Here is a 124,041-nt window from a genome sequence, read left to right on the forward strand (position 1 = left end):
CCCGGGTCAGCGGCCGAGCGGTTCGCGGGAGAACGGCGGGGAGCCCCGCAGCCCCCCTCCCCGGGGCTGTCCCCCCCCCCAAATGGTACCAGCGGGGCAGCTCGGAGCCTGGCTCTTAATTAAAGACGTGGTGTTAATGAAGGAGGGGCGGGGGGAGCTACCTGGGGCTGGGCAAAGGGGGCGGGGGAGGGGGGCGAGCCTGGCCCCCGGGCGAGCGGGGCAGGACGAGCCGCCCCCATCAGCTGCGGGGGGGCGGGTGAAATTGGGTCCAACCCCCTCCTGGGGGAGAGGGCGATTTTTTCATTATTATTTTTAATTTTTTAAATTCTTTTTTATTATTTTTATTGTTTTATTATTTTTAATGTTTTTGTTTCAATTTTTAGTTTACTTTTTAATTTATTATTCTTTTCTTTACTTTTTAAATTTATTACTATTTTTTAATTTATTATTATTATTTTATTTTTATCCCTGCTGCAGCCCCCGGGCCGGGATCAGCCCCCCCACCCCGGGCCGCCCTTACCCCACCGGGACCCGCACGGATGCTCCGGGCGCGCCCAACTTTCTTAGGCAAAAAAAAGAATTTAAAAAACCAACCAAAACCCCAACCCCCCCAAAACCTTTCCTAAACTTTCTCCTCGCTCCTGTCACCCCCAATAGGTTTCCAAACCGGGGGAGGGGGACCCCAGCTTTCCATCATAAGGATGCCAAGCCTAGTAATGAATAATAACATATTAAAAATAAAGAAATCAATGAGTCGGAGGCAACGGCGGCTCCTGCGCCTGGGGAAGCTGCTGCCTCCCATCGGCCCCCCCGCCCCACCGCGGTACCCCCGGCCCCGGCCCCCAAGAAAAGAAGGGAGCGGAGCCTATCACAGCCGCTCGTCCTCCCACCGCCCCGGCCTCGGCGCTGCGACAACTTCCAACCCCCCCCCGACACCCCCCTTCCTCCTCCTCCTCCTCCCCCCCCCCAGCACGAGCATCCCTGAAGAGACAGGCACCAACCACTTCAAAAAAAAAAAAAAAGAAAAAAAAAAGAAAAAAAGCGACAACAACAAAATCAGGGGGAGCCCGCCCGCCCCCCCCCCCCCCGCCCCCCCCCCGCCCTAAGCCCAGCCCAGCACCGAGGCAACTTCGGATGTGTCCGCTGCTCCGGGTTACATTCCTCCGGAGCGCCCGCTCAGGCCGGTTCTGACATAGCCCTAAAACTTTAAGAGGAATTTCTGGTGGGTGATTTCCCCCCTCCCTCCTTTTCCCACCCCCCCACCCCCCCATTTTTTTTTATTATTTTTTTTTTTTCCTTGGAGCAAAGATTTCTCCCTTGTTTTGCAGCCGCGGGCTGGAAGAGAGAAGCGCTTCGGCTCCGAGGAGAGGCATCCCCGCATCTCCCCCCTCCCCGCCCTTCTCGGCTCTCCCGGGGCCAAGGGGTGCCCCCCCCCCCGGTTTGGACGGGACCGCTCCATCACCCCGAACCCCCCCCCTCCCCAAACCATGGCAGCTCTCCCCGGGACGGTGCCTCGGATGATGCGCCCGGCTCCGGGGCAAAACTACCCTCGCACAGGCTTCCCCTTGGAAGGTAGGTCTGGGAAAGCACCTCGCTAAAGCGCTCCTGCCCCCCAGCACGCCCCCCCCAGCACCCCGCCGTAACGGGGGGGGCCGGGCTGGGCTGCTCCGGGTTGGGGGGGGGGGATGCAGCGAAACTTTGCAGCCGGGGCGGGCGGGGGGTGTTCCCGACCCGAACATCCAACTTCCCGCCGCTATTTTGCTCCTTCTCCCGGCTGGAGCTGCTCCGTCCCCGCGAAAATACCGGCTTAGAGCTTGTATTTTCATTTATTTTAACCCCCCCTCCCCAACTTAAAGCAGCTTCACGCGTCCCGCAGAGGTTTTTTTTGGGGGAGGGGGGACAGGTTCTCCTGATTTGGGTTTATTTTTTAAATTTTTGTTTTAAATCGTTGGGACTTTTGCAGGGTTAATCTTCCCGGAAAGGTGGGGAAAAGCAACCAAATTAATCGTTTTCAACTTTAAGAGGGAAAAAAATAAGATTAAAACCCCTAAACTGGGAGCACCCGCTGGCTGCGGGCAGCCGAGCTGTCCGCGGCCGGGGCTGGCGAGGGGAGAGGGGGGGCACTTTGTAGCTGTCACCTCGCTAAGTGTCATCCCCACCTCGCAGCGCATCGACTTTCCCCATCATCTGCTTTATTTTTCTTTGTGTTACGGGGTTATTATTTCTAGGCACACGTTAAAAAATAATAATAATAAAAAAAGGGCAAAATGAAGAGCGGGACCCCTCTCCCCGCATTTATTAAACAGGAAAATCTCATCCTGACCGTGATCAAGTGGCGAAACTCAAACCTGTGGAAAACCACGCAGGCTGCAAAACATACAAGCTGGGGGGATTTGTTGAAGTGCTTTTCTGTAGCAAATGAAGTAAAACAGACGGCAAGGGAAAGGATCAAAGGATTACAACAATATTTGCACAACATGACTGGGAATAATGAAAAGAGAGAGCGGCCGGCGGTTTTAGTACCTCTTGAATGTAAAATTGGCCACTCGAGTGTTATCTGTCGATAATGATATATCCAGGGAGTGCTGGCCAAGTGACTTGGAATTAGTGGTGCATGATTCTTGTTAAATCGCGAGGCAATTTCTGGTATCGACTTTTCTTTGTATAAAGAGAAAAATCACCCCCCCTCGCCTTCCCTGTCCCTCGCCCCCTCCAGCCTTTCTGCAAATTACCCAGCTGAGTTCTCCCCACCTCTTTTTTTTTCGCCTTTTTTTTTTTTTTTTAATTTCCAGCCTGTGAAATCGTATTAATCTGCAAGATCTACATTGCGAGATATTAACCAAACCGGGGAGGGGGCGCGGGAGCCGCCGGTGCCCCGCTCCGGGCGGGGACGCGCCGCGCAAGGTGCCGGGGAAGCGGCGGCGGGGGATCCGCGCCCGCTCCGCGCCTCCCCGAACCGCTTAACAACCCCCCACCAAAACCACACACACACACACACACACAAAAATCCCCCGTCCCCAAAAAGGCCCCCATGAGGGTATTTAAAGAGGTTATTTCCAAAAGTTTGTCTGAAAGCAGGTAGCACCTTGATTTGAAGCAAGAAGCGGAGTGCGCTGTTTTTGGGGGGGAAATGGGAAGTTTTGGAGGGGTTGCCATGTGGGTTTCAAGGTTTCCTTATTTAAAACGTCAGATATAATTTAAAACATAGGTTTGAAGTGCCAAAAAATATATATATAGAGAGAGAGACGCTAACGCCTGTGCCACCTCGGAGCGCAGGGCGATGGGCGTGCGGGTCGTGCGCTGTTCTTGTTTTCCCTCTACGGATGGGAAAAGTCTTCCCCGGGATGCGGAGATAAATACCGAGGCCAGGGGATGGGCGAGAGGTTTCTACTTTCTTTTAAAAAATCAAATACCGGGAGAGAAGCTGAAGGTGCGGGGAGGGATGCGCCCCGTTTTGCTGGATTTCCCCTTTCTTTTAACTTTTCCCTCTTATTTTATTGGGGTTATTTTTTCTCCCCTTTGCTTTCCAGTTTCCACCCCGCTGGGCCAGGGCAGGGTGAACCAGCTCGGAGGGGTGTTCATCAACGGCCGACCCCTTCCCAACCACATCCGTCATAAAATCGTGGAGATGGCTCACCACGGGATCCGGCCCTGCGTGATCTCCCGGCAGTTGCGGGTCTCCCACGGTTGCGTCTCCAAAATCCTCTGCAGGTACCAGGAGACGGGCTCCATCCGTCCCGGAGCCATCGGAGGCAGCAAGCCCAGGGTGAGTGCAATGCGGGGGCCGAGCTGAGCTGCCCTCATGTTAAAAATCAAAATTAAGATTTTTTTTGTGTGTGTGTGTGTGTATAAGTTTTTCCAGGTGGACACACCAGGAAGGAGGGGAGGAGGGGAAGGGGCTTTAATAACGCTGCGATTTGCAGGCTCAGATGTGTAGAAATCAGTGCAGAGTTGAAGGCTATGAATAAATTAAGATGATGATGATTTTTTTCCCCACGTGCAACAAGTGGTGCGCGTTCGAGCATTTGCTTCAGCCCCGGTGTGTGGGAAGGAGGCAAGCCGGGGTGTTTTGGGGAGCAATAAATCACTGGGTGTATTATAACCACCCCCCCCAAAGCATCCCCTGCATCCCTTCCTGCCTCCTTCCCCCACCACCACCCCCCGGGGCTCAGGAGAAGCCCATCCTGGCTGATCTCCTTAGCCCCAGAGACTCTACTTTTAGGGTGGCCAACATTTGGGAGAGGAGGGCCTTTCCCAGCTTTCTTTTCCTCCTTTTCCCCCCTTCAAATCCCTACTCTTAGCCCCAAAACTAGCAGCCAGGGCGAGGAGGATTGGACTGAACCGAACAGCTTTTCTTCTCAATTAAAAGCGCTTTTTCTCTCCCCTTCCCTCTCTCTGCACACGCGGGCACGCACCGGTGTCCCTTGATCACAAAAGCAGGTTGCAACTCCCGATGTGGAGAAGAAAATCGAGGAATACAAACGGGAAAACCCCGGGATGTTTAGCTGGGAGATCCGAGACAGGCTCCTGAAGGATGGGCACTGCGACCGGAGCACCGTGCCCTCAGGTGAGAAGGCAGCTTGGCAAGAAGGACACCCTGATACCCTCAGGAGGATGGAGGGAAATTATTGTCACCACCAAAAATGTTTCCAGGGGCTACAAATATCCTCTCGGCCTTTGCTTTGATAGGGGAGGGGGGGGGAGAAAAAAATAATCACCCCAAGCAAACCCACGGAAGCAAAGGAACCCCAGGCGAGGGGGGGGCTGTGCCCTGGGCGCACTGCAGTCTGCTGGAAAAACAAACACAAACAACCCAGTTTTCCCAACTTATTCTGACTCCCTTGAAAGCAGGGGGGCTCCTGGCAGGGAGGGAGCATGCACAGAGGCAGAGCCCAAACCCAGGGTTAAAGGGGACCCCGGTTGCCCCGTTGGGACTTGCTTGCTCAGCTGGGGCTGCGGAGCAGCGTGTCCATCAGCCAGGGACCCCCATCACCCATGGAAGGCAACCCTGCACCCCAACATTGGGACTGCAGGGGTGTGCAAGCTCTGTAGGTCCTGGCTGAGAGTTCCCCTCTGTCTTGGGGGGGTGGGGTGGCTGAGCCTTCTCTGCTGGGCACAACTCCCCCAGAGTAGGCCAGGGCCCAGATCTGAATCCAGGCTGTGGGGTCACATATGGGGCTGGGGTGAAAGCTGGGTATTGGGGGGCAATTTCCCTGTTACAAAGCAGGTGATGACCCTGGGGGTGCGCACCCCGGGGCGTTGCGCCAGCTGTGATGCTCTGTGGGGTGTTGAGCACAAGCGGGTGCTGCTTGTGCCTGGTGTCTGGGAGGGGGACGGCAATAAGCGCATCCAACTTTGGGGGTCCACCTGGCAGTTCGGTGCGATGGTGGGGGATGAACTGGGGGTGTTCTGGAGGGCACAGAGGATCGGGCAGGTGCACACCCCTGGTAAAAGGGGGTGCAGATGCCCTTCGTGTGCGTGCACGAGGCCTCCTGCCCAAGTCATGCAGCCCTGGCCTGGGTTTTCCCGCCGGCTCCCACCTTGCCTTCCCAGGCAGCTTATACTTGCCTTTTTGTCTTTGACTGTCTGAGGTTTAGTGAGTTCGATTAGCCGTGTGCTACGCATCAAATTCGGGAAGAAAGAGGAAGAGGATGACTGCGACAAGAAGGAGGAAGATGGCGAGAAGAAGGCCAAGCACAGCATAGACGGCATCCTGGGCGACAAAGGTAAAGGCGGCCGTGCGCGCCCTCGCGGGGCTGGGCTGGAGGGGACATTTGGGAGAGGGGACACGGCCCTCCCTACCCGGAGCAGGACAGGGGATGGCTCCAGAGCCTCTTGCATTTGTCCTTTCAGAAAAATGACTGATGGCAGAGTGGAGGGTGTGGTGCAGGGCCCTGGGAGGGGAAGGTGGTACCCAGCCCCGCGGGCTGAGGATGCTTTCCCAGGAGGAAGAGTTGTCGGTGTTTTGCTCTGGATCAATTATTTATAAAGTGGGAAAGGAGATGGCTGGGGGGGAGGCATCTCCGATTCCTAAATGAATTTGTTAAACAGATTTCTCTCCTGCTCTCTAAGTGGTCCCCTGAAACTCTGGCTGACAGTTGACCGATTTGGCCAATCAATATCAATTAGAGAAGCCGGGATGGGCGCTGCGCTGGGGCTGCCACAGAGCCACCGGTGCCGGCGGAGCGCTGAGGGGAGATGAGGGGCCTGGGATCAGAGGAGATGGGGAGGGGGGGTGTCTGCACCCCTAAATAAAATCAGGAAAAAAATAAAGCTGGCATTTCTGATGAAGGGCTTGAGGCCAGGCCGGCAGTGGGGGAGAGCAGGGGGCCCTGGTACCATCTCCCACCGGTGCTGCTTTCCTCTCACGGGAGGAAAAATTGAACTTTTTAAAACTCTTGTGCTGTAAAAGTGGGGTGCAGGAGGAGGCATGACTGGAGGCGGCCCTGTGGCACTTGTAATTTTATTTTTGGGAAGCTTGTTGGGGGTGAAGATTCCCCTTTCTCCCCCAAAAAGGGGAGGGGGGGCGAATGGCATTTTTAGGGGGCATAATTAAGGTTTATCAATGAGGGTGTCTGCAAAGATGGGGAAGTTTTAAGCACCGGGAGGGAGGAGCGGCTGCGTCGGTTGAGGCAGAAAATGATTTCCTCGTGTCGCAGAGCTCAGTGTATTTTGGGGGGGAAACCAGCAATGATACGAGTCTTGGGAATGGGCTTCTGGAAATTGGGGTTCGCTCTTTTTCTCCAAAAGTGATGGCAAAATGGTGATGGCCCAGGCCTCTTGGGGCTGGGTCGGTGGGTGCGTCGGGGGACTTGCGATATCGTCGGTGTTGGTCCAAAAGGGAGCATGGTGAAGGTTGTTTTCTGTCTGGAGGGGGTCCCCGGCCCGGCTGTGGGAAGCAGGGGGAAAAGTTTCTCATACTGACAAAGTTTTCCCCATTTTGGGACAACGCGGGTGAGTGGGGGTATATTGAAGTGGGGGGAATTTGGGGCAGGAAAAAAAAGAGCTTCTCCGTGTCACCATCAAACGTTACTGGGAGTTTTAAATGAAGGTGCACAAAAGGGGTTTCTTTAAGGATCCGATCCTCTTTTTTTTTTTTTCCAACCTTGAAGATGAACTTCACTTACAAAGACCTTCAAGTCTATTGAAGCTTTATAAGCAAAAGATTCCTGACCACAAAAGCAAACAGTAGAAGAAGGAAAAAAAAAAAAAAAAAAGAAAAAAAAGGAGGAAAAAAAAAAGAAAGGGGGGGAAAACAGGGGGGGAAAACCCTAGGCTGCCTTAAAAATGGAGTAAAGGGATGGGGGAGGGAGGGCTTGTCTATTCTCATTCAAAATTCTGCGAGGAGGAGAAAAAGTTGGGACAAAGGGCCAAGGAAGGGAAGAAAGGGAGATAAATTATTCAAAACTCCCTGCTGTTAGATAGTTTTGTAATATTATAGGACCGTCTGTTGGAAAAAGGATAGCCGTTGGACGTTGCAAAATGTTGCTTGTGATTTGGAAACAGGCGATGCTCATTTGCAAATCGGGGCTATTGTGTCCGCGACAAGGTCCCCCCATCACTTTGGGGTGTTTTTAGTTTTATTTGTGGGGCGCGGGAAAGTTTTTGGTTTTAAGATTTATTTTAGTTGAGCCTCGTCGCTTGAAAAAAAAAAAAAAAGAAGATATAATTTTTAAACCGCCGAATGATTTTTATTTTCCCCCTCGTCCGTGCGCGTTTTCCCCATCGCCACCCCCAAAACCAAAAGGAGCGAAGGGGCTGGAGGCTTTTTTATTCCTTAATAACATGCAGAAGCGCGTGTCAATAAGCAAAACAAAACGCTCTCTTCTTCCTTCATGGGTAATATCGCGGACAAATAAAACACGAGCCCCCATTTCTTTATGAAACCAGCCCGGATTGAATCGAGTGCTAATTTGGGCAAATTCCTGATGCCGGAGCCCGCGGAGCGCCGCGTTACCCCCGAGCGCGCAGGATCCGCGCCCGTTCCTTGCCATAAATCCCCAGTTATCAGTTGCTTTTTTTTTTTTGGGGGGTGGTGTTGGTGTTTCCCTCCCCGCAATCGCGCCCTGACTCCGTAAATTTGCGGAGAAATCATCCAAAAAGGCTTTGCTTTGGGGCTTTGAGCATCAACCGCAGAGGCAGCGGGTTGGCAGCGGGCTGGACGCGAGCGCTGCGATCGCCACGGGACCGAGGGCAATTAAAATAATCATTAAAAAAACAAAAACCAAGGAAAAGTTTACCGCCGTCAGTGTATATTTTCACGTCGGGAAAAGTTTTAATGGCCCAATTAAGGTAATTGGTAACTGAACTTGTCAGACACGCGGAGGTGGTGCGTGCGCCTGGGTGTTTTTTTCCTTTTATTTTTTTTGCTCGGAAATAATAATTCTCTTTAGGGATCTTCCCCCCCACCCCCTCTCCCCGGCCTCCCCCAACCCTACCGATTTTCCCGGGAAGCTTACAATAAAAATGAAAATACTAACGCACTCCTGACACTTGCTCTCCAGCTCGGCTTTTGCTGCCTGAGTTTGTGGGGGTTTGATTTTTTTTTTAAACGCATTTTTATTATTATTGCGGGGGGGGGGGGGGGGGAGGGAAACTTTGTTTTGGCCTTTTTTTCCTCTTGACAAACGCCTTTGCTCCATTTGCGGGTTCTCCTTGCGGGGAGCCGGAGGAAGACAGCCTTAAATGCTCTCTCTTTTTAAGTGTTAAAGAAAGCTTCCACCCTGCGCCTGTTTCTTTCTATCGTCTGCTTGGCATTTAATAATGTTAAGACTTATTAGAGCTGGTAATGAAAACTGTGGCTGTTGAATAGGGAGCTGTGTTGGAGAAGGGTGTAATAGCTCCAAGGCATGCTAAGAAATGTATTTATCCCCAATCAGTACTCACTCTCTGAGTTCCCAGCACAAACGTTAAGTTGAAGGGTTTTAAGGCAGATTAAATTGAGCCTTTATTTCTTTGCACTTTCATCTTTAAACGGCTCACTCCAGCTAGCCCTGGGCATATATTCATGAGGCTTCACTTTATTTTTTTTTTATATTTTTTTTTATCCTTGTTAAGACCGAGTTATTATTATTTGGGGTTGTTGTTATTTATTATGACTGGTGGGGTTTATTAAGGAGGGTCACGCGTGGGTGATGCGCGCTTCTCCCGCACCCCGCAGATCCGAGGGGCTCCGGCGGGGGGTGGGGGGTGGCATTTGGGCAACCCCAAATCTGAAGGGGGTGCTGGGGAAGGTGCTCCGCATTCCGGGCGGGAGGAGCGGGGGCGAGGCCTCGTCCTGGCCGGGAAGTAATTGCAACCAGACGCGGGGGAAGGGGGGGGGGGGGGTGTCCGTGGGGTTACGGGGAAGGCGATGGGCTTGTACTGGGGGAGGGGGGGGGTTGAGCGTCTCCCCCCCCACCCCCCTGCGGTGTCACCCCACGGTCACGGGTGGGGGCAGCCGCTCCGGGGTGCAGGGCAGGATGCCTGCGGAGGATGCTCGGCGGTGCTGGTGGGGGACATCTGGGGTGAAAACACGGGGCGGGGGGTGTGTGTTTAATTAATTTTCTCGCCCTGCTTTATTCCTCTGAACTCCGCGTTATTGCACCGAGTTTCTTCCATCGATCACGGCTCAATCCCCACCCCCCCACGCCCTTTCGCTAGCCACCCCTGCGCCCGTGGAAACATTGCGTGGGATGGGAAAAGCCGGGGAAAGCGGGTGGTGGTGGTATATTTTTATTGGAGGTGGGAAACGCATACAGGTGGGAAGAGGAGCTGGGTGGGGGGGTATTTGGACACTCGGGAGTGATAACGATTGGATTTGGCAGCAGTCAGTGACGCTTATATAGGGGTTGGGGGGGGGGGGGGGGGGGCTGGAGGCAGGAGGAGGCTGTTTGGGTTTGGGGGTACAAGGTCCTGCCAAATGTAATTAGGCTCGAGGGAGGGAAGGGGACGGGAGGAAGAGGGGGACACCCCCCACCCCCCCACACCTGGAGAGGGGCTTTGTTTCCCAAGCTGGGGCGGGGAGGGGGGGGAAGGAGAGGGGATATGGAGTCAATTTATCAGCAAACAATCTGCATCGATTTAAAACCAACAAGCGCTTTCTCTGTAAATGTATGGGGGGGGGGGGGGGGGGGGGGATAGACACTTCATCAAATCAAGGGATTACGAAAGGTTGGCAATCTAATCAAACAGAGACCAGGCGGGATTTGTGAGTGTTGCGAGTGGGATCAGCTCTAATAATGGGGGGCAGGAAAGAGATAGGGTAGTGTCAAGCAATTCATTGGCTTTAGGCTGAGTTATTCTGTGCATATTTCAGGGAGAGAGAGGAGGGAAAAGGAGGGGAGGGGAAAAAAAAAAGCAGGGAGAGGGAGAAGGAAGGGGGGGGCTGGATGTGAGCACACACGGAGCTTACATGTCACAAAAAAAGCTGAGACAAATGAGGTACAACAATAAACACAGATAACAATTACAAAGGCAAACAGTGGCTTTTGGGAACAAGTAGCTGCAGAACCTGGTCTACATAAACAAAGTAGGCAAATGTTTGCAAGATAAACTCCTTCCTAAATCGAGTGTGACGGGAAGGAGAGAAGAGAGGAGGAGAGATAAGGTTGGAAGGGGGAATAAACGAGTATAATCTAATACAAGACGTCTTAAAAAACAAACTTAAGACAAGGATGCAGGGAGAGAGGTTCAATTATACAGTAGGCAGTGAAATAATATAAGGGAGATGTTTGTGATCCAGGGTTTGTTTGGGGTGGGTTTTTTCCCTTTTTTTTTCTACATCTGCCCCCCCCCCCCCCCCCCGCCTTCTTTGGGGGAGAAGAATAGGCTCAGTTACAGACCGGGGAAAATAGCAGGCAAATATCGGTATCAGGAGGGCTGGCTGGCAGGTGGGGTGCCCGGGGTTCGGCTCGGAAGGGAAAGGAAATACATTCTATAGGTTATAATCTGTAATTCGAAGGTGGAGGGTAGATTACCGTGTACTGGGAGGGGTGGGATACTTGGCGGTGCGGGGGAGATGGATGCCGTGATAGGGGAGGGGAGGAAGGAAGCTCCAAGGTCTATTTCTAATCCCAGGTTTCGCCCGTAATTGGGGTAGGAGAGAGGAGGCAGAGATTGAATTAAGCAGCAGGAAGGCTGTGAGGGAAACAGCGATCCAGGTGTGCGCAGGGGTGGTTCGGAAACAAACAGATCATCCCCCCCCAAACCCCACTGCTCTTAACCCCCAAATAATTTAAAGTAGTAGTTTAAGGCTGTGTCGGGGCTTATTCTCTTTTATAGAGACATGTATATATGGATCTCTCCAAATGAGAATTGTATATAAGAGGGGAGAGACGTGTCTGCAGTGTGGTTAAAGGAATTAGATATTTACCAGTTTGAAATAAGCCTGGTTATAAAAAAAGGGAGAGAGAGAGAGACACTGAAAAGATGAGACGGGAGAACACTTCAAACGAATTCATCATCTGGAGTGGTGAAGGGGAGATTTAGAGACAGTATTGGGAAGTTATTTAGATATTAATAACATATTTTCCTGAGGCGTCAGGAGTGCCTCCATACGCACTTTTTTCTCGCAGCTATTTGGCTGGGTGAAATATGGGAGACCCAAATGTTGGGAAGAGATAACACAATCAGCCTAGCCCTGGTCCTGTGACTGCATCATAGCATTAAACCCGGATTAACCTCCCCTTCCTCCCCCTCCCCCTCTCCCAGTCGTGTTCCCCCCCCCAACGCCCCCCCCCCCCCCCGAGAAGCTTTCCAAATTTTTCAGGGGAATTTACATGGCAGGATTTTAAAGCACATATAACACTAGCCTTAAAGCTGTAAGGTACTTACTCGAGCATTAGGGTAAGGCGGGGGGGAGGGGGGGGAAGTATCTTTCTGAAAATTACGTTTGCTACAAAAGAAATAAGCAAATAAGGGACCCTCTTAAGACCTGAGCTTTGGAGATATTATATATTTATAGAGACTATTCTTAAAAAAAAAAAAAAAGCCCATTTCAATCAGCTGCCACATTTCTCTCTCTCCACCACTGGGTTTTACTTTTTCTTTCCTTTTTTTTTTTTTTTAAATTTAATCTGAACTTCAGTCCGATTTGGGCGCTGGATTTTTTTTTGGAGGGGGGGTGGGGATGGGGGAGAAGATGCTGGGCGGGTCCCAGTCCGGGAAGCAGCGGTGGGCTCCGGCCCGGTGAGGGGGATCCCCTGCGCTCCCCAGGTGGGAGCTGCTCCTGCCCGGCCGGGCACCGCTTCCCCTTCCCGGAGGGTGCGGGTGGAGCACCCCGAGTCTCCAGGGGTGGGTTTGGGGGGGCTCCTTACCCCCCAGGAAAAAAGAAATGAAGGAGTTGGGAAGCGCAGGTGGAGCTCACGGGGGAGGCAAGGTTGGGATGGGGACGCGGCTTTGTCGGCAGGCCCGGGGGTGGGAGGTTTGCTGCATCCCCCCTCCCCCAAAATACCACCCTCCTCCTCCTCTTCCTCCTCGGCTCACCCCGCCCCGGGGGTGGCACTCGCTCGGGAGGGCCCGGCTGGGCGCTCGCACTTGGCATGGTCTTGCCACAAAAGAAATTAGATGTCAGCTAATGCCTGTTTATAAAGACATTTGTCACCCGGAGTTGGGCAGAAGCGGGGAAGGGATGAGGAGGTGCGGGGGAGGGCGAGAACCACACCGGAGCTTGGCTTTTCTTTTTTTTAAAGACAGAATCTGAAGGTGCAAGTGATGATGATATTTTGGGGGCACGGGCTGGGGCTGCCCCCCCCGCACTTGGGCGGACCTGAGGGCTGCCGGAAGGGAGAGGGAGGATTGCGTCTCCTTGGAGGGGCTGGAAGGGGAGAAGGAGGGGTGGGGGGGGGGGGGAAGAAAAAGTAGGTGAGGAAAAGTAGAGGCAGCTTGAGGAAATTGAGAAGCTTATAGTCTTTGATCCTTGGATGCTTTTCCTTATCAGAAACATTTGTGGTGACACCGGTACAAAGGAAGTTCATCATATTACAGACTGCTAGGGCTGCTTGCAGGAATCACTGTCTATTAATTAGCAGGCGCTCTGTCTTGTGGGACACACTAGATCTGAGGCTACATATTACTTGCTTGGATGGCTCTGGGTCCTGTGATGAATTGTTGTAAAGGGCCGTTGCTGTTTATAGGCTCTGCAGGGATAGCCAGGGCAGGGGGGAGGCGGGGACGACCCTCGGCTCATTCATGAAATATATCTATATCTATCAATTTATAGCCGGAGATGGGGAGGGGGTCGCTCATTCATGAGGTTAGGAGCTGGGGAGGCATTGCTGGTCCCGGCCGGGCTGGGGTACTGGAGGGTTGGGGGGGCTTGCGTGGAGGAAGGTGAGGAAAAGTGCTTGTTTAAAATAAAAAAAAAAAAAAGAGAAAAGGACTAAAAAAGACTAGCCAAGTCTCCTCGGAGAGAGGGCACGCGAGGCGAAGAGGTCGCGCTGGAAATGGAGGGTTTCCCTCCCCCCAGCAGCAGTACCCGAGGGATGCTCCCCTTGCGCCTCCACCTGCCAACGTAAAACAAAAAAAATAAATTTAAAAAGAGTCTTTTCTGGGGGAGGGAAAGCTGGAGTTCAAAGAGGGGGCTGCCTTTGCTGTGTCTGCGCGGCCCTCCGCTGCCCACCAGGCCGGAGGTGGGCGGGGGGGACGCGGGGAGGACACGGAGGGATGCCCCGCAGATTCGGGGGGGCTCTGCGCGGGCAGGGGAAGCGCAATCTCTTCTTACCCCCGCTCCCCCCTTCACGCTGGCCGTCCCCTGCCCCCGGGCTCGCTCGGGCTCTGGAAGAGGGAGGAAAAACCCTTCTTGGTTTTCACTCTTCTGTTGGGAGGGGTTTTTTGTTGTTGTTGTTGCTAAAATTGGAAGGCAGCACTCTGCCTGACCCTGGGGAGCGGGGCGAGGGCAGGGCTGCCGGCGGGGCTCCCTCCCGGGCGGGGTGCGGGAGCGGGGCGGGGGGGGACACCCGGCAGCCTTCAGCCTTCACTGCCGCCTTTGTCCGGAGACCCTAAAGCCCGCGGATCAAAGTGACCTGGTGGCATCTTTAAAGGAGGGAGAGAAGAAGGGGAGGGGGAGAGGGAGGGGAAGGAAGATAGTTATGAAACCGAGGTCCCCAAACCCAAGGGAAGGAAGGGCGGGGGGGGGGGGGGGTCCGAAAAAAATGTTATTTTTGTCTTTTCGAAGGGAAATTCCATTTTATTCCTGCCATTTCTATTCGCGCACAAATCTGGAGTGGAGGGGAAAGTCCGGAGCGACCGCAATTCTGGAATTTATTTATTTTTTTTCCCCTTCATTCCCATTATGGGGACGAATTGATTTGCATTTTTATTGGGAATTAAAGGAGAGGGAGGAAAGTTGACTCGACAGGATTGCTCGACGAGAAGCTGCCTTTGAGTAACTCCCTTCCTAGCGGAGTTAAAAATACTCGGGTGATTTTTTCCTCGCTTAAAGTTAGAAGGGTACTTAAATCGTCCGTGAAACTTCCCACTGTTAAACAACTTCGTAAAGATTTTGGGTTTGGAATTATTTTATTTTCTCGTGAAAAAATTGATCCGAGCAAAGCCTCGTCTTGCGTTTTAATAAAGATCCCCCGACTGCATTATTTTGCATTTTTAAACGTATAAACGTCTTTAAGAGGAGAGGGTGAAGGTACAAAGGACAATTCGATGTCGAGGGATATTCAGGGGACAGTCATGTTTAAATTTCGCTACAATTGTCTCTGGCACATTTGATTGCTCGGAAAAAGAAAGAAACACTGACATGAATAGGAATGGGGGCTGAGGGGGGGGACGACGGGATTAATAGCCCCCAACCTTTGTGTGGTGTAAATTATCCAAGAGAGGGCAGATAGCTGGAGCTGCTGGTGATTTTAAAGGACTATATGTATATATATGCCCACATACAGACGCGTGTATTTAGTAAAAAGCTGGCGTTTTCTGGCGGGAATCGTTATTTCTGTGCAGCAACTCTTAATTCTTTTTAAATTCTTTCCCCACTTTTCGAGAAGATGCCTGTTTGATGCTAAATAGCAGCAAATTGAGCTATTTGAAGCTTTTTCTTTTTTTTCCCTTGCGAATGTGACTATTTGGTTTGTACCTTGTTGCTCCGTTTCTTTTTCCTGGAGTTTTCCCCTTAATCTCCTTCCAGCCACAAACCCTCCCCTGTGCGAGCGGCTGAATGTGCTCGCAGCGGGTAAGCTGCAATTTCCATCCCTGAAACTCCAGCAAAAGGAGGAGAAAAGTTTGGGGGGTGTTAACAAATGTTTTTGGTGTTTTTTTTTTTTTTTAAACAAACAAACAAAAAACCCCAGTTCTTGCCACCCTCTGTTCACTGGAGGGAGGGATGTCGAGAGGGAGTCCCAGATTAAGACGCATCTAAAGGACGAGGGGATCCAGGATGGTTAAATCCAACTGATGCTTGGGGGGAAATTATATATACACACATATATAATGTAAAAAATCTCCGTGCTTCTCGAGGGGAAATGCTCAGAGGTTGATAGTGCAGAGATGGACAACCTTCCCCAGTTCTGCTTGGCAAGAGCGTCTCGGCAAACCTCTGCCGAGGAGGAAAAGAGGGTGGTGGTTGTGCTCAACTGCTAAAGAATAAAATAACTTGAGCGCAGAGCAGAAAGCGGCTCGGCTTTGGAGTTCGGTTGCAAAGAGTCAAGTGTCCCCCGCGGAGAAAAAAAAAAATATCCCGGTCAAACAGGCCCCCCCCCGCCCCCTCCCCTCAGCTCAATGCGCAGGAGGGAAACCTAAATATTGTAATTATTGTAATTATTTTTTCCCTGCGAGGCAGGCAGTCGGGCGGGGAAGGGGAAAAGCGGAGCCGAAAGCCCCGCGCTCTCGCTCCTCTCCCGGCTGCTGTGACTTCGTGACTTTTCTGTCCGATTTTAAACTTTACCCAGGCTGAATTTGATCTTTTTAACTCTTTTGCCATCCCCCTCCTCTCTCCCCCCTCCTTTTCTGACGGTATTTTTTTTTCCTTACTCTGTTTTCTCCCCTTAACCTCCTCTTCTTTTTTTTTTGTCCGCCTTTCATTTGAAGCGAGGCTTTACAGCTTGCTACACTTTCTAAGTGCATCAATAGCCACTTTAGAAATACAAACAACTTTTAAAGATAAAATAACCAAACCAGAATGGGACTTTCAATGGGGGAATAGTTGTTGTCCTTTACCATGGAGTGTGCAGCCGCCTCTGCCTAATCCAGCTTTCATTTTCACCGACAAATGCCAAGAATCTATATCTGTCTCCCAACCCCTCGGGAGCTTGATTACACGACAAAAGGCTGCCATTATCCGCAGGAGAAAACAGGGAGGGGACACGGGGGCTCGGGCCTCTGAGGATGAGGGCATCTCCAAACTATTGACTTAGTGGATGAAGTCAAGAGCAAACACGCTGAGATCTAAAGGGGGGGAAGGCGCTGGCGGGAGGGGGGGGGGGATGCTCAGGGAAGGAGCGGAGGAAAAGCAGCAGCAGAAAGTCCTTGAAACTAAAGCGGGATGGCAAGGAGAGAGTTTAGGGGGGAATTAATGCAACTGCGGAAATTTTTTCCCCCTTCCCCACCCAAGAGCAGGTTGATCGGGGAAAGCTCCCACTCGCCCTCCGACCCCTATTATTTTTTTCACCCCTTGGCTCTCCCTATGTCTTCCCCTGTGGTGAGATTTATATTTTTTAAAGCTCTTATCCACCTTCCCCACGGGGAATTTGGGTCTTTCCTCCCGCTGAGAGAGGAAAAAAAAATAAAGAAAAGAAGGTGGAAAAACCGCAGCCCCGCTTTTTGGGAACAGGGCCGGGATGGTGCGGAGTCCCCGCCCCGCCGGCCTGCGCATCCCCCCGCAGCATCTCTCCCCGAACTGGTGGTACCCCCCAGATAGCCTCCCCCCAAAGTCTGGGCGGCACAGGGCACGGGGAAACCCCCTTCCCGTCGCTGCTACAGCACGGAGACTGGCCAAAAGCCCCGCGGCCGGAGCCCGGTTTTCTCCCCAAACTGGGAATAAACTGGGTCAAGGTCTCGGGCTGCGCCTTTGGCCGGGGCAGCCGCGCTTGGTCCCCGGGCTCAGCCCCGCAAGAAAGGCTGTGAACGAGGGGCTGCGAGGGCTGGGGAGGAGGGGGGAAACCTGCCTGCGAAGCCCCCGCAGGTCTGGCAGGGAGGAGAAGTCACCCCACGCCGCTGCTTTTCAGGTTTAACTGGCTGCGTTTTGCATGACTGCCTCATTAGCCACCGCTGAGCGGGGATTTGCGGGCCGGGCTCATCCCGGCCCGTCGCGGACAAAAGTTATTTCAGCCCTATCTGTAATTTATCTGGGTCACCTAGGGAGAAATCCTCCGGGTAGGGAGAGTCCTAGGAGCGGTACCAAAGGAGTCCCACCGCCCTTAATTACTCTTTAATCAACGTAACGCAGTGGTCCCTTTAAAGAGCTGCTTTTGGTGCAAGAGCTGCGTTTAAGCATCTGCTTCCCGGCCGAGAGTGGGGAGCCAAAAACCTGCTCCGGCTTAAGGGATTTAAAGGTGTGGAGCGTGTGTTTCGGGCTGGGCCCGCCGAGCATCCCTTTTGCTGTAATCACAAAAGTATTAAACAAAGGAAGAGGGTGGCGGGGAGGTGGGAAGAACCTGGAGGATCCGATTTAAACTACAAAAGGCACAAAAAGGATCCTAAATTCATCTCTTAAGTGGAATTCGTCTTTGCGGAGAGCAGGCTGGGTTTGCAGCCCTCCCATCTCCGGGCTGAGGGTCTGGCTGGGCTCTTCATCCTTTGCAATAAGAGCTGGTTTGATTTGATTTGATTTCCTTTCGTGATATCTGGAGAAAGGCGGGGGAACCTGCTTTTCCCGACCCAGGACGGCGAGGTTTCCTCGCCGGAATTTTGCTGTGTTTTAGGAAAGCTGCGCAGCTTTGCGGTCCTCCGGACAGTTCGCTGTCTGGCGGGGAAAGAGCAGCTGCTGGGAGGGAGAATAAGTATTAGAAGAAAGAAAGAAAAAAAATCCTCGTAATCTTGGGACGTATATAATCTACGTCTCCCTGAATCCCAAAAGGCAGCGGGCCCGTCTCTCTGATTTATTTTTACGCTAGCCTAGTTTGCATCCCAAAGAAGTAAACTGCTATTTTTAACCACTGGTTTAAAGCTTAATTAAAAGCCCCTAAACTGATTGTTTTGAAAATTGATTTAGAGGAATTGCCCCAGGGCTGAGACGCTATCTAAGCCAAGTTGCAGTCCCAGAGCTCGCAGTGGTGTCTGAATCGTTAACCCCGACGAGGCAGGAGTCGCCGGGGATGGATGACACATGGGCCAGCGGGGTCCCTACACCCTCTGGAAAGAAAGGTCCTTTGTTAGTCCCGGCTACTGGCTTGCTTGGGTGGATCTCCGCTGGTTTCCTGGAGTTACGAGGTTTAATTGAATTAAGGGAAGCTCTGAGATGCTTGTGACACCGGGATGGGAGAGCTCTTCCTTTCATCTGCGCGTCTCGGGGTGCGGAGCCCCTCCTCGGGGGAGGGTGGGTGCGGGAGGGAAGGGCCACGCCACCTCCAAAGGTGGGCTGTGCTACGGGGGGGACACGGGACGGGTGTTTTTGGTCCCCAGACCCCTTTCTCTCCCGGCAAGCCTCCTTTTTCCCAGCCATCTGCGCCCGGCAGAGCCTCCCGAGATGCTGCCGAGCCACCGCGGCTGTAATTATCCTCAATTGCTTCCCCGGGAGAAGGGGCTTTACCTGCTTAAAGGGGGGTTGAAGGTTGGTTTGAAGGCTTGGGGGGGGGGGGGGGGGGTTGTGGGGTGGGGTGAGGGGGGGAAGGGAAGTGGCATTTCAGCCCCGTAATTAGATGTAAACAAGAATAGAGACGGGGCTCCGTGGTCAGACAACTTGATTGTTAAGGGATTAACACCTAAGTAAACCAATAAAGGCTCCGCGTTGCTGGCGAGAGGGCTGCGGGGCAGGAGGGGCTGGGTAAGACTATCGAAGCCTAATGCCCACCCCCCCGGCGGCATATTAATAAACCCTCGGGAAAATGGAGGTTTAGTCCCGGCCTGGACACGCGTGGGGTCACCCCAGCAGTTTTAGGAACCCGGTTTTTTTAAACGCTTTTTGGCAAAGGTTTGAATCGTCGGTGCTGGTTTTGCTGCCTGGGACGAGAGGGGGGATTCCCTTCTCTCCTTCGGGATGCCTCAGGGGAGGCACCCATCCCGGCCCGGCACCCAGCGCCCCATTTGTTAGGGGAGTCAACGATTAGAAGGGGATCTCCTCCCCACCCGTGTAGGGCAGGGCATGCCCCTGTACCCACGTGTAAGTAGGACGGTTTCTTTTGCACAAGGGAAGCTGCAAGTTCCTTCAACCCTTTAGTTTCTCCATCCCTTCTTAATAATAGCTTAAAAAAAAAATAAAAGATCCTTCAGAGCCAGCTCGAGCAAACCCCTCCTGGGCGTAGCTCGCCAGGTTTGCCTCCAACTGGGCTTTTGTGGTCCTTTCTTCTCCTCCCAGCTCGCCCTCGGTTGGTATTTCCCCCCCTTCCTTGGCCAGACTTTGAGTGGATGGAGGAGTTTAACCTTTGGGGAAAAAAAACCCCCAAGATATCAGGTCTGGCCTAGAATGCCGCGGTGGTACCTGTAAGCCTGATTGCCATGGCTTTCTGCCGGTGCGGATTTGGGATTGAGAGGTACCTGAAAGGCTCAGAGTCAAACTGAGTTCAATAACTTGGGTCTGTTTTGTTTTCCTCCATCTCCCCAGCTTCCAGTGGTCTCTTTACTAATATAGGAGCACTCTAGGGTGTGGGTATTTCTTCCTCCTGATTGCAAATAACCGAAAGATTAGCACCAGCAGCTGTTTGGAATTGGAACAATGGAGAGACCTAGGAAGTGGAGAAATTGAAAAAGGAGAACCCCCCTCCTAATCACCCAGCTCAAAGTTCACCAAGTCAGACTGCATGACTTAACGTGACCTCCGCCTCGGCTTCACGGGGCTGTTTGCTTATATGAAAGTTGGGGGGGGGGGGGGAGACAGAAAGACAGAGGGGAGGGGGTAAAGGGGAGAGGGGGGAATAGCGGGGCTTTTAATGAAATTTCCTCCAGAAGTGGGAGGCGGTTGCGTGGCTGGACGGTCCCCTCTGGCCGCCGGTCCTTGCCCCTTTGGGTGGGTTTAGAGGGCTCCCTGCACCCCCCCGGATGAGCCCCCTCCATCCGCCTCAGGGGACAGCCCAGAGGCTCCCCGCCCCGCCGGGAGGGGGGGCCCGATCCTCCACCCCGGGCAAACCCTGCAAGAGGCGGCGGGGCCGGGCTGCTCTTCCCCAGCAATGGGGCACCGCGGGCGGGGGGCAGGGTCCCCGCTGTGGGGCGGAGGGGTCCCCCCGCTGTGGGGCAGGAGGATGGGGTTCACACAGAGCAGCCCGGCCCTGCGCTGGCTGGTGAAGTGTGAGAGCGGCTGAGCTGTCAGGAGGGGTTTGAATGGGATCTCCTAATGGATTTGACTCGGAAATCTCGACTTGACCAGTTTTTTCCTCTTTAAAACAAACTCATTAAACTTGTCAACACTCATTAGGGCCTTAAAACGCTGAACTGGAGTCACTGGGGAGAGCGGTTGGTGGGGGGCTGCCTCGGGAAGGCGAGGTGGGGAGGGGGGCAGCCCGCAGCGCCTCCGCGCCGGGCTGCAGCCGGGCTCCCTCGGCTTTGCGGGGCGGGAGAAAGGGGCTGCCAGGAAAATAAACGCCTTAAAAGAGAAATCAAGGGAGGAGAGAGGGAGCCGGCACGGGGAGGGGGCCGTGCCTTAGAAATAGGGGCTTCTCCGCACACCCCCCACCCCCCCGGGCTCCGGGCTCGGCTACAAAGGAGGCGCCGGGGAAGGGGAGGGCTCCGGATGGGCCGGGCCGGGCAGAGGCTTCGGTTTGGGGACATTCCCTGTGATTTGAGACTCTGTGTGTGGAAATATATCTGCTAGGCTGTGATTTCTGCAGTTGCCGGGGGAAGGGGGAATGGCGGGGAACGGAGGGGGAAAGGTTAGAGGCAGCTTTCGGCCCTAAATCCCCTGGAAATGAGCCTGGTCTCCGAAATTCCTTCCCAATCCCTCCACCCCAAATATTTTGAGAACTGGACAATTAGTCGGAGATCGTCTTAATTCTGTCGGCAGGACGAAAATTGGTTTCGGGGGGCAATTAAATGTTGCTCATTTCTCCGTCTCGTTTGAATACAGGTTTTGTTTGGGGTTGATTCAGATTTTTTTTTTTTAAAAGGGTTTATTCCGATGCTTTTTCAAGCTCGGTTCCCCTTTAAGGGGAAAAAAACCCACCCCCACCCCTATTAAAAAAAAAAAAAACCTTCGAGACCTTCTGTTATTCCCCTCTCTGAGAATGAGAACATCAGCTATTCAAGCGTATTGATGAACTCCCCCAAAAAGTTTATTAAGAGAAGCGAAAACAAAAGGACTAAAGGCCGCAGGCAACTGGACAGACAGTTTATAAACTAAGGTCCCATTGTCCCCCCGAGGCAGATGCATGAATACCTCTGAATGGGTCCCTTTGGAGTGACAAGATCAAGCCAGACAACAGCATGTTAAAAGGAAGGAGTGCTGTTTCTCTTTCTCCGACCCAAAGATCTGCTCCCCCTACTCCTCCTGCATTAATGTACATCTGCAGGGGGAGGAATAAATGGCTCCTTAGGATCTGCGGCCTTCGGGGTTTTTATTCTTCCAACCCCCGGCACTGGCTCTTTGCACCATATGCTGCAGATCAGCCCTCCTTTCTCCGCAGCCTCCAGCCAGGCAGTCGCCTAAAATGATCCTCAGCAATCGCAAACTTTCTCCCCTCTCTCTCTCTCTTTCCCCCCCTCCACCTCTTCTTTCCTTCCCTCTGCCGCTGTTAAAATCGCGATTTACGGCCTGCTTGTCTAGGAGATCCCTCGTGGTCAATTAGGTTTGCACAGAGCAATTTAACTAATAGGCTTTGATGGATTTATTTTATTTTTTATTTTTTTCCCCCTTCCTTTCCCCGGGATATTGGCCTTGTGCTGTCAGGACACGGTAGTGAGGAGAAATGCCCCAAGCATCCTGCAGACAGGGGGAAGGGGACGGCAAATCTGCCAACGGGTGCCCAGAAAAGTCCCCAAATTGATGCCCAAACCTGCTGCTGCAGGTCCCCTCGCTTTCACCCACCACTCCCGGCTCCGGACTCTGTGTCGCAGCTGGAGGTCGAGCAGCGTTTGGGTAAATTTGGGGGATACCGATCATCTTTGCTTTCTCCCATAAAATCACAATGAGCTGCACGAGCACCCAGTTCCCCCCCTTTGTGTCTTTCAGATGCTTTCCACCTTCGTAAGGTTAATTCAAGTTTTTAAAACTTGTTTTAAAACCGAGTTTGGAAGCCTTGGAAGGGGAGAGGGGGTGTTAATGCGTGTTTGCTGTTGACTGCATTTTAGCTTTATGATCTCGGGGTATTTTGTTGCTTGGATGGTGGAAAAAAATAGGGAAACAGTGAGTTTTTCATAATTTTGGCCGTCAAAATCACTTCTAGAGGATGAGGCTGCACAAACAGCCCAGGCAAGGTGTAAACCTGAACGCAGAGATTTTCCAGCCCACTCAAACGCCTCGGTCCTCGCCTTCACATCCCAGCCCTGGGTGTCCGCGGGTCCCCTCTGACCCTGTTGTCACGGCGAGGGGATCCCTCTGAGGTGGGAGCATCTCGGCCCGGCTGCCGCAGCAGCTGCAAGGGCGTTTTGGGGGCTGATAACTGGTGTGACGGATGGGTCTAGCGGGTCTCTGGTGCTTGCAGAGCCTGTTTGCGCTCTCCTTAACGAGATACAGCTCCGAGCGCTGGGTTGGGAGGTCAAGCGATGATAATAATAATAAAATTACCCCCCTTTCCCCAGCCTCACCTTCCCCTCTGCAGCGGAAGAGTTGTCATTTCATGGCTGGCTAAAGCCAAACTTCCCTCAAGGGGGTTATGCGACTTATGACCCTCCTAACCTGTACTTAGTGCTTTCCAAAGGAGACGCGCTCCTGGAGAGGTGACCTGAATGGAGCTGGAGCCACGAGGGCAAAACCAACCTATTTAAAACAAAACCCCAAAACAGCAACAGGGAGGAGGAGAAGAAACACTGAGCAAAAGAAAAAAAAAATCACCAAAGCAGAAGCATTTCCCAATGAGGAAAATACCTGCTTAATTAGTGAGGGCTGTAGTTTGCAGGGAACTATAGGAACCCGAGGTGGGGTTTTGGCAACAGTCCTGCTGTTTAACTCTTTGCAAACCCACGGGGGACTTTAGCATCGGCTGAGCATCCCCACCTTCAGCTGCGCTTCAGCGGCGGGGATGCTTTCCACAAAGGGAGGGCGCGTACGCGTGCAGGCAGCGACAGCATCTTATTGCCTCAGACCAGCTCCAGAGCAAACGGAGGCATGTGCCCAATGCCCAGCCCTGTTTGTAGGGATTATTTCCAGAGAAGCATCACAATTTTGTCCAACACTAGAATTAATCGGGCCTCTGACCCTTCAGGTAAATGCATCCGCATTTGATTTTACTGATACGAGTGAACGGACCTACTGATGGAGCCAGGTTTTTTTGCAGGATGGGGGTCCTTTGCAGCCCCTCAAGTGCCGGAATATTTTTATTATTTCCCTTTGGGGTTTACATAAGGTACGTTTGCCTGAAAGCATTGCAAACGGGGCTGGAGAGAGGAAAAAAGAAACAGATGAGGAGCTGATGTGATGAAAGACCAACAGATTTTGGGTCATTCCTGTTCCCATAGTGGCTCCCTGAGGCATTTCAAAGGCAAAAAAAAAGAGTTGGGAAAATACAAACACATAATCAAACCAAGAAGCCAGTTAACCAGGCCAATACCCGCAATCCCAAAGTCCCATTTAGCCGCTCGCAGGATTATCACTTGTTGCCAATTCAAAACCAGCAGGTGTTGTCAGCTATTTATGATCGCTGTTATTTATACAGTGCCACTGGTGTGCCTGGCGCTCGGCAGCCACGTACAGACGAGAGCCAGCCTCTCCCCTGAGAAGATACCAAACTAAATTAGACTTGACGCAGAGGCAGACGTTGACACACGGCATATGGGGATGAGGGGAAAAAAGAGAGGTTCAAATCCACAAAGATCGTGCAATCTCCAGGCGTTAAATCCCACATCCGTGGGTTTGTTAGTTCCCGTTTTATTGGAAAAGCGAAAGGAATAGATGGGCGTTTAAGCGCGGGGAGCTTGCGGCACGAGGGTAGGGACCGAGGCAGGGCGTCGCGCCTTGCTTTGCGGATGGGATGGATGAATGTTATTTGCTTTATGGGCCGGGAGTGAAATTTGCAGCCGTTGCGTTAGGCGGTGTACGGGTGCACAGCCGGAGCCAGCTTGCGGCGCACAAAGAGCCGGGGGATAACCGAAGTGAAGCAGCTTGCCCAGGTTCACGCGGCGTATCAGCGGCAAAGCCAAGACTGCAACCTTGTGTAAAAATTACTAAGCAAAGCCCCATCCGCAGCCTTTTTTCTTCAAAACCTGGTGGTTTTATGCAGGAAAATTCCTATGGTATCCGCGGGAGTTTTACCCAAAGATTGAATATGGGCCTGAAGATTTGGCTTTTTATATATATATATATATTTTTTTTTTTTGCTTTCTTTAGAGGCAAATCAGCTCACAGAGCAAACAACTAGGTGCTACTTGGAAATAAAACACATTTCCAGCTTAGGCCTGCAAAGGCTTACGTTTGTGGGCGACTTTATCCAAACGAGTCATCCCATCCCATGTCTGTGAGAGGATTCCCCATGTAAGCGAAATTGACCAATACGACATTTATAGGGATTGGGGCAGGCACCGGTAAGAAGCATTCCCCAGCCGAAGGAGGCTGTGTGGGGAAAGAAAGCAGCTCTGTGAAACTTAAAGAGCCTCCTCCTGTCTTAGGCTTGAAAGACAAGAGTCATGAACCAAGGAACTGGTCGCCACTTAGCTGGCGGTGGTGTAAAATGCAAAGTGACCCCCCGTAGTTGTTTGAAGAAGGCCGGACCCTGCTGTAAAGCTCCGTAAAGTGGGCTCCCCCTGCCACCTCCTTCCCCCCATCCCCTCCTCCCTGCCATGTTTTAAATGATTTTGGATTTTAATGCAGGGCCCGGAGCTCATTCCTTCGCATTCATGGCATCAAACAAGAGGCTGCTGCCCCCAGCTGGGTTCCTTGAACTCAGAGCAAAGCTCTACTCAATATTACCTTAATTAATTAACTAAAGAGACAATGGCTTTTGAGGTCTCACCTCTGTTTCCAGGGAGGGGGGCCTTTCGACAGAGCCCTGCCATAAACTAATTCCGAGTTCCAGCAAGGAGTCACAGGGGGAATAGTTAAGTGACACTATTTACTTGTTTACCGAGACAATTTATGCCATATTTGTTTTTCCCCACCTTCCGTCTGCAGCACTGAAAACTCTGTTGGGGGTGCAGGGGGAAGGAGGAGGAGAGAGTATTATTTGCATTAACCACTGAAATCAAAGCACGTTCCCATCTGAAAAATACCACTTCATAGCTTTTGGTATCTTCTTCTTTTTTATTTTTTTTTTAAATTTTAATTTACAAAAACTTTTTGAAGCTTTCCAGGTTCAATATAACAAATCTGGGCTTTGATGCTTTAAAAGTGCCATAAAGAGCTACAGGCAACATCACAGTTAACCAAAAAAATATATATTTCAAGGCTTCTGTGAGCATTTGTATCTCTTCAGAGTGTTGTGGGTGGTGTTTTTTTTTTTTTCATTTGCAAGCAAGCACTGAATAGACGTTCGCTGGTTTATTCCGCTCAGAAACAGGCATTTTGTGTTTTGTAGCACCACGAAAACCATTTTAAAAGGTCACGGTGAAATGTGACCAGCTGGAAAATCTGTCTGGGAACACGTCACATACTCACCAGTGCTTTGTTACTGGATTTTGGGTCATCATACCCCAGAAGAAGGGCAATATGGTCACTACTTTTATAGGTAAGGAAGTTAAAGCGCAGGCTAGATAGGTATGTCTGTTCACGTCCCATTGGGAGCTCAAAGTTAAAGAAGGAACTGAATCTGTGTCTCATGGGATTCCCTGCTCCATCACAGCCTCCTCCATCTTCACAAATCATCTCTGTGCTAAGGCTCAACCCACTCACTGGGTCAAATTCTCAAATAACATAAAATGGCTTCACTTAATGGAGTTTCTTGTATTAAGTAGATCGCCGACTGTGGATTTGAGGAGGGGCTTTGCTATTTGGGGTCCGCGATCCACAAGCTCTGCATCTCCTATTTTTTAATATACTTCTGGGTGTAGCATTTTGATTATTTGGGAAATGATTCCCCTCTCTGCCCAACTGTGTCGATAAGAATTGTCCACATAGCTACAGCTAAGAAATCTCACAAGGACCGATCTAGAAATATGCTCCTTACGCACAAGAAAAATGGGTTATTTCATAGGAGATTCCTCATTTGGACCAGAGAAGGGATCAGTTACTTCTCCCCCATATCCGTAGGTTTTTGGTCTGGGTTTCATTGCTCAGAACTTAGGTTGGCGCATGCAAAAGACGTTTGTGTTTATTTCAGAGCTCTGGGGCATATGAAAATGTGATCGTTCATAACCACATCTCCCAATTTAAGGCATGCAGTCTTGGAGGCCTAGGCTTAGCCACCAAAAATTTGGTCCTTATTGGCTCACATCCCAAATCTGCAGTTACTTATGTCCATATTTAACTTTGTACATGGGAGTAGCCTCACGGTATGAAACACAGGCACGATTAAGAAGATACTTCCGCTACCGCCTCCTATAAAAGTGAACAGCTGAAGAAGGGATCATTAGCTCCGTTAGCAAGAAGCATTCCCCAGCGTGCAGGGTCTCCTTATATACCCATTATCGCAGAGCTGTGCTCACACACAAGGTTTAAGGGAGAGATTCTGCCATAAACCAGTGAATTTGATGGACCTACTTTAGCTTGCACCAAATAAGGAACTTAATCTGTTAACTCTAGGTATTGAATTTTTAAAAAAACCTGATTTTATTTCACCACCACCAGGTTGGTTAATCTGCAAACATGCAGCCTGGCCCTCCTTTACGTGTCCTCCCAGTTCTGTTGAATGGATATGGAGCTGAGCTCCAGCTCTGATCTGCCTTTGCCACTGGTTTGCTTTGCCTTTGTCCAAGCCACCTCACCTCTCTGTGGCTCTGTTTCTGTTCCCACCTCTGTCTCATTTGACCAAGGGTAGCCTCTTATTGTGCATCATAAAATCATAGAATCATTGAGGCTTGAAAAGACCCAAAAGATCATCAGGTCCAACCGTTAACCTAGTAGTGCCAAGTCCACCACTGAACCATGTCCCTAAACACCACATCTACGTGTCTTTTAAATACCTCCAGGGATGGTGACATCCATTCAGTGCCTAGTGTAACAGGGAACCAAAATGACCGAGCTGTCTCATTCTTGCAATAATAACACATACCACTGCAGCTCTGGTTTAGCTAAACGTCTCCTGAAGCTGGAGGATGCCTAAGGAACATCTAAGTTCTGCAAAAGCTGTTGTTAATAATTCAGTAGGTGAATATGAACCAGCTCTGGACTAGCACTTCTTCACCCAGAAGTCTCAGAAAAAGAAGAGCTGTTGTACCTGTCGAGGCTCCAAGGAGATCACTCTTAATAATTGTCGGTCCTTTAAGTCTACTTGGTAGACTTAGGGCGGTTGCCATTTTGGGTGTTTAAGGGTCTGCCCCATGGAAAGCTGCCCTCCTGCAGTCAGACTCCTTCTCTTGCTTCTTGCACTAGTTACACATCAGTGGGATTCTTCAAATGAGCCTTTGCTACAACTCGCACTGCTTTGCAGTCATGCAGTGATGTGCAAGAAGCTGATAGTAATTGCAAAGTGGCATCACTGCCATGTCATGATCGAGGCTATATGTTGTCGTAAGAAGTGCCCCGCTTCTGACTACTAACGACAAACGGTGATACCAGGGCAAAACTCGGGCTGTTGGTGATTTGTACAGGGCTTGGCTGCCTTCGATTCTAGCATTCCCTCCAGTTGCCTGCATGTTCTTGCCATTCAAGCCTCTGATCTTTGCGGGGGGCTTGGAGGGTTGGGCTGGATTGTCTACTTGAAACGCCTTAGAACAAAAAGTGACATCGGCGGCGCCAGTGTCACTTTGTCCCTCCTCTCTCCAGGAACCATAAGCCCCAATTAGAGTTGTGCGACTTTACAATTTCCATTTCCTCACTTCCCAGTCACAAATACGACAACAGAGCGAGTGATGGCAGTTCTTTCCAATGGAGGGAGAATAGATCTTTGGGGCCAGTCACCAAGCTGATATGAATCAAATTTCCCCAGAAAATGCAGTGGCGCTAGCTAAGGGAGCTGCAGTAAAAATGGCTGGGCATATTCCTGTCCTATTTCTTTCTCTCCTTCTCTTTGACCTTGATTAGGGGCAACCTGCTCACAAAAACAGGCAACTTATAGCTTCTTCTCCACATTACTGGGACTACAAAATTGTGATTGCTCAGACCTCTGGGTTTGGGACGCGAGTCTGATTTCCTTGAGGCTCGGCTGAGACTGACCTACTCGGCGCACGTAGGATTTCAGTTTGGACTCGAGCCAGGCACCCGAGGGAGAGAGCAGCCCACTGCTAGGAAGAGGGTAGAAAGGATGTCTTGTTTATCGGTGAAGCCACCTGGCTCCCTTTACCCAGGCGGCACTGCTTATGATGTACCTTTCCGAGGGCCGAGAGGGTGAGGGGACTGGAAACACTTCAGAAATGTAAATGCCGTCCATTTGTTTATAATTTTATACCCCAACATGTAACCTGAACCTGATGGAGTCAATAAAGAATTAAACCTCTGCATGTTTCCTACCTCAAAAATACTGGAGCAAATCCAGGGCTCTTGAAGGCAAATTATTCCAAAGAGCTGAAAGGAAAAGAAAAAAAGAAGCCTGACTTTTTGTATTCTTTTTTATTTTTCCTTTTCCCGAAGTTTTGAAAGAGTGCCCCTACTTGTTCTCCAGCATCAGTGGGCAAGCAATGCGCTTCCGGGAGCATGGCCAGCTAGCTGCGAAGCAAGGCCCGTGATTTACAAATAATTACATTTGTTTGGAGGAGTTTTGAGGACAGAAACTAATTCCAAGGGAATGAAATTTCTCAGTCTGAGGAGAAATCTCAGTGAGGACTTTTCATTTTCTGTTCTTTCAGTGGGAAGAATTTTCTGCTCAGAAAACATAAGTTAAACACCTTGGGATGAGCTTACTTGTTGCAATCTGGGCTATTAAATGACCTGAGAATATATTTTGCCATTAACATTTCTGCACAGTCAGGTTTGTTGTGGTTCTTTTAATGTAGGATATAATCAGCTCACATAAGGTAAAACTGGTCTGGCTGTAAATCTAGTATCTGGATTTTGCGTGCTACAAATTGAAGGGTCACGTGGAGATGGAGGTGTTGATTTGGCCGATTAAATCAAATTAAAACCAGGAATCATGTAGGACTGTGACACTGCTCTGTTCATCTCTCCTAGCTCAATATTCTTCAGTGGGTTTTTATATCCAACTCTTGCCAGTGTTGAGCCAATTATTTCCAGGCATTGCAAATGTGTGATTTCTATCTCTTCTCCTGGAGCGTACTGGTTTAGACTGGGAAGAAAATACACTGACAAAACTACGTGCTCAGGCTATAAGATTTTAGTGCAGACACCACGCTTTTGTTTTGGATTTGTACCCCTCCTGGTGCAACGAGCAAGGGAGGGGATGGTATCTTGGGAACTCTGTACATTTATATTTATTTTGTAAAGTAACAGAATTACAGCCTGTGGGACGGTATGCCTACGGGATATATGAGGAACAGTAAATTTGAGCTACGTCCAAGTGAGATTTTTACATGTGGGCTATACATGATCAAAACATACGTATAATATAATTGGTGATGGCTGGATAGATAGATCTGGGAGCAGGGAATTAGCAGCCTGATTGCTGACACCCCACGTTACCCGTGATGTTACGTTGGGGCAAAGCGATCGAAAGAGAAGCGATTGCCAGCGACTGCTCTCGGGGCACAGCAGCCAAGAGGTGGCCCCAAGGAAACTGCATTCAAATATCTGGACCTGCAGAGGAAAGAGGGGGTGGTGTCCTGGCGGGACTCTGGAGAGCTTTGCGTGTAAGCCGAGTCAGCTCTGTAGCCACGAGACATTGGAGGAGCTGCACTGAGACAGGGATGATATGCTGCTTCGCCATACTCCACGGTCTATCCATGCGTGCCCCTCTTCGGGGCTGAATTATGCTCCCGGTTTTAGTGCTTGGGCTCTGAAAATGCTGGGCTGGATCCGTGCTGCCAAGAGGAAAATCTGGCTCTCGCTCCTTCCAAACAGCCGGACAGCAGGGGCTGTGCCCTCCCTCTGTCCTGGAGCCACTGGTCCTCTTGGCTCCTTCCAGTCCCCTATAGCTTTCCTGGTCAGCCAGCTGAAAGTCTGCCAGGTTGCCAGAGATTTATCCACTCCCACCTTACCCTATGGATCTAGAGGTAAGGAGAGCGTGAGCCCACTGCACCACTTTTTGGAGGCCAGCCTTGCCTTTTCCCAGCACCCACCATCACCCCCAAGTAACATGCTTTAACACCAGCCTCACAGAAGGGTCTTTTGGTTGGGGTGGGTGTTTTGGTTTTTTTTTTTTGGCTAACTTTATCAGTGCCCGAGCATGCCTTGAAGTGTCAGCTTGACATAATATGTAACAGTAATTAAGAAATAAGCCTCTTGCCCAGTTTCACAGCAATCATTTAGCTAAGTAACTACCATGGTCCAGTGCCTCAAAAATCACCATTAGCCCACGCCACTTATGGCCATAAAATTTCTTGTTTTCTGCTTTTCATCGGACTCACCCTGGAATCTTCGTTTTGCTTTATTTATACATTTGCACTCAAACAATGGCAATAAACCCATTCCCAGAGTGTTGCAAATCAGAAATTTGTCCACATTTTTTCCACCACCTTCCTGGGTGAAGCTGCCTTTTGCTTGGGAACGGCGGTGGCTGGAGGCAGCTGGGAGGGGGGGGAGCAGGGTGTCGCTTGGAGATTGATCGGTGCTGTTGGAAGTCGCCGGGATGGGGCAGAGAGGGGGAGCGGGAGGAATCTGGCATGAAAAGGCAGTTTGTGGTGACAGGAGTTTCTTTTGAAAGACCTGATTGAATCAGACCTGAGGCGGGAAGAAACGGCTGTTGCCTTCATTGAGTTTTTGCTAACTTTTCCCCCCCTCCTACCATCGAGGTTTTCAGTTCTGGCTTTTTTGCTTTGTTCTGTTTTAATGTCTCCTATACTGTTTAAGCTGGAAGAAATAACCACGAGGTCCTGCCTGCAGAGTGAAAAAAAGAAAAAAAAGATCAAGGACATCTCACTCAGTTTCTAGCAGCCTGTGAGACAATTTTTTAACCATTCTAAACCAGCAGACCGCTAATTTCAAGAGAGCCTGTGATTTTTAAACTGGTCCGCTATTAGGCACTTAGCTTCCATAAATTATGATTAAAGCTCTCTGCAGACGACTCAATGGTCCAAATCAGGATGCTGTGACATGAATCGAGTTGTCTTAGTTGATTCAATTTATGGAGAAAGCTGCCTGCCTGGCCTTATTACCACAATCTCTGCAAACTGCTTTTCCCTGGGGACTGTGCTGCGATCCACACTTTTAAACACAGACGCTAAACAGTACGTCTTTAATTAAATAGAAGTCTATGATGCTCCGAGCCCCATTTTCCTCAATATCAGGCTTGCCCCTTTACCACCACACCTCCTACAGGCCCAGTTCAGGTTTCACTGGGCGGACAACTTAGAGAGTAATGACTGCTCACTCAAGCAAGCGCCAGCTGGCATTACGGAGATTTACCCCCAGTGACATCTGAATTGAGCTTTGAGTAAATGCCCTCGTATTTGGTCCACTCAACTTCAGAGGGAGTTTTGTCTGAGTCAAAAGAAATAGGGACAGGGGAGGAAAAAAAAAAAAGATTTTAGGACTTAGCGGTTAGTGAAGTTGGACTGCCCGGATTTCCCTCTCTTGTGGCATTTGGACACTAGAGAATGTGCTGGGACTTAAACTGAACTATGGACTTTTGGAGGAAAAATTCCTACTGGCAAGAACAGCCTTGTGCTGACTGACGTGTGCAGGAGATGACCTACTAAGTCTTTTTTTTCCCCGCTGTTGAGTTTCTTCCTCTCCAGCTTATTGGTTATTCAAAGTTATTCTGCTAAAATCCATCTTCCCCTCAAGCTCTTGTGCGAGCATCTCTCTTCAGGGAGACATCAAAATCCTGCTCTTTCTGCATAAGGACCTGTGTAATCTGCCCCGATTATAATTGCCCGTCCTCTCTCCCTGCACCCCCAGCCTCTCCTCTCCCCTTCCTGTCACCCCTTGTGAACCATTTTCCAAATCTCAGCGATCAATCCCTTCAACTGCCTTTCCCCAAAAACACTTCCAGCCCTGCTTTTTCATCTGGTGTTCCCCCCTCAAACTCACGGCTGCCAGTGCCCCTCCGATCCCACTGCAATGTGAGCAGAGCCCAGAGGCAACGGTTTACGCACACAAGCTAAAATTCCCTTGCAGTGAAACAGCATAGATATGATGCTATAACGTGGGTATAATCAATATGCTATGGCCTAACCCTTCAGGTTAGGTGTGGCGAGGGGTCTGCACACATGGCCGCCCTCTGCTCCCTCAGAGCAAATGGATGCCTCAGGTGTTCCCAACAACTTTCTGCCTTCAGACTGGAGAGAAGCTAAAGCAGGGCACTGTTTTCTTTTGGCTAAGGGAAAATGGAGTTTCTTCTACCCCATCAGCCCTAAACCAGGGCGCCACAAGCACTGAGCTCCTGAGGGAACAGCCATTGAGTCCCTGCAGTAATGGCAGCCGGGCACCTGAGGTACCTCCCGATTCTGGCACCTTCCACCATGCCCAGGTGCCTGCCCAGTGCTGATTGGCTGGACTGCCCACAGGGGGTGGGCCTGTAGGGCCAGAAGCCAATGGGAGCACACCTCCTCACCTGAGGGGAGCCCAGCTGCAAACAAGAGGTAGTGCTGAGGTAGGCTGTGGTCTGGGTAGGGCTGGCAGTGGGTCTGTCTGGTAGAGTGGCTGTGGCAGGGTCAATTGGCCCTGAATCGGGCAATTAATCAGTCAGGGCAGCCCTGGTGTGGGCAGGTAGCCAGTCAGGGCAGCCCTGGTGTGGGCAGTTAGTCAGGGTGGCCATGGTGGGTCTGTCAGGGCTGCTGTGGTGTGGTGAGTCATGGTAGCAGCCTCTCTGCGGTCAGCCCACACAGAGCTGTGTGGTCCAGCGGTCAGGACAACTGGCCAGACACAACATGGTGCTACTCCTGAAGCCTGTGGGGACCCAGTGACCTGCTACAGCCTTGGCAAGGTCAGAGCCCTTCTTGCAGCATGAGCTGAAATTGCCGTCTACCTCCAGGTAGTGCTCCTGGAGGTGTCCGAGTTTGCTGGTGTGTTAGTTTAGCCCTTTCTGGGCTTTCTTTCCCTTCATGCTGTGCTTATCTATCTCTACAGCCCTGGGTGCTACCACAGCCAAGTGCCTGTGCTTTGCAATAAAAGCAGTACACAGTAAATACTGCATTAGGTTCAGCCTCTGTGTCTTTCCCCAAAACGCTTCAGAGGGGCTGGGTTTGCTTTTTAATACACTCCAAGGGCATTCCTCACTAAGTACTAATATTCATGTGCTCTTCCATTCTCTTTGTCCCTTTTAGTCCCGTTCCCTCTCCCACCACTGTGGTGGGGTGCAGGGCAGTTACTGACATGTTTTCCAGCCCCAGCGTTCAGGTACTGCCACAATCCTGCCAGCCCTTGCAGGGTCTCTTGTCCAGGAAAAACAACAACCACAGGAGCTGGCTCCTGGTCCCATCCCAAAATCTGGCAGGTGTACAACAAACTTGCATGACTCTTATTAGCAGCAGGTCCATAGAGGGGCTGGGGGAGTCTTTCCAACAAAAACAATAGAGGAAGACCAGCTGAGTTGTTGTTGGGTTTGTTTCAGAGGAAGCTGAAGGGTTAGGGAAAAACCTCCTCGCCTTCTTAGCCAGCTCTGTAACTTCATTATCTCTGACTTAGGGAAAGGAGAGAGCAATGATGGGCAGAAGGAGCCATAGGAGGCACTTTTCACCAAGCGAAGGGTCTGCCCCCAAACAAGTTTTCGTCCAGATGGGCACGTGGATCAATGTCACTGACTTGTAGTCACCCTTGAAGTCAATCCAGACCATTTATTTATTTCATGACAGCTCTGCTGGCCTGTGGTGACAGATGATCTCATCCCCAAGCATTTCCACACTTCTCTCTCTTTTTTTTCCCATCCTGTTTTATTTCAAGATGCTAGCACATTGATGAAGGTATACTTCTTGCCTTTAGTCATTCCCACTTTCTCTCTTCTCCATCTAGCAACAATTTTTAGGTGAAGAAGCAAGCTCACCCACCATTTGCCAGCCCACCAAGCATGTAGTCCCCTCTATCTCTGTTTCTGCCTACATTCACTGCACACCTGATAAGCAATAGCTACTTAGAGCTCCTTGGAGCAAGGCTTTCTAACTCTGAGCTCCAGAACATTTGTTAGGATAAAGCCCACTTCTCTGTTACAAGATCAGCACGGGGCCCACTGGCTCAACACTGTAGCAGGACACAAGATGAGTGCTTTAAATGCCTCTGCCAACGGCACTTAGAAGTCACAAAGGACCTCAGAGGCACAATTTCATTTAATTGTAACCTGTAATTTATATTTATCTTTTTTGTTACTTATTCCAGGCTTGTTTCTGTTCTCTATCTCTGCCTGGATCTTTAGCTATCATGCACAGAATACATAAGCATATAAGAAGGTCCCTATATTATTGGTATATAGCTTTTCCATGATTTTACCATGCTTTTCACCATCTTTATTTTAGGTGTGTACCTTTGCTAGTCAGCCATATGTATTGCTCTATTTAAATTTACCTGGCCGTTTGAACTCAGTAAGTACCAGATGAAAGAATTGGAGTATAATTTCAATCTCAAATTAAAAGTTATGGAACAGGACTTGGGAAGTGTTAAGAGACCAGTGCTAAATCTGTGCTTTTTTGTGTTTGCCAAAAGACAAAGTGCTAGTTAAGTGAGCACCTCTGCACCGTGAGCCAAGGAGGGATGAAGATCGGCAAGGGGACTCAGGCCTTGTCTCATGAATATAAAAGCTTTTCTAATAAAGAACAGTTATTCATGACCTTATCTAGATAGCCTCTAACTCCTCGCAGGCTTTCAGTTTTCATAGCAGAATTTTGCTGGCAAGTAATGAATTGTTTATGTTTTTTTTCCCCCGCTCTTTATTTATGCAAATATCTTGCAAATGTTGATTTCTCTGCAGTTCTTGGGAGGCTTTTTCCAGCCCAGATTTCAGGCTCAAGTCATCTTAGATAGTAGCTGAACTTTTGGGTACTGCCCCAGTTTGGTCCGATGTACCGAATAACTATTTTTAATGAAAAAAGCAATCCAGATTTTTGCATAAGTCAGCCATGAACTAATTGGCTCTGGGAAGATTACCCTTCACTCAACAGAAGTAATGGTGCAGGAGATAATTGCAGAGTAGCCTGTGCCTCCATCGGGAAGTATCCAGCACTGGGAACTGTCAGGGGTAGGATGCTGGATTAAGTTGACCATTTATCTCTTTTGTTATAAAAACTTCTATTTGAATGCGTCAGCAGAGGGTGACATTGTGCAGGTTTGGGAAATATCTTGAGTGCCATCAACAAAAACTTTTGAAGTCTGAGAGTTTAAAATGGATTAAAATTTAAAGAAAATAAGTTAGGTTTTGTGAAAACTGATAACGAATTATAAGGAATTATTTTAATTTAGCATTGCTATGGACTAAGACAATATTTTAAATCTAAATATCATTATTTCTTTGTCTAAAAAGTCTTATTTTTAGAAATAATTCTATTTTTTAATATAAAAAACATGCGCCTCTAAGTTTGTACATGTTTTTGATGGAAGCTTTAGCTTTTGGAAGAGAAACTCTTTGGTCCTTTGGGAATGAAATTGATCCAAGTGAAATTCTGCAGGAATATAAAATAATATAAACGTTAGATCACGCTTCTAGTAAAGAAAAATCTGTGCCATTCCTACAGGTTTTCTAAGACTGGCTGTAGATGGTTGTTTTGAGCTTAATGAAAACTGAGTGTGAACGTTTTTGACCCAGCTGTCAAAAGGTAGATATGCTGGATTTTGCTGGTTTTTGCTTGTGGACCAGGTACCACCACATGCTTTCGCGGCTCTGTACAGCACCTACCACGACAAAGCTCCTATGGAGTCAGCAGCATGAGGCAAAATCTTTAATAATCAATGCAAGGGGAAGATTGTTTGTAGGTACAAAGGGAGTACGCAGTCTCCGCTGGCCTGAGATGGGTGCCTCCACCTAATACTAAGTAGGTGTGGGACATGCACTGCACTTTAAAAGTTTTTCCCAGAAATATCAGCATCTCGCGCAGATTGCAGAGACACAGTGTGCAAAGCATGCCTTTAAAAGACCCCAGTCATGGCCCGTGCGACCACGTTCAAGGCTTGCTGGAACTTCTTGAGTTGTGTCTGTGTGTGTCAGCTGTCCCCGAGCCCAATACCAAACCGGGGACAATACAGACAGATAAGATAATGGATGAGAAGGGAGTGGAAAATCTATCCTGTATTCTGGTGGCATTTCTAATAGTGATAGCGCTGGCAGCATTGGACCGAAAAGCGTATCCATCACAAAGGGCTGGTAAGTCCTCTCCAGCTCCCACTGTGACGCTAAAGCCGGTTGCAAATATCCAGCGCTGGGGCCCCTCGCAGTGGGGAGCGGAGCGGTGGCTACGTGACCCAGGGCAGCCCTGCCATTCCCAGAATGGGGCTTGGCTCCCACTGCTGCCAATTGGAGCCCAATGCTTGAATATCCCAGTGGGGTTTCTCCCCACCGCAACCACAGCACACCCGGGGTTAAAATTAATATCCAGGGAGCGTGGTCCAGCTCTTTGGCTTGTGTTTTGCTGAGGCTTCGAGTCTAGGTCTGGGTTTGCTTTTCTGACTGTCCTGCTGCATAGTTAATTTTGCATTGTGGAGAAAGTTGTTTCTTACCTTGGCTTGTCCGTTCTGCTGTTTAGAAAACATCCATCAAAACAAATAAACACTCTAGTTTTCAAAGGGCACCTTTGATTTCAAACCTTTGCTGACCTGTTGGATTTGCTAGATGGCATCTGGATGCTCTCCTTGCTGGTTAGTAGAGGGGTCTGCCTCGTTACTGCTGCTAACAGCACTGGGGTTGTCCCACACTCGTGCAGCCCAAGAGCTTGCTCTCTCTGGGATTTCTGAAGCATGAAATGGGAATCTTTAGGCATGGAGGAAAGTGTTGAAGAAAGAAGGGCAGGCTAATCAATTACTTGAATAATGTGTTAGAGCTGCAGGTGATATTCAGCAGAGTGATATCTTGCAAAAAGGTATGTTTTCACCTAACCAGAAGTTCAGGACTTGACACAGGATTATGCAGCACAGCTGGCAAGGTGCAAGGAATCAGACCAAGTAATGATTTTTTAATTTTTGCATTATAATCTAAAAAGCATAGCCAGTGGACCCAGCAGCCACCTGGGAGCCAGGACATTCAAATTTTATTTCCAGGATTGAGTCAGATGGGAACAACACATTTCCACCATCTAGTTCCTTCATCTTGTCCTCCTGCCGTTGTTTGTCCATGTTTACTTTGGTACGGTGCAAATCCCCCACCTAACCCTAGTTATGGGCTGTAGGAACTACAGAAGTACAAATAACAGTTAATACTGTTTCACACTCTGAAACACGGAGAATCTGGACAATTCAGACAACTGCATTTTTGAAGTGTTTCAAATTTCAGGGGGAGGTAATTTCTTAATTTAGCTAAGCCAACTTACCCTATCCCAAGAGGAAAATCTCCATGCTTGCACCCTGAATGTCCTCAGCGTGCAGAATGAAATTATTTACCAGCTGAAGAAGTATGAATATCAAAAGGTTCATTAAACATTCCAGCTAATTTTCTCTGGTCTGTAAAATTTGGTTGGGAAGAAGGGGTGGATGAAAGTGGTTAGGCTTTTGCATGGTCAGTGCTCAGCTTTCAAAACTGTACACGGTGTGGAACTAACTTACATATTACCGGGCCCCTTGAAGGGTGAGTGATTCTCATGTGGGCTCATCAGTAGCTGGAAAAATATTTTTCCTGTGACACTTTGTGCACTTGCTCTGTCCGTTCAAGCTGAGGGTGGGAATTTTATTCTTGTAACACTTCACTGCTTGGTTTTCAAGTAGGTTTCTGACTTTTTTTTTTCAAGTGAGAGTCATTAGTATCTATTTTATTTGCTGATTTTGCCCAAAATCTGTTTTTGTTAGCTGCTAATGCCAGTCCTACATGTAGTTAGTGGGATGTATTTCACATGCCCACCACCTCACTGGCCTGACTTAGCTCATGCCACAGAAGACTGCATGTGTCTGTGCAGGTCCCAGAGAGCCAGGCACACAAATCCTCTCCTTTTTGCACTGTAGTAGTCACGGGGGAACCAGCTGTTTGGTGTTAGAGACGTCAGGTCTCTAAACAACACGGTACCAACTCTTGGGTCTCTTGATTTCTGTGACTGGCAGAGGGCACATGATCAAAACTGAATTAAGCAAGACCAGGGCCTCTGCAAAGAACCCAGAGCTGTTGGCCACGTGTGGGAGGGGAATCAAAAAACCCAAGGGCTTTTCAGTGTCTTCTTGAATCACGACTTCATGTTGAAATGAAGCTATTTCTTAACAGAAAAAAATTCTAATCAAATACTTTGAAAACAAAGCAAGATTTTTCAGGGCAACTGAAATGTTTCTATTATCTCAGATTAAAATCTTTTGATTCTTCATTTAAAAAAACAAAGAAAGAAAGAAACAACAACAACAAAAAAAAACACCCAAACAAAAACCCAACAATAAACAGCCCAGTCAAAGAGAAATTATTCAAGGCTATCCTGAACCACCCTACCTCCCTGGATTTGGAGGATTTGACTGTCAAACTGGAAAACCCAAGATCTGCACAGTTCTAACCATAATAGATCTAGTGACAGAAATATCTGTTCCCACCTGTGCCTGACAGGCTAAAACATTACTCTGCACATATTCAGCCTCTCCATCTGCTAAAGGCAGAGCTCTGCTGTGTGCACCCTTCTGGTTTCACGATGGTGGGAAATGTTTTTGACTCTGCTCCTCATCTTGAATGCCTAAGCAAGAAGTAGTTGTGAAAGGTTTCAGCTTATGCTGTGTGCCTGTCAGGGCACAGTTGCCTCATAGGATCATAATCCAAGAGGAAAAGAGATTCTCGTGAGCTCCTGAAAGATCCCTTGTTACATTTTAAAATACCTAAAGAGTGAAGTCATGTATCCTAGGAAATACTTGGCAGATAAAACCCACAGAATATCATGCATTTATAGCTACCTACCTCCTGAAAAAACTCCTCTATAGGGCTCGAGACCTTGAAACTTCTGTCGTGATCATGGACTCATGGGATGGTTGTGTCCTGCCTCCATCAGGGCTAAAGGACCTGCTCAGCAGAGCTCTGCTCTGGGCGTGGGATTGGCCTCCCCCCCACTCCTTGAGGAACTGGCTTCTGAGACTCCAGGTATTTAATTTGGGTAAAGAATGTTCTAACCTTTACTGGAAAAATAAAACTTCAGAGATGTGATCTGAGTGGAAACGGAGGCTGTGGACATGATGTAGTCTTCAGAGAGCCTAGCTTGGCTCTGAGCTCAACACAGTTCAGCTCTTGTGGAGTGAGCTGCTGCTTTTATTTCAGCTGGACATGTTCACTCTGGAACCTAGTGATGGAAAGTGTCAGCAGAGGAAAACATTTCGTAGCCAGTGGTAACAGGCATGAAAGAGCACCAGTACTTCTATCACGATGCTGTGCGCACTCTTCTGGGAAAGCATCTTGTTATAGTGTCAGAAGTGTTAAAAAAATATTGCTACTGGGCTTCAGTGTCCCATCAGCAAAACGGGCACTTCTGTCGCTCGGCCTGTCACTCTGGGCTGGAAGTTTTGCTCGCAGCACAGCTGAAGCTCTGTCACCGATGGATGCCTTTGAGCACCATCATGTAATAAACAGCAGCCTGTGAAGGGACAGTGTATTTGCTCATTTGTGCATACGCTACACCTGCCCTGAGGCAAATGTCCGCCAAGCAGGAGGTAGGATGTGGTGTCCAGCAGCTGAATGCAGGTCTGGTTTGGCTGTTGGGCTCCTGTCCAGTTTGATTCTTGAAGAGAATCCCAGGACCTGTGGTGGAAGCTATCATACAAGCCTGGATGACTCTTGTCCTTGCTGGTGGTCAGAATAAAAGCAAAAAGACCCTGAACAGTTACTGAGACAGCAGGTAGCAGATCTGTAATGGTGTCTTTTTTTGGCTGCCTTGCCCCTAGCCTGTGCTAGCACAGCCCCCTCACTCATCGACCTCGTCTTGCTCTGAGCCACCTCCTCCCCCCTCTCAACCCCAAGCTTATTTCCCGGCCGCTGGAGGTTTTAATATTCAAGCCGTACCTTCCACATGAGCTGTGCTGAAGAGTTGACATGTCGGAGTTTATTGATATCACATCGGGCTGCGCAGGGCTGTCAGCTGCACATTCAGCCTTTAGCGACCCCCTAAGGTGCGGGCTCTGGCAGCTCTAAAGGAATCTGCACAAAAACGCCTTTTTGTTTTGTCCAAGGTGAGACAATGCAAACAGGGCCCTGCACCAGATGACAGGGTTGATAAAGGACCAAGCGGTGCAGGGATATCTTTCTTTCTTTTCACTCCTTCATTCAATCCTTCTTTCTGTCACTTGCATTCTCTCCTCCCTATACTTTTCTTTCTTCTCTTTCTTCTCCCGGCTCGGCTAGCCCAGAGCAGCAGAGACAAGCAGAAGGGTTCAATTGCAGGCGAATGTCACAGTCCAACTTCTCAACACATTTTCAGCAGCAGCCGGAGTTGCTGTTGGCCAACTTGACGAAGGGCATGCTCTGCTTGCGGGTCCTTTTCTCCCGGAGCTCTTTATAGTCACGTACTTTGGTGTTTTCTCTGTGGGCTGAAATTAATGTAAAGCTGTAAGTGTTTGTGTGTGTTGGGAGAAAAGTAGGCAGGGGAGGGGTGCAAATATGGAGAGAAAGACAGAGGACCTGGCAGAAGTGCAGTGGAGAGAACAGGAAAGCAAGTGAAGTGAGAGAGGATGTATGTATACATGCACATATGTATGTATATTTGTAAATAAAAAAGCATAAGGACACAGGAAAGGGAAGGAAGCAGAAGAGGGGCAAACGAATCAGACATTCTCCAAGGACTACTGCCTTAATGACTTCTGCTGCATCCCTCTGTTTTCACAGACACGGTAAAGGCCAAAGTAAAGGAAGCAAAGTGGTTGCTCATGCCCGCTTTCGCACACCTCTTGGCTTCAGGCGGTCGGTCTGACATTCAGATAAATGAAGCAGGGCTTGCAAACAGCAGGAGGAATGTGTTTCTCATGTGTGGTTAAGTGGTCTCTGGTGCCTCATTCTCAGGGGCTGGTTTTTCAGGATTGGGAAAGGTTTATGAGGTTAAATTTGTTTATCTTTCCTGAAAGAGTCTTATATTGAAAGGTCTTTAACTTGATGTATCCAGCCAGGGAGGCCCAGGGCTGGAACAGCAGAGGAACTACAGGACAAGATTAAGGGCCGTTGGCAGAGCTATATAGGGGTTTAGGATGAAAATAAAAGAGGGTGTTGCAAATTGGGATGGAGGAGCAATGGTAGAGCTGTGCAGGGACCCCAGGGTAAGAATAGGAAGGCAGCTATCAGCCAAGATTGAGATGTGCTGGCAGAGCACGTGGGGCCCAGAACTGGAACAGAAGGGGTGGCAGTACTTCAAGTACATGAGCAGAGCTGTGCTGGGACAAAGCCAGGGGGAGCAGAGGTTGTCACAGACGACAAACTGTGAAACCTGGATTTGTGCACCTCGCTAGGATGAGATGGTATGTCTGTGCATACATGACATGCTGATGAACACGCTACACCAGGTGGATTCCAGTCCAGGGCTAGAGAAGGGTAACTTTTGCTTAGTTATTGCCCTGTGGTGCTTCTTGCTCAGTCAGCTTTGAGAAAATTAGTAAGTAAATAGTACTGGAGTGGGTTAAGGACGGGATCGGAGCTCGCATAGAAGAACACATGTTTCTCAAGATGAGAACCGAGGTATAAGGGCAAAACTGCCCAGAGACACCTGTCATCTGGCTGGGGTCAGCTCTAAGTCTCTCTCCTGTGGATCTGAGTGTTATTTTCACAAAGGTGTTTGCATAGTACAGTGTCTTTTCTATTACAGTATTTGTACCTCTAGGCACCCTCGGAGGGTGGTCGTAACGCATGTGGGGAGCAGTTAGATATCGTATTGTGCTCCGAATGAGGAGGCAAAGTGGTGTAACGGGCTCCTGGAGGTTCACCTCCTTACGATAGTGGCTGCGAAGTTACGTATGCTTGCTGGTGGGGGAAAACGGGCACAGCTGGAGCACAAGGAGTGGGATTACAGCAAGCTGGGCATCACCAGGGCTTCCTTGCCCCCAGATGTAGCTTCAACCCTGTCGAGGCATGGTGTGAATATAGTGGGTGAGAGTCAGGGACTCAAGCTGAGCAGTGGGGAGAGAGGCTGCATGCTGACTTGGGGCCATGCTGTATTGCTGCCCCGGGCAAGCACTAAGTACCTCTGCCAGGAACAGTGCTGAAACAAAACACAGAGTACCAAGCTAAACATGTGCGTTTAGTTTTACCCTTTGGTCAGTCACCTACTGTTTTTTCAACCCCAGGTACTATATATACACTAGTCCTTCTGGCCTAGGTAAAGGGCCTGGCTTTGTAAGCTGCAGGCCAGGTAATCTGTCTTGGGTTTGCCTGCTGCTTTGACTTGTAAGTAAAGGTGGTTATCAAAGGATCAGATCTCTCATCCTTAATGCTTCAAGCATCCTGGGTACCCATGCTCAGCCCTCCTGTGCAGCTCAGACCCTTGAGTGGGACACGTTTGTGCTGCTCCATCAACTTCCCTACGTCTATGAGAAATTCTTTTAAGGGAACTGAAGAGATGAAGCTCAAAAGAGAAGAAAGCAAAAGAGGGAAAACTCCAGAGAAAGTGAGCAGACCTTTTCTTCTCCCTGCCGCTTTATTCCCTCTGTATCCCAGCTGGTCTCCCTTTGCCTCCCAGTTTTGGGCACGCTATTGATGCTTCTCTAACTACATCGTTTCAATTCAAATAGAGGAGCTAGCAAGCCCCTGCAGTCCCTCTCGTGCAGCCCTCCACTGGATCCTGCGCCTGCCACAAGCACGCGGCTATGAATATTGAAGTGAAAAAGGGGCCTTTTATGGACTTCACAGATGTGCTGGGGAGTTGGGGCAGGCCTCATTACCTCGGGGTTCTTTAAAAGGCCAAACAAAAGCCAGAAGAAAGAGTGTTAGGGGTGGAGGGGGCAGGGAGGCGAGAACTAGAAAAAAGTTGAAAGAAAAGAAAAGACGACTGGAGTTGATGGATATTCCATCTGTTTATGTTCAGGCCAGTGCTGGGAATTAACAAAGGCTGTTGGAGACGTAGGCTGTCTTTCGCCCTCCCTCCCTCCCTCCCTATCTTCCTCCCTCCCTATCTTCCTCCAAATGTTCTGGATGATTTGGTTTTGTTCACTACTTGCAAGGAACAGAATATGTTGTGTTTTTTGTGACCATGTGTCTGTGTGGGGGCACTGCAGCTGGTACCTATGCTGCCAGACCCTGATTTGCAGTAGGATTTGCTGGGGCCCTGATGTCTCTTACTACTTTCACATGCAGAGTAGATGGAGCCTCCGGGGCCAGATCCCTCCACCGAGATAAATGTGTACAGCTTCTTGGCTTTTACCAGCACTTATGTACATCAGCAAAGGGTTTTGCTTGGTCTATATGCGTGGCATGGATTATGAAAGAGCATCTGGTTAGGGATGCAATTCCTTCTTCTTTGTGGGCTTGGAAAAGCCCTCATCTAGCCTAGCTTCCAGCCTCGAGGCAAAGGTATGTTCCCAACCTGAACAACGTTACCTGGAACGGCTGCAGTTGATACAAGGAGGAATGCAGAGAGAGCTGTTGGATATGTTCTCACTCAGTCCAAGTCCTTGTATTGGCAAGAGGCTTTTGGTGACAGATGACTGTCCCAAGGGAACCAGGATGTCTCTAGCTTTTTCTTTCCAAATTCTTGTAGTGCTCCACTTGTAGTTGTGCCTATGAACCCAGCTAGAGCTGAGCCCAGAAGACAAAGATACTCCTTCAAGGAGATGCAGGGGTTTTATAGTGGAAAATGGACGTGAATTTTGTACTTCTGCGCATCCCAAACCAACACTCTAACCAAAAAGAAGTTAATATTATTTTGTTTAGAAGCGTATATGTATTTTATGGCCAAGTGCCAGGTGAGATACTCCTATATAAGAGTTTTCTTAAAATCCCCAAACCAATCCATGAGTCAGGAGGCAAATTCTGGCAGAGCTGGGAGGAAAGTAAGTTTTGGGTGAGTGCTCAGGGAAGTAGCACAGCCAGACGTAGGTAAAACTTAACACGTTGCACCACCTTTGAGTCTTCAAGTCCAGCGTGTGAATATGGAGCTCCTCCCGGGTGAATCTTTGGGATTCAGACATGGAGAAATCATCAGCTCCCTTGTTCCAAGCTGGAACAGGTTGTGGGGTTCTCACTGTGGTCAACCTGCTGGCTGGCCGTGTCTTGTCAGCCACGCCTGGGGAGGTGCGCACACTTGGATACCTTCTGCATAGGCTCCCTTTTCACCCGTTAAACCTCCAGCTTTCCTTTCTCCTTCCTTCCTACAGCTTCTCCTTCCATATATGATCTCACTCATTCAGTAGAGGTCTTGGCATGATGAGGGAATTATCCAGTTGTGAAACACCTCTCTCTTTGACCACCCACCCCATTTTCTATATTTCCCTAGACAGACACATATACTGTCCCTGCCTCCCTGTTCAAGAGCATCGGCTCCACTGTGAGTATTATTTCCAAGTTGTAAAGCCCATAATGGACCTTACCTCCGTCTGTGGTTTGGTTACAGCTGGCCAGTTCTGTGCCTGAATTAAAAAGAAATAAAAAAAGAAAAATACCCAAACCTTTCCCTTCTAAGGCCCCCACGCTAATGCTTTGCTGAACACTGCGGTCCCCAGCTGAGCTGTAAATGACTTTTTCATTTTCCTAGGCCTGCTACCCAGTCTGTTTGGTATTCAAGGGCACCCCACCAACAGGCACTATCATTCTGCTTGGGCCGAATTACTTGATTAAAACGCATATCAACTATTATGTGATTCGTTTTCTGCTGCTGCTCCACACCACAGCCCTCTAAACTATGTTAAACTGTAATACAGCTGTGCAGGCACGAGCAAACACTGAAGAATGGGGAGTTTACAGGTTGGAAAGGGGAGGGAGCGGGAAACCCAAGCTTTATTGTATGTGCTGTGTTGATTATTGGTTTTTTGTGTCTGGGAATGTGCTTGGACAGGGGAAGGGGGGCGAGAGATGAATTTGAAACACCTCTGTCCCCCTTTGCCATCCCACCTGCTGTTGAATCGTTTTGGAGGTGAGCGAGGGTTATTCTGTGGACACATAAGAATCCCTCTCTCACTGTGAACTCAGGACTTCATCGTTTTCCAAGAAGAGAGAGAAAAGGGTGTTCTGGTTTTTATGCTGGAAAGAAAAATGAAGGCAGTACAATTCTGTGCCTGCGATGCTGCCACTGTGTCGCCCTTCTCTCAGGCTTTTCACAGTCTTGTTTGCATTTTGATGGGTTTTGTTTGCTTTCTGCCAGAGGGAAAGGCAGATGCTAAGAAGTCAGGGAGAGTTTCAGCTCTTGCTTCTGAAGCCGTTGACTCCAGGGTCCAGCACTGGGGACATGCTCTGTGAATAAACATCTGCATTTTGGTGATCCTTGTTTATCCCACATCCTTTTGGGGGAGTAAAAAGCACGAGGTGTGCAGTCCCGCCCTTCCTGCTCCACAGACGTACTATAGCTGAGGTCCACGGCAAGGATTTCAGCTACAATGCAGCTTATTATTTTGGGCCCTCATGACAAGGTACCCACAATCAGGAGATATTTTCACCTGTGAGATGGGTACGTCCTCACCGCCTCATGGCAATGTGGCTCCGTTTATTAAGGCAATGTCACGCAGCAAAAGCATCATGCGGCAAGTGAAGCCTGCCCTTTTCAAGGGCATTGAGAGACTCTCTAATTGCCCTCCAGCATAAAATAACTTGGAGCTATTTTGTGTGCCTGGAGGTCAGGTACATATGGGACCAGGAAAATGTGCATGTTGGGGCCACCAAGCACGACAGCTCTGGTGTTCTGAAGAAGGGGGTGGGGCTGTAACTTGGGGGTGCTCAGATCTTTCTTGTACCTTCAAAGTGCAGTTTTTCTTACTTTTTTCATGCTGTTAAATCCAAGTCTCCCGGTGGCTGCGTTGGCTTCCCAGCCAGTCACCTCCAGGTCTGGTTTTGTGGTGTGTCGCCGTTGCTCCAGCAGTGTCCGAGTGAGTTTGCTAAAGCCAGTTGCAGCACAAAAGGTACAGTTATAGCTAAGCTGTTCACAAAACCATTCCCTTCCCCCGCTTCATCTCTCCCCTCCAACAGACATTTAATTTTTAGGATGGTGCAGCTGGAAGCAAGAGAGAAAGAGAGAGAGGAAATGAGATGAGAATTACTGAAGGAGAGAATGTTCAGCTCCCCTTTACCCTCTAACAAAATCCGATCCCCACTTTAATGAATGCGTTTTCATGTCTGGTCCTGTCTGCCAATCCTTCCAGACGGCACCAAGGTGCTTCAAGACAAGGCAGCAGGTCCTTGTAGATCATCAAGGGCTCAGTCTGAGCCTGGAGGGTCTTGTTGTGGCCGATTCCACCTAATCCTGTTGATTAATTTAACTCCAGGGCTAAGAGGCACCCAGAAGCAGTGAATGGAGGTGGAGAGGAGAAAGGCGGAGGGGGAGGAAGGGAAATAGAGGAGTCAAGGGAATGGGGAGAGGGAGGACACATCTAGTCCATAATTACGGAGGGTTTTTCTTGTTCCTTTCCTCAAGCTCCAGTCTACTTCTGTTCCTTTCAAACCCCTCCAGAGAGTTCTGCCCAGCTCTTGTTAATTGTATCCCAACCTGAATTGGCAGCATTATTCAGGAATGTGAGTTTGTGAGCCATAATTTACACATTTCCTCATGCTAGAATGGATCCCAGGACAAGCCCAGGCTTATATTTGTCACCTTTCCTACACTACCCTGCACACACACCTGCGCACGTGCTCTGGCTGCACTCATTTCCATGCAGAGAAAGAACCATTTTGGTTTGTTCAGTTTTCCCCAGCTTATCCTCCCTGGAGATGTGGAAGCTGACATGGGTCCATGCAAACCTTCAGCAAGTCCCTTCACACAGTCATCTCTCCCGCCTTGCACAAGCTGTGTTGCGTCTCTGCTCCAGGAAGGTGCCTGTACATTTGAGTAGCCCCCCCTGAGCAGAAGGAAGAGCTTATGAATTTGCACACTGGCAACCTTGCTTTCGTTCCCATAATGAAGCCTGTGTCTCTCTATTTCTAACAGTATTGCAAAGCAAAGAGATTTGAGCAGTTTGGATTTTTTCTTTCTGAGCTACAGTTATGCTAAATAATGAAGACGGAATCGCTCTTAAAAAATAAATTATAGTGGGATCGGTGTGTGCCCTGTAGTACATGCACTTTTCTCTTGGTTTTTCCTTTTCTCTGATTTGTCCTCCCGTGAGACTTTTCCTCTCCATTCACCTTTCCATTCTGCTCTTTTCTGTCAGTCTTTAGCCAGTATGCTATCCTAGGGGAGCTGCATATCGGACAGCTAGCTGTTTCCCATCCTTCATCACAACTAGTGATTGGTAAGCCACACAAGAAGCTGCCGTTAGATATTTCTCCACCTTCATATTTACAGGGTGTTCATTGCTGTCTGTGTTGAGTAAGTGTAAAATGCTACCAGTGCATGCTAATGATTATTTCTGTGGCAATAGCCCTGTTGTGCTGGAGGCTGCAAACTGGGATTTTCCCTCTGCTCATACTGCCGGCAGTGTTATGTATGCATTTTTCACACAGGGATGTGTGGCAAAAATTGAGTTTTCAAGGTTTAGATGAATCCCCCTGGACTTGCCTAGTGAGGGAGCCTCTGTGAGTTACTCCTGCAGCTTTGTAAAAGTCCTCATTGCACAGAAACCTTGCAGAGATTACGGCAGTGGTTTGTCCACCAGGTTTCAGCTGTTTAGGAATGGAAAAGACCTGTTAGATCCTTGAGTTGCATCTTAGGCAGGTAAGGGAGACCGTCCCCTGACAAGAGGGAGTGCGTTAGATAATAGGCTCACACTGCAGTCTGTCTCAGCTGAAAGACTTTCTATATTATTTAATGAATCTGTGTCTGACAGCAGCAGCTGCATCGTACTAAGACCAGCTGGTTCCAGGCATGCCCTGGGATTTTTCCTGCTCTCTTGGTTTCATCTTTGTAGTCGGGTTGTTGGAGCCTCGGACTTGGCACGAGGAGCTGTGGTTTCTTTTCCCAGCTTTGCTCCTGACTCACAGGGTGTCCGTAGGTGGGTGACTTCCGCCATCCTTGCCACGGTTGTAAAATGGAGATAATGCCAGTCAGGAGCTGTTTGGAGACTTGTGGGTAGAAAATATTATGTCAGTTTATATTGAAAGATTTGGCTCTCTACCCTTTTAACCCTGTAGTCAGTACGATGGCCAGAACAGTTGCTGGTGCTGCTGTGAGTAGGACAGATTGTTACTTGTGACAATCAGTTGTCCTCTCCCAAAACTTTGTGGCCAAATCAGGAATCCTTAATTAGGAGCATAAAGCTATTGAAGAAAGTTTGGCTGTTTTCCCTTCCAGGCTTTTGCAGCAAAAAAAAAAAGTGAGCAAAGTGAAGTGTGGGAGATGAAACATGTTAGAGATCCTTTTCTAGACTTTTTTTCCTTGCTCGGGAAGGTACTGGATCCCAGCTTTGTTGTATCCTATGTAAGCAGTTGGGCCAAGCAAGTGGACGAGCTGTAGGTAGATGTTACTGCATTGCTATCAAGTGGCCAAGAGAAGAGTTAGATCTTTAAAAAGTAATTTTGACATTGCTGTCACCATAGCATTTGCCAAGCAGGTTGGGGCTTTGTTGGACCAGGCATGAAACATGCAGCAAATAACAATTCCTGTGCTAAAGAGCTCACGGGCTGGAAGTTGTTACTAATCCCGCATACTAACCATACAGAAGTGCATATTTACTGTAAAGAAAGATGCTCAGCTGCAGAATGAAACGACATTTAACTTCGTATATTTTCCTCCCCTTCCTCACACTGGCCTTCTCTCATCCTGGGCCGAAACACACCTCCATCCTTATGTTTTTTCATATCAGGTATTTCCAGAAAAGATACTAACTAATTAAACCAATAATAGTTGGTGACTTAAGTGATTAACTTAAAGAAATTTACTGTATGCTATAGGTTTCCAGATGTGCTTTTGCACAGCGTGGTACTGCAAGGTCCAGATGTGCTTCTACCTGCCCTGAATCATCTGGGACCCAGATGTGGAGGGCTGTTATTTTCAAGTACAGATGTTCCTTTTTCACCACGTGAGACTCTAGACCTTCCCTGAAAATGGACATAACCAAAAACCTAGTCTGGTAACAAATCTCTGCTATGTACAGTGAAACTGTGTTTAAAATATGGGACTTGCTGCTCCTCTGAATTAAACAGTGAATTTCTCACTGACTTCAGTGAGAAATAAAGGGCACTTGATTTGGAAAGATGAACATGTGTAAGGACCCTGTGTATTTATAAGCCAGAGGTAGAAGAAGGGGAAACCTCTTAAGGTGATGTGTTTGCCCCCAAAACAAACCACCCACGCCCCTGCAACAGAGTTTCTCTGACTCCAGCGCAAATGTAGTTAGCTGAGTTCTGACACCACATCTTCCCTGTGAAGCTCCAAGACATAAAAGCCTTTTTTTTATTGCAGCAAGATGAATGCAATGGCATTTTTGGTGATCTCAGTATAAACAAGTGAGCTCCGATGGGATATTTGCCTCATACTCCTCAAACCGCCGCCACTCTTGAGCAGCTGTTGGGGAAGTCACAGCTGCCGTTCCCAGCTCTGAAAAGAAGGCGGCAGATTTTTGGATGATGATAGTATAGGAGCTGAACAAAAAGAGGGGACTGAAAAACACTATTAGGAACTTTAGGGAACTTTATCGTCCAAATGAGCATATGGAAGTCCTGCTTTAATCCTCAATTAGCAAAGGTTTACTCAAAAGAAAAAACATTTCTCTGTGAGCACAGTGTATAAGCAGGTCTGCCTCAGTCTGTCTCTGCAGTTATTCTGAAAGACAGCAGTCAAGCTTGCTAGGGAAAAAAATGCGTGCACGTTTAATGTCTTCTATTTTCATGGCAGAGAAGGAAAAGGTGACAGAGGCCAGATCTCTCACCTAGCTGAAAGGTTTCATATATCATATTCTTCCCTCTCTGCAGCCATGAACCAGTGGCACATTTTTCACTGTCCAAAGGCAGACATAAAGTTTTGGCCTGGCTGAGATCTTCCATACATCAACATCTGCACCACAGGGAACCAATAACCCGCACATCGCACATCTTTGAAACCCAAGCTTTGCTCCGTGAGACACCTCTGGCAAACACTAGAGTCACTGCTAACGCTGTTCTTGGTGTGTCCCTCCTAAAAGCCACTGGGTGTGACTGTAGACTTGGTGAATATCAATGCAGTGCCTTCTGCTTTATCTCTGGGCAAAAAAAGAAGAAAAAAGAAAGATCAAAACTGGGCTTACTTAGTCCAGCCATACTTCGGTTTGATAAGGGCCTTAGGAGACAATAGATGTGGTCCAGAGCTCAAGGCATGGGGAAGAGAAAGGCAGAGGTCCACAGCAAGTGAAGGTGGAGGAAGTTACGGACCAACTAGACATTGGTAGAGAACTTTCATGGCATCTCAATGCTGTAGGAGTCTGGCCTTGTGCAAAGCTCCTGCTGAAATCTGCGAAGTTAAGAACTGTATCCTGTGGGCAGCCCAACCCAGAGGTGAAGCGAAGTTGAAAAGGTTTTTCCCAGCTGTAAAAATTCCTAATATTTCTTTTCTTCTTCCTGAGGTTGTTTAAAAAAATTGGAATCTCAAACACTGATACTTGACAAAACACAAGAGGAAATTAGGCTGCACAAGTCAAAGTATCATGTGTTGAATTTTTAATGCACTTATTTCAGCTTCTACATCTTTGCAGTGTAAAATGGGCAACTCTGAAACACAGTAATTTCTAATAAAAAATAGTAACTTCTTGAAATAAGTCAACAACTGGAAGTTCTTTCACTGTAACAATTTGAATAGCGGACTTTGAACCATCCTTTTCCTGCAAGCAGTTCCGATTCTCGTAGCTTGTCTTTTTACAATGGGGGAAAAAAGTAATAGGAGGAAACTACAGAAATAGCATAAAACTGGTAGATGTATTGTACATGGACAGAGTATTTGTGTTGAGGGACACCATCACAGCAGAACTGAGGTTACTTTGCTGGGCTGTTTAGTTCTTCCAACAGCCTTTCTCCTTATGGCTTTTTAACCTCATCTCCCATTTCTTTCCCACCCCAGGTAACAGGCTGGATGAAGGCTCTGATGTCGAATCCGAACCAGACCTGCCTTTGAAGCGCAAGCAACGCCGCAGTCGAACCACGTTCACCGCTGAGCAGCTGGAGGAGCTGGAGAAGGCCTTTGAGAGAACCCACTACCCAGACATCTACACACGAGAGGAGCTAGCTCAGAGAACCAAGCTCACCGAGGCCCGAGTTCAGGTAAGGACTAGAGCCAGCACGTGGCAAGTCAGCCTGGTGGCACAGCTTCTTGTTTACCTTGGGGAAGGAGATGGCAGTGCCGGGGAGGAGGGTGTCAGAAAGCAGTAATATGGATGCGCCTTTTTTCTGGGGCCACGTTCACAAGGATCTGAGCCTTAAATCCAGCTCTGCAGGTTCCCACGTTCCCATGAATTTGCAGATATGCCATTTGGATTTGGCCCATTGCAGAGGTGCCATCTGGAGGGCTTCCATCCAGGTTGGGACCAGGAGCCAAACCTTCCCTAACTTGGCAAGGCATTTAGGTCTCTGTTTTCTGTTGGAGGAAATTCCTCCATTTGCCTAGGAGGAAACAGTGTGTGTGTATGTTTGTATTTGGTGTTTTAGGAGAAATCACACCATTTACCAACCTTGCCCAGGGGAGCAGATCATATTTTGCAAAGTTTGCAAGTTCTGTGTGTGAATTTTCATAAAACTTTTTTTCCCTCGATCTCCAGAGAGCACAAAAAAGGGCGGGGGGAGGGAAGAAGAGGGGAGGAGCAGGAAGGGAGGGTTTGGAGCCGGGGGACTCTGACATCTACACGATTAATAGCCCTTGTGGGAACTCCACACAGAGACCCTTATGTCTTCCAGATAAAGGCTGGGTCAGCAGTGTGTGCAAACACGCAGAGGGATAAGGAGTGTGAACAGATCGGGGGGTATAATAGAGTCCCTTGGGGAACAGGAAGGAAAGGGGGAGGGATTGGGGATTGTGCTGGGTTAAAGAAGTGAAATGGAGACCCCAACAGTCCATCCTCCGTGTGGCCAGTGCGATTAGGTTTCAGGCCAAGCACAGGGGTCTCTGTGCATGCAGCCGAGAGTTGAATCGCACGCACTGAGAGAAGAGGGAAAGAGTACTCCAGGCTTGTGACAGGGAACCAGTCAGTCAGCTAACCAGCTCTCCCAAAACAAAACAGGCTTATTTTTTGTTCTGTGGTTCTCAGGATAATGAGCTTGATGTGCTCAGAAGCCAAAACCACCAAAAGCTTTTGCTGTTTTCCCCAGCTGTCTGGGAGTGGAATTTCCCCCCCACACACCTGGGACATTCACTGGTTAAAGACTTCCCATTAGCCTTCTTTCCCAAAGAACCGCTAAGCCAGTCGCAGCACTGCAGCAGATGCCCTCTCACCTCCCTCCAGCTTTCTCCTGAGAGGTACTGTATTTTCCTGAATCCATCATCCCACAAGATGTGGCTACAGAGAGCACAAAAAAGGAAATCTAAGAAACTTTAAACTCATTCTAGTTTTGATCTTAGCCAAAAGATTGTGCCAGAGTGTTCAACAGTAACAGCGTTAATTTGCTAGCCATGTAGGTTCCTAGACAGATGGAGCCCAGGAAAGTGGCTAATTTAGGTGACTAAGCTACCAAAAATTGGGAAGTGTAAATTCCCACCTTTTTGTTTTGCATATTCTGTTTCTAATTGGTCTTGCTTGCTGTAGATGGATGTAAGATGTTAAGGAGGAAATAAAAAGAGATGTTTCTGTGGCAAACAGATGAAAAAGAAGGAGTTTCAGGGGAGCACAGAGTTTAGGTAACACCTTTTTATGAGGCGAGAGAAACCTGTGCTGCATGAGCTGGGATGTGGGAACGCTGGGGAGAAGGGGAAAAGCTCTGAAGCACCAGGGAGTGCAAAAACCAGAGGCAGTTTCTCCCTTTTCCAAGCCCCTCTGACCTCACTGTGACAAGGCTTGGGAGAAAGGAGGGAGGTGAAAACAGAAAGGGAAAGCTAAATAAAAAAATAAAGAGAACCTTTCCCTTGTCTCAAGCTGTGATCTCTGAATCCCTCTATTTGCTCCCAGGCAGCTTGCGTGGAGGTTCCTGCCAGGGCTCTAGTAGCAGCTGTTCTCCGAAGCACATTCCTTATGGCTTTCTCATTCCGACATCCTGGCAAAGTCAGCTTCTTCCCACCACTTTTAAGCCTGCCGCCCCTTGTAAAATTTTCTGGATATCAGAGCAGATCTTTTACTGGCTCTCGGGACCTACAAACATTAGTCAATCAATTTCTTGTGGAAAAAAAAAAAAGCCACACACACATCCACACATGTACCCATCCAGCAGGGAATCTTCTACTACATTATAGTCTTAGTCCTGTCTCAACAGAGTTTTTAAGGCCAAGAGACGTGCTTTGGATTAAAGATGCCTGTAATAACAGTAGGGCCAGCTGAGATCAGGGTTTCTGGATGTTAAGGGCCATGCCAACATTTACCCATCTATCATGTCACAGCCATGGCTGGACAATCCCTGGATCACACCCAAGTCTCTGAGTCACAGCTCAGGTGCTGCTAGCGGGCTTTATTACTGTATCGTATATACACAACTTCCCTGCACTAGAAGCTAGTTTTGCTAATCACCTTACAGGCACTGAACAAAAACAAGCAGGCCTGTCTGTCTCTTTGCTGCTTCTTCCTCCTCACTTCTTTGCTTTACCATGTGAAAGGTGAACTCGCCTAAGTGCCATTCGTTCTCTCCAATACCTGAGTATTCACCTACCATAATCTCTTCCATGTGAAAAGCTGATAGCTCTGTTAAACTTTATTGGCAGGCCTCAGAGTCTGGCTGGTCACGCAGCTGTCCAGCTAAGTGGAAGTTTGACACGTTGACAGCTAATAAAATTCACAAGCTGAACAACGAGAGGGGGTGGTGGTGGTGGGGAGCAGTTCCAAGCTCCGGTTTCTCATCTGCTAGGAAGATCATGGGAGGGTGAGCAATATTTTTGCAAGGTCACTGCAGTGTTTCTGTGGTTGAGACGCAGGATTCCAGCATTCAGACCTCAACATGCCCAAAGGTACGAGCCATTAAAAGGTTAATGCCAGATTGAGCATAGCCAGGGACAAGACTGCCGCGGATTTCCGGAAGGATCAGGATTACAGTGCCAAATCCATGCCCAGCGCGGCCACCAGTGGAAATTCCCACTGACTTGTTTTTGTGCAAGGCAATGTCTTGACTCATGTGTTGACACTAATTGTCCAGTACCGAACAAATTCTTGCCCATCTGCAAGCTCCTATTTCCACCCTTCCAGAAAACAAGCTGTTGAATGCCAAGCGTTCATGGCTTTAAAAATTAAGTCTAACAGCTAAGCAATTCACTTAGCTAATTTAATGGAAGCTTTGATTTTGATCTTGAATGTATTTTGGGTTTTTACACCAGCTTCTGCAATTATCTAGCTGATGATGTCAAAATTTTTATATGGTAAAAAAACTGTAAATGGGATTCTGTGGTAATTTTGAGACTTTTCTCCCTGGCATTTCTAGAGAAGGAGCATTTTTTTGGAACAACCCTTTTCTCACAAACAGTTTAGCTTTGGCAGTTACATTGTTTTTCAACAGGAAAATAGTTTTGTCAGGAAATTCTTGTCTAGGCGTGGAAATGACATCTCAAAGCAACTCTAATGTCAAAAGGGACGCCAGGTACATCAGTCGTGGGTCTAGAGAGTTGAACATAATCCTTCTGCCAAACGATCCCATTTGTGGATCTGTTTTCTTGAATGTGTTGCATTTTTCAGGCTAGTTACCTACAACCTCCAGTGCTTATCTCCATTTTTCACTTGAACAATACCAACAGAAAGAAATGGGAGGTAGAACAAAGCAGTGCATGCAGCCAAATTGTCCTCGGCTCAGCACTGCAATCCCAAGTCACTTAGCAATTTGTGCGCTGAAAATGTTTTTCACAAAGAGACCTTGGTGCCTGGGTTCCCACACAAGCAGCTCATCTCCATTTTTCCTGGTGCTCTAATGATGTGGCAGGCTCCAAAGAATTATCTCAAAAAGCTTTCCCAAAAATCTACCAAAATTTATTCCTAAAACATAGATGGCAGCTTTTGCTTCTCAGCATCACCTGAAGGTGATTCAGATGGTCACACCACAGGCAGCTGGTCCAAGCACGCAATACTGCTAGCAAGTAAGCTAATCCTAGTTCCTGTGGTCTGGGCAGTGGGTGCTTTCTGCAAATAAATAAGAAGTGTGAAGGGGTGGGTGGGTTGTGATGCTGATGACTGGTATTAATCCCCAGGAAATTCCAGGCACTGAGAAACGGTTATTTCAATAACAAAATTAAACTAGGCAGCAGGAGTCGCAACCCAATGCTTTATTGATCATTTTTATGATGGATACCATTGTGGTTTCTGCCTGGGAGAAAATGGATATTTCATTTAATAAAAAGGCTCAGAGCAATTCTGTCTCTGAAATCTCGGTGCATTTCTAGGCTACTCACATAATATGTATTTTATGACACAGTTTCAAACTGTAGTAAACAAACAGCCGTATTCTAGATCGTGCTACAGGGGCTCAGACGTGCCAAATGGAGCACCAGAAAAGAAACTCCTTTCAATTTGGCTTGAAAATTTTCACAAAGCAATTCTGTTGTCTGGGCGAAGAAGCTGAAAACCACCATATGCCAGCAGTACTGTGCAGTCTAGTTTCCAAAAAAAAAATGGATTTCTCAGGAACTTCTCAAATATCTGTTGTGTGCTAGTGGGGACCCTGGTGCTCCTTCAGCAGCTGTTGCTGTGGCCAAAGGTCTGTCCTGTTCCTTGAGATGTGCTCTTTGAAGAGGAGGGTATTATACGGAGGGACGGTGTGGTGGTAAGCAGGTCTCCCCCAGCTCTGAGCATTGAGTCATGCAAAGCTGCTGGAGCCTAATGCTGTTTGCCCGGTGTTTTGCTTCCCAAACTCTTTGAGATGTGTCCAAACTGGCTCTTCTGAGGCAATCCCCCTCCCTTAGAGGTCAGCTGAGAATGTTTTCTTTCTTCCTGAGGGTCTGACTAGTTTACATTTCTTGTGAAGAGGGCTGCGATGAGGTTATGACACAACAGCTGCCCTGTGTTTTTGGCAGCAGCCGGGGCACTGAGAGGCTGTGCAGAGGAGCCGGCAGTTGGGGCTCTTGTTGGCAGAGGCTGGCTTGGCACGCTCATTTTCCACGGCACGGGGCCAGCCGTGCTCTAGCACACCGGAGCGTCCAGATAGATGGCCCGCGGCAAGAACAACCCCTGGCACTGCGGCAGCTGGTCCATGGGAACCGTGGTGGTGCTACCGCTGTGAGTGCCCAGGCATGTTGAGAGAACAGCGGTGTGATGCCAAGCGGCATCCAGCTCCCCGGAGAGGCCGGGACCAGGGTGGCATGCTGTTTCAGCCAGCTTTAAAGAAGCGGCTCTGCAAGGTAAAGCCAGCAAGGGCTGAATGCAGCTGAGATGGTGAGGAGGGTCCAGATGCTCCCCTCTCATGTCTCATGGAGATCTTGCTGCAGAAGGATGTTGCTAATGAGACAGAGATTGGTTGCAGTCTTGTAGCATCACTTTCTCTTTGCTTAGTGCATCGGTGCTTGATGTGTCACTGCATTGCTGCTGTTCTTTCACTTCTTCAGCCTGAATTAGAAAGAGAAATGCAACTGGAATAAAGAAAAGAGTAACCCATTGCATGCTTGCCCCAGCTAATATGCTCAGGATAAGCCCTCAGCCAACCTACTAGTCAATAATAACACTAAGAATAAACAAAAACAGAGAAGTGAATTACCAGGTGTTCAAATCGCAGCAGCAAGTAATTTTCCACCTGAACCCTGGAAAAGCCAGAGATGATGTCTTAAAATTGCAAGCACGTCCTATGTCCGTATCTAAGGGTTTGCTTAGAAAAGCATCAGCACTTTTAGTATTCGTTGTAGAATTACAGTAACCAGCCCCCTTGGAAATAGAAATGTCCCACTGACAGAGGACATAGTCCCAGCTGCGTAAGCCTCAGGGCATCTTGCTGGAGAGTCAGCGCTATTTCATTAAGTATATTATACTTTACTGAAGATGAAAATGATAAGCCTAATCCTGTAGTCCTTCTTGCAGAGCATTGGTTGAAATCAACACGAATTAGTATAAACTTCAGGACTTGCAGCATAATTTGACAAGACCAGCTTGGTTTGTACATGTGGGGCAGGGAATTGGTATGAAACAAATGGAGGCATTTATGACAGAAAGTGCTCCTTTTAGTTTGCTGGCTTCTGCAGGTGGAGGAATCCATTCAGTTCAGTCAAAGATGATTTTTAGATAAAATTGTGGATTTTTGTGATGAGATGCAAAACCTGGACCTGACTTTTTTTTGATTGTTTGTCCTATTCTTCTTTCCTTGGTCTGCTTTGGACCAAGGAGCAGAACTGCCAGCCTCATGGTCACCAGATGAAAATGGGATCCCCTAAACAATGTGGCAATGATTTGATTTTCTTACAAAGGAAAGAGGACCCAGAGGCCAAAGCAATGAACGAGATCCCGGTTCCCGGGATGAAGCGGTTGCGTATAACACTGTGCACTCAGCTGGTCTAAATGGAAGTCAGTGAAGTTGCACTGATTTATAGCAGCAGAGTGTCTGTCCCATTGTATTAAAAACAAATAGGGCCTCCCAGAGGTTTTATGAGAAGAACCTTTATCACAAAATTTCCAGTCCAACGAGGGTGTGGAGCAAAATATTTCTCCTAACGCATTGCCTCTATGTTCTATGCTGAATCTCTGATTCTAGCAGAGCCGCCAGCCAGTGTGTGCCCAGTAAAGTGAGCAAGCGTGCCGTTGCTCCGAGCAGCCGGCCTGCTCTCAACCTCCCCAGCTAAGGAGGCTTTCTGTTTACTGGGACACCAATTAAATAGATTCTGTTTGGTCAACAATAGAAAACATTTATAACAATCAGGAGGAGGGTTTGCTAGGGTGTTTTAATCTTTGAGCCACTTCCTGTAGTGCTTAAGCTATTTTTAAAAGCTCATAGCTTTTTCTTTCGCAAAGAAAATTTTGATAGTGGGAATCGATGTGCTGCTGGTTTGTTGTTAAAGCCCAGCCTATCTCTAGCCAAATGACAACAGTAAGAAATCTACCTCCCAACATCTCATTCACCTCCATGAGGTGTCAACACCAAAGCCTGTTCTGAAATGTTTAAATGCAGCTCTAACACCATTAAGACTTGGCCGTCTAAGAAACAAGTGTTGAAGTGGGGAGAAAGCACTTCATAAAATATACTACCTTGCAGCTGCTTTCTGACAGCAGTGAACTCATCCTAATGTCTTTCAGCTTCCACAAGTCCCGTTCATCCTCAGACACAGGGTTTATAAAGAGATAAACAGGTAAGTAAAACAGAGGGTTTATTTTAAATTTTATTTTAACAGAACTTCCTCTGACAACTGAAACAATCACTGAGAAGCAGTTTGTGAAATGTAGAGCCGGAAAAAGCAACATTTGCAAACAATCATTCGGTATCCAATAGCTATTTCATTCAATGATATCTTTAAAAATTATTTGTAAATATTAGTAACTTTGTTACAGTAAGGGGTAAAGCTGCATCACTGGGCAGGGTTGGATTTGGAGCTGTGAAGCCATGAGTTCAAACCCGGGCTTAGGATGTCTCAGTGTGAAAGTGGACAGATCTACCCGATTTCTCCTGCCTCCTGCTTCTCTGTCTGGAGTATGAAATCCATTAGCAGTTATGAAGTGTTCTTACTGTGATGATAAGGTAGAGATGGCCTTTTGGTTGAGGAAGTGTTTGTGACATTATTAATTCTTTGACAGCCACTCAAAGGTTAGAAAGAATATTGCAAGAGTACAGTGATCAATATCACGATCAAATATTTCACTGCTAACAATGGTTTGGTTAAGAAAACAAAAGTGGTTTGCAAAACAATCCACATACCACAAACTGTGTGTTGAAATTCTTCAATAGATTGTTATAAATAGCTAACACCTTCAGGAATTGGGGTATGCCAGGAGAAATACAGGCTAAATTTGTTGGATAATCTCATTTGTGAAGAGTCATTTGTTCTGCTCCACTAACCTTGTCTAATATTTATCTTAGCCGTATCACCCACAAGTGACAGAGGCTCGGTGTTGTAGGCACTGAACCCAAGTGTCAGTAGATGCAGCCACAGCCCTACATGTGCAGATAAGCATCTACGTGCCTAAAATCTGTGTGCTCTCATGGGCTTTTTTCCTTATTGTGAAGGAATTCTCTCAGTAGCCTCAATGATGCTTCTCTGCCTCTGATGCCTGTTTTTGTGCTCTTCAGCACCTGGCAGAGGAAGCATAATCATCACTAAACTGTTGCACGGACTTACAGGATCCCATCTTGTTGTAACATCTCAGCCCTTTCCTGTCTGGGAGGGCTGACTCTCAGCACCATCTGAAAGAAGGCATTCGGGTGGAGCAGTAACTATCCCTGGTCTCTCATCACTGTTGCTGCTAAACTTCCTCCGCTAAAGCCTTCTGCGTCAGCCTCCGGGGAAGCCCAGGATTTGCATCATTTATGACTAGTAAGGACAAGGCAAGGCACTGCAGGGGTCTGCTCTGGTTCAGAAGAGAACCTGGAGAGGACCTGATCCTGCAGAGTCACCTCTGTGCAACCTGGGGAGGGACCTCATCTGACTTTGGTGGAATGTTTTTGGTGTGCTTGGGTCATAAATGGCCACATGACACCTCTTCCACCCGGTTTCTGCAACCTCTTGGGCCTATGAAAGCAAACACATGTTACACCTCTTCCATTCTGCTGGAAAGCAAAGGCACGACTTGGCTTTTCCATCCCTGTTTCTATTTATGAGCTCATTTATCCCATCTATCTTTCTCCAACATCAAGTCCTGATTAGGCTGAGCAGGAACACAACAGGTTTTCTTTCCCACAGGAGGCTCTTTTTGACCTTCCTTTCCTCTCCTTGTCTGACAAATTGTGGGAGCTGACCCATATCTCAGCGGCTGCGGGGATAATTCAGTCCAGCCCCATCCTGGCAGGCAGCTGTCGCTGCAGCCCTTCTCTGCTGCTCTGCTGCTTGCGAACAAGTGGCTGGGACAACTTGGGCTGGCCGTTGGCAGGGTTGGGTGCAGGCGTTCAGGTTAAATAAGAACCAGTGCTAACCTTTGCCCCAAACCCAATCTGGCTGGGAGGATGGGCTCTTCTGAAATCAGCTGGTTCTGCAAGGCAGACAGTGATTAATTGGAGAGGTTTCTTAGTCTCGCCATGCCTCCCTCTCCAGTCTGTGAAGGAGATGGTGAAAGTGACTGATTGAGTGATGCTCTGTGGTCAACATCTAGCATTCAGGATCCCTGTAGCAGCATACTCACTCACTGAGCAAGGTGCACATGGGACAATGAGGGACTCTGGTCTTATCTGGACCCTGGGCATGACCAGGACATGCAGAACCAGCTTGCATACATTCTTTTAAGTTCTTTTCCATGAGGGCATTCCTGTATCTATGTCCTTCCCCTCAGTAGAGCTGAGCAGTTTCTATAACACGTTTGCTGTCTATTTAATACATTCTTTGGAAGAGAATTCACAAGGACGAAAGCCCCAAATGTCTTTAGCAGGTACAAACTGTTGTCTTCAGAAGCCTATATTATACTTCCATACCCTTGGAAAGGAGCACATTTACACAGCGCAGGTATCTCTTTGATATGCACAGACAAATGATCACAAAGAATTTGTCTTTTTAAGAAAAAGCAGGTTTCTGACATGCTGGTTTTTCTGCTCTTGTGTTCTTCACGCAACCCTTTTCCCAAGTGCTGGCTATGTTTGTCGCAGCATAAAACTCCACTCGTATGTTCCAGCCCCAGCAGCCTCTAGAACATCTCCACAGGCAGACCAGAGGCTTCAAAACTTCTTCCTCTTCCACATCTTCTTCCCACAAGTCTGGTTTTAGCAGCCGTAGCCTTCACCCCAGGCTTAACATGGTGTAACAGGATCCTCTGGCAGGGGGAATCTTTAGTGGCTGATAAAACCTGAACTGTTGTGAAATGAAAGCAGGTTCCCTTTGAAGTGCGCCTCGCGTTACAGTTAGATGCTCTAGCCTCTATATTTTAACTACCAATAAAATGATTTATAAGCATAAAGGCCTGAGCCACCTTTAAGGCGGGGGAAGGGAAAGAATTGCTAACGTCATTAGCTGGAATGTATCTTCTTTATTTCTGTGGGTTATAAATAAGGGGCAGAATCAACCTGTTTGGGCCATGAAATGTCCCTTCCTCTGCACGGGAAGATAAATCCTATCAATTTCTTTGTGGAAGGTTTCAGTGTATTTGTGGTTGGATTCTCCAGCCAGGTTCTGTTAGGAAGCACTATGTTTAAGCATGTAGTAGTAAGTCTCATTTGGTGCATGTGTATTTACTACTATTATCGTTTGTTATTTATTTTGCTATGATCACAGAATCACAGGATGGTGGGGGTTGGAAGGGCCCTCTGGAGATCACCCCATCCCACCCCCCGCTTGAGCAGGCACATCAGAGCAGGGGGCACAGGACCGCGTCCAGGCGGGGTGTGAATGCCTCCAGGGAAGGGACCCCACAGCCTCTCTGGGCAGCCTGTGCCACTGCTCTGGCACCCGCATATGGGAAGGGGTTTGTCCTCATGTTCAGGTGGAACTTCTCGTGTTCCAGCTTGTGCCCATTGCCCCTTGGCCTGGCATTGGGCATCCGGCCCCATCCTCCTGACACCCACCCTTCAGATATTTATAAGCATTGATAAGATCCCCCCCTCGGTCTTCTCTTCTCCAGGCTGAACAACCCCAGGTCTCTCAGCCTTTCCTCATAAGGGAGATGTTCCAGTCCTCTGATCATCTCCATAGCTTTCCACTGGACTCTCTCCAGCAGTTCTCTGTCTTTCTTGAACTGGGGAGCCCAGAACTGGACACAGCACCCCAGATGTGGCTTCACTAGGGCAGAGCAGAGGGAGAGGATAACCTCCCTTGCCCTGCTGGCCACACTCCTTTTCATGCACCCCAGGACACCGCTGGCCCCCTTGGCCCCAAGGGCCCGGTGCTGGCTCAGGGTCACCTCGTTGCCCCCCAGCACCCCCAGGGCCTCTCAGCAGAGCCGCTTTCCAGCAGGTCCCCCCCAGCCTGTGCTGGTGCGGGGGGTTGTTCCTCCCAAAGGGGCAGGACCCTGCACTGGCTCTTGCTGAATCCCATGAGGCTCCCCTGGGCCCAGCTCTCCAGCCTGCCCAGCCCTCGCTGGATGGCAGCACAGCTTCTGGTGCGTCAGCCGCTCCTCCCAACTCGGTATCGTCAGCAAACTTGCTGAGGGGACGCTCTGTCCCTTCGTCCAGGTCATTGATGAACACGTTGAACAGGACAGGACCCAGCACAGACCCCTGGGGAACACCGCTAGTTACGGGCCTCTAACCAGACTCTGTGCTGTTGATCATGACCCTCTGAGCTCTGCCGTTCAGCCAGTTCCCAATCCACCTCACTGTCCTCTCATCTAACCCACACCCCCTAAGCTCACCTGTGAGGGTGTTATGGGAGACAGTGTCAAAAGCGTTGCTGAAGTTGAGGTAAACAACACCCACTGCTCTCCCTTCATCTCCCCAGCCAGTCACACCATCATAGAAGGCTGTCAGGTTGCTCAAGCACAATCTCCCCTTGGTGAATCCATGTTGACTGCTTCTGATAAACTTGTTTTCCTCTGTGTGCCTGGAGATGACCTCCAGAATGAGCTGTTCCATCACCTTTCCAGGGTTGGAGGTGAGGCTCACAGGCTGATAGCTTCCTGGGTCTTCCTTTCCTTTTTTGAAGACTGGAGTGACATTTGCTTTCCTCCAGTCCTCAGGCACCTCTCCTGTTCTCCATGACCTTTCAAAGATGATGGAGAGTGGCTTAGTGACAGTACCCACCAGCACCTTCAGCACTAATGGGTGCATCCTGTTGGGGCCCATGGATTTGTGAGGATCCAGTTTGCCCAGGTGATCTCTGACCCAATCCTCCTCAACCAAGGGAAGTCCTCCTTTCTCCAGCTTTTCTCTCTGCTCTGAGGGCTGGGATGCCTGAGGGTGAGCCTTAGCAGTAAAGACCGAAGCAAAGAAGGCATTCAGTAATTCTGCTTTCTCTGCGTCCTCTGTCATCAAGGCACCCACCTCGTTCAGCAGTGCGCACTGTTTCCCCAGTCTTTCTTTTACTACTGATGTATTCGAAGAAGCCCTTCTTGTTATCCTTGACATATCTCACCAGATTTAGTTCCAGGTGGGCCTTGGCCTTCCTCGTCACATCTCTGCATACCCTGACAACACTCCTATATTCCTCTCAAGTGGCCAGTCCCTTTTTCCACATATCGCAAACTTCTTTCTTCCATTTGAGTTTTTCTAGAAGCTCTTTGCTCATCCATGCAGGTCTCCAGGCTCCTCTGCCTGACTTCTTCCTCACAGGGATGATCTTGACCTTGAGCTTGGATCTTGAGCTTAGAGGAAGTGGTACTGGAATATGGACCAGCTCTCTTGGACACCCCAACCTTCTAGAGCCCTAGCCCATGGGATTCCTCCAAGCAGGTCTTTGAAGAGGCCAAAGTTGGCTCTCCCGAAGCCCAAGGTTTTAATCCTTCTTGTCGCCCTGCTTCTACGACACAGGATCCTGAACTCCGCCACCTCATGGTCACTGCAGCCAAGGGCATCCCCACCCCTCACAACCCTCTTGATGGTCCAGCCAAGGCAGAGATCTTGCGGCGCTGGGGATGGTGCCTACCGACAGTTACAGAGAGCCTCTATCTCAGATGGCTGATTGTTGAAATAGACTTAAATATAAGAAAATGTGGGTTTAACTTCAGTTTAGAGGTGGTGATCTGATGCGTGGATTGTGTAAGGAACAACATTTGTTGAATGCAGCAATGTTTCAATTGACTTCAAATGAGAAAAGCAATATCTTTCCCAAAGTCACAGAAGGACCCTGTAGCATAATTAAGAACTGACTTTTTTTCTCCAGTGATAGTCCACTGTCCTGAAAGTTAGCTTTCCTTTCGTCACCAGCCCATGTGTACTGTAGACCAAAGTATGCAAGGCACCCCAAGAATGGCCCATGCCAAGGCCTTTTTGGTCGACTCTGTCTGGTTGTAAAAGAATCCAGAATGTCCTTTTATCTTCCTTAAAAAATAAAAGAACTACACATCCTTAACTGCATGTGGAGAAACAAGGCGGGAGGAGTTGTACCCGCGTGTGTGAATTTTAATTCTGTACAATGGATGCAAATGTGCATGTTGGTGCATGGACAATGATAACCTCACGTGGTGTAACATAAGACAACACGAATCTTTCCAAAGTTGTGTTTTGATCGTATGTCAGCCAAGCCAAGTGAGAAACCACCACAGGGGAGCCGAGCACTTGTGGGGATGTTGTTGGAGAAACGCATCCTGTACTAGACCATCTCACTCCACATGTTTCTTCTGAACTTCTAATCCGGAGCGGATTTGCCAGCATCTGGCTCTTGGTTATAAAAAAGGAACTTTCCCACCCTTTGTGATGTCGGGAAAGTGTCAGAAATCATGGGAGTGGCTTTTACATTCTTGGAGTTGAATTTCTCTTTCCCTCTCGATTCCTGGGTTCATAGCTGCTTTGGTTATGTTTTCCCTTCACATATTTGAATGTTCTACGTTACTGTCAACATTAAGAGATTTTGGGGTTTTTTTTTGAGTGGAAGGTCTTCCAGCCTGGGACACGGCCTTTTTCTCTGCAGAGAGAAGGTTTATTTATCTCCTTATGTTCAGCTAACAGAAATATTCGGAGTTTTTACGTCCTTAACTGTGAAAGTGGAAGCAAATGATATGAGAGGAGGAGCCAAGTCCCATATCCCTAATTCAAAGCGTGAATAACACATACATGCATGAGAAAAGGACAGGACTGTCCTTTTCTCATGTCCAGGGCAAACAGAAGCTTATTTATTCATTTGTGTTGCTCACTGCTCCTAGAAACTGTGCCGTGAATTGGACTGTACAAAAGAGTTGTAAAGTGCTACAGACCTAAATGTTCCTTCATTTCTCTCTCCTTAACTCTGTCCTAGATTTTACTAGCGACTTTTGGTGCCAAAAATGGGCACAGAGATTCTGACCTGCACGGACTTTGTTGATCAATGCAGATCGGATGTAAGCTGACCTATTTCTGTCATGCTTTTGGAAGGTGCTAAGAGGTTGTGCTGCTTCAGCCAGTAGTGCAGTGTAGTAGGAACAGGTCTGTAAAAAGACACGTTCGATGCCAAGGACCTGACATCAGCACTGTACACATTTCAGGGGCTTTAATTTAGACCAGCTCTTCCAAAGAAAATGGGGCTGCTTTTGTTTTCACTGTAGATGGATGTAAATAACAGTATGAAGTGAAGGACTGCCCACGACTAGGTCCTTCCCAGCCATCATCAGCAGGTCACACACAACGATCATTAGCAGGTTTTAACTGAACTGTTTCCACAGTGCAGTAGTAGATGAGTAACTTGTAGAAAGAACGATAAGAGACTGTGATCCAGAGAACCTCACAGAAATTTGTGTGTGAAGCTCGGTGTTCACTTGTTTTTGCAGCAAGCACCACTGCAGTGCATGTGGACTAAGAGCCAACGCTCCGTTAAACAAGCAGGTCTCAGTGAAAACACATTGTCTTGTCATGCTGAGTGAATTATACACACCCACAGGTGCCAGTAAGAAAATGGCAGACTAACAAGTGACCATTTACAGGGCAACTCAATTAAAGGCAGGGGAAACACACCCACTTCGACATTGGATCGTGTCGAAGTGCAGAGTATATCGGACTAAGGTTCTGCTCTGTTTTGGGGCAGAGAGTTTTGTTTTGGTTCACAAGATGTGGGGACAGTTTGGACTGCAGTGCCTCAAACCCTTGTAACCCCAGCTTCTGATCTGACGTTGAGCAGCTTGGAAGCCTGATGGAGGATTTTTTTTTCCCTTGGAATGCTTTACACTCTTGATTTTTGCTCCATTTTTTCTTGTTGCTGTGAAATTTAATCGTGTTTTCTAGCCCTCTAGGCCTCACAAAGTCCAGCAGCTGCATTCTCATCTGGCTTGAAAGCTTATCCGCATACTTCTGAACCCCAAACAGGGATCGGGCCTGAGAGCCTCTCTGATTAAACGAAGTAAACCAAGCCCAAGAGACAGCTTGAGAAGCCCTTTCACTATGCAGAAGGGAGATTGCCCATGATAAAACACATCAGGGCAGACACATGCATTTAGAAAAATCTCCCCTTGAGTCTTACAGGTAAACTAGCACTGTAGGAAACACGAGCCCAGCTTTGCACATGCATTAATACTGGGTTTATTTTAACGCACAGAGATTTAAATTGGCTGCAGTACAATTCTAGTGCACACTGCAGTGCCTCTTGCAAGGAGAGCATGTCTTAGCATACAGACAACAGTGATTTGCTGCAGTACAGAGAAGCTAAGAAAACCCTGTATTCCCTCCGGTCTGGTTCTATCTATTTAGCTTGTCTAACATAGAAACCATGATGCTAATCTGTCTATTTATCCCTCCTAACAGTGCAGCCATGTTGCTATTATGGTACTTAATCCTTTAGCATAATTCACATAGTTGTCAGATAACAAGGCAGAATGGCCAGGTGGTAGCAGTGCATCTATTTGGAATGGACTCTCTCGGAATACACAATCTAAATTATTCCTCTTCATCTCACCCTACTGCTGATGGCGCACTCCCATGCTCTTTGTAGTATCTTTCACAATTTTAAATGTATGTATCTTCACCCAGGAGACAGGGTGGTAGTAGTATTGTCATTTGGGGGAAGGGAAACTAAGGAATGGAGACAAATACTCACAAAGTCTGTGTCAGGCAGAAACTTGAACTTATTTTTAGCCAGTGCTGTAATTCAGGATGTGTTTCTAGCAGCAGCCTGGGTGAGATGGGACAGCAGCTCAGAGTAAGTCACGCGTGGTCTTTCCTTTCCCCATCAGGTGTGGTTCAGCAATCGAAGAGCACGATGGCGCAAACAGGCGGGAGCGAACCAACTTGCGGCTTTCAATCACCTGCTGCCAGGGGGCTTCCCACCGACAGGAATGCCAACTCTCCCCCCGTACCAGCTGCCAGACTCCACCTACCCAACCACCACCATTTCCCAAGGTGAGCCCGCGTTTGCCTGCGCTGCTCCCCTTCTCTGGCCCTACATCACCCCATGTCCCCTCCCTTTCTGACTCGTGATATCCCACTAAGGCCATTATAGTACATAGTTCGTTTTCCTTTAGCTGGGAAGACCAGACTTTTCCTCAAGTCAATGGCAACTCCACAGTTTTCTCCTCTGTCTCATGGTCCTTTCTACTGTGTCAGCCTCACAACTCTAGTTGTTCTGCTCACCTTTGAAATGGAGAGCATGTCAGACCAAAGTGAGTATCATATAGGTGATCCCGTGTTCTGGATAAAACTCCATACCGAGGCTCAGTGGAAGCAGTATTGCTAATTCCAGTTGGCTTTGGCTTTGGCCTTGGCCTTTACAAAGGAATTGATGGCTTCAGTCTGGGAGAAAACTAAGTTCAGATATTTCATCCCATAAGTACTCTGCATAAACTGTCACGTGATATGTTTGTGTTCACATGGAGCACAGAGATGGTGAGACCCAGAAGCTGAGGTCAGCATAGCCAAACCATCAGCCCATGCTTTGAAGAGTCCTAGCTGTAACACCCCATGACTCTTTACCTCTGAACGCTTTGTCAACAGATGGGGGAAGCACTGTACACAGACCCCAGCCCCTGCCGCCATCCACCATGCACCAGGGAGGGCTCGCTGCAGCCGCCGCTGCTGACACTGGCTCTGCCTACGGGGCCCGACACAGCTTCTCCAGCTACTCGGACAGTTTCATGAATGCTGCAGCTCCTGCCAACCACATGAATCCTGTTAGCAATGGCCTCTCTCCACAGGTATGCGACCCGCTTCTGTTCTTTTTCTTTGGCTGAGAGTATTTGGCTGGTCCAGATCCTCTGAGAGCAGGGCAAGCTTCAGGCTATCACAGTGTATCATGGTTAACAAGGGAGTTATTGTTACTGTCACGAATTCTTGGAGGCAGCCTACTTAAAGCCATTAGTTAATTTGTTTATCGGCAGTATCTCTATCCTGAGCTCAGCACCATACTGCCAGGGCATTTGATTTCTGTAGCTCCCATACTCAGGTTAGCAAACTGTAATCGCAAACACCAGGACCTAGAGCATCGGTGTTCATCTTCTCAGCCCTCCAAAAAAAATTCCAGTGCAGATGCGGGCCCTTCGATTGCGGATGTTGGCCTAATGACAGCACGCTTGACATTTTTAGTTAATTTTTGCAGGCACACTTTAGAAGTAGTCCATGACTTGTGGGCGACTGATTTAGAGATTAGCTGAAGCCAGCTTGGCCAAATCTGGTTGAAACATGGGAAGCCCTTACTTATGAAAGTGCCACGGATCTGAGCTGCCTCAAAACACAGCGATGGAGATCCGGGGTATAGTTTTGAGAAACTAATTGTCATGTAAACAGTTCTGTTAATGCTTTCCACAAGGTTAGAATAAGAGGCATAGGTAAGCTTTAAAGGGGGAAAGATACATTTCACACGCATCTGTTTGTGTAAAAGAATGGAGCATGTGTGTTTTAAGTTTACCAGGCAACAGCCACGACCTTCCCATGTAATACACCCTTGATTTTAAAACCCCTGCCTGAGCTCAGAATAGAGCGCCTGTGACCTGACTCTGGGATCTGTGCTCCAGGCCTCAGCCCAGCTGCCTTCCAAAGAGCCCCATCCCAGGTTTGATCAGATTGCTGCCAGTTGTGTGTGAGACTTTTCAGTGCTACGTGTGACAGAGAAGCAAGCCTCAGCAGCTGTAGAGAGGTTAAAGCCTCCATCATCAGTGGGTCTAGAGAGAGCAGAGCTTGTGCTATTTGTGTGTTATGGGAGTAGACTTATGTTCTCAGCTGGTGAGCTCCGCTGAAGTCAGTGGAGACACCAGGCTGTACGCCACCAGAGAGTACAGCCTGCTCTCTATCACTGTCCTGGGATAACAACTCTAATTTTCTGTCACCTCATTAGATAGAGCCTCTAACATTCTCTTTGGTTCAGTTGGTATAATCTATTTTCCAACTGCACATTTGCTTTTAGATGGAACAAGGACATATTGTATGCTGAAAATTAACAGCAAGGACTTGTATTCATGTGGTGCCTGCCATCCTGGAGGGGTACCAAATACATTTTACTTTTGCTCTCAGTCACTTGTGAAATACAGAGACATATGAAGTGCACTATAACAGTCGTTTCAGAGTGGCCAGTAACACTATTTAAGGCAGGAAGTGCAAAATAATTTGAAACTACAGGGAGAAATTAGGTAGGCATCTGAATGAAAAGGCTACAACTGTTTAGAGAGGAGTCCAATAAATGGGGACATCAGAGACATATATAGAGTTTAAGGTCCAATAGCTTGTGATCTGTCGAGTGTGAAAGCAAACATTGAGTGTCAATGGAAAGAGGGAAACTTTGCAGCATCTCTGAAATGGTATAAAATGCCACTTCTAGCTCTGAATGCTTATGAGATGGAAAATGTAAAAGTGTGACTGGCATGAGGCTGAATATTGCCTCAAACAGTGTAATTTGTGGGGGAAATAAGGAGACGTCTTTCTGCAAGGGATTTCTAATAGCACTGGGCTTGGGAGATGAGCGTATAGGATGGAATTCAAAGGCAGGCTGCAGGTTAGATGGTCCAGGGCACATGATTAATTCAAATTATCACAAGTGCAATTTAGCACCATAGAATAAGTTAAGGATGAGATCCATCCGATAAGCTGCACAAGCACTAGACACATACAAGTCCATCATACGATATCCATTTCTGTAGCTTCATCATCTACTTACTAGTCCCGCTCACTAAATCAGAGGCTCATTGAAATGACCAGACCAACGCTTTTTCTGTGCTTATCCCTACCCCAAATTACCCTGCCCCCAGGCTCAGGCTAGGGGAGGATAGAGTCCTGAGCCAATAAGCCCTTTGTACGGGAAAGAGAGGATACATTATCTGGCAGACCTGAAGAAAAGAGAGCTTTGCACCCCCAAGAAGGGGACATTCCCATTTTCCTAATGCTTTTAATGATGTGAGGGCCAAGATATCAGTATATAAATTCTTCTATTTCTTTTGTGCCTAGAAAGTCTAACCCAGGTTATTTTATGACTGCTTTATATTTACTTTTCTTGCTACCTTCCTGCCTTTCTAAGCCCTCTGCTGTTCCTAGTGGGAGGATGCAAGAAATACTCCTAACAGCATGAAGGAGAACTCACAGAAGTGTGCTCTGTTATGTAGCCGGGTGCGTAAAAGTTTTGTGAGGGCTCAATGTGGGATGCTCCGAGTAACTTCTCTGTGCATAATTCAGCCAGTCCATGGCCTTACAGGTAAAACCCACTGCACCTCAACCCTCTCATCCTCCTGTCCAGCTATCTGTAGTATCTGGTTGCTCTCTGCAGGGGTAAATATCAACTACAAGGAAGGAGGGAGTTCAGGAGATAGAAAAAAAAAAGGGAGCTTAAAATGATGGCAATTTGTCTGAGATGCAAACAGACCGTTCTCTGGTTTCATCCCTTAGCAGCAGCAGGAGGGAGATTTCTTTGCAGTTTAGACAAGGAGGTGGGGGCCAGCCTGACCGAGAGCTCCCAGCATTTGCTGCTGCTCGGCACGCTATCCAGTTACCCCGGGATTGGGTGTCCCGGCCAGAATCCACCAGACGGGTTCGGTGCTGGCAGCTGAAATTCTAGAGGAGAAGCATGGCATTTCCATTCTCACAACAGAGGAAAGGGGATTACGTTGGCCTCTGTGGGCTCAGTCCCCCCACGCACACACACACTTTAGTCCTCCCTCTCCTGAGAGAAGGAGCAGACACTGCTGAAAGTTTTACCCAGACTTCATGTGGGAAATGGCTGCATTTTTTGCTTGTTTTCCAGCCTGTAGTACACAAAGCCTTGGGCCTGTCCAGCTCTGCTGCTGGATCCCCAAAGCATGTCCTGTGCGGTTTCCCCAGTTTAATGGTCATTCTGCCTCTATTCCAGACCTGAGACTGCCGAGGAGTGAGAGGTCAGCTGGGAAGTTTTGTCTTCAGCTACTTCATCCCATGATGGCAGTTTTTGTGACACTTGTACAAAAACACCAACTTGGTTGTGCAAAGGATAGTCCTATATGATTAAACAACTACCTAGCATGATCTCTCATGTCATACTCCTTCCTAGACCTTAGTGAGAGACCTCAGGGTAACCCAAGCAGTGATTTGTGATGGTTTCGTGCTGCAACAGACTTTGTAGGAGGGAGATCTTGCTCTGAGTGTTGCCTGTTTGAGAAAGCGAACTTCACAGGCTGGCCAGCTGCAGCCAGATGAGTCACCTTGCATCTGTTGGATGCACTCGGTGGCTGCAGCAGTCACAGATTATCAGAAAGTAGCTCAGTACCGGGGAGCAGGAACACACAGCAGCAAGGTCACCATCGCTCCCCAGAGGTTGCGTGGGTTAGCAGCAGCTGTCACAGATTCTGCTGGGCTGATTCAGGGGATTGTAACTGCCTCCAGGCTGGCATTAATGCCTGTGCCAAAACTTAGTGAACATATAGAGACCTGAAGCAAAGTTAAATATGAAGGGTGAGTAACCAGTTAGCAGTCATACAGAGTGTGATTTCTGGCCCTGGAGCTTCTGTCACATCATTTCTTAACAAGAGTGGGTTGTAAACCAAGCGCATGGGTGGGTGGGTGAGATTTCATAAATACATTGTAAACATTTCCAACTCATTTTCAGCCCACAGAGGAATCGTTTCCCATTTCTTTGAGAATACTTGTCAACCTCGACCAGAACAAGGCCGGGCACGAAGCCATCCTTAGCCAGGTTGTGCTTCACAGTGGCAGCAGGAACAAACTTTGCATCTGTCTGTTCTGAAGTTCAGACCTGTGCTAGCTGAGTGTTGCCCCTCGCTGTGGCTGGGGTAAGGCTTGTGACAAATAGCTCAATACAGTGGTAAACTCAGTGTTAAGTCCAGTTACATCCTGATCAGCATCTGACAGTCCTTCAAGAAATGTGTACGCTGCAGTGTGGGCTGAGGTGGGAGGAAATGAAGTGAATGAAGCAGTACAAGTCAACATAAAGAGAAAAGTGAGGGTCACATTTGACTGTTCCTCTGTCATTTGTGATGATGAGATATTCCCTGGATGCCTTTCAAACAGCAAAGAAGCAGGTTCATATTGTATTCTGGGCTGCTTTCATCTCTAGCACATCTCTTCTGCCTTTTAAAATGTCTTCATGGTTTTTTTAGGAGGATTTTGTCCACTGCTTTGCCCCCTAAAATTTCTGCTGCCCTTTTAGATCCAGGCCTGTACCTTAAATGTGTCTGACCGTTCATTGTAGCATGTCGGGGTCTTGCAAGTGGTTATTCTAAAGCAAAAGATCATTAGTTTGTTGCAGATGGCCCCTGTCTAGCTGGAGAACATAGGAAGGTATAGTTAAGAATCAGGCGTTTCCTATGGCTCTATAACACGTTATTTCTGAGACCTCTGAATCTTTTAACAAACCCACAGGATCACCCAGAGATTAAGACAATTCCAGAAATGTGAAGAGCCAAGAGAAACTTGTTCACCATCTCATATTTGTTGCTTTAATTTTCTCAGGGCTTTCAGTGGCTTTTTTGTTCCATGAGCAAATTCATTCCCAGTGTAATGGCAGTATCTGAAGGTTGGAGTCAGATTCTACAATTTCTGGAGTACCACCATTTCTTGATAGTGTTCCTGGAGGGACATCTGAGGCACAGGTCAGGCTCTGCCTACAAATTTACACTCAGGGACCTCCTTAGTCTGCACAACCATAGCAGTTTTGTTTTTCCTGACATCGTCCCAGGGCTCGGTTCTCTTCCACTGCCCAGGGTTACGTTTTCCTCAGCCTCACTGGGGGGGGATTAGAGATCATCTGAGTCCCTGTCAGGAGCACACTGATCCTGGCAGAAGCGTGAGAAGAGCCAGCTGAGCCCTTTTTTGGGGGGGAAGCCTGGCAATTGGGAAGGATGCGATGTTAGCTGGCGAGAGGGGAGCAGGCATCGCGGTGTCTGGCTCCAGTGAGACAGCGCTCCTTCCTTCAGTGACACGGATCCCTTCTGTCTGGTTCCTTTTTTTCTTTTTTTTCTTCCTTTTTTTTTTTTTTTTTTTTTTTTTTGTCGGAGACACTGTGTCTATAATAAGCATTCAAAATGAGTCTTGCTGGGCCAGGAGAAGGGGAGGGGAAGGAAGAGGGGGAGGAGAGGGTGAGATTTGGGGGGGAGGGGGAAAGGGAGGAGGGGGTTTAAATAGCAAAGAATTAGAAAAAAAAAAATCTGATGCAAATCACTAGTAGAGAGAAAATTATGTGCAATTACCCAAGCGATACTGGGCAGCCGTGCCCACCCCAACCAACAAGATCTCATTAACAAGCAGAAAATAAGATTGAAATGGTGTGTAAAAGAGCTGAAAAATGAATTTGAATGCTGCATTTGTCCACAATTACCCCCTCGTTCACACATATTTTATTGCAATTTTTTTATTATTCTTAATCTTTCCATCCCTCAAAGCAGATTGGGAACATCCTGGCATTACAGTTGCTGAGGGAGGAAGCATTAAGGATTCCCTGTTTCCCTGAAAGGAGACCCTTCTCTCGCTCGAATTTTAAAGGGTTGGGTTTGGACGGATAAGGATTCATTTCACCAGCTTATCTTAGTGTAGGAACATGTTCTACTAATATTCTTTAACCTCCAACGCTCTCGGGTGCCACCCCACACGAGAGGTTTTCTTTAACCTTGCCTTCTGGGTTCCTCGACCTCCCTTTTCCATCTCTCCTTCCCCTTTCTCCTACCCTCCTTTTCCACTCCGCTTTTTTTTCCACGTGGTCTCTGCTGTGTTCCCCCCACACTGCCTCCTTTGCGTTCCCCCTGCAGCCCCATCTCTCTAGAGGACCGTGATTCCCTCAAACAAAGTGTCTGCCCTTCAGAAAGCGGCTGCTGTCCCTTTTCTAAGTCACAATGATTCCTTGCACCCAGTTCCTTCAGCCTCCCCACAACCTTGCGGCAGATTGTACACAGGATTTTTGGAGAGGGAAGTGAACACGTGCTAAAATCCATGTCCTTTTTTTGCCAGGGGGATGGGAAGAGGGCATGGTTGCTCCAGGTTTCTCTCTGGGAGAAACTGGCTCTGCTGAGACTGCGTTGGTGTTTTCCCTTGCTCGGTGTCAAATGCAGCTCCATCTCTCTAAACTTTTAACCTACGTGTCCCAGGAAAGCTGGTCGTTTTTCCACTAAAGTTTCTTTCTTTCTTTCTTTTTTTTTTTATTTAACCAAACAAAGCCCATCTGCTCTTGTCAATTAGACGCCTCTGCTCCCAGCAACAGGAAAAGGGGAGAATGGAACATTTTTCTTGTGTGAAAATACATACGTATTTATTTGCCTGATTCTTAATGACACTGTTTCTGTGAGTGAAGAAGTAGGGTGGGAGGGGGAAATTCATACCTGAGGGGCCAAATCGTTTTCTGTCAATCTTGAGGTTTCATGAGTTTCCTTGATTGATTTGGATGCTCAGGTCCCATTGCAAACTGATTAGAAACAAATAAGGCAGCATCTTATTACCTTAACCCTAACTCTAATGCTCTGGGTGGCACTGATCATGTTTATTCCTGTGTGATTTCCACTCCAGAAATTGTCCTCTGTATGTGTTACTTAGATGTTAAAATAATGAAGGCTTTCAGAGCAAACAGTTCCGTAGCCTTGAATTCGATAGGAGCCTCGTTGTTACTTTCCGTGGGTCCAGGATCAGCCCCTGTGGCACTGCACTATTTGTCTACTCAAGTATCAGGAGCAGACAAACTGGGGAGAAAGGGGAACAAGGAGTAAATAGGAGAAGAAATACAGGAAAAAGAAAGCTGAGGAGAATGACAAGACCAATGTCAGAAGGAAGAAGAAACCAGGGAGGTGTGAAAGGCTCTGATAAGCCCCCAGACCTCAGAGCAGGGAGCACATATTTAAGACACCCAGGGCTAAGACAAGGAAATCTGTACTCCAAAATCTTTAAATATCAGTTCCCACCCAGACCCTGCTACCCGCTTACAGGGTGTTGGGAGCAAAGCCAGAGCTGGGGGTGTGGAACAGGCATCGCAGGCTGTAATTCCTGCTGAAATCCGGACAGGACTGGTGGGGCTTTCAGCTCCGCTGAAACACCCTCCTCTGGGTCCTGTCTCTTTTCCACATCAGGAAGGGTAAGAGGGACTTGGCCGGGAGACACACACTTGGAGAATTCAAATGCAGGATTTGCCCTGCTTTGTGATTAATAAGGGAACTCGAGACAAGGCAGGCAGGGCAGATAGAGAAAATGAGAGATTAGCAATTAATACAGCATCCAGCCTGGTGATGGGCATTTCTGAGCGACCTCTGGCATTCAGAGGCGAGCGTTTCGCTGCGTGGCTTGAAGGGCTGCAATAACCCAGGGACCAGGGAGCTGGTGCTGAGCTGCAAGAGGAATCAAGGGACCGCAGCGGGAAAAGGCAGCCCTGGAATGAGGGATGTGAGAGAGAGGGGAAGCTTAACAGGGAGGAATGCAATAAGAGGAATAATTAGGGTTTGTGCGCGCGCTCTTTCACACCGCGTGCACAGGGACATCGACGTCCTGCGTGCACATTCTGTGTGTGCACACCAGTGTATGTGCCCATGCGTTGTGCGTGCCTGTTAAAATTTAGCAACAGTGTAACAGCTGTGCTCCAGCTGTGCCCTGGCTGTGAAAAGCCGTCTATGATAGGAAAAATCTACAGCAACATCCTGCGTGGTGGATCAGGCGCTAACCCCAACGTGCCCCCCTCTTTTCTTCCACAAAGAGGGGTTGTGGAAGGTGTATTAACTTCAGTAGGTGTGACAGAACAGCAGAGATACTGTGCTGGGAGAGGAGGTGGGAGGTATTGCAGGTATCCGAGGGGTCTCCTTGCGAGCCTCAAGCCTGCCCCAGCTCAGGAAATGCTGAAGGTGGATGCAGGATTGTGCGTCGCTCACATAGTGCCGTGTGAGGGGGATGTGCCGTGACCTCCAGCTTCCCCAAAGCTGATGGATGCACTTTGAAAGGGGTCATTGTTCAGTAAGGTTTATTTTCTGTTCACTTCATCATCTATGTGTGCTAGCAGTGCAGGAAGCTTGCATTTGCCCCCATCCCAGAGGCAGCCAGCTGCTGGAATCACTGATGGCCAGGTTGCAGTGTCTTGGGGCAAAGGTTGTAACAGGACGTTTGGGGCTGGAGGACAGGGAGGACTTTGGGGGCTGTATTTGTCTCTGGAGCATCCTGGAGGGCTGCTTGGAAGAGCTGTTAGACCCCAAAGCATCAGGAGGGCTGTATGGGGGAAACACCCTAAAGGGATGCTGTGCTGTTCTTTTGTGTGAGATGGAAGGGAGTTTGGGTATTGTGTCAACTTGCAGTGTGTTCGTCTTGCTGGCTCTCCTGAAGCACCGTGTGCGGAGGGGGAAGAAGTATATGGCTGTGCAATACATGCTTTGGCAGTTTGGGGTTACAGGACTGTGCAGGGGCTTCTGTAGTATAAGAAGAGCGTAAGGAGAGGAGAGACAGCCGTGTGTGCAACAGATAAATAATGGGGGGCTGTCATGTTGTGGGGTGCGTGCCATGCGGGGGTTTCCACCTTGCACAGTGGTGGATGCAAGGGAAGATGGCTTGGATGCGGCAAGGCCTCTTGTTGCAAGAAGCAGCTTCTTGCCTCCGTCAGACAGGCGTGCACAAGATCAATTTACAGCAGGGGCTGAAGATCAGAAATCCTAGCGAGGTCTGGGGTGTGTGAGCAGTAAATTGATCAAAGGTGCAGAGGGTCTTAGCTCGCTGCAGTAAGCTGGAGTCAGCCCTTAAGCCTATCCAGTTTGGAGATGAGGGGGATCTTATTTCAGGGAATAAGTACCTGAAAGGGAATCGTGAGCCACATAGGGGAAAGGGTGGGGAGCTGCTTGCCAAGCAGATACAGGAAAATCACAGGGATTGGCTTGAGGGATTGAAGGGAAAGAGGCAAGGCTGACACCGAGGGGGTTGTTTTGGGGTAGGAATTCACCCACCAAGCTAGGGCAGAGCTGAAACAGGGATGCCTGAGCGGCCCACACGGGTGGGAACTCTCACCATGACTCTTGCTTCAGTGCAAAGCTTGGTCTGCGACCCACCAATGTATGGGGCCAAGCCTGGGTTGAGGCAGGCCCTGTGGGGAGCTCACCTGTTAGTCTGGGGGAAATATCTGTGGTGCTACATGCCCCACACCTCCCTCCGGCTGCCCTTTTGGAGGTACACTGGTGGCGGGAACGCTCCCAACGGGGAGCGGGGAAGAGGGAAAGAGGAGGCTGCTGTTGTCTTTCCCCTGAGATCCGAAGCGGCAGAGCGAGCCCCTCACAGCCTCTTCTCTCTCTGTCTCTCTCCCAGCTTTTCTTCTCCCTCTCCCTTCCCTTCTTCCTCTCTCTCCTCTCTCCTTCCATTTGATGTGGAGGAGAGCTGTCTGCCATTCGCGCGTCTGTACCGAGAAGGGATCAGAAGTTTCAGCGAGCGCTCGGCGCCTCTCCTTTGATCCATGTCCTGAGGCCTGCTTGACAGTGAAAAAAAGCATGGAGACAAAACGACTCAGTCAAAGTGATTCCTGACAACTGTCTCCATGAGATAAGGAAGCTCTCTGTGTCTTGGTTTTTTTTTTTTTAATACCGCCTCTCCGTTTCCATAAGAAGCGGAGTCACTTTAAACCAGAAGAGCCAGCCAACAGCCAAGCTGCACAGAGAACAGCCGAGCAGGGAGCGCCTGGCTGAGCTTTATCATGTTTCCTGTCTCCCTTTCCATTCCTTTCCCCTCTTTTTTTTTTTTAAAAAAAAACCAAACTCTTTTTCCCATTTTTCTTTCCCTCCTTTCTACATGCTGTGTTACCCTGCCACGTTACCCCAATGCCACCTCTAATTATGCAGTGGCAGAGAAAGCCCGGCACATTTGCAGGTGGCCGGGACATTATTCAGCTCAATCCCAACCAGAGGGAAATGCCTGCCTTCCCCACGAGGGGCTGAGGGGGGGAGAGAAAGCCCTGTGCATTATCTGACAATAACCAATCCTTTTAGGGATCGGCAGCCGGCCTCATTAATAGCAAGGCATTATGCACCGCTGGCCACTTAAGTGGTCCTTAGAGCTGTTCCCCTGCTGCTGAGCCCCAGATTTTTTTATCATAGTTTTATTTTTCTTGCCTAGTTCATGTCATTTACGCAGGTAAGTGTTCCCCCCTTTCCCTTCTCGCCTCTGGCTTGCTTGCAAGAATGAGTTTGCAAGGGCTCAGCGACACTAATCCTCACTGAAGGATGCAGGACTTGGCATGCGTATTGGCATATGGGGGAGCAGGATACATGCCTTGGAAGGGGACTGTGCTTGCAGCTGGGCTCTCAGGGGTGTCCCCAAACAGATAGTCTCCCTCCAGGACAAACACGATGTGGAAGGGACAGGGAGGTGTCTTCACAGACCATGGTGCTGAGGACCACCTGGCTTGGACACACCAGACAGGACCATTTAGTCCAGGTGATGAGCTGGAGGAAGGCAGATGTGGTGTGGCTCACCGTGTTCCTCTGCTTCCCCATCAACTTTGTAAAGCTGGAGGGGACCTGGTGTCCGCCTGAGGTGACAAAGCTTGGCTTAGTAATGGGCCTACAGAGGGGGACACGGCTTAGTTATCCCTGGCAGGATAAGCCCTGTGCTCCTGCTGGCTCAGGTGATGGGGACAGGGATCAGAGTTCACCCCAGCGACACAGAGCCTCTTTGCCAGGGAGTTCCTCTTCCCCTCCACTCACCGTAATTAGGCTATTGTTGTAGCGTCTGCTCCGAAGTCAAACTCCATTAGCACGCAGGATGGGGGGTGGAAGGGAGCGAGGGGGGACACACGGAGGGGGAGATTCCCTTCCCCCCAGAACTGCGCTGTGCTGCGCTGATAAACAGTAAATATCGGGGAACAGGATTTCCACATTATCTAAGCGCGGCAGAAAATCAAAATTTCAGTCTAAATCCGAGGAGACGAGGCACATAAGCTCCTCCAGCTGATACAGACACCGAGCCCAGCCGGCAAGGCTCAGGAGGCACAAAATAACATTTTTTTTTTGTTCAAAAAAATAAGGGGAGGGGAGGAGGAAAGAAAAGAAAGAAAAAAAAAGAACGAGAGGGGAAAAGCAAGAAATATTTGGGGGATGACTGCAAGAAGGGGAGAAGAGGTGGTGCAAAGCAGAGCATTGTCTGACATTGCAACCCTTTTCTGATGAGGAAATAAACACCCGGGTGTATTGGGAAGGGGGTTGGACACTGCCCATCCAATGAACTTTTCAATCGGCAGCTCTGGCTCAGCAGAGTGTTGCTTGGGGATCGACCTGTAGGACACTAACAGCTGCTAGAGGATGATGGCAAACCTTTAATTAGCGATTAGAGTGTGCAGCTGAGCACAAATCCAGCCTCGAATTAGGAGCCACATGGGGTCTCCCCGACCCTAAAAGCCAACACCAGATTCAGCAGCTCTGTCAGAAGCACAGGTCTTCCAGCTCTAATGAAGCTCCGGGCCACGCGTGCTGGTAATAGCACCTCTGTGCCCTGCTCCGGCCCAGCAGACAGGGCAGGAGCCACCCTGGGTGGGTGCCAGCTCCTGCCGTGGGACTTGAGTGCTGCAGTGAGAAGGAGGAGATGCCGAGGCTGCCTGGGAACTGCTTCTTGAGGGGGGACAGGGCTCCCTAAAAATGAACAGCACTGGTGAGAGCAGGTCAGCAATGCAGGAGAGCTTTGGCGGTAGGTGGTCAGTGGTACTGCAGTGAAAAAGGGATATGGTTCTGCTTCTAAAGGAATTTGCTCCCTCTTAGTTTGTGGCATGATTTCACGGTGCTTTCTGCTCTCCTAGGGAGCAAGGTGGTTTCAGCGTCAGATAGGACTGGTATTCCTAGGGCGTTCAGTTCAGCTACTTGCTGTGTCCCAGACATTTTTGCATCCTTGGCTGGATCTGTGCTGTTTCCTGATCTTGCCTACATATGAGACTCCATAAAAGCATTGCTTGCTGCAAAATCTGTAGCTCCAGGTTTTTGGCCCAAGGGAATGCACATTTCTGTACAACACCAGAGGCTTTGAGCTCTCCCCAGGGCTTTTACTCATCGCTGATTGGAGCAATGGAGAAGGAGAAGCAGGGACCAGTTGCAGAAAATGTTTTCTTGGTTTCTGTAGCAGCCACTTCTGTCCTTCTGCTCCCATCTCTAGGCCACAGGCTCATTATAAGTCAGAAAGCAAATAAATTCCTCACTCTGAGCTGCTTCCTTAGCTCCAGTCTCTGCCCAGCTCCCAAGAATGTTCATTCCCCTTTCCCCACCTCATTTCTATGCCCATCTATAAAGTGGCATCTTTCATGCAAAGAATTTTAGGGTCTACATTCCAGCTCCAGCAGGTTTCTAGTATAAACTCTGTCCATACCATATGGATCCAGGGGCCATTGGTGGAACTGACTCCCCAGTATTTTGGTTTCTCACAGGCAAGACTTCAGGCTCTCAGTAGCTTCAATACTTGAGTAGCTCGGGCCAAGGAAAGGAGGGGGTTTTATTTCAGATGAGGAAGAAACAGGTGTAACGGATGCCTGTTAGAAGCATCAGAGTAATTTGTACTGGCAAACTGCCTTGCACTTGTTGAAGTATGGGAACTGTAGGATGCGGCCGCTGGTGTAAGATGTCCTAACCCCTTTGCACTGTTGGCTCAGGTCTTGTTCTGTACTGTTCTCTCTTCAGCATTGGGGCAGGTGGAGAGAGATGGTTTTCCTGAAGTATTTGTCCTTTCCTGTCTCACACGTGTTTACACAGACACCCCAGAAGTCCTAAAACCAAGAATCTGAAAGTTAGAACTAGGGTCTGGTCACATCATCTGTGTCTGAGGTCAATGCTACCAGGGTGGCTGAGCCATTTTACATCAGCTTACAATCTGTTCATGCATTTTAAAGAGCAAATGCCCCACATCGCTTTAAAAACTAAGATCTTAATCCTGTACCTTAAGACTGGTATTTCAGAATCCCTTGGCATGCATGCAGGGCTTTCTTCTGCTGTTTAGCAGAGTTAGCATTGCCTTAGGTTTCACTGTTTGAACAGTCGTCAGCAAAGAGTTTTGGCCTCCATTAACTACAAGAAAGGCTGATTTAACACTGAAACATGTGCCGGACTGCTAATCAGCACGCGCTGACGTATCAAATATATCTCACCCAACACAAACCCCATCCAGGGGATATATAGAAAGTCAGGGGGATATTTGACTTTAAATATCTCCAGTGTCTTTTACTCTCCAGTCCCTTTTACCTACAGCACTGAGCCTCAGACAGCTCTTGTTCTTGGCCTGTTGGCCAGCGCCTTGTGCGCTCTGGTTTTTCCCATCACATCCATGTCATTACACCAGTTCTCCAGCTACATTCTCCCAGCCATGCAAGAAGATTACCAGTCCAGCTACAGCCTCTTGCTCCTTCCCCCACTGTTCGAAAGCCAGCTCCTGTGTCTCTCCTTGCCTGCTCCCCTTGCTTTATTTCACCTGGGGTCTCAGAGCTGCCGTCCTTGAGAGAGGGTTTCTCAAGCCACTCAAGAGCTGCAGGCTTGTCTGGAGGGCGAGAGGTCAAGCACAAGCAAGTGTTTCCATTTAGTTCCAGATACCAGCCTGACAGGTGGGTGCCTCTTGATTAATTCCCAGCTCCCCTAAATGCTGCCGTCGTCATGTGCTGTGGTCCCGTTCAAGCCCAGGCAAAGTTGGGGGGGGAAAGAGGAGAATATTGGAATGCATTATGTTCTCTCCATCCAGGCTCTTGCAATGGGACCATGGCCTGGTGCAGCTGCAGATCTTCACCTCTAGTGCTCACTGTGCTGGCCGTACTTTCAAAGTAAAGACGCGTACTTAGAAAGTACAGCCAGAAACCTTCAAAGACCCCAGTTCTAGTTTGGCTGCTGTGGCGCTGTTCTGAACTAACTGCGTCTTCTTACTAATCTACAGTGATGCAAATGTCCAGTTGAGGTTGATATGGTCCAGGAAAATAAGGATTTGGGAGCAAGGGAGCATCCTCATCACCTGAGCTGACTCAAGCCTTGGAGGCGGGCTCTGAAGAGGTTTGTGAGCTCTAGGTGGTGCAAAGTCTGGCTGCTGCTAAGTGCGTCAGGCAGCTTGTGTTGGCTCCTGACCAGTAACAGCTACAGTGGCATGGCTTTGGTAATCTCGAAGGCAGCATGGTCACACTATGGTGATTCTCCCTTTCAGACTGTTGTCATGGAAAGGTAACAAAGAGAGAATATCACCCAAATCCATTCCTCTTAACTAACACGCTTCTATTAGGGGCTTAGTCACCTTACATGCTCTATATGATGAGTGCAGACAGACAGGGAGCTTCGGGAAATGAGTCAGACCTCAGGAAAACTGAATCACTCTTCATTGATGCCACAGATTATGGAGATACTTATTTTGTCTTTATCGGAACAAGCCTTTTGCTAGAGTCCATGTCTAAGGAGTTCTCGTTCCCTCCTTTTCATTCCTTCTTTCACACCTGCTGGTTTATAATGGTGTCCAGAAATACTAGAAATCTCAGCAGAACATCTCTGCACACATCCATGCTGGAGAATTTCCAAGGTTTTACATAGCTGAGTGAATTTCAGGGAGTAAGTAAATCCCATTTACGCAGTAAATGCTCTGCCAGGTCCTGCTGAAGGTTTCAGTGGAAGAGCTCAAGAGAGGGAAGGTGGTTTAATGTTCGTGGCAGCAGAGAACTGGAAGCCATGAGATTCATGTGCCCTGCTGCTAACTTCATTGCCCAACCTTGGCAAACTACTTACTCTTGTCTGCAGTGGTTTCCCCATCCATGTAATGGGGAGAGTCAGCCAGGATCCGCCCTGCAGGAATGCAGAGAGGCTAAAATCACACAGGGCTGCAGAACACCCTGAAGAGCAGGGAAAGGCAAATCCAGCACCCTATAGGTGTTACCACCTTGTGAGCAGCAAAGCATCCAGCAGTGCTGAGGTCCTCAGCAAGCAGCCAATGCCTGAGCACTATTTTTTTTATTTATAAAAAAACCCAACTTATTAAAATTTTGCCCAGCTGCATCTCTTGCTTATTCAAATGCTGCCAATTTCCGTGGATCTGATATCAGCTCCCAGCATCTCCCAGCCTCAGTGCTTGGGTTAGATGGAGAGAGAGAGAGAGAGAGAGAGGAAAAAAAACTGCAAGCAAAATAAAAGCTGCTATCTGACAGAATCTCTCCTGGGGATCTCAGTTATTAAAAAAAAAAAAAAGGAATAATTTTTCTCTTAGCTGGTGTTTGTTAAATGTGCAGGAGCCATAGGCAAATTTTTGCTAATTTTGTGCATGCTTTTATCATACTGGTGATTCACTGGCAGCTTTATCCTCCGATAAGTGGATTAGTTGTTGAGCTAAACAAAAAGGTGTTTGACAACCAGGAAGCTCTAAAGAACATATTTGTTTTCCAAATAATGGAGCTGTGTTTGTTGCTCACTGCAGTGTGGGGTGTTGTTGTGAATTTCATTAGCCGAAAGGAAAGGCCTCAAAGCTTTTCTCCCTTACGCAAGGCAGTGGTTCAGTAGGAATGTTTCCCCCCTATCGGTGACAGGTTATTTCTTTTTTTCATTTGCTTTGGTCTAGTAGTTTGGCCCCGGAGTGATGCTGATCAGGGAGTGGCTTGTGAGCTGTGCCGGCGTGAGAGCATGGCATCTTTTGGTGGCGGGGTCGGGCACACGCCAGCTCCGTTCGCTTCATTCTGGGGTAAGCACCACAGGGCTGCTGCATGGGTAGCAGAGCCCTATGGTTCACAATTAGACCCTGACTTGTAGGTCTGGGAGCTAAACTGAGGGCACAGAGAGATAAATTGACCAAGTGGAAGAGAATAGGGCTAAAATAATGAGCTTAACTTTATCTAAGACTTTCATCGTAATATCTGAGCATCTCCTCATCCTGGGATGTGTTTCTCCTCACAGTACCACAGGGAAGGTTGTTACCTCCAAGGCTAGAAATGAAGGCACAGGGTTTTTATCCTGCTTAAATGTAAGGCAGAAACCCGAGATTTTGTCAAGGCTCTTTGCTAGCCCAAAAGGCCTTCTCTGTAAAAGTGCTTCCATATTTAGGAGTTCCATATTTGTATGCAATTGTATGTTTATTTTCAGTCCTTTGGAGTCCTCCCTTCCGCCCTCCCCACTCAGACGCCCACAGCCCTTTAGCCATGTTAGCCGAGCGCCTGGGAGACAGATGATGGGAATTCTTCCCTTGGAGCTGCTGAGAGCTTGTTGACAATGACAGTGGTTGGGGCCAAGCTCTGCCTAGCCCAGTGGGTCCTCTCCGAGAGCAGCCATGGCAGACTCCTTGTGAGGATCAACAACAGGGCACTTTCCTGGCCTCTCATGATTCTCATCTCAGGGGACTTCCTTAAGACAAGTGGTTTGTCTGGTTGTCCTCAGTGGACCTTTCTTCCAAGTACTTATCCAGCCTTCTTGCCGATCCACGCAGCTTAGCATCCATTGCTTCTTGTGGCAAGGAGTCCCACAGATTGATTCTCCACTGAGTGAAGCACTGCTTTGTTTGTTTTGGATTTCATTCCTACTATATTCATTCGAGGGCTCACACTGGATCTGATGGTAAATAGTGGATAGATTTCACCCCCTCTGTGTCATTCGTGATTTCTTAGGCTGCCATCAAATCCCCAGAGCCTGGGGAACCAGGAAAGGTGCCGATTGATTCCAGCCCACCTTCACCAGCAATGCTGATGGCACAGTGGCTTTTTTTTTTTCCTTTGCTTGGGCCACGGCAGTTTTCTGGTGAGGCGCTTGGAAGGAGCAATGTGGGTTTGTGGAAGTGCATTTTGTGCTTGGGCAAGTGTTAGAGGCACCAGCTCAGGCTTATAAATCTCTGTGGATGGTACTGATAGCAGTGGGAGATGCATCTCCTGTGGGAACGAAGCATCGTTTTGCATCCTGATGCCAAACCATACGTTCTAAGGTGTCCTTTTGAAATATAGACAGCTTTGGTGATAAGAAGAACATAATCCCAGTGCTTGAAACAGATAGCTCCATCCCTCCTGACATTTTCAGGTGCCCACAGAGATGGAAGGGTAGTCAGCCACGCCATTCCCATCCCCTCAGCTTTACTCATGCGATGGCCAGAGGTGAATCCAGTAAAGCTTGTTTTCCCCTGGCAAGGGGCTAAAAGCAAGCTACTTCTCCCTGACAGCTGACAGCAGCCCCTGGCTGGGAGGGTGACAGGGAGAGGGAGCGAAGCGGTGCCATGAGAAAGGGGGGAGGGCTGTGAACAGATCTGCAGTCGCTAGCAATTGCTCTCTCAGCTCTGGCATAGATGAAACGGGGGGAGGGAGGGAAGAAAGGGGGGAAAACGGCAGTCGAAGAGCGAAAGGTCCCCAGCTGGCTGTTAGTGGCATCTGCACTCAGAGTACAGACTCCAGCTGAGAGCTATTTCACTATTTATTTACATGTAATTATTGCTATGAGGTGCAGATATTAACACTGTCAAGAGCAATTTGCCCTGACATTTTTCACTTGCTCTGTTCCCTGACGTTTTGGGTTTGGTGGGATTTTTTTTTTCTCTCTCTCTCTCTCTCTCTTCGTCGCACTGCTTCAGTTTTGGCAGCGCAGAGACCAGGCTTTTTAATCCAGCGCCCTTCGCAAGTCATTAAACTTTGAAATTTAATTTTGTCCGGAGAGGAGCCGGGGCGCAGGGAGCGTCTCCCACCCCCCTCTCCCCACGCTTTCGCACCCGCCACCCATCTACAGCAGTTCAAGCATTTCCACTCTAAACCAAATTTACCGGTTGCCGCGTTTTCAATTGGAATGCAATCTCCAGCATTAACCTTTGCTTTCGATGCTGCATTTAAAACACACAGAAAGGTGCCCAACCGTTTATTAGGGGGAGACTTTGAAAGTGCACGTAGAGAAAGCAAATGCAGAACAAATATTCTTTGAACCAGTGCCCAGACCAGCATGGAAATGGCAACCCATTTCCAAAGGTGGGTTAGGACCAGTGGCTGTCTCCTACTTCTTTAGGCCCCAGTTTTTTTCTCTCCCCTTCACTCCGCTTCTGCCTAAACCATCTGATTTCAATAGCTGGTGACACTTTAAATTAAGACTTCCGGCCCACGCTCAAGCCCCGATTTAATGAGACAGTTGTTGTATGTCATCTAATAAATACCAATTGTGCATTAGAACTTATTTGCCAAGCCGGAGCGGTGACGTGACAGGCACTACTCACCACAGCCTGCTTTTTTTCTCAGCCAATATGGTGCTTGTAATCATTTAGCATTTAATACACAATAGACCATATTCCTCCCTAGCAGAGCTCCACCGCTCAGTGGTTCACACTCGTGTTCTACAAAGCAGAAGGAAAAAGCCAGGTGTGCACGAGAGTCTGAAGGGCTGTGCCAGGGTATGTGGGGGTTGTGTTTGTGGAAGGGGTAACTGCTGAGTAGTACTTCAGTGCCTGTGCATGGTTAATTTTTGGAAGGGATTAATCATTAATTCCCATTCCTCCATTTTATCTGCAGCACCTTAGGCTCTTTTTTCATTCTTAGATTTGGACCAGACTTGGCTTCTTCTCTCTTGACTTTGCAGGGGAATAGATTCAGGAATCTGGTGCCTTCCCCCTCTTTCTTCTTCCTCTGGGTTTGCTTTCTTGGGATGGGAGTTGAGAGAGAGCCAGGCCCGAGGGGAGCAGCCAGTCCCCAGATCTGAAATATCCAGTGTTTTGGGGCTTTTGGATTTTATTTCTTTTTTTGTGCAGGGTCTCATGCAGTGGGACATCCTCCTTGAAGGCAGCACTTCTGTGTCACTGTAACGCAAATAAATAGCCATAGGAATGGCATCAGTGATAAACGGCCAAGCCCTGTTGTGTATCTGTAACATGCTCACCCTGCAGGGAAAGGATAACTGGGATCACTGTGGATGAGGGGATGGGTTGTTGGGACACTTTGGAAAGAACAAAATGGTTTCATTTCATTCAACACTCTCTGAAGAGCTTATTTTTCTCTCTTTATAACAAGGGGACAAAAATGTCGCAACTGGATATTTATTTTCAATATCTTTTTGTTACAAATTGCAGTGGTTTACTTCGTTTTGATCTTTCGATCAAAAGTTTGTATTTGCACTTGCATCCCTCACCCATTTCCTTTCCATTTTCATTTGTGCTATTTGAAAGGCTTTCTTTCATCTAAAAGAAAATGTTGTTTATCTTTTTCATAACATGTATCTGTCACTTGTCAACTCTTTGTAAACCTTTTATAGAGGGACCTGTAATATAATGCAGAAGTTTAGTAGTCTTTTCATTACTGCAGGCTGCGTGTTTAAGTGCGATCAGAGCCCAGGATGGAAACTCAACATTTTCTATTCGCAGCTCTTCCTCACCATCCCTCTCCACCCATCACCTGTTTTGCGTGTGGCAGTGAAACAGAGCTGATAAAACTGTTCCCACCTGTGTAAGACTTCTTCTGTCTTCCAGGGAAAGGCCTATAGATACACTAAACCATTAGTATCATATAGCACCACTGTTGTGAAGTTCCCCTCATTTCTGTGCTTAACTTATTAGAAGAGGAGAGGTAAGGCTGGAATGAGGACATCAACCTTGGCTTTGGGATGTTCAAATTCCTTCTCCCCCATAAATTGCTGCACTGTCTAAAGTTTTAGCCTTTATTGGGCTCGTTTTACCGCTAGTAAGGTGAGAGGTGGCAGCCTGGCTCTGCCCAGTGCTGTTGATAAATACATTAAAGTAGGTCACAAAAATCTTTGAAGAAAGAAGAATGTTGCAGAACTAAGACACATTTCTGCTTTTTACATAGGTGTGACTTCGGATAGCACATGCTCTGTCCTGCTGCTTTCGTGGGGGGTGTCTGAAGGGTTGGGATGCTCAGCTCTCGCTGGAGGTCAGGGGGCTCAGCTCCCCAGTGGAGAAAGCTCCAGACCCCTGGGCCTTTTTGTGTGGGCAGGAGGTTTTCCTCTCTGCATAATGACCAGGGAAGAATTAATCAGATGGAGGCTTTATTATCGGTGACCCAAATGCACCCACAAAGCTCAGGCACCAGCTGGTACATATATTAACTCCAGTTTTGCTTAATGTTACACTTTTTAACAGTCTCATAGTGGGGCAGGGACAGGAGACAGCACATGTAGATTTTCTGAGGATCTCTTAGGTGCTAACATTGACACAGTAGTCTGAACCCAGGGCAAGGCTTAGGGCAAATAAGACTCAGGAAGTGTTCTTGGTTTTGGGCTTTGGTCTTTCTGCTTTGCCCATGGCCTGAGCCCTGTGTCCTCCCATGTGCAGCACCCCTTCCCTGGGCTCCTGAACTTCCTGTCAAGGTCTTGATTCCTCTCTAAGCCGGAGGGTGCAGACCAAACAGGGGAGAGCCATGCCCAGGGCTGCTGCTCCGTGCACTAAGCTCTTCCCTCAGCAGTTGTGACTGGAGGTACCAGGGTGCAGCGGGAGTGGGGAATGCAGGAGATAACCACTGATGTTGTCAACGCTGCCTGGACTTAACGTATTGTGAGATATGGCAGCTTGTTTGCACGGGTGTTAACCAGCCTCTCCTGTCCCCTTCTTGTCACTGCCCAGTCCCTGCCACAGCCAATCTGTGTCCTAATCTCCATCAATTAACAAGAAACACTTTCGCCCCCTCGCTCCCCCCCACCAATACAGACACCCGCCCCGAAGCCTTGGATAAAGAGGAAAGAGCCCCCCCAGCCTCGACCCTCTCCCCCTTTACTTTCCACTAACTCAGCGCAACCAATTAGGCATCTGACACCCGTACTGGCTGACAAATTGTTTCTGTCATCTGCTTTCTGTCTTTCATTAAATGAGAGGCGGAGGGGGGAATAGGGAAGGGGAGGGGGGGCTGGGAGATGTGATCTCCCATGCTTAGCGAGGCCAGATACATTAATTACAAAACGGCCATTTGCAGCATGAAAATGCATTAATTAAATTTATGCAATCATTATCTTTAAATAGTCATATCTTTAAAATAATCAGCCCTTCCTGAGTCTTCCCTCTCCTCTGCTAAGTATCTCTAATCCCTTTTCCACCATTTATCTCTGGATCAGCAGTGGCTTGTATGCTTTTAAACTTCTGCATGGAGGAGATGCCTTAAAAACTCTGCTCAAGTACTCCAAGGGTGTGGTACCTTCACTCTTCCCCTTGGCCCTGCAGCAAGGAGGACTGGCAAGGGGCACAACTCCACTCAGCATATTACAGCATGTGCCATTTTTTGGAGGCTTTTGATCAAGATATTTTCATAAAAGAGAGCTTGTAGCTGAGCCAGGAGTTACGGGGTTAATGTATAAAGTTCTTTGCTTGCATTTGTACAGGAGAGCAAGCTACGTGCTGGTTTACATACCCACTTAGTAAATGTATTGCTGTTTTCATTTGGAAGAGGTTTAATTTTAATGAGGTAATGACCCTTCCCTTGGTGCAGACACAGCTTTGCCAGCAGACAGCTACCTGTCATCAGTGTATCTTTTTCTTCTTAAAAATCACTTAGTTCAAGGCAGTAAATGATGTTCATAACAAAAGCAAGGTTTTAAAAATAGGCATTTCGCTACTCTCGTGCTCGAGATTGCTTCTTGGTGGCTTCATATTATAATTCTAAAAAATATTTTATTTTGGAGTATCATCAGACGTAACCAAAATCAAATTGTGCTAGACAAATAAGAAGGGAGTGCAGTTAATTATGTGTTAGCCCAGAAGCTTCTAGTTTCATACTTCATTGTTCAAAGACTTCACCTGTTTGTGATGGCTACTCGAATCATCATTGCAAACTTACTGAGGTTTGAGCGGTTCCCTGGCAGACCCCAGGTGCAGTAGTGCCAAAATACCCAGGGAAGAATTAATCTCATCCCCTGCTTAAGTAAGCACCTATAACACCACAGGAAAACTCCAGTCCAAATAGCTTTTAAAGACCTGGAGGACTCAAAGAGGGATACTTATCTAAACTCAAATCCTTTAGGGCTTTCTTATCGCTTCTGGTTAAAGATTTTGTTGTGCTCTTTGTGTGTCTGCATCATTTTTAATAAATCCTACATGTTTTTTTCCCCTATCTGTAATGCCTGGTGGGCCAATGTCCAATTAGCTGGGAGCCGACGCAGTGGTGTTTGGGTCCAAACCTCATGTTGTGTTCAGCTAGAGTCATGAGTTCGGGTTTAAGACCAGGTAGAATTTGGGGGTGGATCTGAAGGTGACTGAATCCTGCCAGATTTCTCACATCTGAGGGGCAGAAATGAGCTCTGGGGTTTCAGAAATGGAAGCAGGCCGTAGCTTGTCCTGCACAGGAAAGTCCCCTCTACAGTCCAAGTGTCCTCAGCCTCTTCTTCAAGAAGTGCATTATGAAACTCAAAGCTGTTTGGATCCAGCACAGCAAGAACTTAGTGTAAAGGTGATTGCAACTAATGAACACAAAGGGCTGGTTTTACCCTGGGCAGTCTCTAAGAATGGACATTTCTGGAGAGAAAGTAAAAGCCTTAATATGGAGCAAAACAGGGGAAGAGGTGGCTGAGCTAGAACATCTTAGCTGTAAGGGTAATTCTCTGTTAAAGCCAGTGTTTTCAGCAAGGATCCCCACTTTCATCTCTTTTCTCCTATTTGTTTACACTAATGCCTCCACACCAGCAGACTCTGCACCTTGGTGGATGCAGATCCGTTATCTCCAAGTTCAGATCCTCTGAGGGTTTTAGGGTTCATGTTTGGCAAAAGCAAGCAGCTCCCTCTCTTTGAAAATACCACAGGGCTCCCTAGCAGCAGAGAGAAGTCAGAAGGAAGAACACATGGCACTGTGTAAGGCTGCAAAATGCACTCCTTGGATTCAGGAGCTGTGATTTTCCTATGGGTGAGGGGAAAAAGAGGTCCTGACTTTAAAAAATCATCCCTGTGGTAGCCTCAAAAGATCGAAACTGAGCTGAGGCACTCCCAGATAGGACCGGGGGCTGGGTTGTTCATTCATTAGGGTGAGCTGAAGAGAGAAACCCTCACCTTAAAAAATGCACCGAGCCTCCCCCTCCCGCCCCCCAGCAAAGCAGGGAACTGAGAGAGCAAGCGAACAAGCAGCAGAGGAGGTGGCAATAGGAAGCACTTCTGATTTTTCCTTTCTTCCATTCTTTTGCCAGCTCGAGTTATTAAGTGTTTGGGCGAGCCTAGCTAGCACTGCACTTGCTGAACTTATCAGGGTTATTTCATCTCCCCATGACCTCTCCGTATTTATGATGGGAACCCTGGAGGCATTGGCTTTGCTTAACTGGTGTATCTTACAGTGCAGTTAAGCTGGACCTTAACTGATTACAGCCCTTGATTGATCAGAGAAAGAGGGAGGGGAAGAGAAAGAGGAGTCCTAGAGCAGATACGCAGGACTATCAGTGCACCAAGCAGCTTCGCCTGGGGCTGGGATATGCCACTCGGGGGATTCTTTGTAGTGCAGCTCCTTTCACATTTATAGAGGCTCCCCTCCACTCTCCAAAAGGAGAGAGACGGAGAGAGAAAAGCAGGCGAGGGGGGGCGTGGAGCGGACTCAAAGGATCTCAGGAAATCTTGTTTTGAAGCAGTAAGTCAGCACCCGCACTCCATTACCAGTGTCCGCGGGGGGTTGTGATAGTGAGTGAGCACAGATCAGCTTAGCTGAGAAACGGGGAAAAAAAAAATAAAATGAGGGAGAGAAATGGAAAGGGAGGAGGGGAAGAGAAGACCCTTCTGTGAATTTTGGTTTGTCTTTGTTAGCCTCTGCTGGCGTGGGGCTGCTGAAAAGAGGAATAGCAGAAGTTTAAAAAACAGTTTTAATTTGCTGGGACTTAGCTGTGCTGTGTGGTGTCCCCACCCTGCATTATTCACATCAGGCAGATGCACAGCAAGCTGATTTAGCAGGAAACCTCAGTATGTGTTTGTTTATCTCTTGGTATTTTGAATCTCTCACCAAGCCCCAAAAGCTTTTTGTTCCCCACCTGCCATCTGCATGCCTGAGCTTACCCAAGGATGGACAGATAGGTGCAGAAGAAAAGACAAGCCCAGCCCATTTCCAAAGCCAAATCTAACCATAGTCCTTCTGCTAGTTTGGAAATGTTTAGGAATTCCAGTTTCCCATGGTTGTGCCTTTCTGCTTTCTCATCCCAGGTGACTTTGTGAGTTCCAAAATACCGCAAGCAAGAGTCGCCTTCCTGCAGTTAATACCCTCTGTAAGGTTGCCCAGAGATGCTCCATACCTCAGCAAAGGGATGGACACTCTCCTTTCCAATGTATTCACTTGGCCTTCAGAGAAATGTATTCTCAGGGAAAAACAGCATCAGGGTGGAGTTTGCTTGTGGTAACTTCTGTTAATGCAGCCTATTGCCTAGAAATAAGGAGGATGGGGTGGCTCAGTTTGCCAACCAGCATGCTTGGGAAGCATTGGCCTTCTTTTGGTTATTCTCTATAATATGTCTTAGCAATTCCAATTTAATCAGGAAAAACATTTCATGCTTAGGTAACACAAGATGAATAATGATGTTGATGGTCAGTAAAGCACAAACTGCCCATTTTCAGAGGGGAGATACTCAGCAGTGCATGAAAATCAACGCCCTTCGACAGTTTCAAGATGGCAAGGTGCTTGTTAGCCTTTTGGCTTGTGTCTCTCCCCTTTCTGGAAGGGCTGAGCTCATGTCCCTTGATTTTGCTTGTTAGTGAAACTGATGCCCATAGAACTGGCACTCCCCTTTACCTTAAACAGCCCCCACTAGCACACATGTCTTTTTGTTTCCTCTCTGGTTATCCAGACTACTAAAAAACTTTCCCATCTGCTTTTATCTAAGTGATAGTTGAGTCTGGTGCCCTAATGCCAGGGCTAGTGGTTCATGTTACTAGTTCAAGCAGTTTTTAATGTAATTGCCATTCACAGTGAAGCCTCCCCCCAAGCTCCCCTCCAAATTACAGATGTATAACCCTGTGGTGCTTCTGATGTCCTTACGGTATTTCCATTGCAAGAAGAGCCTGCTCCTCTTTCACGCACCATCAAGACTTAAGCGATTTCCCTAATCCTTATAGCTAAGACCTTCCCATTCTTTTGTATAGCTTAGAAACTTAATTCTTTAGACCTTCTCCATAATTTGTACATCTCTACAGAAGCAGGGTGCCCAAAACAAGATGCAGTGCTCCAGGTGGAACCTCACCATAGCCTTGAACAATCAGGTAATAACTTCCCATCGCCTTTTTTTTCCAATCCTCCCCTTGTGCAGCCTGCATTGGTCTGCTTTGCTGCAGCTCACCATTGCATCCCCAGCTCCATCTCATCCCCAGCATCTCCCCGAGCCCTCTCCATCATGAGTGTGTGGCAGTTCTTCATCCGTCAAGTGAACAGGGTCATCTTAGGACACAAACGCTCATCTCCATTTCACCCGCTGTGTCCTAGACCACTCCCCTATGGCGCTGAAACATCCTTCAGATGTTTCAAGTCGCTGAAAGGCATTGATGATATTTCTGGGTTTATTGTTCACTGTCCCACGGCTCAAGCACAGGCCTACAGTAACTGTTTCTCACCACTTTGAAGGGATCTGGTATGGTCTGTCCCATACACACCAGAAAGAATTCAGGCACACTGCATTTTTTTCCTGGCTTTGCTTCTGACACACTTCGTGTGGCCTTGGGAAAGGCATTTCACTGGCCTCCACATATTTTCCAATGGAGTGGGGAAGGTTAGGAAAATGAGACATTACCACCATACAGCAGCAGCCACGTCAGCCCTGGAGTCCTTTTATAGCAGGAAGGACTTGTGAAATTGTGTTATCTCATACTTGTAACACTGTTCTCATTAGCACTAGTAACGTGCTGATAGATGGATTATGAATACCTGGCTAGGTGAGGTAAAGCTGGGGCAGTGGAGTGTCAGGTTTGTTAAACTTTACCCCACAACAAAACAGAAGTAGAGAGTTAAGTCCCCTGCTCATTTAGGCCAGTGTGAATCAGGACTGTGCTTGAAGTCAGTGAAGTTACCCTTAAGGAAGGCTGATGTGAAGTTTGCTCCCCGGGCTCCAAAATTTAGTTGGAAGTGACATTAGGTGGAAGGGACTGCAGTTACCCAGATCAGACATTTTCTAGGTGCAAGAAGTGTGAAGCACTGCCTGGATCCTTGGCCTGACTGCAAAATCACATTTAATGGGTGAACTTACTGGATTGGTATGGCATATTGGGTTACAGCTCAGCTGGGTCTAGTGATTTAGAAAATACTCAAAATTAATTGCTTGGTTTTGTGAGTGCAGTGTTAGTGATTGCTACATAAGTCATTTTAGTCCTACCTAGGGGCATATTTGCATATATTTATCCTCCTTTCAAGTGGAGATCTTTGGGGAAACTGTATTTATCTCCTCCCAACTCTTTCGTCAGCTTTCAGTAGTCCTACAGTCACCTCTTCATTTTGTTTCCATTTAATGTATGTATAGAATAATCGACTCTTCCTCTTCCCACCAAGCGAAAATGAATCCACAGAGATCAAAAAGCATTAATGTGAGGAAGGGTTGCCTTCTGCAAGAGAGAAGGAAAAGATTAGCTGAACAGGATGCAAAATAAAGATGGAAAAGATTAAGCTGGGTCCCCACCAAGTAGCTAAAACCGTCTTGGAGGACAGAGCATGACCTACCCAAAGCAGAAGCTGAATCAACCGCAAATGGCAGAGAAACCAAGCCCTCATGGAGGAACGCGGAGTGACTCGTTAGCTTGGTCCCTGTCATTAGTAAATCCGTAAGATCCAGCATGTTTCCCAGCACGGCCACCAGGCCCCTGTCAGACTTCCCATGCCCTAGGAAGTCATGTCAATGTTAACACCTCAGAAGCTGAAACAAAGAGAGATTTCCGCCTACAAACACTCTTCACAACAGAGAATTTCCTAGTGCTTTTTTCCTGATGTAGTATCAAATATCCCAACTGATCACATTTCCAGACTTTCCCAAAGAAAGACGATTTCTACCCATTCCTAAGAAGGCAGCACCACAGCCTCAGAAATATTGCCAGGAGATCCTTCCTCTGGTTTTCCCTTTTTGGTTTCTGCCTGGTATCCAGTTTGCATTCCTTTGGGACCTCCCGGCTGCTCCTCTGGACTTAACACCCTTCAGCTAGCTGCAGATCATTACGTCTTCCCTTTATTCAGAACTTAGCCAGGCTCAGCAGTTTCTAAATGCAGCATTTTTCTAAGGCAACCTCTGATTTTGGACGCTTTGCAGTGTGTCAAATTGGGTGTCCAGAAACAGAGGCACCACAGAATCAGGGGTCACTCGGGAAAATGCTCTCTGCAGGCTCCTGCCTCCCCATCATTTTGTTTGCTTGAGTTTGATCTCCTTACACCACCTCTATGCCTTCCTGGTCGTGGGGCAGTGTAGCATCACTGAGTGTAGATATAAAACCCGCTGTGTCCAGGGCCTGATGTCTCTTATCGGCTGGGTATCTTAGCAAGCCTAAAGCAAACTGATAATGCAGGGCAGGAGGTGTGGGGACTCCGAGGATGCATATAGGCTGTCCAGCACGGCCTGGACTGCCCTGGTATTTCCCGTAGCGCTCCTGACCACAGAGACCAGGGAGGTGCAGTAGCCAGATCTGCGGCTGCAAGGTTTGTTTACGAAACTTATCTTCTACCTCCCTCTCCCCTCCCTGATGTGCTCACACCCTTCTCTACCTAAGCAGTATCTGTCCCTATCACTTGTCTGTCCCTTGAGCCCCTCCTGCCCCCCCAACACACCCAACTGCCCCCCCAAGCCCCAAACCTAAAATCTGAAGGCCTGATTGCACAGATTGAAGGCCCTAATTGCACTTCCCTTTCCAAAGCCGCATTCGTTTATCATAAAGGGTGCACATTTCCCCTGCTACAGTTTCCACGGCCAGAGGCCCTGAGGGCCAGCTCAGAAATGGAGGGAATTAATTACATTTTTTTAACTCCCCTTCTTTTAAAGTATGGGAGAGAGTGATGAAACGTCCCGGGGGGGGAACAGGGGGGAGCTGCAGAGATGAGGGTGGGGAGGGCGTCAGCGGCAGGAGGCTGAGGGGGCTGGCTCTTTCATCCAGGAGGGTCTTTGTGGATTAACCTTGGTCTCCCCAACACATCAAGACCCCTACCCCCTCTTCCCCATGACAAATGACCTCCGGAAAGGGTAGAAACAGGGCCAAAGGCTCCTAGCACCATGGCTGTTATTGACTTACCCCGAAGTGCAAGCCCACGCCATGCCTGTGACTGATTTGGGACAGCAGCGAAGGGAAAGGAGATGGGGAAAGGGAGAGAGACAACTGATGAGAGGGAGGGGAAAGGGAAGGCTGTCAATCACTGTGATGGACAGGTAGCAGATTTCCCTCCAGATAAAACCTTACAGATGTGAAGTGGGTATTGATTTTTAGTTAGTGATGATAATGCACCAAGAAGTAATAAATTATAAGAAAGCAAGGTCAAAAAGAAAAGGTAAAAGGACTTTGCATTCTTGAGGAGGGGATTTCTCCAGATGCCCCAGACTTTCCTAAGTTCAAAAGTTGCCTGGAAAATGAGTTTATCCAGCTGAAACAAGAAGCCAGATAACACAGGCCTGCCAAGGCTGGAGGGCTCATGTAGGGTTATCCGTGCTGGGTGGCTACGTAGCAAAGAGGCAATAGAAATCTCTGGTTCTCTCTTGTTATTTCTAATACCTTCGTGTCCTGGGGTGGGCAAGATTGGATGCTGTCCTCAGATAAACCTGTGTGAACAGAGTCTCAGGGGAGCTCAGCCCCAAACTGCTCTCAGCGTGCCTGGAAAAGGCAGACGCTTCCCACGGTCAGTGTTGCTGAAGAAGGAATGGAGATCTTTGGGGTTCCTGGCTCCATTGAGCTCCACAGCCTCTGTCAGGGCTCATCTGCAGCACTCAGTCCATGGGAGCATCCAGGAGAGACATGTGCCTTGTAGCCTCCTTCCAGCATCTCCCCTCTCCAACCTCCATTCAGTTACATATCCGTTCACCATCCTGGTATCGTTGTGATGAAATATAGGCATCCTTATGTTTCACCACGGATTTGCAGAGGGATATTCAGCCCGTCTTTTTCAGAAAGGGGTCTTAGGATGGGATGAATTGTCCTTCAGAAGTGTCAGTCTCTCTGCAGAGGGATTCTAGAGGATTAGCAGAGACTAGAAACTTAACTTCACATGGCTAAGGTTAGTTGAGTTGAGTCCTAGCTTAAGTGACTTGCACAAGCCCTTGTGAGTGAGTAGCAGAGCTGGATTAGAAATCAGTCCTGATTCTGACTGATTAAAGCCAATTACTGCCTTTAGTAGGATTTGCGCAAGTGTCTTCTTCAGTCTCAACTCCTCTGAATTGGAAGAGTGTGAATCTGGGTTTCATTTACCAACTTTGCTTTACATCCCCCTTTCCTTTTTAAAAGGGCCTTAGCGGAAGTGTTAATACAACTTCTGCTTGCTTTAAGAGCCTTTTATTTTCTCTGAGTAATACAAAGCAGCTGACTCTTTTGGGGAGATGGCCAGGAGGGAGAGCACTAGAAAACCCTCTGGTCTGTGAGTGGTTCCAGTTGCCCTTCATTGTATAGCGCACAATTTCTTTTCTGCACCGGCAGGGCTTGGCGCTGCAGGCAGCATGTCCACAGTCCGGCAGCACTGCCAGACCTGGACAGCTCAGGCAAGGAGAGGCGAAACGGCCTGGCTTTGCACTGCCCGAGGTGGAGCTTTCCAAAAATAACTCATAATTCATATGTCTGTGGTTTTGTGCATGCAAGAAGGATGTTTATTGTTTTAAACATCTGATTCTGCTTGTGAATGAAATCCAATAATGTCTCGTGGCTGCTGTATATGCGACTGTCCTAGATATCCATTAGGGCAAAGAGGTGCAGGCTGTAACACCTACAGCTAAGACGATGCTGAAGGTATGAGGTCTGTCTGCAGCCGGCGGGATCGAGGGGCAGAGGGGGAGGATTCGTAGCTGAGCCAGATCAAAGTTCATGACCCAGCTTAGTGGAAGGTTGCAAATAACTTTGCAGCTGGAAAACCTGCCTCCAGGCTGCACTCCCATGATTTCCCTGCTGCATAAGCCTTGGGGCAGAGAGGTTTATGTTACATCCACACAGAAAAGCATGACAGCCCTATTCTCGTATTAATCCACTCTCTTGCATATTTAAATGCAATTTCCTTTCTTCATCCCCCTGCCTTTCAGTCTTTGGGCTGTCATGGGGCAGGGAGTGCCACAGGCACATTTTGCACAACGCTATGGCTAAACAACTTCATCTAGGTACCTCGAGGCTTCATCACTGTGGTTAAGAAGCTGTGGCCAGAGGGTCTGGAGAGCTGGAGGTAATTTAGGCTCTGTCTGGAGTGCCGTCTGCCCTGCAGTGTAGTGGCAGCTAAGCTAGGTTTAACTTTTAGGGACCAGTAGCAAACTCCAAGCTCAGTGCAGTAGGAGAGGCTAAATGAACCCTATCGGAGCTCCATGCTGCTGCCACTGCGCTGCTTTTACTTAGCTTGTTCAAACCTCGTTCCTATGTCTCTGTACCACACTGCAGACAAACCCAGTGGTCAGGACAGATTGATTTTCCAGGCTTTTTAACTAACCCCCTCCCCAGTATCTCCCCACTGCCTCGCCCTCCCCAGGGGTCCAGCCAACCCTGCTCCCAAATTCTCCTCCCCGACAAATGCCTGGGAAGAATCTCAGGCCAACTGAGTCGGGAGGTGGCATCACATAAAGAGAAAGCGTCTTTGCAGGACTCCTGAGTCCTTCCGGGGGGAGGAGAAGCTTTAGAAAGCAAAGGCCAGCGCGTAGCTGGTCATTCAGCCTAAGCCCCCGCTCCAGCAGGAAGGTGAGGGAGGAGGGGATGGGGAAGGTGTCGGGGTGAGCAGGAAGGGGAGACGCCGCTCTATACAACCCCTCTTGTGTCCTTCCAGAGAATGTATCCTCCACACAATAGCTCACCAGGCCGCTGGTGGGGGATAAAGGACTCATTTTACCACTTGCCAGGCTCCAAATATTTCCAATTTGCCACTTTAATTGATGTCAATAAGGTTATGCTAAATTCGGAGATTTTCAGCCGCTCGGCATCTGAGCGCTGGCCTGGCCCCCCGAGGTGACTGGCTGTCCCCTCTCCCCCCGCCCTTCCCCAGCACAAATACGGCAAGGCACGCCTGCGGCGGCTGCGGAGATCAACCGAGCGGCATCAGGAGTTCCCTTCCTTCCCTCGCCACGGCCCCGCTTCTGCAAACTCTTTACACTTTTAACTTGGCAGCCTGGGGGTAATTTTGCTGATTGCAGAAGGCAATTGCATTAAAGCGCTAGCAGGATCAGGGTCCTCGTGTGAAGGCCTGTAGGCAGCAGCTTACCCCAAACTCACCCACAGGAACAAATCTGGCATTTTTGTTGCAAAAGAAGAAAAAAAAAGATCGTAAGTTCATCTGTTTCAGGTCTCAAAGCAAGAAGATCGCTTGTGTGCAAATTTAATTACATTTTCAAATCAAGCACTACATTGAAATGAGCCGAACCAGGACTTGTTATCCTTTAACATTGGAAGGTAAAGAGAACTTTGGCATGTCAGTCCCCAAAGCTGAATCTGCATCAAAGCCAGAAAGGGCTTTGCATCCAGTTTGGTCAGGAACCTTCGCAAACCAAACCCCACTCAGACTTCCAAAGAAAGGGGTTGTCTTCAGCGTCCCTTTTTGAAAATATGCATTTTTCCTCGCTTTCTCATGTGTCTCCTCTTCTGTGAGGGCTGTGCGTAGGAAGGGAGGGAGTGCTAGTGCATGGCAGTGCGTGTTGGGCAGGTTAGTCCCAGGTTTATTCCTTTCTCCAGCATTCATTCTGAGCAGCACAACTGACATTGTTGGCAGGTCAGCAAAGAAAGGCCAAAGATGGAGCGTACTGTGAATTAATTTCTCACTTATCCCTATTAAGGTCTTTCAAGTAAAGCTTTAGAATCAGAGGAGCCAACTGTGAGGTGTGTCTGTTGTTATTTGGCGGAAGCAGGCTTTCATTCTCCAGCCTGGCCAAACCTATATTGATATTGTATGTTGTACTGATAGACCACCACTATAGGTAGACTGTTTCTCCCTGGTGTGCATGAAAGCAGCTGCACATGTACCCTTTCTTCTCCAGACATTGACCTGCTGTCTCCTGTGTTCCTCCAGGTGATGAGCATCCTGAGCAACCCCAGTGGGGTTCCTCCGCAACCCCAGGCTGACTTCTCCATCTCTCCCCTTCACGGTGGCTTGGACACGACCAACTCCATCTCTGCCAGCTGCAGCCAGCGAAGCGACTCCATCAAGTCTGTGGACAGCCTTCCGACTTCCCAGTCCTACTGCCCTCCCACCTACAGCACCACCAGTTACAGTGTGGACCCAGTGGCTGGCTACCAATATGGACAGTACGGACAAAGTAAGTGCACTGATTGTATTCCCCCTGCACAGGGAACAGGAGGAGGGAGGGAGGGGATGTAAGAAGGTATGGATATTGTATTGGAAGGGATTCCCATGGAAATCTGTCCACCTAGAGAGAAAAAAGGAATCTACGCAGCAGACATGGATGGAGATTGCTCCACACAGCCTTGCAGTCCAATTCAAAAGTCCCAATTAAAATATTTTAGGTAAAACACTTCTATTAGAAAGGAAGGACAACTTCCAGACCTCTTTCCTTCCCCCTTTCCAAGCCTTGCTTCTCCAAAAGCCCTACAACACATTCACCCTGCTCAGCCAAAGGAAAGCTGGGATTTTAATGCCACCACTTAGTGATGCAGAACTATATGTGTTGCTTCCCCCCCTGCCCTCCAGAAGGTAAGGGCTGGGTCCATGCCCAGAGATTTTGCTACTGAAGATGTTAAGCCAACGCCTGTCAACTGGGCTGTGGTTCTATGAAAGCTGAAGCGAGGCTGGAATTGTAATCCTGAACCAAAAGCTCAGAGCCGAAAGGCAGAGGGACCCTGGGAGGGTCTGCTTCTCCTCCAGAATGGTTGGGTCACAAAAACACCAGCAAGCCTGGCAAAGGGCTCACCTGCCGGTGTTAAACTAATAATAAGTGTGGTGTTGTGAGAGAGTGATCCGCGGAGGGTTAAAGGTGCATCCTCTTCCTCCGGGAGCGCTCCTGCTTGCCCATAGCTTGTCCTCAGTGACCTTTCCTTCCATTTGGCTGTGGCTTTTTATTCCCCTCTCCGTCACAGCCCTTTAATGTCTTTAACTTCTACAGCTAAATGAGAACCGGCTGTGGCGGCAGACGGGATCAATAGCAGCTTCCCCCCACCCCTCCTTTTTTTGTTTTTCGGGAGTTTGATCTGTGACCCCTTGACCTTCCCCTCGCTTCTGGATGTGAGGCTGGACACACGTGCTATTGATAAAAATCTTAAACAAATTCCAATACCATGTATTTCCAATAAAGATTCCCTTGGGCGAGACGTTAGTCACACCCATGTGTGTAAAAAATAAAATAAGGAGGACGAGCTACGTTTTCTGAGAGAGAGAGACCAGCAAAGGCGAAGGAAAGAGAAAGAAGGGTTTGTCTTGGTTTGCTGCAGGAATTTTTGCTTGGGCCTCTCCTTGTGTGGATGAAAAACTGCTCATGCAGCCCTATTTATGTCCTTTTATTAGCCGCCCCTTCCTGATTTCTGTCCACGGCTCTCTCTTTTCTGCTGGACACCTATTCAATTTACAAGTCCAGTTTAGAGCCCACTGGGCTCAGTTCAGAACAGGAACATTTTCCTGTTAGTAGTCATGAGAGTCCAGGCTGCCACCAGGTCTGTGCTCAGCAGCAAGTTTTCCGTGGTCGAAAGAGTTAGTCCAGATGTGTGCCATGCCCAGAGACATGCAGGTAGCTTGTCACGAAGGCATTCTTGCTGCTGAGACAAGGAAGGTAAGTGAGAAACCATCACACACCATCCACAGTACTGCTGTTTCCCAGTGCTGGGAGCTGGAGTCACACCCAGCGTGATGGCACGTCTTACAGCCAAAGCCAGTGCCCTGCTGCATGGCAGATGCAGCACAAACCAGCTGTAGCTCTTCTAAGGTGGGATCTACATTAAGCAGCAAATTATCCATATGTGCACATATATGTATCAGTATTTGTATTTACAGGCAATATGTAAGTCCACTATAAACCTTTCTTATAATGACCCCCATTTATAATAATCTCTGTGTGAGGAAAGAGTTTTCATTGGTAATTAGTCCTGTTAGAGCAATCACTTACATGAAGTTGACCTTGGTATAACAACACTTTTTCTTGTCCTTCTCCGTGCATGTTGTTTTTAGCAGATACTTCTAATCCCTCCTGCTTTTTAATTCTTTGCTGCTTCTTTTCAAATGCTGTTTGAATGCCACTCAGTGTGAGGTGACCTCCACAAGATCATTTATTGATGTTCAGTTCAGATACTATCTTTCTTCCTTCTATGATGTGGCAAAAAAGTATCGAAACTCTTTTTAGTGAACACTGCAATATAATAAAAATAGGGGGTTGTTATGGTGGGGGCAGGCTCTGTATAACAGGGGGCATAAGCAGCGCTTGTAGAGATGAGCTCTGTAGCTTTGGTAGGCTTTGGACTTGGCCTGCAGAGAATTTCTCCCTCCCCACTTCTCTCCTTGTTCTCTGTTTTAGAAACACAAAACCAGACACACTTTCTCTCTCATAGCAAATAAACAGCCAGCGCACTTTTGGCAAGTTTCTGGTTTTATTTTGGCTTCTGATGTATTAAAGCAACAAACCATGTCTTTGACTTCGGGCGTGGGATACCTTGGTGCCTCTGAGCTCTTCCCACTGGCACAAAAAGCAATGGTGGGAGTTTAGTGTGGTTTTTTTAGAAGGATGGGATTGCCACCAAATTTCCATTTTGCTGGGTGCTGCCCAGAGCAGGATGACTGGCTCCGACCGCTCACCTCCCTCCTTCCCCAAGCACCCATCTGAATTCTCCCAAAGCGCCGGTGTCAACAGGAACAGAGGCACAGCCACACACACACAGCGTGCCTGAGGAGTGAATCTCCTCTTTCCCTACAGCCTCTCAAAGACATTATTTAATGTGGTTACTTGAAATACATGGGGACCAAGCTGATAAGGTCTGGACAAGAGCCATGGCTTGGGGTCAAATCCTATGTACACTCCCCTTGAAGCGAGAGACTCCGTAATGCATTACAGAGCCCAGCGCCCGAGTCAAGCTACTCCAGGATCCCAGTCCCCGAGGAGTGCCAGCCAGCGTGCCAGCTCCACTTGCCTAACTCCGCTCCTTTCAGCCTGTGCTGCCTGCAGAAGCAGTGCTCCCCAGCAGGCCTCGCTTCGGCCCCGGGTAACTCACCCTGTGCCGAGCCTGCTTGCTTCCAGCACGCCAGCCTGCTAGCGCTTGCACAGGCTGTGCTGTCCCAGCCGGTGAGGAGCAGAGACGCCAGATTAATGTGGTCCTTGCGGTTCCCAAAGGCCGGAGCTGTGTTAATGATGCCGGTGATGGAACGCAGAAGCGTGAAAGGAATTCTAATAGATATGACAAGTCTAATAAGAATTTGTGTCTGGAAGGGACCTCCTCTGGGGCAGGCGTCTGACAAGACGTTGATGGCTGAAATTTGTTTACTCATTGGCACCGATTGTACATCTCCTGCCAGCTCCTTATTAATCTAATTTGAGACATTAAAGCTAGTAAAAGGGAGAGACTTTGACTGAAGCTCAGCTAATGAGCAATGTCACCATCCTGCCCTGGTCCTCTTCCCCCTCAGACCATGGGGCAGTCAGGCGAGCTGGGATACAGGTTCACGCATCGCCTCAGGAGTTGTGGCTGCGCTTCTCACCCAGGTGGAGATAAGCAAAGTGGTTTCCCTTAGGAAGGGCAGATGAAGGCAGGCAGCAGAGCTCGCAGAGATGAGTCAGCACGCAGTGGATGAGTCAGATTCAAGCCCTGTCCAGACTTGGTGAGCTTCCACTGACATCTCTGGAATCATTTACACCAGCATCACTGAGTGCAGGAGTTGGCTTTGCCACCATGAGATGATACAGGGAGGTGAGGCTGGAAGGTTTACCCCCCTGGCTTTCTGCTGAGGCTCACTTTCAGGCAAACACCCCTGGAAACACCATTTTCCATAGTAGAAGTAGAATTTTAGCTCTTTTCAGTAGGTCCCCCAAGATATTCAAGGAACTGCAGCAACACACGCAGAGTGCACTCTGCACAGCGCAGCTGCGCCTAAGCCCAGCAACACCTGTCCTGTCAGGTGTTTCTGGCAGGACCATCACCCATTTGCTCTCTTTCCTAGGAGCGCAGCAGGACCCTCGTGACTGTGATAGCCACTGCACCGCGCCTCTCTTTGTAAGAGAGGGTCTGTCTGCGGGGTCTGTTTGTTACACGGCCTTTGACGCCGAAAGCCTCATTTCCACTAAATGCTAATATTGTGCTGTTTTCTCACCCTCCTATTTTTCCCCCTCCTCTCCAGCTGCTGTTGATTACTTGGCCAAGAACGTGAGTCTGTCTACACAGCGTAGGATGAAGCTGGGAGAACATTCAGCCGTACTGGGCCTCCTACCAGTAGAGACAGGCCAAGCTTACTGAAGAGTCCGACTGTGCCAACAACCCACTCCAGCAACTTGGTACCACTGGAGAAAACACCACCAGCCTTCCAGGGATCTACCTGTACCCGGACCCTACTCCTTTCCAATTCCCTTCCACCTCGCACCAACCTGAGCTGTGAAGGAGACGGGAAAGAGGGGGAGGGCTGTCCAAGTATCCAGCTCCTCCCAGAGCACTCTTCTCAGAGGCGAGCCTGGCCTCTGTGACCTGACTCCTCCTGTGGCCAGAGACAATGGGTTGGGTACATTTATTAACCCTGAGTTCATGCCCTCCCTCTAACCTACCTGGCCATGGCATTTTGCCCACACTTAAGGACTTTCCATTGATCTAGGTAGTTGGCATAGTCAAAGCCAAATTGATCTTTTTTCCATTGTAAAAAGAAAAAGAAATGTTTCGTTTTGTTTCCTTTTCTTTCCATTGCTGTAAATTTGGTGAATGTTGCATAGGAACGAATAACCAAGCCGATCATTAAGGGTGATGTAATTCGGGACCACAGAAGACCTATGGACCAAATACAAGAACTTGTTTAACAAAAAAAAACAAAACACAAAGACAAACAAAACCAGAAAAACATATATTAAAGTGACAGCAAATTTCCCCCCCCACTCTACCCTTCCATTCCCACTGATAGCTTCCCAAAGCAGGGCCAAAGCAGGCCAGATTGCTGCTAAGCAGGGGCAGGATGTAAGTCCGTCCAGCCTGGGACCTTTGGAAAGTGTAAATGTAAATTGCTGCACGAGGACTGGAGATTATGGGCACAGGCACGAGCAACATTTACGTTTCCTCTTAGGGACCAATTTAGACCTGATTATCACTGAAAAGACACGGGCATCAGATAGCAGCAGGAGATGCGACAGCGAAGGCTGGCCTTGCGTGCACAGAGGAAGGGCATCAGATACACCTGACCATGTTGGAGCTTTTGCCCATCCAGTGGAGAAGGGTGAGGACTGTCAGTGGCCCTTCTTTCATTCGGTGGGAGAGAAGCTGGCCATGAGAGCAAAGACAAGAGAGGGAAGAGTCAGAGGTGTTCATTAGCTGCCTGCTTGGAGGGGTCAGTATGCAAAGCCAGGGTCTTCTATGAGTAAAGGGCCATCTGAAAGAAAATGGTGCCTGTTCTGAAGGCGCGTTCCCGCAGCTGCCTCTCACTGAGGGATGGATGTGGCTGTGGAGTCAGAGGGGAGATGACCTGAAGAGTCTTTCTAACAGCAGCTAGGAAGGAAAGGTGCTCTCAGCTGCAGCATTGCACCTATTTGTACAGCAGGAAAAGATTTACCTTGCCAACGGCATTTTTTATCCTCTAGCTGCCAGGGGAAGTGCTTGCTCCTGCCCATCCTCCCGGCTCTTCCCCCACCCCTCTCATTTCGTGTACTATTCTCTACAAGTCAATCTCTCAGTCCCTTCCCTCAGCTTTTCATTTTGGTGGTGGAGCCTCTCTCTCTGTAAGCCAGATCTTGGATTTAGCACCCCACTTTTCTGGAGCAGCCAGTGCTCTCGCTTTTTATCGGCTCACAGTTCTGCTCATCACACTGCTCAGACAAAAGCAGCCAACAATAAGAGGTTATTGCTAAGTCATGACCCACATGGGGTTTTTCAATAGTTTCCCTTTTGCATGCGGTGATGATCCTTGATGATTCTTAAGCAGATGTCTAATATTATAGACTTTTTCTCTGCCACCTTCCTGTGTTGAGAGGGCTCGCTTCAAGAACGCGCTGAAATTTGACCTGGAGAGGGCAAGGAAAGCTGCCCCTGAGATAACTGCCGTTAGGCACAGAATCCATGCCAGCCAGTAGCTGATGTGTAAAGTCCAATGGCAAGAGGCAGTACTTAAAACCACCTACAGACTGTTAGGATTTATAATACACTTACTATTTTATATGTCTGCTTTAGGATAACCAATGTCTGCTATTGTCCACTGGCGATAACAGGGGACCATGGGGTCGGATGAGTTCTGGTCTGGCATATGCTCCTAGGTTGTTAAAGGAGATACTTCTCTTGTGCTCTCTTCTGTTGCTGCTCCTTCTTCCATTCTTCTCAAATAATCTGATATTGGTTTTGCAGCTTAAAAAACATTTTTCCGGGGAACTATCCCCTGCCTTGCCCCAACATCATGAACCACGAAACCACTTTTTCTCTTGAGCCATATGGACAAGCACCTGTTCTGACCAAGGCAGAGCTGTGCTTCTTACGTTGCTCAGCATCCTATCAGAGCCACATACGGCTTCCATCAGCTTTGCTTTGCAGCTGTGGCAGACCCTGCTCTACATTCCTAAAAGCACATTATTACACCAGCTTGGCCACTTTGCCTCTCACACACTCATGCATGTTTCTGTGCGGGGCGACATCTCCATCCAGATCATTCATGCTCCAGAGGTCCCAGCTCGGCTGCTGCTTGCCCAGCTATATCACACATAAAGCTTTCCTCTAGTTGTGAAAGACCTTCCTTGGATCACAAAGCTTTAGAAGCACTCGAAGCTTGCATTCTTTGCTTCCTTTCTCAGGGCAATATGTAGCACCTATAGCCAGATGAATAGGTGAGGCCAGAGGCACCGATTTCCTTGAGGTGACTGGATGGCCAAAACGCCTTGGGCCGGGGGCATTATCTGAAGCGCTCTCCCTGCTCTGCACCAGTTTGAGATCTTGGAAAGCAACAAAAGATGTTGGTTTGTGCTGTTTATGCTTTAGAGCTGATCTAAGGAAGGAATCCCTTTTGAATTCCAGTCCTGGCTTAAATGTAATTCCCAACAACAGTAACCTTCAGCCACGCCTGAACTGGGGGATCGAGGGTGAGAGCAAGGGTGTCTCTGTGACAGGCACCGGCGTAGGGATTAATGACTGAAGCGCCTGTTTTGAATTTGCTTCTCTGTCTCTATCATTCTGCCAAAACAACAGAGCACACGGTTTTCTTGTGTGCCACATTTCATAGGATTTAAGAGGCCAAATGCTGATAATCACCCCACCTGGGAGCACCTTCAACTCTACAGCCTCCTTGCCACTGGAAGGGGGAGTTTGTAGGTGGTGATTGTTGGCCCCGTATCTGCCCCCGACAGTTGCAATCCCTTGTTCTTCATACCCAAATGTCTGACCAAATGCATTCCTAGCTGCCTGCTAAACTAGAAGGAAAGTTTCAGTTTGCCATGAGAATCGCTTGTCCGCTGCTCCTGCTCACAAAGACCTGTCAGCTCTCTTCTCCCTGCCGTTGTCTCTTCTCCCGTGCGTGCGTGCGTACACGTCTCCCGAGCACCCGTCAACAGCCGACAGTCGGTCCTCGCTGCGAGTGTGTTGGCAAGGAGGACTTCAGCTGAGTGCAGGACCCCGAAAGTAAAAAGTACAGAAAAAGAGGGAGCACTGTAGAAACCTATTTGCCAATTACCTTCACCAGAAAGTCCGTGAACACCCGGGCACTGCTGTAAATAGAGTTCTTAGAGGAATATGACAAACGCCCCGTGCTAGCGCAAATAGCTGTTCTCTGACCTTTCCCTCGTGGTCGCACTTTGTACATTAGTTGGAAATTTGGTCATGTGCTGTATGTTTATAGAAAGTTGACATTTTTTTATACTAAAAACACAGTGAGTGCCGTGCTAGTTAAAAAACAAAGGGGGGGTGGGCGGGGAGGGGGGATGAACTGTAGAAATTTGCCTATCGTGTGTTTTCAAAATACATTCCAGAATCTTTGGGGTGGGATGGGTTTGATTTGGGGAATTTTTTTTTTTTGTTTCTTTGTTTTGTTTTAAGGTACGTTCATGTATGAAAGTCCAAGTATTTTGTTTTGTTTTGTTTTGTTTTATGGATTGCCAACCTCAGTTCTGCTGAAAAGAGACAAACTCAGGGGATGGGGTGGGCCGGGGAGGGGGGACAGGACAGGGGGAGGTGCCTTGAAGGTGAAACAAGACCGAGCATGGAAGAGTAGCAATCGGCAGCAGACAAGTGTTGGCCAGCGGGACCCTGGAGAACGTGGGGTCGCAGTCGCTCGAGCCAGACCAAACAGGGACTGAGCAGATACTCAACTACCGGTGACTCTGAGGGTGCCTGGGAATCCAAAAAGCGTTCTGCACCTCATCCAAACACAGCACCAAGTGAAGGGACACCCCCCGGAGACGTTCTCTCAGGTCAACGTTTCTTCCATGCCTGCAGGCGAGAACTGACATCCCAGGGGAAAGGCAAAATGCTGAGTGGATTTCTTTTACCTCCCCACGCCCCCCCCGCGCCCCTGCCGTCACCTCTCAGCGCCGTCCTGAGACCGCAAATGGACATTTCCTCACTGTGTCCAGTAACTCAGCAGATTGGCTCCTGTCGCTCAGAGACTTTGTGTATTTAATGCTTCTAACCCGTCATCCCTAACACCTCCATATACCCACCTGGGGAATATCTACATAGCACTATAGGACATTCCTTATTCCTAGTAACTGCGGATATGTTGCTTCTGTGTTTGACTCATAGCCATCTTGCTCCATGTGTATGCCTGCGTGTGAGTATGTGTGCGTGCGCCTGTGTGCCTGCGTGCGTGCGTGTGTATATATATAATCGCACCATAATTTATTCAGCTATATGGAGTAGTATAGTAGAAAGAGAAACTGGTATTTGCTTTAACTACCTGCTGCCTGTAGGTGTCTCTCTGTAACTCAGGCATAACTGTTATACATTAAAAAAAAAAAAAAAGGATTAAAAGTGTCTTTGGGTGGCTTGTTTGCTTAACTCGCTCTGCAGCGTGCCAAGCACAAGGGGGAAAGCTGGTAAATCGAAAATAGTCACACGCACATACGAACTGCAGATGTTTTTGCTAAAAAGCAAAACCGTGGGCTTCATTCGCTAACGAAAACGTGGAAAAGCTACATAAATAAATAAAACGTTTAATCTCACTGTGACTTTTCACAAGGGAAGAACAATTACCTGGCCTGTTCTAAATACAACCGTTTCTTTATGCATTCATTTTCAGCAAGCTATTGCCCGGGCAGAGGAAGGCAGGCTGCGCGGGCCAGGGCGGGACTGCGCCGCCGTGCTCACTCCGAGCTCTGCAGGCACCTGGCTTTCGTTAAAGGCCAAAGCGCAGCATCAAGAAACGGAAAAACATTTTGAAAGTCTACGAAGGAATACATGGCTCGGGGCTTCGGCAATCGGTAATAAAGCATTTTGCCTTTAAACAAAGCACTGAATTCAAAAAGCCGTTCCCATCTGAAGACGTTTTGGCTCTCCATAAAATAAGTTGATCTTCATCCAACTCGTGCCGGACGAATATCCGCACGCAGAAAGTAGCCTAATCAGTCGCTGGGTTTTTTTTTCTGGTTGCCTCTCACCAGAGGGATCAGTCCACAGGAGCTAACTGGCTTCCCGAACCTAGCCGAGATCACTGTTAGATAACACACAGCAACTGTGGGAGGAGATGCTGCCCATGTGCTTACCTTTCGTGAGCAAAAGAGGCAGCAATCTGCAAGCCTGGACTCTCCTGCCGGCACGAGAAAGACCAGTAGAGGAACAAGGCCTTTAGCACTTGCCAACTCTGCTAGCACAGGCGTTCCTCGCCTCACACGCACGCCGCTGGTCGTGGCTAGCTTCAGAGTTAGTCCCTCATCAAGCACTCGCTGACGTCTTTTCTTAACATTGTCCTGCCCCCCTTGGTGCTATGGCTTTGACGAAATACCGAGCCAGTGCCCGGAGCCCTGGGTTTAGGCAGAGACCTTCGCTGGAAGTTGTGCAGTGTCGTCTGGGCACAGCGGGACTCTGACGCTGTTCTTAGTGCCCGGCAAAGCTATCTTCAGGTTGGGTGGGATGCTGAAACCCTGGCCACAGCTCTCCTTTCCTTCAGGGTGAGGGAAAGCTTCTTTGCTAAGAAAATCAGCTTCTCTCGATGGGACAGAGAAGCCTCCTCCTGTCGTAGAAAAAGAGACCCTGGGCAATGGAGCCTGACCCAGCGCAGGTAAAACGTGGGTGCGACTCCGCTCCACGCTGCTCCCACTGCCTGGATAATTCACATTCGGGAGGAAAATGGGAAAACGGGGTACACACAAGCCAAGGGCTGGTCACCCCAGCAGATGGGTTTGCAGCAGGACAGTGGGCCGGGGGGCTGCGGGGTGCCTAGCCCAGGGCTGGGGCAGCTCTGGGCATGCAGGGGCTGCACAGGCTGAAGCTTTTGTGGGCTCTGAGGGCCTCGAAGGGGACCCCTGGAAATACTACTGGTCTGCAAATGGGGAAAAGGCTGGAAATGACTGCTCTTGCATGATGCTAAGGGCACCGTGATGTCAGAAACCTCCTTTTTTGTGATAACTGTGAAAGGGAGAGGCTTGCCTTTGTGTAAAAACCATAACCAACCTCAGCTAGAGCAGGAGCGCTAGCACCAGCTTCCTAGCTGCATCCTAGGGGAATTATATTTGGCGTCAGCAAATTTTACCCACACCAAAACCCTGCTTCCCACCTTAGATCTGCACTTACTGGCAGCACTTGCTTTTTACCCCGCAGCCAGCATGTTTCGGCCATGGCCAAGCCAGCCACCCTGTTCATTCGCATGTGGAGGGGTTTGTAGAGGAAGGGACCGTCATTTTCCAGGAGCCCTAAAACAAGACAACATTATTTCTAGCCACGTCCCTGTTTTTAAATCTGTGCTGGCCTGCTGCTGAAAAGTAACAGCTTTGTGCTTCCTTGGCAGCCCTCCCAGAAATGACTTTGCTCCAGCAATGGTCACGTTCAGGCTCTGTTGCCGCCAGCCCTGCCGTTGCAAGCGTTTCAACACTGCCCTCAACTGTTCCCTGAGCTCCTCGTCCTCTCTCCTAGTGACTCAAACCTTATCTGAGGAGCGCAGGATATTTCCCAGGCCTTGCTAGAGTCGATCCGTTGCCCTCTGAAAGACATCAAGGGCGCAAGCTGGCCCACAAGGGAGCTGCTCAGGCCAATACAGCTCCCACTACAAGTATCACCGGTCAATTATGGCTCTAAGCTGTCGTCAACTTTAATCTGCCGATAAGCCGGTGATAAATCAAATTCAAGTCAATTTGACACCAGCTGCCAACTTTTGCAAAGGCGTTGCATCCTGCAGCCTGGGGACAGGGTGCTGACCCCGGGCCCTGCGCCGCATCCGTCTCGGTCCCGTGCTGTTGGGCTTGGCCCTCCGTGCTGGGTACGGCTGCCTGCGCTTCGCGTGAGAGGGGCTGGTCGTGCGCCCTGCGCCGTCTAACTCTGCGCCTTTCCAGCTCTGCTTTCCAGTTCGGGTTTTATTGTTTTATTTGGGTTTCACATGTCGTCCCTCCGGCTTCCAGCAAACCCCTCGGCAGCCCTCTGGGCCTGAGCCGTCACCCATGCGCTTACCGCAGGCTCCCCTCACCCCCGCAGCCGCATGCCCCCCTGGAGCCGTGCAGTCAGCGTTAGCAGCTGGGGAAAGCACAGGACACTGCGACTCCAAGCGAGCAGAGACACAGAGCACACATGTATATCTCTATATATCTATATATCTCAGTGCTATTTAGTTTTGGAGGGCAGAAGCTCTTGGCAGCGTAACTAGCACTTTTCTTTTGAATTACTCAAAAAAAATTCGTGTGTATTTACATTATTTTCCTGGACTTTCTCACAAATATTTTTTCTCAGAGGTAATATGAGGAATAGATAAAAATATTTTAAATACTGAGGTTGTTTCGACTTTTCTGTTTCTTTTTCATTCTAAAAGGTGTGCAAGAAGACAGAACCATCTGGAAGGGAAGCAAAACATTTTTGCATTTCTAACCGGGGATTTAAAAAACTTTTTTTTTTTTTTTGCTAAAACAAAACAAACTGAAAATTTTCTTCCCTTCTCTTTATTAAAAACTGAACAATTAAAACAACTTGGGAGAGATCTTCATTATAAAAACAAAATGATTTGGGAAAAGTTGTTTACCCCAGCTTTAACCTTCCCACTTTTCCATTTCGCTACCTTTTCCAGCATTGCTGTAACTTAATGGTTTCAAAAGCTGTTTTACAGACGGGTGAAGGTTGAGCGGCTGTTGCAGGACCACGCCGGTTTAAGTGCCTGAATTTCGTTTGTGTTTCAGCTGACCAGTCCCCAAATCATGACCGGGGTGTGATAGATATCAGAAAAAAGGGAGGCAGAAAGCCTAGCCCTGCAAGGTGTGAATGCTATGAGAGGTTTTGGAGGGTTTAAGTATTTTGTCTAGTATTTTTTTTTACATTTATGCTGAAAATATGTTCTGAATGTACGATCCAGGGACCATGAAAGTGTGCAGGTGAAAGTGTGCTTAATTTAGGAAAGTCCCGAGGGAAACTCAGAAGATGTGCCCATCCCTTGCTCTGTCTCACTCTCCAAACACCAGCCCCTCTGTAAAGCCACTCACCAAGACTTTTAGAACTTGCTTGTGACTTTTGCTCAGCTCCAAATGGCATCAGCAGCCTGAGTTTCGGGGAAGTGCAGAGCACTCATCCTGCGCATCCTACTTACAGCAGGGACTCGAACCACTGGAGAATATCGGCCTTTCCCGTCTGGCTCAAACACCGCCGTAAGTCCCCAGTGACAGTAACTCAGATGTCTTGTGTAGAGCAGGTGCAACCTGTTGGATAGGAGGGCAGAGGGGGGGCTGAGCACGCTGACACCTCTTTTTTGGGAGGACCATTCCTCCATGTTTCTTTCAGCTCCATCACTTTTCGCGAGCAGTGCCTCCTGCTCTACACTGTTCCCTTGGACGCAACGTCCACCTTGGATTTTAGCTACAGGTATTTAGGCTGTTTCCGTCTGCTAAATCTCTTTGATGAACTGGGGAGATTACGAACAAAGCTGCAAAAGGCGTGACTGCAGACGTCCTAAGACACCCGTGTGCACGCAAAGCATGCCTGACCGAGTGCACCCCTGCACGAGCCGCCGTGCTAACAGCGTTTTGGTACCCTCCTTTCCAAGTCCTAATCCTCGGGGGATGGCTGCCTGGCTCAGAGGTCAGACCCATCTCACGGCCTGTGTTTAGAGCCGCTGTTGCTCATCTCAGTGGTTATAGCTACTGTCAGACAGCGACTGTGCCGTCAAATTTGGCTCAGCAGCCTTTAGCTTTGCAGCATTTCATGAGCAATTTCTTTTCAGAATAGGTGTAGAGAAGTTTATTATAATGGGCTGTGGACCTGCATAAAATCAGGGTATTCTGAGCAGGGAGAGGTGTATGAAAGGGAATTAAATGACTGAAAAAGGATTTCCTTGTGAGGCCGATTTCTTTCTTTTTTAAGGATTAATATAATTAATATCCTGTCCCGGGCAGGCCACATTCTCACCTGGCACAAACCAGCCCAGAATTTTAACTGGCTTTGCTGATTTACACTAGCCAGCGAGCTCATCCTGCATTCCTGTCACATTCCTGTCAGTCCATCCCCTAATGCTGTGCTTCCTTGGGCCAGTATTTGCAGTGTTTCTACTCCAAGACAACTTTTTAAAATAGATTTCCTAGAATTTCCTAGACTAGCTGCATGCTGGGAGGTGGAGTGTCCTTGGCTCGTCGGCTGAAGCAGGGGTGGAAGGCGAGGAGGCTGAGAGGCAGGTGCATCCATCTCTGCCTTCCCAGGAATAGTCAGAGTAGGAGAGGATTGCTCTCCGTGGAGGGCTGCGTGGGTGCAGCAGAGCCCAGCTGAGGGTACCCAGAAGGGTGGCTGCGATTCCCTCTGTCGGAGCTCCCTCTTGCAAAACAGCCAGGAAGCTCAAATATGCAGTGAGCATTGCAGAAGACAGGAGATTAGGAGATCTGGCATTTTACCAGTGCTTCAGGGGATCTTGGACACCACGGTTAACTTCTCAGGCTCTATTTCCCCTCCAGCAGCCTCTGGGCATCCCTAAATCACGCTGGGGATCAAACCAGACACCAGGAGAGACAAGGCTGCAATTCACTGTAGGATAGGATGTGTCACAATATAAAATATTAGGGCTTTCTCAAAACCAGGGGCTGGAAACAAAGTGACCTTCTACCTCCCTTCCACCATGGGCCCAACTCTCCGAAACACCAAAGGCGACTTAAACCTCTCCCTTAGGTCAGTGCGAGTCTCCCTCTGCCCCTGCCTGCCCCTGCCGTCCTTTGGGGCTGAGCCTTATTTACAGGAGCTGCATCACAAAACCTCACCCCTCGTCTTATTGCCTTCCTTTATCTTGTCCTTTCTCTTCTCCCATCCCTTATTCCCCAGCAATATGCAACCCTGAGGTGGCTCGCTTCGAAATAAATAAATAAGCGGGAATCCTGAAGGCTTTCTGCACGTCCCTTGCCCTATTCCACACAGAATTGTCTTTTGTATATACCCAGGCTAATTATTATTAATAGTAGATATTGGTTTATTTCAACTGGGGAAAAAAAAAGACTAAGGGGAAAGGGGAGGGAGGACGAGAATGGGAGGGAAGAGGGGGAAATAGAAAAAAAGAGAGAGAAGAAACCCACTAGAAACTGTTCACATTTCCCGAGACGTCGACAAAGCTTTTATGAATATAACTGGATTTGTAACAAGCATTGCAGCTGCATATAAGGCATTCAGACATGGAGACAATTTTACTAGATAATAGACTATCACGCAGGATACAATTTAAATTAAAAAATGCAATTTTCACCTTGAAATGAACAAATGATTACAATTTCTATACAAATTAAGGCATTCAGGCTCTCTTTCAGTAGTGGCATCAGTCCATGAAATATGACATAATTACCATGAAATACATTTTCAAATATTTTGATTTTTGTCCGCCGCTTTTAAAAAACATAGCCCCAGCTTCTGTGTGCATGTGCGTGTGTGTGTGTGTATGTGCGCGGGGGGGGAGCGTGGCTCGCATTATCCCACCTTCTGGGGAAAAACACATTAAAAAGAAAAGAAAAACTACCCAAAGATTAAGCTTCCCCCCCCCCCCTTCTCTCTCCCCCTCCTCTTGACTTGCGAGATAAAATTGAAAAAAAAATCAGACAGAAAGAAAAGGAACGCAAGCGAAAGGCTCTAAAGCCTCCAGATTTATCTAAATTACTACGCTTATCTGCAAAAATCACATCTGCTGGTTATCTACTAGCTCTGCAGATCTCCTGGCCCCCCTCCCCTTTCTCCCTTAAAATGATGTTTTTTATTCCTCTCTTTTATTTTTAAATTATTTTTCCATTATGTTTCCTTTTTATAGCTGGAGATACAAGGCGAGTCAGAGAAATTGTGACCCGCGCGCTTGCCCATGGAGGGGGAGGGAGAAGAAAAGAAATGCAAACGGGGAAGTTTGCAGGAGTAGGTGGACTCTGGTGGGGAGAGAAGGGTGGGCGAGAGCGGCCGCGACGCCTGCCTGGTTGCAAGGAGCCTTTGCAAGGGAGCGATGCCAAATACTCTGCTCCCCAGCTGCTCTCCCTCACCCAGGTTTACCCAGGCTGAACGCTTTCTGTGCCGAGGCGATGCCGTGATTTCTCACACACACACACACTATTCAAGAAAACCCACTGCGGGAACCAGAACAGGAGCGGGGCGCCCGGCTCTGAAACACTAGGACAAATATTTTGGGTAAAATTTCATGCTGAAGTAGTTAGAGGTAGGGTGCCTCCATCGAAATTTCACCAAACCGTCCTGATTTCTGGCGATGATGACTGCTCGGGGCTTGTAGCACCACTCCTCGACAGCTCCGTGTGGCGTGTGGGGTGGGTGTCGGGCTGTAACTGGTCTCAAGCGCTGTCCCTTCGTCCTCCCGCCTAACCCCCACTCCTTTTTAGGAGTATATTAGAGTATACACTTAAATTAAAGGCCATTAGTGGATCGGGAGAACGAACCATGCCTGAAAATTAGTGATGTTTTCCGGTGCTTTGGGAGATCTGTATCAGCCTGGTCCTTTTTAAATTCCTCTATAAAATGGGTCATAGGAATATTTTACCAGATGGGTGGTTAAATTGTTACCTAGAATGCAACCGCATGTCTTTAGACAGTAAATGTAAAATACATTTACGCACGTTCTGCAGCTGAGAAGGGAAGCAGAGTCCTTTAGAAATGCCTTTGCAGCCTGCTGAAGGAAACACCTGTATTGCACAGGTGAAAGTCATTGCCATTAAGCCCAAAGCTTTGGCACTGCTCTTTGTTAGCTGAGGAGGAGTAAAAAAAGCTGGTCCTGTGCTAGAAGAACCATCATCAGGTTTGCAGCACTTACCTAAGGTGCCCTGAAATTAGCTGGTACAGCCTTTGCAGCAGCACCCCATTGATGGAGATGCATGTTTTTTCTGATGTATTGGTGATATCGGGGTAGAAAGCTGGGGGGGGGGGGGGGCTGGGAGGTGTCCTGTTTGCTTTGTTGTGTGGCCTGAATGTAATACCTGCCTCAGTTTAAAAGTTTGCATGGAGACTTGGTGTGAGGTGGGATAATGCTGACTATTGGCCTTGTGGTGGGCTAAAATGTTTGTGGCTTCTCGGGTGTGGTGGTGTTGTGGAGAGCGTTCCTGAGAAACCTCGTGCACCGAGGTTGTCCTGCTTCCTCGGTCCTCCCCTGGTAAGTCCCACCGATCTCCAAGAAGCCAAGCTCCTGTACAGGCAGGCTTCTCATCCAACACCTCTGCAGCACGTAATCATCGGTTTGGGTGCAATGAAATAACTTCTCTTTGTGATTCCCATCCCTCCCTCTCCAGAGCTGTGTCTCTGCCTGCAGCGTGTCTATGGGGAGCTCGCTGTGATATTTCCAGCCTTCGTTGCTTCAAGTTTGTTGACCTTGATTTGTGTTTCTGAGACTTTATCCCCAAAACCATGAGTGCCGGCAGTATGGGTTTCTTCCAGAAAAATTCACGCTCTGTGGTCTCTGTTCAGCATGTCAGGAAGGGGGTGGAAAATAATCTCCTATCAATCAAAATTCAGATAAGCTTGTGGCAAAACAAACAAACCCAAAATTGCAGACGGCTGAGGTGAGCATCCCCCGCGGCTGCTCACGTCACACCACGGGGGCTTGGGCGGTCTGAGGCTGTGCGGCTCGTTAGTCATCTAAGCGAATATTTAGCCAAATTTCAGAAGTCTTGTAAATTGTCCATGAGGCAATTATGGTGTTCAGTGTTTTGGGTGCTCATGAATATGTAAGAGCTGAGGCTTGTTTAGTTGAAGTCTCAAAATGCAGCTACCTGTGGCAGAGGATATTAGGGCTGACCAGGAAATTATTTCCCCCCTATTAAATATGTTTTCATTTTTTGTTAGCATGGTCTTTTAAGTGTTCTCATTTTAATCTAGAAAAATCTAACAAGTCTTTATATTTAACAGCAAACATTTATTTTAGTTGAGAAAAATACATAAGCAGAAAAAATGCCATGTAGTTTTCTTTTTAATTTCATCAATAATTTAATCTGAGGAATTATTAATAACTGGGCAAGGAAAAGCATTTTAACAGAGGTTGGACCTGCTTGTTTTACACTCCAGCAACAAAACGTAGTGTGCTGAGGGCATCGTTTGCAATAGCTCCTCGGGGCTGGGGGAGGACCAGCTTTGCTGTCCTGCTGGGACTGAGGTTCAGGCTGAGGTCACAGCCGAACTGAGTTTGTACGGCCTCAGCTCAGCCCCAACCACCCACCAGCTCTGGTGATCTCCACTGCACCCCAGCCACAAGATCACCTTCCACTGTCACCTGAAATACGAAGAAGAGGCGGGTTCTGATCTCTTATTAACTGTCCAGGTGAAAACAAAACATTGAATACTCTGACTTTGGAGAAGATGCTCTGGATTTCAAGGTCAGCTTGGACGGGGCTCTGAGCAACCTGATCTAGTTAAAGATCCTTCCCTGCAGGGGGCTGGGCTAGATGACCTCTAAAGGTCCCTTCCAACCCAAACCCTTCCAACCCCAACTGTCCTATGATTTAGAGGCATCCCAAAGAGCCTGGTCTGGTTTTGCCAAGCCCAGTGTCTGCAGAGGTGCTGCAGGGCAGCACAGAGGGAGTGTGACCATAAATTAAAAAACAAAACCATAAATGAGTTCAAGAGACACCTTGCTTTTTCTTCATTCCTCCCCATCTCCTAAAGGAGGAGAGGACAGGAGGGGTCTGGCAGGGGAAGTAAAAGAAAGCAGGATGCTGGGATGAGGATGGGCCACACGGGGCTGGGCACGCCCTTCCTGCTCTTAGCAGGAATTAGGAAATGATCTCTAGGAAAAGCTCCAGCACACAAACCAGAGAGTCCCCCTGATAGCTCTGCTTCCGAGTGCACAAGCGCAGCCCTCGCGCGGGCTGGCTTAGGGCTTGGGTTTGCTCTTTTATCCCCTTTGCACAGTCCTGTGTGTTTATTTCACCGGGGATTTGTTCTTTTAACGAAAGCTGCAGAGAAATGGGTCTCTCCAGTCCCAGGCTATAGGTTCAAATCTATATGAAGAAGAATACTTCACATATGTCTTTTCACTTGCCTTTTAACCCAAGTAAAGCCAACATGTGTCTCTAGAGGTGCAGCTGGTCCTGGGGAGCCAGCATGGACCTTGTGATCAGGATGCAGGCAAGCAGGTCCCCATCCAGCTCCAGATGTTGGAAGAGAGCAGTTATTCATTACCAGTCCCCAAAGCTGCCATCACCCAGCCAGCTTTTCCCACACCCAACCTACGCCTCAGCCCTACCTTGTCATGGAGAGGTGACACCTCTGCAGAGCTCAGTGCTCAACTTAAATGCAAATTCCCAAACCTTGCAAGAGCATTGCCACCGCTGGAAGGGGTCCAGCCTGTCCCTGCTGAGCCCGCGAGGTCTGACGACACCAGGAAATGATGGGTTTCGGTTCATTTTTCAGGTGAAGCCCCTGGTTACTAGTGGTTTGTTCTGCAGAACCATGCCTAGCCTGGCAACGGTCTAATGCTGTCTAGAGCCAATGTCTTCTCAAACCCTCAACTTAACTGGATGGCTTAAGCTCACTGGTGGCTTCAGCTCACTGCTGTTGTAGGTCCACTGGACACCTGAACATCTAATATTTTCCCAGCACCTTATTTCTACCTAGGAGTGTACCCACACAGCAGCTGGTACCTTGTTAGAGAAACAGCTTTGAAGGAATGCTCTTGAGCTCCACTTGTCATCTAGCCGTGGCAGGAGGGAGGTCAGCGGGGCTCTCTGCGAGTAGACATCGTGCAGGTCTGGCCTCGGCTGGCTTTGCTGGGTGCTCGAGGAGGTTTTGGCTTAATTTGTTCTCCAGCCGTGCTGAACAGGAGCCTTCACTTGGCTGGGGAATCCTTCTTCCCTCGCAGCCACCTCTTGCTGTCACTGCTTGACAGCTCCTGCAGCAGGGCTTTGCAGCCGTGGCCCTGAAGGGTTGTTGCAGAGACCCAAAACCATGAGAGTTTTACTATTATTATTATTAAAATTGCAAACCAATTAATTGTAATTAAGAAAGATAAAACTTCAGAAGGGGAAGCACAGCAATTACGCTGAGGGAGAGCTGGCAGCAGTTCCTCGCCTGCAGAACAAGGGTGTTAACGCAGCCGGAATTCATGGCTACAAGTTCCTAATTTCAGGAAAGACCCAGCTACCTGCAATCCCAGGCATCAGCTCCATCCTCCCAGGGTGAGGAAGGGAGCATTCCTTTTAACCAAAGCATGAGACACACAGGCTAGCTCCATCCTTCACATGTTACAGAAGTATGTACCCACCGTTGCCCCAAAGAGGCAAACTTCTGGCTGAACTCAAGCACATCCCTTCCTCTGCGTTAAAACAAAGGACGCCCCATCTCTAGGAAGACCACCAGGGAATGGAGCAAGCTCCAAAGCGTCTCCAAGCAAATCCTCACCTCTGAGCCTAGATTTTACTTAGTTTTTTTGAAAACCTCCCTGTGCCTTTAAGGCTGGCTCCAGCTGGGTTTGCTACCCTACTGAAGAGGATGCGAAATTAAGTTATGTGAGGCTCCTGCAGCTGAACCAGATGCGACTAAAACCAGCCTCTTTATGTATTCATGAGCTGTGTGGAAGAGAAATAAAAGGATTCATTACCACGCAAACTGTTACTAATGACATGTACCTGGTGCCGAGCACCTCTGGAAATCTAATGCGACACACTGGAGGAGAAAATGTATTCGCTTTTCAGAGGCCGGCGCTGAATGGAAAATTTCCCCTCCTTGGCCCTTCCTCATTCTGCATTCACTAAAAGCAACATTTACAATTCTTCTGCCATTATGTCCTACCAGGGCCTCTGCGCTTTCTGTCACGACCTTGATATTAGCTGAAAATTGGAAATTCGCTGGCATAGCAGAGGTGGGGAGTGGTGGGAATCAACTTGCTCTGCCTCCTGGTTTGCCACGCACTGAAGAAAGAAAGAAGAAAAAGAATGAAAAAAGCAACGCTTAACTCTTTTTAAGTAGCCCGCAGGAAAAGGTGGAGGATGCGTGAGCGAGAAGGGATGGGAGACAGGGATAAATGTGAGCGGATACAGTTCGGCATCATTTCACAGCCCTCCGTGGACATTGCCCCTCTGCACCAGCTCTTCTGATGGTAGACAAGGTGTTAGGAAAGAAGCTACTTTAACTTATCTTCCCCCAAATCCCTTTCCCAGCCTCTGGGCAAGGAAGGCATCTTATGGGACACCTGCTCAGCGTGGGCTGTGCTCTGTCCCCGGTGACGTGGGGTAACTTACCCCAAGCTAATTCCGGACCGTTGTGCCTCTTCTTTCCCTGGTCCGGCTGCTCCTTTTCTCACTCCCAGATGTACTCGGGTAGTTTCTCAGGGGCTTTCTACAAGGTTGCATCGTAGCTGGGTGGTACTTCTTCAGATAAGGTTTGCCCTGGATGCCGGGGAGTGTGGGGAGGGACGAGGGTCTCAGCAATGTTTATATTTTTCCTTATGTCTGGGTGCGGAGTGTAAATGCTCCTAAAATGGAAGAGGGGTCTCGGTGCATTCTGTTCTCGCATCTCTTGACACTGATGCATCTCCAGTGCCTTCAGTCAGGTCACTCCTCGATTACCCCAGAGCTGGTCCCGTAATATTCATCCTAATTAAATGAGACATACTGCTTATGAGGGAGTTCGGAGGGTCTACGCATAAGGGACAGGGTGGCGGGGAGAAGCAGCACATGAAACCATTGATGGGCTGTGCACAGGGAGGGAGCCTGGCATTGCCAGGTGAGCAAAGCCACCTGCCTGTTTGCAAAATTACAGATACTAAATTCTAACTAACGTCTCAGTCAAGTGCAGCCTGTCGGCACCAGTTTTGACCCCTCTAAAACTACAACAGGTCTAGAGCTGGCTGTAGGGGAGCAGGCAGAGTCGTGCTGGTTTGGAGTGCAGCTGAATCGCAGCCTTGAGGCTTTCTCACGCCTTTGGATGGGCACCTGTACGGTGGAAAGGGGCTGCACTAGTGCCGGTGACTTTTGATTCTCCAATGCTTACACCTCTTTTAGCAGAAAAGAGACCCTTTCTTTTTGTGTTGGCTTTTTAGAATGACGTTTTGGGAGGAAATTGCCTTTCCTTTTTTCCCTTCATCCCTCTCTTCTCCCCATTTCTGGCTATCTGTGCCTCCCTCCTCCCTTTTCTCCTTAATAAATCTCTGGCCCTGCCTTATTCCCTCCCCTCCTCTCCCTTAGCAGCCCCGTCACTTGTCAAGTTGCTTCTTATCCACTTCATTAGCCCCCGTTCCCTTGTTTACCGAGGGGTGTTTGTATTAGTTGGAGAGCTTTCTAATTTAATCAAGGTTAGAGACGCAATTCCAGGTCTTGTTTGCCCAGCATGCTGGCCCTGCTCTCTGATTAATTCACAGGGCGTCAGATGTGCTGTTCTGCTTTGTCTGTCATTTTTCCCATCGCGTCCTACTCCATCCTCCCTACGCCAGGTGCCCAGGGCTGGGAAAACATGCTGCTGGGGATGGAGAGACCAAGCTGCACCCAAATAGGCAGGGACAGGGCTGCTTGATCTCTGCCTTCCTTGGGGTTAATGTGCAACAGCTATTGGAGTCACCCTGAGATTAATTTGGTGTAACAGAGGGGAACATGGGACCCCAAGGTCTCATGATTAGGAGCAAACTTGCCTGAAGTTCATGGTGTCTTCATGGGAGCTAAGCCCTCTCTTCATGTCCCTCCATCTCCGAGAGGTCAATCCAAAACAGGTAACTGGGTGCTATCTAATGTGGGCAACCAAGCTGGGGAAAGCCGTGGCCGACCTGAGCTAGTGCTGGCCAAAGGCCTGCTTCACGTGGGAGGCCAAAAAACTGTGAGAGGAACAGCAACATTTGCTCTGATGCTCTCTGCAAATCACAAGCGCAACCCTTTGGTTCTGTCTCCCCGAGCCGGCAATTTCCCTTTTCTAACCTGACTTCTCTCCCTTGTCTGCAGGGAGAAGCACTGGCTGCGGGACAAAGCGTGGTCTCTGTCATTGAGGACTCCTCTGGGAAAACCATCCGCTCTCCCTGTGCCTGGTGTAAAGGCTTCTCCTCCGACAAGAGAAGGGGATGGGCTTCAGGTCATCAGTGGCTGCTTCCATCTCTGCCACTGCTGCGGTGTAAATTCAATTAAATGCGATGAAGAGGAACGTAGACCTCCAAACCATCTCTCGCAAGCCGAGCTCATCCTACTGGCCTTCACAGCACCCTGCTACCTTTTTCACACCTCCCTAGCAGGTAAGCTGTGGAGGGGAAGGGGGGATAAACTGGTCAGCTGGGGCTTTGTGTGTTGAACATGTCAAAAGTGTGAGCAGATTCCTCCTTTCCAGGGCGGTTCCATGGTGGTTCGGGGGCACAACCCCCTCGGTCTTGTCCCCTTTCTGCCTACCCCCAGCATCAGGCAGACAGAAGGAAGGCAAGGGGAGAAGTTAATAAATAAATGACTTGTGTCAGGGGTGGAAGAGGGAGCTGGCGAGAGCATCACCGCTTCGATCCCTGTAGCATTTCACAGCTGTTAAAAGCTGCCTCCTCCTATTGCAGTGATTAGGCAGAACGGCAGCCTCCCAAACAGGGTACCACCACTGCTGCCCTGCCCTCTGTAGCCCTGCCAGGAGATGGGAGATGGAGGCATCCAGCCCAGCCTGGGTGTTTTGGAAGCGCTGGCATCCTCCCTTTGGAGAAAAAAGTACAAGATCTCATTTTCCCCAAATCCCTGAAACTCATCCGACTGCACTAAGCAGGGGAGAGAACAGAAACCAGCTCCACTGCAACATCTGT

General features: G+C 48.4%; 1 protein-coding gene across 2 annotated transcripts; it reads left to right on the forward strand.

Moving 5' to 3' along the window:
• Nucleotides 1-1,313: 1,313 nt before the first annotated feature.
• Nucleotides 1,314-105,551, forward strand: PAX7 (paired box 7). 2 transcript variants are annotated; one of them, XM_075113827.1, is made up of 9 exons: nt 1,314-1,572; nt 3,531-3,766; nt 4,438-4,567; nt 5,592-5,726; nt 51,538-51,737; nt 67,433-67,598; nt 68,190-68,389; nt 100,630-100,876; nt 104,890-105,551. In XM_075113827.1, the coding sequence occupies exons 1-9, from the start codon at nt 1,488-1,490 to the stop codon at nt 105,003-105,005; spliced, it is 1,515 nt and encodes a 504-aa protein (XP_074969928.1). In that variant the 5' UTR covers nt 1,314-1,487; the 3' UTR covers nt 105,006-105,551. The 2 variants fall into 2 exon arrangements, with proteins under 2 accessions (XP_074969928.1, XP_074969927.1); XM_075113826.1 differs by having other exon boundaries at nt 1,410-1,572; nt 5,598-5,726.
• Nucleotides 105,552-124,041: the final 18,490 nt, after the last annotated feature.

This window comes from Phalacrocorax aristotelis, chromosome 19, assembly GCF_949628215.1.
Source record: "Phalacrocorax aristotelis chromosome 19, bGulAri2.1, whole genome shotgun sequence".
Classification (NCBI taxonomy): Eukaryota; Metazoa; Chordata; class Aves; order Suliformes; family Phalacrocoracidae; genus Phalacrocorax; species Phalacrocorax aristotelis.

What these genes read in the sequence shown, in the direction of transcription:
- PAX7 (XM_075113827.1), top strand. Translation starts at nt 1,488, where the DNA reads ATGGCAGCTCTCCCCGGGACGGTGCCTCGGATGATGCGCCCGGCTCCG. An exon ending in TCGGAGGCAGCAAGCCCAGG is followed by an intron (nt 3,767 to 4,437) that starts GTGAGTGCAATG and finishes TGATCACAAAAG; the next exon opens with CAGGTTGCAACTCCCGATGT. An exon ending in ATATGGACAGTACGGACAAA is followed by an intron (nt 100,877 to 104,889) that starts GTAAGTGCACTG and finishes CCTCCTCTCCAG; the next exon opens with CTGCTGTTGATTACTTGGCC.